Source organism: Pelophylax lessonae (assembly GCF_965119305.1).
Source record: "Pelophylax lessonae genome assembly, chromosome: 11".
NCBI classification, from domain to species: Eukaryota; Metazoa; Chordata; class Amphibia; order Anura; family Ranidae; genus Pelophylax; species Pelophylax lessonae.
In genome coordinates this window covers 165,025,455-165,169,633 of record NC_138778.1, presented here as the reverse complement: position 1 = coordinate 165,169,633, position 144,179 = coordinate 165,025,455, and the positions used below count along the sequence as shown (strand labels likewise).

The window sequence follows — 144,179 nt, the reverse complement described above, 5'->3', positions numbered from 1 at the left end:
CGGTCCCGGTGATTTATTTATCTTAAGTTTCTCTAGTTTAGTTCTAAGTCTATCTTCTTTTAGCCATGGCGGTACCTCCTGAGGTGTATTATTTAGTTTAGCATTACAAGCTGGGTTAGTGTAGCCCCCCAATTCTTTTGTGACGACTGAAGAGAAGAAATTATTTAACACTACCGCCTTTTCCCTGTCCTCTGTGGCCAAATCTCCTTTGTCATCTTTTATGGGGCCAATGTGTTCTGGCCTCGCTTTCTTACTGTTTATAAACCTAAAGAATTTCTTGGGGTTCTTTTTACTCTCTTCCGCTATATGTCTCTCGTGTTCTATTTTAGCCACCTTGATTTCGTCTTTACATTTCTTATTACACTCTTTGTAATACTTGAATGCTGCCATTGACCCCTCAGTCTTGTATTTTTTGAAGGCCTTTTCTTTAGCATTTATATGCATTTTTATGTTGGAGTTTAGCCACCCAGGGTTTAGTTTTGCTCTTTTAAATTAATTTCCCTTTGGAATGCACTGGCCAATCCCTTTGTTAGGTATGCTCTTGAAGCACTTCCATTTTTCCTCCGTGTTCTTTGTTCCCAGGGTTCTATCCCATTTGATATTTTCTAGCAGAGAGCGCAGTTTTGGGAAATTGGCTCTTTTGAAATTCAGTGTTTTTATATTACCCTTATGTTTCCTATTACTATGATTAATACTGAAACTAATTGACCTATGGTCACTGTTTCCTAAGTTGCCCCGTATTTCTATATCCGTGAGCAGGTCTGTATTGTTGGTAATCAGTAGGTCAAGTACCGCATTGTTTCTTGTCGGTGCATTTACCATCTGACCCATGAAATTGTCCTGAAAAACATTTAGGAACTGCCGAGCCTTGGCTGAGTGTGCGGTTCCTTCTGCCCAGTCTATATCTGGATAAATAAAGTCCCCCATTATAATGACATTTCCCATCCTTACTGCCAATCCTATCTGTAAAAGGAGGTCCGCCTCCCCCTCCTCCCTCTGGTTTGGGGGCCTATAGCATACGCCCAATATTACCTTCCCCACAGTGCCTTTCCTTTGAAGTTCTACCCATAGGGATTCTACCTTGTCCATAGCGCCATTATTAATATCATCCCTCATATTTACCTGCACACTGTTCTTAATATACAGACACACCCCTCCCCCTTTTTTACCTTGTCTATCTCTGCGATAAAGGGAATACCCCTGAATGGTCGCCATCCAGTCATGAGTGCTGTCGAACCAAGTCTCTGTTATCCCCACAAAATCTAAGTCCTCCTCAAACATCAGCAGCTCCAGCTCTCCCATCTTGTTGGCCAGGCGTCTTGCATTGGTATACAAACCTCTTAATTTTGACCGGTTACACATATCCTCATTTGATGTTTTTAGGCTGCTCTTGTGATTTTCCCCCATACCCACCCTGGGTTTAGGAGCTCTGAGCACCCTACTGCTAATGTCCCCATTTGTGCCCTCTGAATCTTGCTTTTCACTGGCTAATTCTACATCTGTACCCCCCCCCCCATCACCTAGTTTAAAAAGCCCCTCTAACTTTATGGCCATTTTCTCACCCAGTACAGCTGCACCCTCCTAATTTAGGTGCAATCTGTCCCTACCAAAGAGCCGGTGGCCGACTGAGAAGTCGGCCCAGTTCTCCAGGAACCCGAAACCCTCCTTACTACACCAGCTCCTCAGCCACTTGTTAACTTCCCTAATCTCCCGCTGCCTCTCTGGTGTGGCTTGAGGTACAGGTAGTATTTCTGAAAATACTACCTTGGAGGTCCTACTCCTCAGCTTAGCTACTAAACCAGAAAGGAAAATTCCCCTAGGGGTGGGACTTTTTAGGCACCAATAAATTGTATACAACAAATCAATTTATATAAAAGTTAGATTCTTTATTAGTTGATACAGAGGCGCACCCCTGAGGAAGGAGCCCAAAAGACTCTGAAACGCGTCGGGTCACAGCCCGGGGGTTATGTGGTATTAAGTTCGACTGTTTCATGTGCAATATGTTCCAGCTTGCCTTTTTGTTTTAATCTTTTTTCTGTATCAACTAATAAAGAATCTAACTTTTATATAAATTGATTTGTTGTATACAATTTATTGGTGCCTAAAAAGTCCCACCCCTAGGGGAATTTTCCTTTCTGGTTTAGTAGCTATTCCAGGGATGTGGCACCGTTGGGATTTAGACTACATGAGCAATCTTTTTTGTAACTACTCCTCAGCTTAGCTCCTAAGTCCCTAAAAAAAATGTAGGACTCTCCATCTTCCTCTTCCTATGTCATTGGTACCCATGTACCAAGACAGCTGGGTCTTCCCCAGCCCCACCCAGTAATCTGTCCACCTGATCCGCGATGTGCCGAACCCGAGCGCCCGGTAAACAACAGACTGTTCGGCGCTCACGGACTTTGTGACAGATTGCACTGTCTGTCTTTCTAATGATTGAGTCCCCTACCACCAGCACCTGTCTTTCCTTTCCCTTTCTCCCGGTCTCACTGGAGGAGTTCTTCCCCTGGCAGCTAGGGGCATCGCTCTGCTCCAGCAATGCTGGTCCCTGACTGGTTTCCCCAACATCACGCAACGGGGCGTATTTATTGGGGTGCTCCAGCCCAGGACCGGCCTCCTTGCCTTGTCCTCTTCTACCCCTCCTAACTGTCACCCCTCTACTCTGCTCTGATGCCTGCACCTCCATTTCTCCGCCCACCTCTGTGCAGGCCCCTGCCTGTGCCTGACGGGTACAAACCCGGCTCTCCTTCGGTATGGACATTTGGCTCAGTGTTGCCAGCTGGACATTTGGCTCAGTGTTGCCAGCTGCTTCCCTCGATTCAGGACCTGAGCTTCCAGGGAAGCAACGTGCTTACATTTTGCGCATTTGTATTCGCCCTCGATCGCATGATCGAGGAACGCATACATATCACAAGATGTACACCGAATCGCATCTCCACACCCATCGGGCATTGTACCTACTAATCTAATCTAATGGGGATTCAGTAATTTTAAGTCTATCCTGTGTGGCTGTTTCCTGGCTTCCTAACTCTACCTTCTCACCCTCTGGTACTCCGCTACACTCACTTGACACTCACAGTCGCACAACACTCACAATTGCACAGCCTGGTCAGTCGCACAACACTCTCAGTTGCACAACACTCACAGTCGCACAGCCCGGTCAGTCGCACAGCCCGGTCAGTCGCACAACACTCACAGTCGCACAGCCCGGTCAGTCGCACAACACTCACACAGTCACACAACACTCACAGTCGCACAGCCCGGTCAGTCGCACAGCCCGGTCAGTCACACAACATTATTCTGCCAGGAGGAAATGAAATCATTCTCCATTCTGGAAGGACTTTAAAGTAGCATTGCTATTAATGGGGCAACATAGTGACCCTTGACTACACGTACACTATGCTGAACTGAAATGAGAAGGCTTTGGAGGAATTGATAAATATGCTCAACCAATACCAGGGGGAATTCCTAATAGTAGCCGGTTTAGGATAGGAGCAGTGGTCGGTTGCAGTGGGTCAGTTGGTGCTGTGACCAAAATGGTTCCTCAGGTGCACCGGACTTGTTGTCTGGGCACATGTATTACGCTATCCCCAGATACAGAACGTGACCACAGAGAAACTGTACCTGTAGCCACAATATCAAATGAGGCTTCTGTAGAGAAAATAACTGAGTATTCCTATCAAGGCCAATGCTCCATGAAAGTGGAACCAAGCAAAGTACTAGGTTGATGAACCAGTGGGACTTCATGGGGCTTTAGCCCACTGTCTATAAAATGCTGGGACTCCCTTTAGGCTGGGGCTTTACAACCTAGACACTAGGGAGCCCTCTAACAAGCATATGAATTAGGACCTTCATGAAAGGATCAGATGAAAAATACTAAAAATGTATTTCGAATTAAATTAACATGATAAAGCTTATATGAGATTTTAGTGATTGGGTTTACAGCTACTATAAATCAGAATATTTCAGCAAGTTAGCTATATATACAAAGCCGTAGTGTTTGCCTTGTGCCGCATGTTTTAGAAACAAACAGTGTCTTATGTGTACATTTTATACTCACCCTGATCTAAGCATTGTTCTGAGATTTTCTTATTTCAAACACTAATCCCTTTGTTGACTTAAGTGCAGAGGTATTACTCAACACAGGGAACAAAGTACAGTTAAAGGAACTCGTACACTAGATTTGTTTCAAAAGATACCATAAGATAGTGCTGGTAAGATAATAGCATTGATGGATCATTTCTGTATAACAATGGTGGCTATCGTACAAGGTATAAAGGGGACTCAACTGAGGATGCACATAATATTATGTATAGACAATGTTACAGGAGTATGCTGGCATATTACAGGATTTGATCACATGGTGCAAACATGCTACAAGTGTGTTTGAAGACTTGAGACACACAGTACATGAGACTTCTAGAACAGTGTTTCACAGCATTTTTTGTAGCACTACCCCCACAGGGGCTGCTGGTAACTGGTTCACCTACCCCTGCACAGCCAGGCAACACATATTCTCCACTTGCATCCAGACACAAGAAGTCAGTCCCTTGGCTTTGCCTTTATGTTTTATTAGGGATAACAACTAAGATGACTGAAGGGATATATAGGATGTCCAACTTGAACTAAAAAACAAAAACCAGGGACTTACTCCCTATGCACAGGGTCTTAAAATGTCCTCCTTTCTGGACACTGACGGTCTCTTAAGATGAAAAATGCAAAAGCCCCTTAAGGACTAGAAACTCTCAATCCCTTAGAAAGTAGCACGTTGTGTAGTAAGCAACATCCAGGAGTATCTCCAACTCCTCTGTAGACACTGATCCCAGTTCTACTGACTGCAGGAACTACCAGCCCACCAGGCTGCTTCTTCACCAGCCCACTCAGCTGCCCCTTTACCAGTCCACCTGGCTGCCCCGAAGATCTCTCAGGGCAAGAGAAAGGAAAGATTTAAGCACAGCACAGTCTTCCAGAGGGCTTGCTACATGTGGCAATCTTCCCCATTGTAAGTCCCTGAACATGCTGATGTATTCGCACTGTTCTCCTTGCTCCTGCTGCTTCTTAGGTAAGATTCCTTTCAAACCATACTGCTGTCAGGATCCTCCTAAGCCAACCCGGGGCCCCAGGCAGAGCCCTCCTAGGTCCACCGACAGTCTCCTCAGCACTTCATCCCCATCTTCCACTCGCCTCCCCTGCCAGCATGACTCATCCATATTTAAGGGTTGGCTCAGCCACTATGTCAGGCCCACTGCCTTGGGATTGGCTAAGCTCCGCTAAGTATGCATATCAACCTTCCTGGCCTCTGCCCTCCATATTCTAGAAATTTCTCTAAAGTTCCAGAACAAGGGGAGACACCAGAGTCCTGCCTGTATGAGTCAACCAGTCTGCAATAAACTCTTGACTCAGATGAAAAACACTAGTGGGTGATACATTTTAATGCAGGACTCCCTTTAAAAGTACGCTATATCTTTAGGAACCCCAGTCTAAAATGTGGTCCCCCCATCACTTCAAAGACACCATACTGGAAAACACCTGTGTTACAGCCTTTTTGCAAGTTATTGCTTCCACAACGAATTTCTTGGGTCAGAGGGCTTCACAACATGCACCCCAGAGTGGGCACCAGGAATCTGAATATTCCACCATCACATCTTTGCAATGCAAGATGAAACTCACACATGCACAGGAAGAGCATGCATATAGTGTTTTGAACTGGGATTTAAACCAACAATTCTGGTGCTGTAAGGCAGAAGTGCAAACCACTAACCCAATATGCTGCATAAACATGCCTGGCCACAACAGCTGTGCACATATGTTCAGTCCCTGTGCAAGCACACTTCCTGGAATTGAACATACAGTATTTCTGGGTAGCAATAGTGATTGAAAAAGATCCAGCCAAGGATGAGGGGAGGGGATGAGACCTATACTTGCCAACTGTCCCTTTTTTTCCTGGGACAGTCCCTGGAAATAGGGGCCTGTCCCAGGTAATTTATACTGTCCCTGGAAGCGCCTGTTAATCCGGCTGCCCATAAATGTTACGCAGAAGTAATGCAGATGAATGGGAGAATTATTCCAACTCTGCTACTGTGGCCTTAAGTTTGAAATTCCCTTTTTAAATTCCTGTAATTCAATCGATATTTAGTAGACTCTATAATCTGATAAGTAGGTGAGATTAATTATGCAGAGTGGGCAGGGCTTCAGGGAAGTGGGTGTGGTAATTGATAGCTGTGCTGTGAAGTGTCCCTGGAAATTTTTTTTTAAATGTTGGCAACTATGGAGACCTATTTTGATTGGCTCAGGGGAGTTGCTCCCTGTTCCAACCATTATCCATTAGCACAATCATCCAATGTTTTTACTCTGTGTAATCATAAAATTCCAACTTATTTAAAGCCTAAAATGATACTAAACATTACTAAACATACACATTGTCCTTTCTATTTCTGTATGTGGAGAATGGCATTGTACGTTTTTTTTCCTTTTAAATTATCTTTTTCCTTATCGATATATCTGTCAAATGATCCAGCTCTTTCCTAGCCTGTCTGCAGGGAAACATTAGGAGGAGGAGCTTCTAGTCCTCTCCTGCTGGTCATATGTTCAAAATAAAAAAACAGCCTTTGGATAATAGAGTAAAAATAAATAATGAATCGCAAAAACTGTTTTAAATTGGCATACAAATATATGTTTGAAATCAAATCCTTATTTTTTGGAAATAACATGGTGTGGGCGGATTTTTGCCAGTCACAGGCTGTGCCACGCCCCTCCAACCTGTGTCATAGAATAGGAGGGAGGTGAAACAACCAATAATCTATATGTAGTATCCCGGCTCCATTGTGTTTAGCTGGTTAGTGGGCATGGAGGAGAAGGGGGGGGGGGAGTGGGCTTTCATTTACCACTGTATATACACCCATATGTGTGACTCTATAGTCATATCGGCTGCTCAGATGTGATAAGAAGAGATGTACCGAACGGTTCGCCGGCGAACGGTTCCCGGCGAACTTCGAACGTTCGCGTTCGCCGCTGCGGGCGAACATATGCGATGTTCGGTCCGCCTCCTATACATCATCATTGAGGCAAACTTTGACCCTGAACATCACAGTCAGCAGACACATTCCAGGCCAATCAGCATACCTCCCTCCCACACCCTCCCACCTCCTATAAATAAGCAAGGGCAGCATCCATTTTAGATCATTTCTGTGTTACTGAGAGCAGGGAAAGTGCTGGTGCTGCTGCTGCTGTTATAGCTGGGGACAGTTCCCGGTCTTGTTAGCCAGTGTTCTTGGTACACTCCTGCTGTAAGGACAGCACCCCAAAAAGCCCTTCCTAGGGCTGGTATTTGAGGTTTTTTTTGTATATATATATATATATATATATCTATTGTCCCCAAAAGCCCTTTTGAGGGCTGGTATTTGTGTAATTTTTTTTGTTCTGTGATATATATATATATATATATATATATATATATATATATATTGTCCCCAAAAGCCCTTTTGAGGGCTGGTATTTGTGTAATTTTTTTTGTTCTGTGATATATATATATATATATATATATATATATATATATATATATCTATTGTCCCCAAAAAGCCCTTTTGAGGGCTGGTATTTGTGTAATTTTTTTTGTTCTGTGATATATATATATATATATATATATATATATATATATATATATATATATATATATATATATATATATTGTCCCCAAAAGCCCCTTTGAGGGCTGGTATTTGAGTATTTTTTAATACATATATATATATATAGCATGTCCAGAACCAGAAAAAAAAGATCATATAGGTGTAAAAGGGGTTCCCACCATCCCTGCTCTACTGAAAAATTATCTTTTTTTCTGGTTCTGGACATGCTACAGAGCTGAAACTTCACAGGTACACTTTTTAGACCCCCTAGACACTAAATCACACAAAAAAAGTTCTTAAAAATTGTCATTTTTGATAGAGAGCCAATTATTGGAAAAAAAAAAAAAACTTAACAAAAAAAAAATTTCTTTGGATTAATTGTCTGGGGGGTCTAAAAAGTGTACCTGTGAAGTTTCAGCTCTGTAGCATGTCCAGAACCAGAAAAAAAATAGAATCAGGGTTAGGGCTAGGGTTAGGGTTAGGGTTAGGGCTAGGGTTAGGGTCAGGGCTAAGGTTAGGGTTATTTTTAGTGCTTAGGGTTAGAGTTAGAGGGGTAGGGGTAGGGCTACTAACTCTAACCCTAAGTATCTCACAGTAACCCTGTTACTGTGAGTAACCCTAGCCCCTAACACTAAACATAACCCTAACCCTCTAACCATAACCCTAACCCTCTAACCTTAACCCTAACCCTCTAAGCCTAGCCATAAAAATAACCCTAACCCTAAACCTAACCCTAACCCTAGCCCTAGCCCTAACCCTAACCCTAACCCTAACCCTAACCCTAGCCCTAACCCTAACCCTAGCCCTAACCCTAATTCTTATTTTTTTTCTGGTTCCAGACATGCTACAGAGCTGAAACTTCACAGGTACACTTTTTAGACCCCCCAGATGCTAAATCCAAAGACATTTTTTTATTTTAATTTTTTTTTAATTTTTCCAATAATTGGCTCTCTATCAAAAAATTACAATTTTTAAGAACTTTTTTTTGTGTGATCCCTCTCCGGCATGCCACAGTCCAGGTGTTTGTCCCCTTGAAACAACATTTCCATTACTATTGTGGCCAGAAAGAGTCCCTGTGGGTTTTAAAATTCGCCTGCCTATTAAAGTCTATGGCGGTTCGCAATGTTCGCCGGTTCGCGAACATTCGCCGATGTTCGCGTTCGCCGTTCGCGAACAGCGAATTTTATGTTCGCGACATCACTAGTGATAAGGAGATTTTCTTCCCTCAGCATAAAAACTCACTGAAAACTGAGCATGCACAGAGCTGTCAATAATGCTCTGCAAAATCCCTAGCTGAATTGGGGACATGGAAAAAAGGTGGAGCTAGAGCAGTGTTTCCCAACTCCGGTCCTCAGGGCACACTAACAGGCCAGATTTTAAGTATTACCTTGGGGAGATGCAGACTAGAGTACTGCAATCACTGAGCAGCAAATGATCACCTGGGATGTATTTCAGTTTTCTTGCAAACCTGGCCTGTTAGTGTGCCCTAAGGACCGGAGTTGAAAAACACTGAGCTAGAGAATAGCAGGATCAACCAGTTTTTTTTTTGCAGAATACAGGAAACAAATCTCATGGTGACTGTGTGAGTATGAACAGCCTGTAATACACCATTTATTGGTAGTTTTTTTATTATGTAGGTTTAGGTTTAGTTATTAAAAAATAAATAAAAATGAAGAGTCCAGGGCATGTAAAAAAAAAAAGGTTTTCCCTGCAGCACGCACCTCCAATCTCAAGCTGTCCATCACAGTTCTTTGTCTATACCACTAGATGCCATCAGTCTTCCAGGCTGAATGCCAGTTTTATGTAGCCAAATTCCTGTGAGCAGAGGCATTCAGGGACCAGCCCCTTGGGGCATATCATCACATCTGGGCACACAGGGGAATACTGTAATATTCAGTTCCCACCAAGGAGGAAGTAAAGGTGGAAGACAATCAATTACACCTCAGGACCAGACCAAGGACCCATAAAAAAAGGTATGTAGTGTAAAAGTATTTTATTAATCAGATGGGCTTCAGTGGGGGTCTGTAAACTAGGCTTGCTCAAACTCAGATAGTATCGGTGCAATCTCAAACACAATGGCAAATCTCAGATAATGGGCGTAGCAGATAGAATTACAAGTCCCCAGCTCTTACTCTACCGCTGGAATGCAGATGCCAAAGATGGTTATCCCACACATTTTCACTCGAGTATCTACCGGTAACCAGGGATAGCGAGTTATCACTGGGCACATGTGGTGGATGACTCCAAAATGGCACCAAAATATTTCAACCAAATCTGGGTCTTTTTTATATATTGTGTATCTTACATATTCTTACTGTTTAACACATAACTCAGCAAATATATCTTGGATGTGCTTGTTTTTGACCTGACAGATTATTCCAATCATGAGATAAGTACCTACAGACATGCAGACTCATAGCATATGAATAATATTCATGTGCTGCTTTTTCAAAAGGGAAAAAAAGTTTAGTATTCAGATCCCTTGCAAACATCTGAATATAGCTGGATTTAAAGTGAACCCTAAATTGTAATCTGACATTTGGATGCGTTGAAGGAACCTCGTGTTCTTCTAGGGAGCCCTAGGAAACCAAAAAAAAAGGCAAATATTAACTTCCTAGACATAACAGATGCTTAGCCTTGTCCATTTCCACCTCCAGTGCTTCAAGATTGACCCACCAGTGTCATGGATGGCTTTACTAACCAAGGTAGGTAGAGACAGAGGTAGGGATGGATATCACTATGTTGGCTTTAGTTGTTCTTATTTGTTTCTTCTGACCAGCTGGTCATCAACCTTTGAATGCAGCTAGGAAATAATCCCTCAACCAAAAATCATACATCAAAAATATGCATTTGTTTGTGATAGGTAAATGACCCAAAGGGTCAGTTCACATCTGTGCAGTGTTGCATTATAGGCACATTTTACATGTGTTTTAGGTTTGCTACTGTGGAACTCTATAAAATGCATGTTTTGATGAAAGTGAATGAAAGAGGTGGCATGAAAGACTAAAAAAGCACATTAAATGCACAGATGGGAACAGGGTCTTAAACACTTTTTAAGAGAGGTAAATTAGATTCCCAGTCAAAAGGTTCAATCTGGCCACAATCATTGGCACCCAAGCTTTGTGCAGGCTACAATTGCAGAGATTGCTCTTTTTTGCTCTTAATTGTATGCTGAACTCCAAAAAGGCTGTCAATGAAGTCCATAAACTCAAAATGAGTGGAGGGAGCAAACATAGAAACTTTTTCAACTTTTGACTCCGCACCCTTTCTTGAAATGGAGTCAACTCACAGTATGAACACACTCTAGAAAAACGGTGACCTCTCTTTGAACCCTTAAAACAATGCTTGAGCACAACTAGGTAAAGAAAGTTGAAGGAAGTTTCCTTTTTATTCTTACTCATTCTTCAAATGAGAAAATTTGCAAAGCTAAAAAGAAACTTTGGTAGTAGCAGTTTTATTTTGGATACATGCCAGTCCTTTCAAGTATCTGTACACCCAATCACTAAAATATGCTTTAGTAGGGCAAAGTAATCAGTTTTTATATACACTTACCAGCCACTTTATTAGTTATACCTTGCTAGTACCGGGTTGGATTCTTCGTGGCATAGATTGAACAAGGTGTTGGAAACATTCCTCAGAGATTTTGGTCCATTGGTATCATTGACATGATAGAGATTTTGGTATCATTGATATGATAGCATCATGCAGTTGCTGCAGATTTGTAGGCTGCACATCCATGATGCAAATCTCCTGTTTCACCACATCCCAAAGGTGCTCTATTGGATTAAGATCTGGTGATTGTGGTGGCCATTGGAGTACAGTGACCTCATTGTCATGTTCAGGGAACCAGTGGTGAGATGATTGGAGCTTTGTGACATGGTGCATTATCCTGCTGGAAGGAGCCGTCAGAAGATGGGTACACTGTAGTCATAAAGGGATGGACATGGTCAGCAACAATACTCAGGTAGACCGTGGCATTTACACGATGCTAAATTGGTACTAAGGGGCCCAAAGTGTGCCAAGAAAATATCCCTCACACCATTACACCACCACCAGCCTGAACCGTTGATACAAGGCAGGACGGATCCATGTTTTCATGTTGTTTACGCCAAATTCTGACCCTACCATCTTAATGTCGCAGCTGAAATCGAAGATCATCAGATCAGGCAACATTTTTCCACTCTTGTATTGTCCAATTTTGGTGAGTCTGTGCAAATATTAGCATCAGTTTCCTGTTCTTAGCTGACAGGAGTGGCACCCGGTATGGTCTTCTGCTGCTATAGCCCATCTGCTTCAAGGTTCAATGTGTTGTGCATTTAGAGATGGTATGTTTCTTACCTTGGTTGTAATGAGTAGTTATTTGAGTTACTGTTGCCTTTCTATCATTTCAAACCAGTCTGCCCATTCTCTGACCTCTGACATCAACAAGGCATTTTTGTCTACACACCTGTCGCTCACTGTATATGTTCTCTTTTTTGTACCATTCCCTGTAAACCCTGGAGATGGTTGTGTGTGAAAATCCCAGTAGATCAGCTGTTTTTGAAATACTAAGACCAGCCCATCTGGCGCTAACAACCATGTCACGTTCAAAGTCACTTAAATCACCTTTCTTCACCATTCTGATGCTTGGTTTGAACTTCAGCAAGTTGTCTTCACCACGCCTAGATACCTAAATGTATTGATTTGCTGTCATGTGATTGGCTGATTAGCAATTTGAGTTACCAAGCAATTAAACAGGTGTACCTAACAAAGTGGCCGGTGAGTGTATATAAAAAATAAATTACTTGGCAATCCAGCTATGAATGTCATTTATCAGTTACCTCCCGATCCACAATGCTCAGACATGTTCCATCATTAGAAAATTCCCTCCTGAGAAATTATATACAGAAGCATATAACAATGACCTCCAATATGAAGTACAGAATAGGTTACTCATCAGAGTGCTGGCTTTGAAATAGATCCAGAGATGGCAATGACCTATATATTTTAGCAGAGTGCTGGGGTCCTTCCTTTAAAAGAGAAGTATGGGATTTCTTCTTAAAATCATACTTACCTAGGTAAAAGTAGCATCGATGCGATGCTGCATCTGACCCCCCCCCCCCCCCCCGCCGTCTCTAAGGCTGAGAACTGCCGCTGATCGCTCAGATCTCCCCACTGTTCTGAGCAGAGAGCAGTGACACTCAGTAATTACTGACCCATTACTGACTTACCATACCTTGTTCTCCACTTATTTTGTTAGACACAGGGCTTTGCCTAATCATGTAAAGACCCCCAGCAGGGTGAACAGTGAGTAGCACAGTAGTAACTTGACCAATTCTCTCTACAGATCTTCTGAAACTAGTAGTCAGATTTACAGATCTGTAAACACCTCCTTTATGAGGGTCTGGCATAGATATGGAGACCCCCATGCAAAAAAAGAAAATGGTGTGAGGTGTGAGGTCTCCCCCAAAGGTAAAGATTTAAAGAGGCAAGCCCATGCAAAAATCAAAAAAGGTGGCCAGGTATGGAATATGCATAGTTAAAATGCCCACACCTGGAATTCATCTTTGACCCCTTCCCACTTACCCTAGTGTCCCTTTTAAAAGGTTCTGAATGTCAAGGGGGTGGAAAGTATTAGCAATCATGTGACTACTGAAATTGGCTATAACAACGGTCACATGATTGGGAGCCAGTCCTACCAGCTACCAATCGTTAGTGAGGACTGAGGGCTGTCTTCGACAGCTCAGTCTCTGTGCTGGGAACATGCACTCAGCACAGGAACATCAGTCGCTCAGTGATGCATATGTGTGGCACGTGGGTGTGGGCTAACCCTTTAGTTGCTGCTTATAAGTATCACAAGAATGGCAGCAGGTTAATAAAGAAACAAAAAATGTTCCACGATGTACATACAATGCCAATCATTTTTTCCAGCAATGTTGATTCATATCACTCACAATGTCTGATTCCCCCAACCCGCTGAAAGAAAAAACATCACCCAGCAAGCCTTGTCCTCTCACCTTACTGATGCACTTCTGGTACCGTTGCTTCACACTTGACAAGAAATGTCCAATGTATGACAGCTGATATATACAAAGGGACCGGGTCTTCAGGTGATGTCATTGACCATATATGGCAAATAAAAAACACAAAAAAGGCGCACCAACCTAGCGCATTATCCTCAAAAATGGCTTTATTGTTAAAACATAAAACATAAAAACGGCTATTCACAAACATAGGTGAAAATCAATCATATCGAACTCAAGAACTTGAGTATCAGGAGTAGTCCATACGATTGTCCATAGTCCTATTTGGATGACGGCTGACGCGTTTCGAGGCATATGCCTCTTCCTCAGAGCCCTGAGGAACATGACCATATTTGCTCAATGATATCACTATTATTGACCAAATGTGGTTATGGCTAGGGATAATCGAACGGTTCGGGTTGACCATCAGTTCGACCCAAACATTGGGTGTTCGAAATTCGGCAGTAAAAGTTCGGAATTCGGTCACCAGAACCGCCCAAAATGCAATGGGACAGGAAGTGGGCTTTAAAAGCCCGTGATTGGCCCAGAAACGTCAGCAAAAGCCAATGAGGGGGCAGGAGTCTGCTAGGAACGTGATTGGAGTAACTACGGGGACCAGAGGCCAATCAGGAGTGAATACGCCCCCCAGTATATAACATAGCCCCGCCTAACCTCTAGCACTGTAATACAGAGGCTATGGAAGAGAGTGGAAGCATTTGTGCTACTCCTGCTTTGTTACACAACGTTTGTTGAATAGCCGATTGCTTGTAAAGCTCCATATCAGCAGAAGAGCATTCAGCTTACAGACACTCAGTGTAGTTAGAAAAACAGCGATTGTGCTGTTTGTTTGAGTTAGAAAAAAAAAAAATGTAAAGGGACAGTGTCAGTTAGAAATTGTCTTCTGCTGTATGGAGCTGTTCTTTTAGTGTGAGGAAAGGGATATGCAGTGTAGTTAGGGTACTATATACCACTATAGCTAGATTCAATAATCTAGTTTTTTTAAGGATAGTTTTAAGTGTCAGGGTTCCGTCTAGTGAGCACGTTGCACTGCTGATATATCTACAGCAGGTATACGTGCTTGCTAGTCAGCTATTGTGCAAAATACATTTCAGCGATACACACATCTGCTGTATTTAGCGACAACTTTGGGTCGCATAGCAATGTGCGTTTTGCAGGTGAATTTCACCGCGCAGAGTTTCCAAGCCTCAGTGACAAGTTAACGCCTGTTCTTGTAAGCGTTAAGTCCACTGTGCAAAAGGCTTTGCTACTCTGCGTCACACACATCTGCTGTATTTAGCAACAACTTTGTTTCGCATAGCAGTGTGCGTTTTGCAGGTGAATTTCACTGCGCAGAGTTGCCAAAGCCTCAGTGACAACTATGTCAGGTAGACCAAGGAAAGGCATACGTGGCCTTGCTGCGGAAAGGGGCACAGCTTCTAGGGTGTCTAGAGGCAAGTGGACGTGGTGGTCAGTCTTCAGCCAGGCCACCATTGCAATTGTTCTCCCGCAGTGGCCAAGCTATACGTCCACAGTACGTACAGGAGGTGGTGGACTATATTACCAAACCCTCATCATCGTCATCATCTGCAACTACAGTGACCCAGGCAGAGAAAAGTGGTCAGTCTTCTGCAGTTGGCAGAGCAAATAAAGATGAGTCCATGTCCACCTCAATTCCTCCCTTAGACCCAACTTCAGACATGGCAGAGGAGTCAGCTGAGCTGTTTGACCACAGTGTCGGCCATCTACTCCAGCCTGATGCTCAGTCCTTTATGGAGTCTGATGTTGGGTCTGAGGTTGAGGAGGAGGCAGAGCAAGCAAGAGGGGAGAGCAGATGGCCCACTCCATCTAAGGCCACACCTGTTGTCTCCCGGGCCACTATACAAACCTCTTCTTGCTGGGCCTTTTTTGAGACATCTCATGCAGATCGAACAGTTGCGATCTGCAAGATTTGTCATAAGGGAATAAAACGTGGCAAAAATGTCAACCACTTGGGTACCAGTTGCCTAACCAGGCATTTGACAACCCACCACTTGGCCCATTGGCAGGGGCATTTGAAGAACCCACAAAAGGGCCAGAGATCGGTCAGTCGGCCTCCTAGTCCTCCTCGCGCTCCTCCTCGTGCTCCACCTGCACATCAGTCTGTCCTTGCTATAGTCACCTGTTGGCAGCCTCCACTGACAGGGATGATGATATAGCAGGCAGTGTCACATCTACCTCCAGCACACCACCAGCTGTAACATCTAGATGGCAAATTTCGATTCCACAAATGCCGGAACGAAAAAAAAAAGTATACTCCCCGCCACCCACATGCCCAGCGTCTAAACAGTAGTTTGGCAAAACGACTGGCTCTGCAACTCTTACCATTTAACCTGGTAGAGTCTGCTCCCTTCCACGACTTTGCAAAATGTGCAGTTCCACAGTGGCAGGTGCCAAGTCGGCATTACTTTGCCCGTAAGGCCCTGCCATCCCTATACCAACATGTGGAAGGCAATGTAGTGTCGTCCCTGGCCAAGTCAGTCAGCCGTAAGATACACCTGACGGCTGACACTTGGTCAAGCAAACATGGGCAGGGACGGTACATTTCTGTCACTGCTCATTGGGTGACACTGCTTGCCAGCGGAAGGGATTGTAGCCAGAGCTCGTGCTGCAGCCAGTATTGCCCCCACGTCTGCAAACAGCTGGTGGTGTCACTGATCCGGGTAGATTGATCACTTCTACCCCCTCCTGCTTCTCATCATCATCCTCCTCCATGCCCTCCTCTGCAGCATGGTCCTTTGAATACGATGAGGTACCACGTAAGCGTTCAAAGGGCTATTCTATGTCTCAGGCCAAAAGGTGTCACGCAGTGCTGCAGCTTGTGTGTCTAGGGGACAGGCAGCACACTGCCCCTGAGATTCTTGGGGCTCTGCAGGCACAGGCCCAGAGGTGGTTGACACCACGCCAGCTGCAGCCAGGAACGGTGGTTACCGATAATGGGTCAAACCTCCTGGCCGCCCTTCGTCAGGGAAAGTTGACCCATGTGTCATGCCTGGCGCATGTCCTGAATCTCGTGATACAGCGTTTTTTGAACTCTTACCCGGGAATGCAGGATGTGCTAAGGATGGCAAGAAGGGTGTGCAGTCACTTCAGGCGGTCATACAGTGCCACTGCACGTTTGGCACATTTGAGTTTCACCTGCCGGTACACCGCCTCGTCTGTGACATGCCCACCCACTGGAACTCCACCTTGGCTATGCTGCAGCGCCTGTAAACGCAGCAGAGGGCCCTCAATGAATATCTTTGCGAGTACGGCACCAGCACTGGCTCAGCGCGCCTGGGCTATTTTTCGCCACGGCAGTGGCTTTTGATTAAGGATGCATGCGCTGTCCTCTCGCCATTTGAGGAGGCCACAAGGATGGTCAGCCGGGACAGCGCATGCATCAGTGACACCCTACCGGTACTGTTTTTGTTGGAGCACACTCTGTGTGGCATTATGGACAGGGCACTGGAGGCAAAGCAGCAGGAGGAAGAGGAGGACTTCCTTGCCTCTCAAGGCCCCCTTTATCCTGAGAATCCTGACTCCATTATGCCTAGCTCCCAGAGGCCCGAGCAGGATCCAGGGGTGGAAGAGGAGGAGGAGGAGGACGATTCTTCGGGAACTTTTGCGGGCTTTGAGGAGGAGGAAGACATGCGGCAATCTGCAAGGCTTAGTTTGACTCCCTCGGGACACTTTGAAGTAGTATGTGGCTGGGATTAGGAGGAGCACGTTCAAGATCATGTCGTTTTGAGTGACTCTGAGGAGTCAGCTTCTCAGGAGGCCTTTGCGAATTTGCAACGCATGGCAAACATCATGCTTCAGAGCCTGCGAAAGGACCCCAGAATCAAGGCCATTAAAGAGACAGACCACTAATGGTTGGCCACCCTACTTGACCACTGGTACAAGTCAAAAGTCTTTGAGCTTTTCGCATCCACCCAGAGAGTCCACAGGATCAAATCCCTTGAGGACAGTCTCAAGAGGATTCTGGTGAACACGTTCCCTGACTCAGGTAGGGTGCAGGGGCGGGGACAACCTACCATGGACTCTACTGCGGGTCACAAGAGGAGCATTGGAGAAGGCGTGCGGTTGACGGATGCCTTTCGGTCTTTTTTTAGTCCTCACTGCCCAGGCCTCTCAGCTGCCACATCGCATCGACAGCGTCTGCATCACATGGTGGACGATTACGTCAGGGCACAAAGTGACACAGAGGGCTTTTCATGTGATGAATCCGATCCACTGGCATACTGGTTCTTAAGATTAGACCACTGGCCAGAACTGGCCCAGTATGCCATGGAGTTGTTGGCCTTCCCTGCTTCCAGTGTCCTATCAGAACGGGCATTCAGCGCAGCAGGAGGATTTGTCACAGACCATCGAACGAGACTCTCCACCGACTCAGTTGACCGTTTGACATTCATTAAAATGAATCAGTCGTGGATATCAAGCTTTGATGCACCTGATGCAGACCTTGTAGACTAGTCTATCGTGGCGATGTGGCAGCTGAGCCTCAGTTTAAGCCTGGACCAGGGTGCCACCCTCCAACCCTCCTCTCATTCTGTTTAGGTTCACAGAACCTTATTTTAGTTATACCAAAAATACCATGTTTGCGCACCTGTTCCACAGGTGCACACCTTCATAATTTTTTGGCCTTCTGCAACACCAGTTCTTTGGGCTTATGGTGGGGAGGCTCCGCCAAACAAAAAATACCATGTTTGCGCACCTGTTCCACAGGTGCACACCTTCATAATTTTTTGGCCTTCTGCAACACCAGATCTTTGGGCTTATGGTGGGGAGGCTCCGCCAAACAAAAAATACCATGTTTGCGCACCTGTTCCACAGGTGCACACCTTCAAAAATGTTTGGCCTTCTGCAACACCAACTCTTTGGGCTTACGGTGGGGAGGCTCCGCCAACACCAAAAATACCATGTTTGCGCACCTGTTCCACAGGTGCACACCTTCATAATTTTTTGGCCTTCTGCAACACCAGCTCTTTGGGCTTACGGTGGGGAGGCTCCGTCAAACAAAAAATACCATGTTTGCGCACCTGATCCACAGGTACACATCTTCTTAATTGTTCCGCCTACTTCCACACCAGCTCTTTGGGCTTACAGTGGTATGGTTCAGCCAACACCCAAGAGACAACAGTATTCATCCAAAACATCTCTAATCTTGTTCACTGTGCACTACATTGTGGCCCCTACCCCTAACCCTAACCCTCAATGTATCCGTGCCTATATGTCTGTTTCTTGTGAGAATTCAAGTTAAAGTGCACCAAACACCATTTTACATGAAATAAAGTGCATCTACATAAATCTTTTGACTTCTTGAAAACATTTGGTAATAATAGCCCCATTGTGAAAATACACCCGTTAATTATATCCACATTTAAAGAGACAGCACCTTTTTCCAAAAAAAAACTTTAATCTTGTTCTCAGTGCACTGCATTATGTCCCCATCATACACATTGGCTGTGCAGTTGATTAGGAGCAAAAGAAAGGCGCGGTTAAGCAAAAAAGTCATTTTTGAAGGTTTGGCATGCTATAATTCTGGTTCTGGACATGCTACAGAGCTGAAACTTCACTGGTACACTTTTTAGACCCTCCAGACACTAAATCCAAAGAAACCTCTTTTTTTTTTTCAATAATTTTTTCAATAATTGTTTCTCTATCAAAAACGACAATTTTTAAGAACTTTATTTTGCCTGATTCATAGTCCCTGGGGCATGACCCAGAACCCTAGGCACCTTTTAAGTGCATTTATTAGGTTTTAGGGCTTCAAAATTGTGTTTTTTGATTCCCAAAGTTCGGGTCCCATTGATTTCAATGGGGTTCTGGAATCCGAACCAAACTTTCGGGAAATTCGGGTGTTCTGGTCGAACCGAACTTTTCAAAAGTTCGATCATCCCTAGTCATGGCCATAAAAAATGACCCATGATGTACATCCACCATCAATCCTGTCATTCAGCAATGTAGATCCATGTCAGTCATATTGCCAGATGCCCACAGATCCTGCCTAAAGAAAAAAGAAGCCTCCTGTTGACTGGTCTGGTCACTTTACTCCCACTGGATAAAAGGACCAGTGGATGACAGCTGATATGTACTAATGAGGTTGGGTCTCCCGTGGACCATGTATGAACATGACCAATGATGTCACTGAGATGCCATAACATCATTGAATAAACGTGATCATGTCTTATACTAGCCTAAATCCTAAACTAGCTGGGTTCACATACTGTATGTCTGGCTGCGGGTTTCAGTCCGGTGCGTTTGTGTTCACCGGTTCAGGTGTGATTCAGGGCCAAATTTTTTCCTGAATTCCCACCTGAAACTGACACAAACTGCACAGGACACTTTTCCAAACCGCACAGCGGCTGCCCCAGACATTTGTGAACCAGCTCCATTGAGAGCCAGTCACATTCACATGGTATGCAAATTGGATGCGGGTAAAAATGTATCCAATTCGCATATATGTAAACCCAGCCTCAAGTCAGAAAGTTTTTACCTCAGTGCCTCCTATGCTTTAAGGTAAAAATCTTCTGCATGCAGACCCCCCCCCCCCCCCACTTAATTGATCCAGATCTAGATCCAGCAATGTGCATGAGATCGGAGACTCTCCCGACTGGATGGAGAGATCAATACGGTTAAGGACAAACTTATTCCCCATAAAGACAGTTCAGAATATAAAAAGGAATCAGATAAACTGCAGAAAGTAAAAGAACAGAACAGAATCGGAGCAAAGATTGAAAAAGTATCTTAGGGACTACCATGATTACAAGGAAGTTAGAGTTTTCAGATGGCAGAAAGAAACATCTTCCCCCACATCACAGGTAGAGGTGTTTGACCCTCCCCCCACACGATAGCTTCGAAGCCTACAAACACCAATATACGATCTGCTCCCTTTACAAATGATACACAAAATAATAAGACCAAATTTACAACTAAACAAAAGATGTTTTCTAAAAAAGGCTATAAACCTAGTCCTGAATACCAACATGTCCCTTATGATTCATATCAACATGATACATATAGGGTGCCTACATACAATAGATATTAACTTTTGTATTCAGTAGATGAACAAGTTGGGGAAAGGTTTAATAATACACATCCAGATATTATGCAGACTCGTGGACCAGGTAATGTACCACATACACCTCAAAATACAAAAAGACACTAGATGCAAACTCGTTAATACATGGAAAGGGCCTAATGGAGGGAATCCTAGACCTCAATACAATAGACCTAATGATGATGAGAGGAGATATAGCTCTACCTATGCCCATAATTGTAGACATCCCCCACATCCACGGGAAACAAAACAGAAAAGAAATTATGGATACCAACAAAATAGGGAGTATGGTCACCAACAATATGATAGGGACAATGGATATCAACAATGTGTAATGGAAAAACAAGATCGGCGCTAATTCAACAGAATGGGTGATAGGTGTGCTGATGGTCAATTCAGTGTATATATTTCAGTGCTTCACAAGAAATAAGTGCAAACAATCAAAGAATAAAAAGAAAATGAAAAGGGTGAATTTCCGCGCTGATGGATGTGGATGAGGCTGCAGCCTACCCCAAAATATAGTCCAGAAGACTATATTAGACAATATAAGGGTGAAGCGAGGTAATTTGGCGCTGCCTATTAAAAAGTGGGGACTAGTATAAAAAGGTGTATAAAATGTAGAATATTAAAAAACAAGGGATGCAGATATATGGAAGGGATGGTAAAGATATGTGTGTGAAGTGATGGTGCTTTATCCAAACAATAAATCAAAACCATACAAAATAGTAATGAAAAATACGTTGACATATAACTTATTAGATAATAAATATAAAGTGATATGTGCAACTGATTAAAGGTGACAATGCTAAAGTGCTGCTGTGTAAAAGTCCAGTAAGTCACCAAGATTATAAAACAAATAAAATCAAATTCAAATAAGTCCAAACATAGTCCATAAAGTGCTTATGAAGAAAAAATCTGTGCTTCAATACAGCCAGTGGTGAAATGCAGTGGTCCGGTGATAAGTGTGGGGTGGGGAAAATTCATGCACCCCTCCAATATATCCCGCACTCACCAGAGGTATGCACCCCTACAGGGGTAATGAGCCTTGGGTATTAAGCCTTTTTCCTAGGGATCTCGATATCGGGCTCCTGGAGTGGAGATGTCCCTGGATATGGTCAAAAATCCTCAAGGGGCAGGGTCACCATGATAATCCATATTCCCGAATGGGGGGAGATAAACCCAGGTACCATATGTAAAGGAAGACCTCGTATAGTGAAGTACCATTTTCAATCGTTTATTAAAGTAATAAAAAAAGACTGTACTCACATTTAAACAAGGTATTAAAAGCGAACGAGGCAGTAGGGGCCGCGAGTCCCTCGTTGGCGGCTACTTCCAGGACGCTACTGTAACCAGCGACCGGATCTGCGTTCCAGTGGGGCGGAAATGACGTAACCACGCACGGCGCGTTTCGTCACAGCTGACGTCATCAGGTGCAAACAATTGAAAACGGTACTTCACATGTGATATTAGTTGTGCGATAATAATATTCAGTCTTGTGCAACAAAAAATAGGTAAGTCCAAACAATTCCCAACGATATCCAAAAACTCATAAATATGTGGAAATGATGTATTCTTCAAACAAACAAAAGTGTCCTTCTATATCATCCAAAAGAATATAGTGTGTAGTGGCCGCTTACCTCAATACACACAAAACGTGCATATGTGAAAATGAAGCTTCCCTTTGATGTCCCTCGGATAGCTCAATTATGGCTGAATTATGTAATCCCACAATGAAAAGTACAGACAGAAACAGCTACATTCCTCTTAGTAGCTGTCATAATCCTGATTGGCTACAAAATATCCCTAAAGAACAATTTATTCGTATGAGACGAAATTGCAGCTCTTTTTCTGATTTCCTTTCTCAGTGTCAGATCTTGAAAGCTAGATTTGTCCAAAAGGGATATGCAGAAAGAGTTTTAGACCTGATTATTCAGAAAGTTGGTGAAAGAGATAGGTCTTCTTTATTGACAATCAGAGTGAGGGAAGTAGAAACTACTGTGGCTTGTCCATTCAATACCACTCCGTTTTTTCGACCCAACACTGGAAAATTAGGCGTATGTTTAAACGACATTAAGGTATTTTGAAACGGGATGAGATTTTAAATAATGCTGTTCCTGAGACTCCTCGAGGGGTTTTTTGAAGGGTTCCTAATTTAAGAGACAAAACCGCTCCCAATATTATAGATCCCCCTACACAGCCTGTTTTTTTCTCTGATTTAGTTGGTTTTTATCCTTGTAAGAAATGCGTAATCTGTACAGTATAGGGTTAGAATTAAAAAATCTGAGATTTTACATCTATCAGCACAGGAAAGAATTTTAATATAGATACAGTGGGTACGGAAAGTATTCAGACCCCCTTAAATTTTTCACTCTTTGTTATATTGCAGCCATTTGCTAAAATCATTTAAGTTTATTCTTCTTCCTCATGAATGTACACATAGCACCCCATACTGACAGAAAAACACAGAATTGTTGACATTGTTGCAAATTTATTAAAAAAGAAAAACTGAAATATCACATGGCCCTAAGTATTCAGACCCTTTGCTGTGACACTCATATATTTAACTCAGGTGCTTTCCATTTCTTCTGATCATCCTTGAGATGGTTCTACACCTTCATTTGAGTCCAGCTGTGTTTGATTATACTGATTGGACTTGATTAGGAAAGCCACACACCTGTCTATATAAGACCTTTCAGATCACAATGCATGTCAGAGCAAATGAGAATCATGAGGTCAAAGGAACTGCCTGAAGAGCTCAGAGACAGAATTGTGGCAAGGCACAGATCTGGCCAAGGTTACAAAAATATTTCTGCTGCACTTAAGGTTCCTAAGAGCACAGTGGCCTCCATAATCCTCAAATGGAAGACGTTTGGGACGACCGAACCCTTCCTAGAGCTGGCCATCCGGCCAAACTGAGCTATCGGGGGAGAAGAGCCTTCTTGAGAGAGGTAAAGAAGAACCCAAAGATCACTGTGGCTGAGCTCCAGAGATGCAGTCAGGAGATGGGAGAAAGTTGTAGAAAGTCAACCATCACAGCAGCCCTCCACCAGTCGGGGCTTTATGGCAGAGTGGCCCGACGGAAGCCTCTCCTCAGTGTAAGACACATGAAAGCCCGCATGGAGTTTGCTAAAAAACACCTGAAGGACTCCAAGATGGTGAGAAATAAGATTCTCTGGTCTGATGAGACCAAAATAGAACTTTTTGGCCTTAATTCTAAGCGGTATGTGTGGAGAAAACCAGGCAATGCTCATCACCTGTCTAATACAGTCCCAACAGTGAAGCATGGTGGTGGCAGCATCATGCTGTGGGGGTGTTTTTCAGCTGCAGGGACAGGACGACTGGTTGCAATTTGAGGGAAAGATGAATGCGGCCAAGTACAGGGATATCCTGGACAAAAACCTTCTCCAGAGTGCTCTGGACCTCAGACTGGGCCGAAGGTTTACCTTCCAACAAGACAATGACCTTAAGCACACAGCTAAAATAACGAAGGAGTGGCTTCACAACAACTCCGTGACTGTTCTTGAATGGCCCAGCCAGAGCCCTGACTTAAACCCAATTGAGCATCTCTGGAGAGACCTAAAAATGGCTGTCCACCAACATTTACCATCCAACCTGACAGAACTGGAGAGGATCTGCAAGGAGGAATGGCAGAGGATCCCCAAATCCAGGTGTGAAAGACTTGTGGCATCTTTCCCAAAAAGACTCCTGGCTGTATTAGATCAAAAGGGGGCTTCTACTAAATACTGAGTAAAGGGTCTGAATACTTAGGACCATGTGATATTTCAGTTTTTCTTTTTTAATAAATCTGCAACAATGTCAACAATTCTGTGTTTTTCTGTCAGTATGGGGTGCTATGTGTACATTCATGAGGAAGAAGAATGAACTTAAATGATTTTAGCAAATGGCTGCAATATAACAAAGAGTGAAAAAATTAAGGGGGTCTGAATACTTTCCGTACCCACTGTACGTATGTCTCATGTAATACCACACATGTTGTGTATCTACTTCAATGTAAATGTGGAAAACAATATGTCGGACGGACTACTCGGTGGCTCAGGGATCGTTTGATGGAGCATGTCTATAATATAAAATGTGGGTTTAAGAACCATAATCTGTCTGCACATTTTAGACAATTCCATATTAGGAATCCAAAGGATCTCAACTTTGTGGGCAAAGATAAACTGAACTCACATTGGCGTGGGTGTAACAAAACAAGAAAAATAGCTAAACTTGAGATGCAATGGATTTTTGACCTTAGATCCTATGGGTTAAATGTTGATTGAGACATTAATTGTTTTCTGGATACTAAATAGACAATGAACCCCTCCATTTTTTTAGGATTTCTTTTCCTCCTTTTTTATACATTTTTTAAATAATAATTTTACATGAGGCTTTGGTCACTTCAGCACACGTGATTTCATTTATCACATTTGTTTGATGTGAACAATCTCCCCATACTCTCAATTTATCTAGTACATTTTTATTTATGATGAGTTTATGGTTACGAGATCATGTTTTATTATCATGATTCAGGGAGCTGGTCTGATATACTGTATATATTTTAATTTTTATTAGTAATTTTATATGTTTTTGCAAAATGTAACCTTTACGGCTGCGTAAGGTTGGCCAAGGTCGTTGTATTCTGCCGTTCTGATATATACGGTCATATGATAAGATATAATACATTTTTTTCACTAATTTGTTTTTTGTTAGAATAAAATTATGCTGTGTCCCCATTGGAATTATCTATATTATAAGGCTACATCTTAGCTGCTGAGCTATTTCCGGGACTAAATTAATATGGTGGTTTCACTATTTCCAGCTTGGCTGTTTATGATTACTTCCGTGACTGCCAAAAGATGGCTGCCGCAGTACATCTGGCAACACTAATCAGTAGCTAACTGCGTTGAACCACGAGGAGACTATTTATATGAACGCCCGTCAGTATCACATGACCCTGTGATAACGTCCTATTGGATGAAACGCATTGGGGCGGAGAAATTGGTACTGACGTCACACCTCTACTCGATTCCAAGTCGACTTTTAACATGGCTTTTAGATGTGAGTGGTTTGAATCATTGTCCTGTATACACTGTTCATTTACTCTTTTATATTAAAAATACTACAGTATTGGAACCTTCTCCTGGCTCCCTGGTGAGCTTTATTTATTCAGTGTTGGAGGATCTTAAGAAGACATCCTGGGAATCCCTATATTCCAAAGATCCATGTCTAATCTACTTGCTGACCAAGGCGATTATACTTCTGTAGTGGCAGTCATTTAGTCTGGTGAGTTTGCATTTTGTACATGGGTGACCGGAGATCACTGAAGCACATTTTCATTGGACTTTTTTATTTATTGCTTTATTTTGGACTTTAATACTACAAACATGCAATTTGTTTTTTTTATAAATTCTTTTATTGAAAAGGACAAGGCATATGGCAAGTCACACAGAAGATTAGAAATACAAATGTAACGAGCGGTATCAAGATAGAACACAATACAGAGCTCTTGGTCAACACATCTAGTAAAAATTATCAGAGGAACAATGAATCGAAGCATATAGACAGATAATACACCATAACTCAATATAAATACGCTGCCCCCCGGGAGCAGAGCACACGGAAAGGTATGTTACCAGATTTAGAACGGTAAGTGGTAGGACCATCCGGGGGCCCCCCCCGCCACCTCCAGCGTCTATCAATGGCCGGTTACCGGCGTGGGGGGGGGGCACCCCAACGGCCCCCAGAGTGCTCCTTCGCCCCAAGGGGGAACGTTACCAGCATGTCTGATCAGAGGTAGGACCTGGAGTAAAGGTCAGTTAGAGACATATGACGAAAGATACATTAAACATGCAATTTGTTTTAAGGCGCTGCACTTCTTACCTTTTTGCATTCTTATTGAAGCACCGTTATACTGCTTTTTAGTGTTGGCAGCCTACATTAGTTATATTTTTTCACAGTGTGGATAACAGGACACTAAACACTACTGCACCAGTCCTCTGACAATAAAACTAGCCGGTCTGGCCCAGAAAAAAAAAAAAAAAAAACACAAAAAGTCATTAGCCTGTCCAGTCTTAGTTGCTAAAGAAGAATTTCTATGTTTAAGTTGCCTTGTGTTTTTAAACAATCCATTTTGTACCAAGACGCAGTTTAATGCTCCACACCAATCTGTAAAGCTAAATTCAGGTGAAGAAGTTTAAAATGCTATATCACTTGTCTTTACTGTGTCTCCAAAACAGATACATTTCAATCAAGTAAGACTTGGCAGATACTGTGAAAACCACTGAATGCTTACATTGTACTCTGCTCATTCTGTCATCACCCCTGTAACATATGCAAGAAAAATAGTTTTAAAAAAGTTATCTGTGACTCTTAATCTGCACATTGTGGTGCCTCTCATTCACTCAATGTGCAAGGTTATGTACACATGGCAGTGGAAATTCATATTTACTTTTTAACAGTGAAAGATGAACTTGATGCTAAGTTTGTGCCCTGAAGAAAAAAAAAAAACTTTGAGAGTGCAGTCTTTGTTCCCTGAGAAAAAAGGAGAATGAAACTCCGATATGCATCTGCAAGAGAGGAATCCAAGATAAGTACAGTTTGGAAAGGTATCACAGTGGCTTAGTTCCAAGTAGGAGGACACATCAAACAACTACACAACTTCACCATGGTAACATCAGTTGAGGAGAGAATATAGAGTGCCCAGGTGAACTCTTAGCACCAATTCCAACAGGTGACTTTCTATCAGTATACTGCTGCATCCATCCATCAGGACCACCATGAGTTATAGCTATGCACATAGCAGCTCTTCCAGGGCTGGAAGTGGCCTCTCATCTCGAATTTCTAGTGGTGTCTTTGGGTCATCAAGTGTGCATGGAGGTTATTCTGGCCCTGGTAGCTCTCACTCCACCTCTAGGATGGTATCTTCTGGATTTGGTGGTGGCTCCTCTTTCGGTGGTGCTGGCAGCTCTGGCTTTGGTGGCAGCCATGCAGATGGAGTTCTCTCTGGAAATGAAAAGTACGCTATGCAAAACCTCAATGACCGCCTGTCAAATTACTTAGACAAGGTGAAGTGCTTGGAAGAGGCCAATACAGAACTCGAGCAGAAGATCCATGACTGGTATGAGAAGCAAGGGTCAGTCACTGTGCGTGAGCAAAACTATACTCCCTACTGGACAACAATTGAAGATCTGCGTGAAAAGGTAACGGATCCTTCATAAGTGCTTGGGATAACTTTTATAACCAGTAAATGGACATTTTTCTTTCACTGGGTTTTTTCATAGTAGTTCACCTATCATTGCAAAGGTTGAAAATTGAGAAATACCTTCAACTTTTCCCTTAAGGAGGTAGAAGATAAAAATGGGCAAAAGCAGTTAATGACAATCTTCTGGCCAATGTTTGGTGGCTTGTAAATCCATTGGCCAATTATATGGCTACATTGATACAAAAGGAGGAGATTATAGGGGAAAATGCAGAGGTTGTAGCTATCCTGGGTTTGTTATTCCTCCACAGGATATCAATGTGGCTGTTTCCTGCTGTGAATACATCAGGACTCATCAGTGCAGTGACAATGCTCTGCTAAAGTACACTGTCACCTCCAGCTCATAGAATTTTCAGCAGGAATGCATTCATTGATTGATAAAATATACTTTAGACATGATTGATTTCCACTGTACTAACTTTTAACATTTTAAATAATATATATCTCTAGGTATTTTTTTTAAGATTTATCTCGTTGGTAAAAGCATTGAGTCTGTTTCTTCAAACTAGGTCCACGTTTTGGGACATAGGAGTTTGAGAGATAGGGGAATAGGTAGAGTTCTGTAGCCCAGCAGGAATTGCTGACAACCCTAATGAGGATTTCAAGCATTGTGTAGTCACCATGAGCATGAAATTAGGAACATATTGTGGCAGATCAGTACTTGAAAAGGATACAACATCGTGAAATGGGCATGTATTGAATATGTCTTGTTTTCTTTTTTTTCTTACTATGGTGTGAACTTTAAAATAATGTACGAGAATTCAAATCATGTAATTCATAATTGTTCTTACAGATTCTTGCTTCCACATCTGAGAACAATCAAATCACATTGGCAATTGACAATGCTCGCTTGGCCGCGGATGATTTTAAACTCAAGTAAGTTCATGGTCATTTTCTTAAAGGGGAAGTATAGTCTTTTTACAAGTTTTCAGCTTGATGTAAATAGTCTCTAATATCCATACATGGGAGCTAAAGAAAAATAAAAAACAGTTTCTGTATGTATTTTTTACTCATTATAGTCAGGTTCTGCTTTCTGCTTTGCAGTGCGTGCTACACAGTTGTTGGGTTCCTTCTAAAAAAGCCTATATTAGTCTATGAGTTAGCTCACTCAGTCATAACATAAGTGGCTGATAGCTTATCACCAGAGCTGTTAAAAAAAAAAAAAAAAAAAAGGAGGTGGATGCTGAGCCATTTAGAGCTACCGATAGAGACAAATTTACAAAAATACTCAAATACAAAAAACATGAAAACACAAGCTTGTAGAACCTTAACAAAATGGAAAGTAAATGAATAAAAGAGAAATCCAAATCGAATCAATATTTGATGTGACCACCTTTTGCCTTCAAAACATCATAATGTTGTGGGCTGGGCCTACTTACCCTGCAGATGGGGGTACCTTTTCTCGAGCTCACCAATGCCCGGGACCAGGCAGGTCGCAGACATGTGAAGATCAACATTAATGTGGAACCCTGGCTTAGAAGTGAGCTGTACACCTTGTCCAGCTGTGTAACAACATGCAAATTTCTCCTGTGAAAGACTCTATCCCATGCATACCTTGTCTTCCAGAATGTAACATTCACAGGGGGGGGGGGCACTGCTGAGCCTGTGTTCTGCTCCACCAGTCCATCATTCCTCTGCCACCTCACTCCCAGTGACAAAATGGGGTCCCGCTGTGCACTAAGACCTCATGTGTGCACTTGATTACCCTCCTACTCTCCCATACCTGTGGCTAGGTCTATGGGGTCTCCAAATGCATATAGGAAATCAACCGCTAGGGAGGGAGCCAAAGCACGGACCCCGCCGCTACTGGGGGATCTGTCACCCATGCCTGGTACTACTCTTTGAAGTCTGACTGCTATTACATTCCCACCAGTTCATGATTACCTGTAGCAACTACACACTTTCCGCCAACTCCTCTGTTGAGTTGGGGTGGCCTTTCTCTTCATCCTGTATGTGCTTACAAACCCTGTTTTTCTAGATACGCCATGTACCTCCATGCACCCCTTTTGTAATAACTGTACTTCAGGCATGAAACAATTGATCAGACTTTACTGGACATCTCAGCAATACAGTCCAACTGGTGCAGTAACAGTTATTTTCTGATTAGCTAAGCCAGGCTGCCTGGTGGATACCTTCCCCAAGGTGAGAGTCCATTATGTGGAACAGTCATGCAGACTTCCCTAGGGTGCACTCCATATGTTGCTGGTGGTTATATCTTCAGGCTTGGTTCCGCGACTCCTTCCTATGCGGGCCACTGCAGAGAGCCTGAGCAGAGCCTTCCCCCTATTTATTGACAGCACAGGGTAGAGAGCAAAGCCCAGAAATGCCCAGGAAAATGCCCAGGGACTGGCTTAACCCCTGTGCAGCCTATAGGATTATCAAACTCTCTTTACAGCCAACCTGAAAGCACCTGCTTACAAATTCTTCTAGGTATACTTGCACACAGTTTTTGAAGGAATTCGGAAGGTAGGTTGTTCCAGAGATCTTGGAGAACTAACCACAGATCTTCTGCGGATGTAGGCTGCCTGAAATCCTTCTGTCTCTTCATGTAGTCCCAGACAGACTCAATGATATTGAGATCAGGACTCTGTGGGGGCCAAACCATCACTTCCAGGACTCCTTATTCTTCTTTATGCTGAAGATAGTTCTTAAGGACATTGGCTAAATGCTTGGGTCATTGTCCAGTTGCAGAATTCATTTGTGGCCAATCACACGCCTTCCTGGTTGTATGGCCTGATGGATAAGTATCTGCCTGTATTTCTCAGCATTGAGGACACAATTGATCCTGACCAAATCTCCAACTCCATTTGTAGAAATGCAGCACCAAACTTGCAAGGAACCTCCACCATGCTTCGCTGCTGCCTGCAGAAACGTATTATTGTTCCACTACCCAGCCCTTCGGCGAACAAACTGCCTTCTGCTACAGCCAAATATTTTCAGTTTTGACTCATCAGCACTTAGAAGGGGAAGGAGCCAGGAGCACCAGCAGGGGACCCCAGAAGACAAGGATCAAGGCTGCTCTGTGCAAAACTATTGCACAGATAACTTAAGTATAGCATGTTTATTTAAAAAAATAAATAAAAAAGGTTTCATGTCACTTTAAAGTGCTGTTTATAGTATATATAGCTAAGGTGAATGTTTGAACGCCAATAATAAATATAACTTTTTTTTTTATATTTTGATAGGGCCATAAGGGGTTAGAATCACTGTTAGGTTGTCATTGCTGCCTGTGTCCCTCCTAGGCCCCTTTCACACTATCCATTTTTCTCAGCGGGGGATCGAGCCGCCGATCCCCTGCTGAGCAGGAGGATGACAGCTGTGTCTCCGCACTATGTGCGGAGACACAGCTGTCAGTTCCCCATGCATCTCTATGGGGAAAATCGGATGGGAAGGGACCGTCGGTCTGTTCTCATCCGATCCGATCCGCTGGACGGATGGAAAATAGGGTTTCCATCCGCCCAGACTTGACGGATCGGATCGGATGTCAGCGGACATGTCTCCTCTGACATCCGATCCCCCATAGAGATGCATGGGGGGACTGTTCAGATCTGCCAAAAAAACGGACAGGCGGATCTGAACGGTCTGCCCGTGTGAAAGGGGCCTTAGGGAGATTTAGTGATTCAGTATCTAATTGTCCTGATCACCAACATCAACAGGAAGTGAGAGCAAATCAAAAATTTTGAGTTACCACCAGAACAGGAGTAGAGGAGGGAATATTAGAGTGAAGACACTTGTTCCCATTACAGCTGTCTAGGAGGGGATTTCCCTCACATTAGTAAGATATCTCTTAATTTCCAGTTGTGTCTAAAAGACAGGAAGTGAAGGAAAGCTGCCTAATGGGATGCGAATGGAAATTCTATCCAAAATGAAAAAAATAGATGCTAGCATAAGAAAGAAACAAGGCTTACATCACATCAGGTTTTTACAATCTAACGCCAAATCTTGCTGTCTTCAGGTACGAGAATGAGCAACACTTGCGCATGGGAGTTGAAGCTGATATCCAGGGTTTGAGAAGGGTTTTGGATGAATTAACACTCTCCAGATCAGACCTGGAGTTGCAGATTGAGAATCTGAAGGAGGAGTTGGCCTACCTGAAGAAGAATCATGAGGAGGTAAGAATTTTTGAGTTTTGTAAATAGAAGGCAAATAACTGGTGTAGCAACTAGAATTGTGAATTGCACCTGGGCCCATGTACCATGGGGGCTTAACTCTAACTCTGATTGAATATTTGCCTTCATTATTACACCAGTGGTGGTAACATAATCATGGTGTGTTTTTCTCAGCTAGGAAAGGTTTTCAAGCTCACAAATGTATTTTACTACATTGTGTATACAGTATGGCAGAAATGTCACGAGGCCTTGGAAAAATAAGTAATACATTAACTGGAATTATTGTTTTTGAATTGTATCTACAGACCATATTCCAATATAAGTTTCGATTCATGTTTATGTTCTTCTCTATGTTCAGGAAATGAGTGATAAGGGCAAGCAGATGAGTGGAACAGTGAGCGTGGAGATGGACGCAGCTCCAGGATCTGACCTATGCAAGATCTTGAGTGACATGAGGGAGCAGTATGAATACATGGCTGAGAAAAACAGGAGGGATGCAGAGACATGGTTCTTATCCCAGGTATGGTCAGACCAAGGTGTATGGTTTCCTCATCCCCTTATTTATAGAATGTAACCGTATCTTGTTTTTCCATTTATAGAGTGAATCCCTGCAGAAGGAGGTTGTAACCAACACACAACAAGTCCATTCCACCAAAACCGAAGTCACAGAGTTGAGACGCACCATGCAGGGCTTGGAGATTGAGCTGCAGTCACAGCTCAGCATGGTGAGTCCACTTAAAGATAGAGATTTTGTCGCTAAAATCAAAGTATCCACCCGCCAGGTTGCCTAGCTGTCAAGATCTTGACATATGGGGCTACCTACAGATCAAACACTTTGTCAACTCGCTTCCAGTGAGTTAACCATCTCTGAAATCACTAACTCCACTTGAACAATTATGCTTGAACCAAACTGCATCCAGAGGCGTTCTCACAACTCTATAAATTAGACATATGCGGTTAGTCTCATTCCAAACTGAAATTCAAATAATTTTTTTGTTATTTGGAAATTCAGATGTATCCGAATTTCTGAATAACAACAGTAACGAATTTAAACAAATCCAAAATTTTGGAGCAAAATTTGAATTCAAATAGTTTTCTAATTGAATTCAAATAGTTTGCAAAAATAATTTGAATAGTTTTTGAATTCATATAGTATTCAAATTTGAATTGTTTTTGAATGAAAATCATTCTTTAATCAAATTTGAATTTGAATTTCTGAAGAGAATAAAATAGAATAGAAAGTAAAGGAAAATAATAGAATAGAAAAAAAAATAGGATTGGAAAATAAAGGGATAGAATAGAATAGAATGGAATAGAATAGAAAGAATATAACCCTCTTCTGAAATTCGAATCTCAAATAGAATAAATTCAAATTCAAATAAAATAGAAAAGAATAGAATAGATAATAAAATAAAATAAAAGAATAGAATAGAATAAAATGGAAAGAATATAACCATCTTCTGAAATTCCAATTTTAAATAAAAAAAAATAAAATTAGAATAAAATAGAAAAGTATAGAATAGAAAACAAAATAATAGACTAGAATAGGCATCAGAATAGAATAGAATAGAAGGAATATAACTGTTTTCCGAATTTCAAATTTCTAATAGAAAAAAATTTGAATTTTAATAGAATAGAAAATAATAGAATATAATAGAAAAGAATAGAATAGAAAATAAAAGAATAGAATAGAAAAAAAACAATAGAATATAATTGAATTGAAAAAATATGACCATCTTCCAAAATTCAAAAAAGTTGATTTCAAATGGAATTCGATTCAAATGCAATTCAAATGGAATTTGATTTAAATGCAATTCGAATCAATTCAATTTTTCCAAATTTAGAAAACTTGATTTGATTCTAATTTAAATAACCGAAACAAATTCCGAAAATGAATTGAACAAATTTAACTAAACACATGTAAATACTGAATCGAAACTAAACAAATCTAATTTTTTCATTCTGGACATGTCTACTATGGCACTTATAAACCAGATTTTTCTATCATCTTTTGGATAGGGAACTTAAAGAGGAGCTCCACCCTTACTATCAAAAGTGATAGTATTAAATCCAACATTTCTTCACTGTTTAAAAGTAAGAAAACACATACTTACCAGTCCATGGAGCCCAGTGTTGTCTTGCCTGTAGGGAAAGTTCTCCTTACACTGTTCCTCTACAGTGCCACCATCTTAAATTGAGATCTGATGCATATGTAGACATGGCTCAAGGATCTTTGCCAGGTCTACGGTTCCCCTGCACATGTCCATTTACCGCAGGCCCTGCTGGTAAACTGGCAGAGACCCCATGCTGTTTTGGGGCATGCCCAGGATTCTGCAAGCTTTCTCCTTGGATGCATGGTGTAGAAATCCCAGAAAACAGTTTGTGGGATGGGATGCATGCATAAAAACACAGTGAGGGATCCTAGAGTGACCTGTGGCATTCCTGTGCATGTTTGGGGTACAGATATATCATCTTCGCCTAGACGAGAATGAAGGGCCTGGACTTTTAGGAAAAAAAATTATTTACTTAAAAAAAAAAAAAAATATTGTGCAATAGGGAGAGGACAGAGGCAGGAGAGAGGAACAATAGAAAAGGGGTGAGGTCTGCTTTAAACAATTTACTGATACACAATGGATAAATATATTCGCTCTCACACACGTCCTCAATCTCCACCTGACTCCAAGAACTGGATTACAAATTCCTGATTCACTGCTACTACACCCCAGCCTTTTGGCTAAGATCAAATGTAGTATCTGTTCTTATCAGCTGTTAGGGAAGGAACCCTGACCCCCCTTGCCAGTTTGTGGGTCAATTAGTACTTCCCTGTAGTGATGTCGCGAACATAAAATTCGCTGTTCGCGAACGGCGAACGCGAACATCGGCGAATGTTCGCGAACCGGCGAACATTGTGAACCGCCATAGACTTTAATAGGCAGGCGAATTTTAAAACCCACAGGGACTCTTTCTGGCCACAATAGTAATGGAAAAGTTGTTTCAAGGGGACAAACACCTGGACTGTGGCATGCCGGAGAGGGATCACACAAAAAAAAGTTCTTAAAAATTGTAATTTTTTGATAGAGAGCCAATTATTGGAAAAATTAAAAAAAAAAATAAAAATAAAAAATTTCTTTGGATTTAGCATCTGGGGGGTCTAAAAAGTGTACCTGTGAAGTTTCAGCTCTGTAGCATGTCCGGAACCAGAAAAAAATACGAATTAGGGTTAGGGCTTAGGGGTTAGGGTTAGGGCTAGGGCTAGGGTTAGGTTTAGGGTTAGGGTTATTTTTATGGCTAGGCTTAGAGGGTTAGGGTTAAGGTTAGAGGGTTAGGGTTATGGTTAGAGGGTTAGGGTAAGGTTTAGTGTTAGGGGCTAGGGTTAGGGTTACGGTGAGATACTTAGGGTTAGAGTTAGTAGCCCTACCCCTACCCCTCTAACTCTAACCCTAAGCACTAAAAATAACCCTAACCCTAGCCCTGACCCTAACCCTAACCCTAACCCTAACCCTAGCCCTAACCCTGATTCTATTTTTTTTTCTGGTTCTGGACATGCTACAGAGCTGAAACTTCACAGGTACACTTTTTAGACCCCCCCCCCAGACAATAAATCCAAAGAATTTTTTTTTTTGTTAAGTTTTTTTTTTTTTCCAATAATTGGCTCTCTATCAAAAATGACAATTTTTAAGAACTTTTTTTTGTGTGATTTAGTGTCTAGGGGGTCTAAAAAGTGTACCTGTGAAGTTTCAGCTCTGTAGCATGTCCAGAACCAGAAAAAAAGATAATTTTTCAGTAGAGCAGGGATGGTGGGAACCCCTTTTACACCTATATGATCTTTTTTTCCTGGTTCTGGACATGCTGCAGAGCTGAAACTTCACAGGTACACTTTTTAGACCCCCCAGACAATAAATCCAAAGAATTTTTTTTTTTGTTAAGTTTTTTTTTTTTTTATTTTCAATAATTGGCTCTCTATCAAAAATGACAATTTTTAAGAACTTTTTTTGTGTGATTTAGTGTCTAGGGGGTCTAAAAAGTGTACCTGTGAAGTTTCAGCTCTGTAGCATGTCCAGAACCAGAAAAAAAAGATAATTTTTCAGTAGAACAGGGATGGTGGGAACCCCTTTTACACCTATATGATCTTTTTTTTCTGGTTCTGGACATGCTACAGAGCTGAAACTTCACAGGTACACTTTTTAGACCCCCTAGACACTAAATCACACAAAAAAAGTTCTTAAAAATTGTAATTGAGGGAGGTATGCTGATTGGCCTGGAATGTGTCTGCTGACTGTGATGTTCAGGGTCAAAGTTTGCCTCAATGATGATGTATAGGAGCGGCGAACGCGAACGTTCGAAGTTCGCCGGGAACCGTTCGCCGGCGAACTGTTCGGTACATCTCTACTTCCCTGATGTAATTAGGTGGGAACCTTGGGGGGAGGGGGGCCTTTTTTCCTCCTGGGTCGAATCTGGCCTTGTGCACAAGGCTTGTCCCCAGTTGTAGGCAAGGCTCTCCCTAATTCTGATGCCTTCCTGTGAATTGGTGAGGCACTGGTCTGGCTGAAGGCCGGGCTTTGAAGGCTGTGGTGTATGTGCAGCGCTAAAACAATAAGACAATAAAAACATCAATGGATAAATGAAGAGTCTATGAATGGCACACAGTAGTCTTGTAAAAAAGAGGAGAAAACAGTCCAATAAGAAATCCCAATGAAAGTGCTCAGTGCTGATCAGTAAACAGGACACAAGTGCTTGTTCAGTGCAATCCTTCACCAGAGGTGCTAGCCTCTCACCTGTAGGCTGTGAAAAGACAGCCTTAAAAGTACACTCCCAGCAATGTGAAAATCCTGACCAGGACAGCAATCACAGAGGGCATCTCTCCTTTTTGTTAAGGTGTTCACAACGATCCCCATGTAATAGAAAGGGGGCAGACCATAGTGCAATATGTTTCAAACACCACAATTCATTGATAAAACAAATGGACAGCCTCTTACTTCAAGGTAATGCAAAAACGAGCAGTACAGCAATCCAGCTGGTCTCCAGACAGAGCGGAACGCTCTGCTGACAGGGGCTACGAGTGACGTCACGATCTCCTCTCCCTTGCGCACGCGTATCGTCCGTGGGCGGGACTTCCTCAGCGTCAGATACCCCTGGCTAATCTTCAGTAATTTAGAGCAATATAAATGTATCATGTCTCTCGTAACCCCATCTCACATTTCGAACCCTTGAGATTGCTCCATCTTTGACCCATGTCACCCACCTAAAATGTAAAAGCTAGGGACTAGCCCTTAGTTCCTTATATTAAACATTTTCATTCAATTTATGTACAAAAGCTCTCTATGCACTGAAATACAGTACCTGGTGATCCTGCCAGTCCCTTACTTATACAGGGCTAAATAGTAGTTAAATAAGCCAAGGTCTTAAGCACTACAGACGATTTACAGTTGCCTTTGACTCAGTTTTTGATCTCAGCGCACTTTCAGTGTCACATACACCCATACGCACCATCTCCTCCTCTCCTCTTTCTATTGGGGTACCCCAAGGCTTGGTCCTTGGGCCCCTCCTATTTTCTCTCTATACCTCTTCCCTGGGACAGTTGATCTACCTCTCCACTTCTCAACCCACCCCCTCAATCTCCTCACGTGTGACAAACTTACTGGGTGACATATCAGTATGGATGTCACATCACTTTTTCAAATTTAATCTTTCCAAAACTGCGCTTGTAATATTTCTTCCTCCCCTATCCCCTCCCCATGACTTTACTTTTAAGTTCAACAGCACAACCATTGGTCCCTCCACACATGCCAAGGTGCTGGGTGTAATCCTAGACTCTGACCTCTCCTTCAGCCCCCACATTCAATCACTGGCTACATCTTGCCACCTTAACCTCTGCAACATTTCCAGAATTGGCACTTTCCTGACTAACGTTACCACAAAACAACTTATTCACTCCTTGGTTTTTTACCGTCTAATGCAACTCCCTTCTCACTGGCCTACCCTTAAACAGGCTATCCCCCCTTCAGTATATTAAGCATGCCACTGCTAGACCTCCTGCTCTCTAGCTTCCTTGTTACCTCCTCCCATGCTCGCCTCCAGAAGCCTCTCCCATCCTCTGGAACTCCCTGCCCCAGTATGTCCAGTCAGCCCCTAACCTGTCTGCTGTTTGGCAATCCCTGAAAACTAATTTATCCAGGGAAACCTATCCCACCTCCACCTAAGAACTGTACCCGAGCCACCTTCCTCAGATCACCCCCCACAGCTATTACCTTTTGTTCCACCTCCCCCTCCCTTTAGATTGTAAGCCCCACAATCAGGGCCCTCCTATTCATTATGATTTGAGTTGTATTGTAATTGTACTATCCCCCCTCTACATTGTAAAGCGCTGTGCAAACTGTTGGTGCTATATAAATCCTGGAAAATAATATTAAGAATAATAATTACTGATGACAATGGTGTAGCTAAAGAACTATAGGCCCCAGTGCAAATTTTGGACTCCGACCCCCCATACTGGGCTTTTACACATACTGGTTCCATGAAAATACATTCATAGAGTGTACCAAGCAACTGCTCCAGGTGGCACCACCCTTCTGCCCTTTATTAACTTGACTTACCTTAAAGCTGACCTCCAGTGAGCAGTAGCCTATTATTTTCATTCTGGCTCTACAACCAGGGGGATTGTAGAGTAGAATATTACTTACATTATTCCTTGTCCCAACTATAATTGCACAAGACTCTCTGGCCATGGCTGGAAGAGTGGTGACTATAACCATGGGAACCTGCATAATAAAGAGTAAACATCCAAAGAATTTAAGCATGACTGCATATCAGACAGATGCAAAATAAATTTCTGTCAACAATTCCTAATTATATCCCTTTATCTCTTTAGAGAGCAGGACTGGAGTCTTCCATTTCTGAAACGGAGGGCCGCTACGCTGCTCAGCTCCACCATGTCCAATCTGTCATTGGCACCCTTGAAGAACAGCTGACCAATTTGCGATCTGACCTGGAACGTCAGAATATGGAGTACAAAACACTTCTCGACATCAAGGCTCACCTGGAGGCAGAGATTGCCACATACCGTAAATTGCTGGAGGAACACGATCACAGGTAAATAAAAAGTCCTACAAAGATCTGCTGTAATATGTCAGTTTTGTTGGTGTAAATTGTAAACAGGTCAAAATGGAGATGGGCATCATAATGACACTTTTTTACCAATGCTCCAATTAGGCTTATTTAGGCCTTACTCTATAGTTGTATTGTGTTGTGTATTGTGTCACTTTCCATGTTGGGTGACCAGTATAAGCAACCTAGTAAAGTACCAAAAAAAGTCCAATCAGTGGATATTTTTAAACAATGAAAGCCATATTACACTTGGCATTTTGCAAAAACTCACCAGTGATAGAACTGCTAAAAACTGTAGAGAAAATGCTTTTATGTGTTACTCCCCCATTGGTCGGTTGAGTTTAACATTAAACCCTCACTGATGGAAATACAAGTGTATTCGCCAAGTAGGGAGTGGCGTCTCGGTCACCCAGCCAGTGAGAAAATAAGTGAGTATCTCTCCACCCTGTTTAGCCCAGTATAATAATACTGCCGCTGGTGCAACATGACATGACTCTTTTGATGTGACCCTAGTTTTGAAAAATCATCCCTTGTTAAAATAAAATACCAGTCACTAGCTGGGGCATGAGAATAGAGGTACACAAAAGTCTAAAAAACAAAGCTCAGCAAATACACTATATTGTCGAAAGTATTGTGACGCGTGCATTTACACGCACATGAACTTTATTGGCATTCCAGTCTTAGTCCGTAGGATTCAATATTAAGTTGGCCCACCCTTTGCAGCTAAAACAGCTTCAACTCTTCTGAGAAGGCTGTCCACAAGGTTAAGGAGTGTGTCTATGGGAATGTTTGAGCATTCTTTCAGAAGCGCATTTGTGAAGTCAGGCTCTGATGGTGAAAGAGAAGGCCTGGCTCGCAGTCTCCACTCTCATCCATGTCTTTATGGACCTTGCTTTGTGCACTGCTGTGCAGTCATGTTGGAACAGGAAAGGGCCATCCCCAAACTGTTCCTACAAAGTTGGGAGCATGAAATTGTCCAAAATGTCTTGGTATGCTGACGCCTTAAGTGTTCCCTTCACTGGAACTAAGGGACCAAGCCCAACCCCTGAAAAACTGCCCCACACTAAAATCCTCCCTTCACAAAATGATTTGAACCAGTGCACAAAGCAAGGTTCATAAAGACATGAATGAGCGAGTTTGGGGTGGAGAAACTTGACTGGCCTGCACAGAATCCTGAGATTACGAGCCAGGCTCTCTCATCCAACATCAGTGCCTTACCTCACAAATGCGGTTCTGGAAGAATGGTCAAACATTCCCAAAGACACACACCTAAACCTTGTGCACAGCCTTCCCAGAAGAGTTGAAGCTGTTATAGCCGCAAAGGGTGGGCTAACTCAATAATGAACTCTATGGACTAAGGCTGGGATGCTATTAAAGTTTATCTGCGTGTAAAGGTAGGTGTCCAAATACTTTTGACAACATAGTGTATATCTACGTGTGTCATACTTGAAAAGACAGTAATAATTGCTGCAAAGGAGACCCAGGATATGAACCAGGGCTCATGCTCTGGGTGTCAGGGTCTAGCAAAGCTAATGGTCATGGGTTGTTATGCTCTCTTTGGCTGTTTTTGTAATTTTAAGCTAGTTGAAAGTGGTTGAACTACCTGAAAATGTTTGTCTATATGCCTAGCCTAAGGGTGGTCATACATAGGCTGGTGATTGTATGTGATGGGTTCAATTCAAGCATCACTTTTGGCTACTGGTTCAGGACTACGGTCTGTAACTTTACTGGTGCCACAAATAAACTCCTTAATAACATAAAATAGATTTGTTTGAAAGCTTCAACCACTAACTGTTCTTTTTTCATTCCACAGCATTGGAGCTTCTCATAAGGAGAGTTCAGGTAACTGACAGTAGTAATCTTTAAACTGAAATTCTGAAATGTAGCTGCAGGCTTATTTTAATTTAACCAGAAATACACAGCGGTGGCAGCTGTAAGTACAACTGTGCTAAAAAAATCAGGTCACTGAGAGTTCTACATTTTTTCCTGAAATGCCTCTGTATACAGTGTATGAAAAGGGAAAAAAAGAAGCTTTGCTCTTCAAGTTGAATTATCATATACATGCTAAAAGTGGCATATCAAAATATCACATAATAAATCTCATAATGCAGATTTAGCATTTTGCAGTCTGACAAGGCTTTTTTTATGTTACAGGAACATTGCTGTACTTAAAAACATGTTTTAATATTTTTAAACAGCTTGGTTTCCCTACCTACACATATAAGTCCAGGGACACAGGCTAATACTGTATGACCATGGCTGGAGGTTAGCCAGTAGAAAGCTGGACTGTAAAATGATCCTATGGTACCATAGGTTTTTGATTCCAAGCTCTTTGGGAACAGGATCCCTAATAAGGGCAAGAGGTTTGCACATCACCCCCACCCTCCCACCTTTCCCTACGTTGACACCTTCCATGCTGAAAGCTCTAAAGGTGCTTAAAAGCCTATTATTACTACAGATACTAGAGTGGTACTCCTTTTTTTAATGTAATTTCCAAAACAACCAACCCCCCCTGAAAAAAAGCTATGGGGCAGGTATCAACTCGCCAGGAAACTGTATTTTCACTACCCATACCAAATACCATGTGTGCTGAGCCAGTATCTCAGCGGGTTGGCGGTTAAGAATTAATAGGTTAAGATCCTTTGAAGTTAGTCATCCTATTCAGCGTTCCATAACTTATAAGGTCTGCACCATGGAAAAAAAAAAACTTTCCATGATGCAAAAATAGCCTTCCTTTTTCTATATAAGCTGTGATCTTGGTATGATCAGAGTTAGATTTTTCAAATTCTCAATAGGCTGCATAGACCATAGCCAAGGGAACAATGGCTTCCAGGTGCATCAGCTATTCAACACCTATCATAGTGTGGGCAATAAGCTGTTGTGGGTAGGTAGGTAGGTGGGTAGGTAAGTAGGTGAGTGATGGGGAGTGGTGGTTCTGGCCCAGATGAAGATATTGGTGATCATCTAAGATGGATGGAATTTGCAAATGAACCCTTGTTTGGCCATGGTGCCCTAGAAAGCTGGCCCAGGAGAGAAAATGACTGAATCTAGCCCAGGGTACAATGTAGAGGGGGATAATCAAGCTTTTTTCAATTAGAACTTATTTATACACCTAAATACTCCCTATATTATACAAATCCTGGGATTTGTCCCATCATGAATCTTTATTTTCTTGCCTTACTAGGGCCAAGTACGACCACTACTACTACTACTACTACTACAAAGGTCCACACTGATGTGAAAGCAGAGACTCCTTCAGCTGACAAGAAGTGAACAAAGATAATATAACATCTGCTTCTGCACGTGCATGAGCCTTGTCTTATGATCAGCTACTCAGAAGAGCCCCCGCAGCAAAAAAACAATATCAGTTATGCAGTTTCTTGATTTTTTTTTATTACATTCACCAGCTCTAAATTACAAAGATATACTCAATAAAGAATCATGCACCATTTTCAAAGCTCTCTATATGTGTTTTCCTGTTACAGATCAGAGCTGATCATTATGCAGATTGAGATCCAAAGAATTGTTTTTTAACTCTTGGGGTTTAAAATATGCAACTTTTGTTTTTAAAACCACCTCATCTGGATATTAAAAGCAATGATAGAACTCAAACTTGGGGTTCATATTTATACCACAATTTGGGGACCTGACCTAACAAGGTTGATGACCACTGCAGACCCGACGCTCAGCTGAATAAAGATGGTAAAAAATTGTCAAAAACATCCAACAATTTGTGTACACATGGTTCCACAAAAGTGATTGCACAAATTCTTTTACATTGGGCGGAACTGGTTTTAGTGTGACCTGTGCCATTTTGATTTTTCCTAATCCATACCTGTTGGGGGGAATACAAATATTTAAATGCCAGCTGTCAGTGCACACCACCAACCTTAGCATTTGCCATCTCAGAGTCACTGGTAGAAAACATATCAGCACTTGTAATTCCTTTACTTCCTGAGCGAGCAGAATGCACACTACCTGTACTTGTTACCCCCATATAAAACTCCAGGGCCTTGGAAACATACCGTGAAAGAGGATGTGCAAATGCATATGTAAGTGGTGACCTTATGAAAGTCAGCATATTCAATTTACATGTGCTTCAAGATGGTGCTAGAATGATGAGCAACAATGTAAGATCTATGTGTTGACAGCCTATAATATTAGATATCTGGTTCTCCTGGTACTTTATTGTTTTTCCCCTTCATAAATTGTTGGCACTATATAAATACCTTTAATAGAAAATAAATGTCTTTCCATAGACCATTGTGGAATCCCCCAGGGGCCCAAGTGCATGGAGCACTTGATCCTGTTCTGATCCATGGCCCAATTGTGCAGAAAAATTACAACTCTTATGTTTGTGCTGGCTGTCAGCTCCACCCCAGGCAGAAGCCCGAATTATAGGCATTTCCATGGGGGAGCTACAGCACAGCACCATAAAGCAAAAAATAAAAAATATTACTGTGCAGGTGATAATAACCCAATTGAAATAAAGCTGCTTGCAATATCACAACAGAACCAATAAATAAAAGTAAATCATAAAAAATAGTCCATATAGTGCTTAAACACTAAAGTGCATAGTAACAGATGAAAAGAAAGTTAATTGAAGTAATATCCAAAGAAATGTGATTGTTTAGATAAATACCCACCTGGTGCACCTCCAACGTGATGATAATAAACAGGATGTGAGCTTATCAGATCTCTAGACTCCACGATATAGGAGTCTATAAATAATGATCCAGCACTCAAAGCAAATCCCTCAGTGGTTAGGGTGGAAAGGAAGGTAAGATTGCTGGCCAAACAAACCACCAGTGTTCCTTTAGATGTAACCAATAAGGAAGAAATAGGGGGGTCCACAAAGTGCAAAACACTTTTATTTTGAGATTTTTACAGCAATGCAGTGAAAAGTCAACGATAAAAATAGAAGATCCCAAGATAAAAACAACTTGTATACAAGCTTAATTGGTGCGGTTAGTTCAGACAGAGACTATGTGCTACGTGTTTTGTCTTATGGGACATCATCAGGGACAGCACCATGAGGAGCAGAATAAAAATGACCAAATCTAATAAACAAACCTTCACCAGTGATATAGCGTAAATATGATATAACAATGTGTCCAAAAGTCCATACAGTATACGTCCACAGACTGAATGTGCATGTATCCTATGAGTCCATTCTGTAGGAATCCAATCACTAGGTGTACAATTTGGTGCTGAAAATGATCTCTTCCAACACACCAAGCTGTGCTCCACCACATGAAGGCAAAATATTGCACTCACCAGATCTAATAGATCAACAAGCATTCAATAAGCATTAAGATGTCAAAGTAATCCTTCCCACAATTGTTTCTCTCCTCTCCTTTCATCTCCTCGCCTCTCCTCTCCTCGTGGGTCTCGATTTTCCTCATTTACCAGAGAAAAAAGAAATCCCAAAAATAGGTCATATATAGTGTGATGCTGTTTATTTAAAAATCAAGCTTAAAAGATACATTATGTGTATATGCACTCACATGGTAATAGCAACTGGAAATGCCAGCAGATACAGTACCTTTGGCCCATAGTGGATTGTCCCCGATGCTCATGTGGTCCAGAGCCGGTGTATGTTTCACAAACCCAGAAACCGTACAAGTACAAGAACCAGAAATAAGTTGATTTCTCTGTGCATTTTGCGCAGGCCTGCGTCTTCAGGAAAGTTGCCCACTTATTTTAAAGTTTGGGAGTGAAGCAGAATAGGAGCCTGCCTACATACTTTAATGCGTTATGTAGCTCTGCCCCCTAGAGGACTGTTGAGTATTACACCTTAGGATTCCACTGGGTCACCCGTAGCAACTGGTTGCAGAAAATTAGCACTTTGAATCCTTGGCTCAGTCAATGATCAGTCCATGGGACGTTGTTTTGTAGTTTTATTTTATAACTGGGATAGGAGAAGGGATGAGTGGGATACTCCAACTAGTAACTATTCACAGTGAAGACATCTGACTTGAGGATGCGGCAAGGCAGTTGCTTCACCTGCCACTTGGATGAAGTTAATATGAGTGTTCCTGCTTGTAATTATCTTCAGGGTTCTAACTTGGCAGTTGGCACCCCCTTTCTCTCTGTCTGTGCAGCTGACACCCGTCCACTGACTCTACACTCTGGATTGGTCCCTTCCTGGGCAGACCCCCTGGGCAAGTTCCTCTGTACTCACGGACACTGTTTTTCCAGATTCACTTCAGTCCCAACTCTTCCAGTCAGCTTCTTCTGGACCTCTGGATTCAGCTACACATGCTCTGGTTCACCAGGCCAACTGCCTGTGACCACCAGCCACTGCTACAGAAGAGGAGACAGCCGTCACCCTCCTTCTGGGACCTGGTTTCCCGCCCAAAGACCCTGAGCACATGTGTCCTTGGCTTTATATACCCTGCCCCATAATGCACCGACACAGCCAGTCTGTGCCAATCCCTGGGGCAGTAACAAAGCCTGTGTTTCACTGGTTGGGTTTCCTCCACTGTCCAATGTGCCTCCCCATTGGACACAGTGGGGACACTCCCTCAGCCGAGATGAATCACACAGTTGACACTTGGAACAGGCCTAACTGCAAATCCTGCTCCCTGATAAGCAGAGAGTACATAAATTTGCCCTGCTCCTCTGCTGATAAGCAGCCAGAGCCAAAAACCACTCTGCCCATCTAGCACCTTACTAGGAGGGTGCTACAGTTACATACTTTATTATGTTTCTAATAGTTTTACACAAATTTGTTTGAGTTTTTTGAGAGAGATTAATAGCACCCAGTGCTCATTTTTTTATTGTATACAGCACAGCACCAGCCTGCACATTCTTTGTATAGCTCCACTGGGTTCACTCCTTTAGGAACTAACAGTCTTTTTAGTTAGCTTAGCAACAGCCCCTTACAGGTTAGGGCCGCTCAGTCCCTTGACAAAGTAGCATATGTGGATTAAACTGCTTCCTGCAACACCTTCTGCTTCTCTGTAGACACTGATCCCAGCTCTATTCCTCACAGAAATGCTAGCCCACCTGGCTGCCGCTTCACCAGCTCACCTGGCTGCTTCTTCTTCCCAGTCTTCCTGACTGGCACACTGCACCAATCCTCCTGACTAACACACTGGAAAGTCTCTCCACTTGTCTGTCCCTGCACTGTGCTGATCTACTCACTCTGTCTCTCCTTGCTCCTGCTGCCTCTCCCGAAAGCTTCCTTCAACTTGTCTTGTGGTAGGATCCTTTCAGGCCAGCCACCTGAGCCCCAACCCGGGGTAGAGCCCCTCCCTGGCAGGGGTCCCTCGAGGGCCACTGACAGATCTCCTCAGCACTGCATCTCCATCTTCCACCCGACTCCCCTCCCAGCATGACCCATGTCTTTTTAAGGGCTCCTTAGTCCCCTGCCAGGCCCACTTCCTGCATTGATGTGTGTGGTTTCCATGGCAGCCTGTAATGCATTTTAGTGAGGCGGGTGACGATATGGCTCCATGCCGCTGACGAAGTCCCGTAGGACGTAACACATACAGGAGGAGGAGTCACAGTAGATGATGTCACCTGCTGCTATCCTGTTTTGCTAACAGAGGATCAGCGCTGTATTGTATTGATTGATTGATGTGCTGCTATTCAAGAGGATCGTTGTGTGAGTGTATATTTAATAAACGGTTTAAGTTTTTAATTAACAGTGGGCACTTAGATACTTTTGTCTATTCATCTATGTATATGGTTCGAGCTGACACCCAGGAGTCCCTGGTATCTCTTACAATATCCTGCTGAGGAGGACAGGAGGTACCGTTTGCCCTGTTATACAGAGAGCTCATACGCAAAGAGACTGGGATTGACTTGGGGTCCAAGATTTCATCACCGCTGCACTTCCTGCGTATCCTTTATCGGTATAAAACGTTTATGACCTGCTTGTAATACAGAGATCATTGCAGTGAGGTGAGCGCAATATTTGCCCTGTGGGTGAAGGGATTATCTCCTGAAGTGGATCTTTCTGGTTTTCCTTCACTGATTGTATGGAACTGTACCTGCTCAACAAGGGACTTGTGGGGCTTTACTCTTATTAGTGCTCACGATGATACATAACATTTTTAACCACTTCCCGCCCGCCCAATAGGCAAATGACGGCGGGAAGGTGGTTACATTAACCTGACCGGACGTCATATGAAGGCAGCAGGATAATGCGCTCTCCGCGCCCCGGGGGGGGGGGGGGGGCACGCAGAGCAGCAACCGGTGATGCGGCGTGTCACTCTGACACACTGACGTAGGCTCTTTACCATGTGACCAGCTGTGTCCAATCACAGCTGGTCACATAGTAAATAGGAAGTGCCGTTGATTGGCTTTCCTCAGTTCGTGCCTGTCAGGCACAAGTAGAGGAGAGCCGATCTGCGGCTCTCCTGACGGGGGGGGAGGGTCTGCACTAGTAATCAGAGCATTGATTACCAGTGCAGACCCTTGGGGGGGGCCCTAGAACCACCAGGGATGCCAAGCCATGACCCCAGGGATGCCCACCATGGCCACCAGGGATGGCAATCAGGGCTTAGGGAGCCCGCCAGTGCCCTCCCCATCAGTGCTGCCTACCAGTGCCAATCATTGCCATCTATCAGTGCCGCCCACCAGTGCCCATTATTGCCCACCAGTGCCACCTATCAGTGCCCATCAGTGCCACCTATCAGTGCCCATCAGTGGCACCTATCAGTGCCAATCAATGCCACCTATCAGTGCCCACCAATGCTGCATATCAGTGCTACCTATAAGTGCCACATATCAGTGCCCATGAGTGCTGCATATCAGTGCTGCCTATCAGTGCCACATATTAGTGCCACCCAATCAGTGCCACCCCATCAGTGCCTCCCCATCAGTGCCTCCCCATCAGTACCTGTCAGTGCGGCCTCATCAGTGCTTATCAGTGCAGGAAAAAACAAATCAATTTACAAAATTGTATAACATAAACAAAAAAACTTTTTTTTTTTTTCAAACTTTTTTTATTTGTTTAGCAAAAAAGAAAAAACCTTGTGGTGATCAAATACCACCAAAAGAAAGCTCTATTTGTGGGAAAAAAATGACATAAATTTGGTTTAGGTACAGTGTTGCATAACCGCGCAATTGTCATTCAAAATGCAACAGCGCTAAAAGCAATAAATTGGCCTGGGTGGGAAGGGGAAAAAGTGCCTGGCATTGAAGTGATTAAAGAAAAAAATATATACTTTTATTTTTTTGCTGCACTGTGTGTTTTTTAGATTATCCAGGAAAGACTAAACTTTTTTTAGATGAACATTGACTTTGAATCACCTGTTTTTTCAGGCATTTTTATGAGTAGTCTATACCAGCCCATTCACATGAGATAAAGTCTGTTCCATCTAGTGATCTCATACCTGTGCCAGCAAGTAGATATACACTGGCCAACAGCTTTTGGAAAAAAAACATCAACTGGGCAGGTTACAAAGCTAGTTCTGATCACTGTTTTCACAGCTAACACCTCTACTTTCCGCCTCTTCTCTTTCTTCTCTGTTGATATAATTTTGTAGATCTGTTTATGATTGGCTGCCATTGAGTTAGAATATTATGGTGCCAACAGAGAAGGACAGTGATGGTTTGACAATGGAGCAACCCAAATGAGATCTGTCTTCCAAGTGTGCATGGAGACACTGGGCAATATCCACACTCACTTTGTGTTACCAGTATTGATTGGAACCCACAGGTCCATTTTCATAAAGAATCATGCCAAAGCTTAGTTTATACTATTAATGTGGACCATTTAGCATTATGTCCATAAATATTTTAAGTTCTTAATAGTTTTTTATGCATTGGTAGGAAAATATGTGTGAGCCCCGGTTCACACTAGGGCGACCTGTGAGGCGACCTGGTCGCCTCACAGGTCGCCGCAGGTCGCCTCCCATAGGAAAGCTGCGGACCCGTTCTAATAGGAGCGACACAAGTCGCTCCGACCTAGAAAAAGGGTCCGGAGCTTCTTTGGGGCGACCAGGAGGCGACCGCCATAGACTTCAATGTTATGAAGTCCGTGGCGGCCGCTCCGAGGTCGCGGCGCGCTGCTCGCACCGCGATCTCGGAGGTCGCCCCTGCAAGTAGCGTTGCTCATATGTGAACCGGCGCTGAGTGTGTGTGTGTGTGGGGGGGGGGGGTGCCAATATGACTTGCATGTCTTCCAATGGTATAACAGTACGGAACTGTGGGGCTATTTTGACATTTGCCATTTTGCCATTGTACTTCTATTCTGTATTCATTGTTGACTCTCCCAACAAATGCATTAAAATATATTTGTGCGCCTATTGACCAGTATACTATATGTTCAGAGTGTCGGGATAACCCCAATGCCTATAGAATTAAACATATTAAACATAATATCACAAAAACTCTTCAAAAATGTAATTGTGATGCATGACGCATGATACGAAAAACATTATTCATACACAAACATAATTTACAAAAACAGCTTTCAGGTTGGTTCAGATCAGTCAACAAAATGTCAGCCACATTACACAACAGACTCTATATTACTTGTTAGTAAATTACACTCAGATGGACAGCAAATGTAACCTGTGATGTGGAGCTGAAATTAAATTCCAACTTAAAAAGCTAAGTAAATATTTTTAAAAGGATGCAGTTAACATGATGAAGTATACTGTCTGCCCAACTTCAATGAATTTTGTTTGAACAGCTATATTTACTGATATAATTATGGAGCACTTCAGAAACAGGATTGTACTGAAGGCAAAATGTGTTTTATCTTTTGATGATTGGTCAACAAGTCTTAAAAATGTCCAGGAATGCATGCCATTTAGTTTTTTGACAATTTCTAAAAGCCATGAAAATACTTTTTTCCGTTCTAATAGTATAAATACACTACATACTTCATAGTGAGAGCTTCCCGGTTTCAGCCCTGCAAAATCTTTCGAGACCTGCACTGCACTCTGTGTCTTTGCTTGACTCTCACTCACTTATTGCTTAGCATGCGGAAGGAAAGGGAACAGTAAGGTTAGTTCACTAAAAGTACACTAAAAATGTAAATTTTACTTATCGATGGGAAACTTAGACCTGGGGCGATGCACATAACCAACGTGATGAAATTAACTACATCAGAACCCTTGCCCCCCTTCTTTACATCAAAGGTTCCTCATCACATCAGAGCCTCTCTACAGAATCACCCCTTCATGTTAGAGTCCACCCTTCATGTCAGCTGACCTCCATCGCATCAAAGTCCTCTTATCACTGAGCCCCCAATAACACAGTCCCCCATCACAGAGCCCCCCAATCACACCATCACATAGTCTGCCTCCATCACAACCCCCCCATCACTGAACCCCCTAATGACATAGTCCCCCATCACAAGCCCTAATCCTGCAGTCTACCCATCACAGAGCCTCCTAATCACATACTCTACTCAACACAGAGCCCAGAATCACACAGTTCCCACTTCACATTAGAGGCGTACCTTTTTGACTCCAGCAGCACCGACTTCTGTCTTCTCCTGAATTCTGGGGGCAGCCCCGCATGCTGTATGCCCAGAACCAATATCATGCATTGTCAGGCTGCTAGCGAGCCAGCTGCCAACATCATAGAAGCTAATGACACCATACTTCCTGGCCCTAGAATATTATTGGTTGTTATGGTGCTGGTGGCTGGCCTTTGTACACCATAGCAACATATGATGCTGATTCAGGGCAAACTAGGTCCCATGCTTGGGGCACCCTGGGGAAACTCAAATGGCACCTCAAGGTGCTATGGCACCCCAGTTGCAAAACACTGGTCTAAAGATCAAGTAGGACATCGGAGAGTGGCACAAGGTTGGGTGGATGATCACTGAAATTGTGGAAGCCAAGCTGTAGACAGTTTAAATGGATGGGGTGAGTTAAAGTGTCCATTGTATCTTAAGGTTTTGCAGCACATTAAAAATGCTGCCTACTGCTTTTTCAGCCCAGCCCCTAATCAGGGCTGCAGATATAGTGGTTTTCCACCAATTCCATAAAAGATTGAGAAATGTGGACGTCAAATAGTGATGGGCCAAACACCCCCCCCCCCCCCCCATTTGGTTCGCACCAGAACATCTCTAACAGGAAAAAAGTTCTAACGAACGTGGGAACTCTATTATAGTCTACGGGACACGAACATGAAAAATCAAAAGTCCTAATTTTAAAGGCTTATATGCAAGTTATTGCCAGAAAAAGTGTATGGGGACCCAGGTACTGCCCTGGGGGACATGAATCAATGCAAAATATTTTTTTTAAAACAATAATTTTTATGGGAGCACTTATTTTAATAATGCTTAAAGTGAAACAATAAAAATGAAAAATCCCTTTAAATATTGTGCCTGGGGGGTCCCCTTAATGTGACTGTAAAGTAGCGCATCTGTATGAGGTATGTAGCCAGCTGCAGCAATACTGACATTTCTAAAGGAAAGAATGTCATTTAAACTTGCTCGCTGTTGTAATGAATCATCGGCTCCCGGCAATACAGATAAAAAAATGAAAAAAAAAAAAAATGGCGTAGTGTCCCCCCCCCCCCAAAAAATCCATACCAGACCCTTATCTGAGCATTCAGCCTGGCAGGCCAGGATAGGGGAGGGACAAGCGAGAGCCCCCCCCCCCCATACCAGGCTGCTTGCCCTCAACATGGGGAGGGTGCTTTGGAGTGCCCCCCAAAGCACCTTGACCCCATGTTGATGGGGACAAGGGCCTCTTTCCGACAACCCTGGGCTGTGGTTGTGGGAGTCTTCGGGTGGGGAGCTTCTCGGAATCTGTGATAAATGACTTACAAAAAGTCCACCCTGCGCATAGGCAAAAATAAATCTAATTAATACTGCCGCTGCTGCTCATCACCAAGTGAAAAACATAAATGCACAAAATAACACAGCGCTGAAACAGTGTAAATCTAAATCTAGTGACACAAATATTCATACAAAATCTATAATGAACAAATAATCAATAAATAAATGATGTCCAATTCCCAGTGGTAAATTGAACTGGGTTAAATTAATAATAAATGAAAAGATTATATTATATTATTTAAGCAAGTGTCCAGTGAAATAATAAATAAAAATTTAAGCAAGTGTCCAGTGAAAGAATTTTTTGTGCATATAATAGTGTGATCACAAATAAGGGGGGGAAAAAAAATGCGCTAGGATAGTGTATAGGAATTCTGAGCTGCAGTCTACCTCTAATATATATTCCAACAGGATATATAATAATCAATGGGTAAAAGCGATCCTACCGTAGTCCTGCGTTGCCTTTGAAAATGCCCACAGGGAGGGGCGAAATGCGTCGTCATATTTACGGCCTTCACAGCCAACGCAAGTCGTCATTTCCGATGTGGTGGAACGCAAGTGGAATGCATGCCGCTCGTTATAGCGAGGAGGGTCGCTATAACGCTCTCCATTATACGCTGGGAATACTGCAATATATTTAATGAGCCCATACGTTTTGTATTAATTGTAAGTGCATTATTTGGAAGTGTTTTATCATTTAATACATTTATCGGAACGTACTGCACCATTTGTTTTTTTTTTTCTGTTCATATGTCTGCATTTATGGGAAGGACATTCCTGAAGGGGCCCCAGTTCATATCCGCTTGCCAAGCCTTTTTAGACCCCTGGACTATAAGGTCTTAAGGGGTCCACGCATTCTGGTAAGTGGGCTCACTTGTGGGGAAGAGAGCACTTTTGGATCCACAAGAACCACTTGAATCCACTTTGAAGCAATTTGGATCACGTGTGATCACACTATTATATGCACAAAAAAATTATTTCACTGGACACTTGCCTAAATTTTTATTTATTATTTCACTGGACACTTGCTTAAATAATGTAATATAATTTTTTCATGTATTTTTAATTGAACCCAGTTAAATTTATCACTGAGAATTGGACATCACTTATTTATTGATTATTTGTTCATTATAGATTTTGTATGAATATTTGTTTCACTAGATTTAGATTTACACTGTTTCAGTGCTGTGTTATTTTGTGCATTTATGCTTATCGGAATCTGGAAGCATCCTTTTAAAAAAAAAAAAAACAATAAAAATGACATAAATCTTTCCCGTAGTTAGTAGACACGCTTATTGCGATTTTTTTTTTTAACAAAAATATGTAGCAGAAAACAAATTGGCCTAAAATGTTAAAAAATGTTGATTTTTACATATTTTTTTTTTCGGAATGTTATATAGCAAAATGTGAAAAATATTGGATTTTTTTTCAGAATTGTCGCTCTTTTTTTGTTTATAGCGCAAAAAATAAAAATCGCACAGGTGATCAAATTCCCCCAAAAGAAATCTCTATTTGTGCGAAAAAAGGACATCAATTGTATTTCGGTACAGCATCGCAGGACCGCGCAATTGTCTGTTAAAGTAACGCAGTGCCGAATCGCAAAATATGGCCTAACAAGGGGGTCCTCAGATCCCAGCACCCCCCATGTGAATGGGTATCAGGTACATCGTACCCCTACCCATTCACAAAAAAGTGTACAAAAGGAAAAAAACACAGAACACAGTTTTTGACCAATCCTTTATTAACCTCCCTAGAGGTATTCCCGAGGGTGGCTTGAGGTTAAATTTCAGTGCCAAAAGCGGTACCGCCAGGGAGATCGCTGGATCCTGTAAGAGAGGGTACTCACCTTGTCCCCGGGATCCATCGATGTATCCCGGCAGTGTGCGGCGGCTGGATCTTCCTCCCGATGCTCTGCGCCCCAGCTTCTGTCTCCTGCGACATGACGCTAACAGGGGTGTGGGACCGGCGGCAAATTCAAACAGTAAAACACACCAAACACACTGATATATTACAAAATAAAATAAATTCACATTAGTTTGCCCCCCAGTGCCCTTTCCTGCAGTTTTACTGTACTTTTTATATATAAAAAAACCGCATACGGCGGGACGCCTCAGAAGAGCTGGAAGCGTTTTTGTAAATTTTTCTATTTTTCGGCTCGCCGATGGATTTACATCGAGCGACACAATTTTTTTTTTTTTAATAAAGGACATGTCAAAAACTGTGTTCTGTGGTTTTCCTTTTTTACACTTTTTTGGTGAATAGGTGTGTGTATGATGTACCTGGGTAATGGATGTGAATACAATGTACCCAATACCCATTCACATGATAGGTCAGGTGCATGCTTTGGCCAATCACAAGCACTTAATGCACTGCAATCACGCAGTGCATTATGGGACGCTCATCAGTGGGCAAACTTCCTGCCGAGTGCCCTGCATGTTCGTGTGTTCAGCGAACACATGAACACCAGATGTTTGAGTCAAACTTACGTTGACTCGAACATCAAGCCCATATCTAATGCCAAAGGACAAGATGAGATACCTATTATTTTACCTCCTTCTTTACCACCAATATTCTCATCTTGATTCATTATAGAATTAGTTCTGTTGGTCATGGATTGTTTCTGATCATGTTTTGTGCAAAATAGCAAGCATTAACCTTCTTAGCGGTATTCCCGAGCGTGGCTCGGGGTTACATTTCAGAGCCAAAAGCGGTAAGCCCGAGCCACACTTGGGGTACCGCCAGAAGCATCGCTGGATCCTGAAAGCAGGGTTACTTACCTTGTCACCGGGATCCAGCGATGTGCAGAGATGTATAGTAACGAAGTAGAACTACTTAAGTACTGTACTTAAGTACCGAAATGCGGTATCTGTACTTTCCTAGAGTAGAATTTTTTTCTCCTACTTCTACTTTTACTTCACTACATTTTTTCAATGATTTCGATACTTCTACTCAAGTATTTTTTTTTTTTGTGCTGCATAGTTACTCGTTACTTTTAAAAAAATGACCACTGCCAGAACAGTAGATGGCAGGTTGCATAAAGCTCAAAAAAATGTGTATAATGTCATTTGTAAATCAGCGCATACGAAAATAAAGGCTGTGTATAATAAAAGCTGCTATACCAAATCTTTCCAATAAAAAGAAAATATGAAACAAACAAATAAATGGTGCTACAGCACTTAAAGTGCATCAAGAAACTACTAACAAACACAGGTTAATCATTTGAATAAATCATTTGAAATAATAAAAAACAATATGATGTTCAAACTTTTGACTTCTTTCTTTAATAACTACATAACACAGTATGACTTCTTTCTTTAATAACTACATAACACAGTACTTGTACTTCTACTTTCAGTACTTGAGTAGAATTTTTTTTTCAAAACTACTGGTACTTTTTACTTTTAGTACTTAAGTAGCAAATTTTTTGAAAAAACTACTTGCAATACTTAAGTAAAAAAAATGTTGAATACTTTAGTACTTCTACTTAAGTAACTTTTTCTGCGAGCACTTCCACTTCTACTCAAGTCACTTTTTGATCGAGCACTTGTACTTTTACTCAAGTAGAAATTTCGAGTACTTTATACAAGTCTGGCGATGTGTCCCTGCGGTGTCTCGCGGTGGATCTTCCTCCAGATCGTCTCCGTGCCCCTTCTTCCGTCTCCTGCGACGTGACGTTCGCAGGGGGGTGGAACCGGAGGCAAATTCAAATGTAAAACACACCAAACACAATTCAAAATAAAAAAAAATCATATTAGTTTGCCCCCCCAGTGCCCTTTCCTGCAGTTTTACTGTACGTTTTATCTATCTATCTATCTATCTATCTATCTATCTATCTATCTATCTATCTATCTATCTATCTATCTATCTATCTATCTATCTATCTATCTATCTATCTATCTATCTATCTATCTATCTATCTATCTATCTATCTATCTATCTATCTATCTATCTATCTATCTATCTATCTATCTATCTATCTATCTATCTATCTATCTATCTATCTATATATATATATATATATATACGTAATTCTTGTGAATGAGCAGCCCAAACCAACTGTATACATTTAATATATATAGATATATATATATATATATATATATATATATATATATATAAAATATATGTATACATATATATATATATATGTATAATATATGTATACACATATATATATATATATATATATTTATATATATAATGAATGTATACAGTTGGTTTGGGCTGCTAATTCACAAGAATTACATGCAAAATAATTGTACCGCTTTCAGCACCTAAAATCCAAAAGAATCATACCGCCAGGGAGGTTAAAAGAGACCCCAAGTACCCCTTGCCAAATCTATCAAAATCTCTATCTGTTATCTGTGAACCACATTTTGTCCACCACGTCTCCTTTTTTCAAGATCAAGTCATTTTAGTAGCATAAAAATCCTCACTAATCTCCTATTACTAGAACTGTAGGGAGGTACAGTATGTGATCGAGAGAAAACACAACTATACTACCTTAAATGTTTGTATGTGTCTAAGATCATTATCTAAAAACAATATGTATATGATCTTTAGATGACACTATACACAGTAACTTTGGAAAGTTGAATATCTTCCTTAAGGCAAATATGCTTACAATTTAACTGTATTGAAATGCATTCTACCATGGATATTACGGTAACTTGCACTGCACAGTATATTGTTCTTCTACATGAATTCACATGAAAACTTTTTAACAATCCTTCAAGCTATAATATAAGAAATACTTCTGTGAGTTCATAGCTCATAATTAGGGCAGCGCATCCCTCAATGTGATCCTACGGCATATTTTGCCGAAGTGGCAAACCGTGGCATGCAGCAAAGTGTAAGTTCCGGACTTCTGTCCTCAGGCACTGCACAGTATGCTGACAGGTGAACATTTTTAGATAGATAACCCTTATGAGCCTTCAGGAATGAGAGGACTTGTAGCAAAGCTGAAATGAGATATTTAGTAACTGCAGGGGACAAACCTGCATTCTTTACTGTTTCAAGGCAAAACTGGAGTATGTATCATCTCTGAGCAGCGCTTACTTTATATATTAATATATGGTAATGATGAGATTTTATATATACTATATATATATATATATATACATACACACACCCACACCCACATACAGTGCCTTGCGAAAGTATTCGGCCCCCTTGAACTTTGCGACCTTTTGCCACATTTCAGGCTTCAAACATAAAGATATAAAACTGTAATTTTTTGTGAAGAATCAACAACAAGTGGGACACAATCATGAAGTCGAACAAAATTTATTGGATATTTCAAACTTTGTTTTAAGCTGTATAAGGAGATTAGAGAGCTGGGGTTGGAGAAACAGCAGTAATGTGATGAATGAGAGTGCAGACTACGAGCCAGGCCTTCTCGACCAACATCAATGCCTGATATCACAAATGTGCTTCTGGAAGAATGGTCAAAAATTCCCATTGACACACTCCTAAACCTTGTGGACAGCCTTTCCAGAAGAGTTGAAGCTGTTATAGCTGCAAAGGGTGGGCCAACTCAATATCGAACCCTACGGACTAAGACTGGGATGCCATTAAAGTTCATGTGTAAAGGCAGGCGTCCCAATACTTTTGGTAATATAGTGTACGTATAAATATTTTGAGAGTGAGGAAAAAAGGGGATAGTGGGTGAGGAAAACGATGGGCGGAACCGATGTTAAGGAGCTGCAGAATGAGGTTTATAAAGGGAGAGAGATACTCTCCACAAATTCAGGCTAATGACTTAGCCTTACTACATATGTATACACAGTATCTCACAAAAGTGAGTACACCCCTCACATTTTTGTCTGACCTCACAAATGCACTTCTGGAAGAATGGTCAAACTATGGGAATCATAGACACACTCCTCCTTGCGAACAGGCTAACAGAAGAGTTAAAGCTATTATAGCTGCAAAGGGTGGGCCAAATCAAGATTGGGATGCCATTAAAGTTCATGTGCGTGTAAAGGCAATACTTTTGACACTATAGTGTCTATATGCAATATATATACAGTATCTCACAAAAGTGAGTACACCCCTCACATTTTTGTAAATATTTTATTATTGCTTTTCATGTGACAACACTGAAGACATTACACTTTGCTACAATGTAAAGTAGTGAGTGTACAGCTTGTATAACAGTGTAAATTTGCTGTCCCCTCAAAATAACTCAACACACAGCCATTAATGTCTAAAACGCAGGCAACAAAAGTGAGTACAAATTGTCCAAATTGGGCCCAAAGTGTCCATATTTTGTGTGGCCACCATTATTTCCAGCACCGCCTTATCCCTTTCGGGGAATGAGTTTACCAGAGCTTCACAGGTTACCACTGGAGTTCTCCTCTACTTCTCCATGACTACATCACAGAGCTGGTGAATGTTAGAGACCTTGCTCTCCTCACCTGCCTTTTGAGGATGCCCCACAGATGCTCAATAGGGTTTAGGTCTGGAGACATGCTTGGCCAGTCCACACTTTTACCCTCAGGCAGTGGTCGTTTTGGAGTTGTGTTTGGGGTCGTTATCATGTTGGAATACTGCCCTGTGCCAGGGGTGTTGCTAGGTAGGAAAAAGACCAGGGGCTTGAGCACAAAAGTAAATTTGATCCCACGACGTCCCTTTCCAACATCAGAAGGGGGCATGAAGATCAATGTCAGGGAGCTTTGCCCGGCGCTGGATTAAAGGTGAGTGTAACACCAATTAGAGCATTTTGATGAAGTGACACCGCTGGATCCTCTTACATTACACAACGCCCCCCTACCACGCCTCTTGACCCCTTTACATTACACAGCGCCCCCTCTACACCTCTGGACCACTTTTGCATTACACAGCCCCCCACACACACCTCTGGACCCATATACATTACACAGCAACACCCCCCACACCTCTGGACCCCTTTTGCATTACACAGAGTCCCTCCCACAGTTGTACAGAGTGAAAAGTTCAGGAATGCGTTAAATACAGAGAGCAAGGTTCAGGAGTGCGTGGTTCAGGATGCAAGCTTCAGGAATGCGTTGAACGGGGTGCAAGGTTCTGGAGTGCGTTGTACGGGGTGCAAGATTCAGGAGTGCGTTGTATGGGGTGCAAAGTTCAGGAATGCGTTGTACAGGTTGCAAGGTTCAGGAATGCGTTGTACAGGTTGCAAGGTTCAGGAATGCGTTGTACGGGGTGCAAGGTTCAGGAATGTGTTGCACAGGGCTGCAAGGTTCAGAAATGCGTTGCATGGGGAGCAGGGTTTAGGAGTGCATTGCATGGGGTGCAAGGTTCAGGAGTGCAAGGTTCAGGAGTGCTTTGTACGGGGTGCAAGGTTCAGGAGTGCGTTGTACGGGGTGCAAGGTTCAGGAGTGCATTGTACGGGGTGCAAGGTTCAGGAATTTGGTCAATTGCAAAGACACCAATTAGTTAAATATAGCACACTTATCTTAAAATCTTGATTAGCAGTGTACAGGAGCCGAGGGAAGAATGGCGGCATCAGATGGAACATACATGAGTGCAGCCTATAGCAGGACATGCGGCAGTGTAACATCTATACAGCACAGCCAGTGATTGGAGGGTAAGCCGGGGGCAGCCACAATGAGAGTGATTGGAGCTGTCAAATTGAAGCAGTGATGTCGGGAATGGGCGGGGCCCATGTGCGGGGCTCTGCCCATTTGTTCCAGCAGGCATCGGCAGCGTGTATACATTGCTGGCCAGGGAGGAAGGTGAAAGGGGGCGGGACCAATTGCAACTACTGTATGTGTACCCACAGCGGTATATAATTCAGAATTATTATAATTCAGGTTCATTATACACGGCTGTGGGTGCACATACAGTAGTTACGATTGGTCCTGCCCCCTGTCACCTTCCTCCTCGGCCAGTGGCTGTTTGTCTATAAAGTAATCGGGGGAAAGGGGCGGAGCCCCACATATTGGCCCAGCAGGGCCGGCGCAAGGATTTTTATCTACACAGGCGAAGGTGCATTTTGGTGCCCCCCTCACCAATGCAACCCCGCAAACCCATTTGGCATATGGCTGGGCACAGCGTGGAAGTTTTAATTTGCCTCACCTGCCAGCTGACCATAGCCAGTGAGGGGAAGCGGGAAATGCATAATCCTGCAATGAGATTACACATTCCCCACTTTTCCTTACTGGCTATGGGCAGCTGGCAGGTGAGGCTAACTAAAACTTCCACGCTGCGCCCAATAGGAGAGAGGATGCCGCATTAGGGAAACAAAGACAGGTATTTTAAAATTCTGAATCCCATAGTTGCCAGCATTTAGAAAAAACATTTCCAGGGACACTTTTTTGCTGTAAGCCCAGTCAACCACTATGAGCGGAGAATGAACTTTAATTAGGGGCAGGGCATTCTTTTAAAATGAATGAGATTCTAAAACATGGCATATAGTTAAAGCGGTAGCAAAGCCACGTTTTGAAAACATGCTGACAGGCAACATTTTTATGACATAAGATGCCCTGTCAGTCTCTTCTGTCATAAAAGCTTCCTCCTACCTGTCAACCGCCATGTACAATGTGTTGTGCATGCGCAGCTCAGCGTACATTGGCCACCCCCAAACTGTGCTGCAGCGATGTGACTCCCTTGTTCATGCACAGGAGTGACATCATCGTGGCCTGCCCATTCAAGACATGGAGCCCGGAAGGAAGACCAGGCGAAGATGGAAGCACCTGGGACCCGCTGGATCGATCACACCACAGTGCTAGAAGGCTTCTTTGACAGGTAAGTCTGCCATAATGCAATAAAATACTGTGCATACTGACACATTATGGCCTATACCTGCACGGGTCCCCAAAAAAGAAAAAAAATATATACACTGGACATTACTACTACTTTAAAGATGAAGTTTAGGTAATAAAAAAAATCTTTATAGCTTTAGTGAGCGTACTTACCAGTAGTGAAAGTTATCCTAAGCAGCTGGATCCTGTGAAGAGATGCCCTATCTTCCTCTAGTCTCGGAACTTCTGCTGCAGGGATTAATAGCCTTCGGCTCTTATGTGAAGCTCTTCCCCATTCACAGATGCCCTCAAGCACATCTCTTCCACTTATTCCCTTCCCCCCACCACTACTCTGCCTCCAATATGCCCCCAGCATACCTATGCCTCCTATCTTCCCCCTACTCCTTTCTCCATTCAGCAGACCTATGCCTCCAATCACCCCCCCCATCCAGCACACCCACTTATGCCTCCAATCACCCGCCCCCCCCTATCCAGCACACCCACCTATGCCTCCAATCACCCCCCCCCATCCAGCACACCCACCTATGCCTCCAATCACCCCCCCCCCATCCAGCACACCAACCTATGCCTCCAATCACCCCCTCCCCCCATCCAGCACACCCACCCCTCCCCCCCATCCAGCACACCCACCTATGCCTCCACTCACCCCCTCCCCCTATACAGCACACCCACCGATGCCTCCAATCATCCCTTCCCCCTATCCAGCACACCCACCTATGCCTCCAATCACCCCCCCAATCTAGTACACCCACCTATGCCTCCAATCACCCCCCCCATCCAGCACACCCACATATGCCTCCAATCACCCCCCCCCCATCCAGCACACCCACCTATGCTTCCAATCACCCCTCTACCCCATCCAGCACACCCAACTATGACTCCAATTACCCCCTCCCCATCCAGCACAACCACCTATGCCTCCAATAACCCCCTCCCCATCCAGCACACCCACCTATGCCTCAAATTACCCCCTCCCCATCCAACACACCCACCTATGCCTCCGATCAACCCCCCCAATCCAGCACACCCACATATTCCTCCAATCACCCCCTCCCCATCCAGCCCACCCACCAATGCCTCCAATCACGCCCCATCCAGCACTCCCACCAATGCCTCCAATCACCCCCCCCCATCCAGCACACCCACCTATGCCTCCAACCCCCCCCCCATCCAGCACACCTACCTATGCCTCCAATCACCCCCTCCCCCCCATGCAGCACACCTGTGAAAATATTATTCTCCCTCATCTTCTTACCAGGTGTGTATCGGAGGAGGTCCCAGGGGCTATACACAGTTCTCAGCACTCCTCCTGGTGCAGTAAAGCCTATTGACTGAAACGTCTGCACTGCAAGCCTGTGCAGGGGGGAGGGGGGCATGGGCTAAATAGTGTTCTGGGAGAGGGAGAACTCTGGCTACACAGTGCCGCTTGTCATGTACGGCAATGTGTGTGGGCGGCTATGCGCTTTACCAACACAGCAGTGAGGACACAGTTGAGGCAGAATGCCTAGCAAAAAGGCGAGATAGTAGTACAAATAGGGAATTTGGTGTCAGATTTTACCGCCCCCCTGCCTGGCGCCCTAAGGCAGCTGCCTAAGCCACCTTATGCTGATGCCAGGCCTGCGGCCCCCGCCCACCCTGACATTAGTTCTTAATTTTGACAGCTCCTTTCACTGGATGGTGGATGGATATTACACTGCTGAGATATTCATCCCCGAGTTCCCGGCCAACCCCAGGCTTTGGGACTCAGGACTAAACATTTTAAATAAGCAATAGGAGACCTGGGGCTTTTTAGGGGCCCACTCGGGGCTATAGCCCAGGTCAACCCTCCCCTCCCGGCGCCACTGCCTGCGGCCCAGTGTCCGAAGAGAGTGGATCAAGCTCTGCTTCAGTATGTCACAGTACATGTTGGCATTCATGGTTCCCTCAACAAACTGTAGCTCCCCAGTGCCAGACCATGACACTCCCACCACCATGCTTGACTGTAGGCAAGACAGTCTTTGTACTCCTCACCTGGTTGCTGCCACACACGCTTAACACCATCTGAACCAAATAAGTTTATCTTGGTCTCATCAGACCACAGGACATGGTTCCAGTAATCCATGTTATTAGCCTGCTTGTCTTCAGCAAACAGTTTGTGGGCTTTCTTGTGCATTATCTTTAGAAGAGGCTTCCTTCTGGGATGACATCCATGCAGACCAATTTGATGCAGTGTGTGGCGTATGGTCTGAGCACTGACAGACTGACCCCCCACCCCTTCAACCTCTGCAGCAATGCTGGTAACACTCATACATCTATTTCCCAAAGACAACCTCTGGATATGATGCTGAGCACGTGCACTCAACTCCTTTGGTCGACCATGGCGAGGCCTGTTCTGAGTGGAACCTGTCCTGTTTAACCACTGTATGGTCTAGGCCACCGTGCTGCAGCTCAGATTCAGGGTCTTGGCAATCTTCTTATAGCCTAGGCCATCTTTATGTAGAGCAACAATTCTTTTTTTCAGATCCTTAGAGAGTTCTTTGCCATGAGGTGCCATGTTGAAATTCCAGTGACCAGTATGAGAGAATGAGAGCGATAACACCAAATTTAACACACCTGCTCTCCATTCACACCTGAGACTTTGTAACACTAATGAGTCACATAACACCAGGGAGGAAAAATGGCTAATTGGGCACAATTTGGAGATGTTCACTTTGGGGTGTACTCACTTTTGCTGGCAGCGGTTTAGACAATAATGGCTGTGTGTTGAGTTATTTTGAGGGGGCAGCACATTTACACTGTTATACAATCTGTACATTCACTACTTTACATTGTAGCAAAGTGTCATTTATTCAGTGTTGTCACATGAAAAGTTATAATAAAATATTTACAAAAATGTGAGGGGTGTACTCACTTTTGTGAGATACTGTATATATGTTGCATATACACACTATATTGTGAAATGTATTGCCAGTATGAACTTTAATGGCATCCCAGTCTTGATTTGGCCCACCCTTTGCACTCATAATAGCTTTAACTCCTCTGTGAGCCTGTCCACAAGGTTTAGGAGTGTGTCTATGATTCCTATAGTTTGACCATTCTTCCAGAAGTGCATTTGTGAGGTCAGACACTGATGTTGGAAAGAACGCCTGGCTCACAGTCTCTGCTTAAATTCATCCCAAAGGTGTGCTATCGGGTTAAGGTCAGGGCTCTGTGTAGGCCAATCAAGTTCCTCCACCCCAAACTTGCTCATCCATGTCTTTACGGACCTAGCTTGGTGCACTGGTGCGCAGTCATGTTGGAACAGGAAAGGGCCAACTCCAAACTGTTCCCACAAAGTTGGGAGCATGAAATTGCTCAGAATGTCTTGGTATTCTGACGCCTTAAGAGTTCTCCTAACTTAAAATAAGGGGCCAAACCCAACCCCTGAAAATCAACCCCACACCATAACCCCCCCCCTCCCCTCCACCAAATGACCAGGCCTTCTCTTTAACATCAGTGCCTAACCTCACAAATGTGCTTCTGGAAGAATGGTCAAATATTCCCATAGACACACTCCTAAACCTTGTGGACAGCCTTCCCAGAAGAGTTATAGCTGCAAAAGGTGGGCCAACTCAATATTGAACCCTACTGACTAAGACTGGCATGCCATTAAAGTTTATGTTGGTGTAAAGGCAGGCGTCATATTTCTTTTGGTAATATGGTGTATATCAAGAAGAGAATAGACTCTGCTATTTTATATTGGTGGTCTTGATGTAACATTATTCTACAGTACATAGATATGCAAAGCTTCAGTCTGAGTAATCTTTTCTAGTGTGTTTATTGTTGAACGTATTTACTACTTTGCAGTTTTTTGTTTTTTTTTTGTCAAACGGTAGTACAAGAAGATAACAAGTTTAAGTTACACTCATTTTACAGAATGGATTTTGAGAATTCAGCTTATTGCCTCTGGACATGTGATACAAATCAATCAAGAGAGCTAAAATGTGTTTGTCCTGAGGCAAAAAACAAGAATGTAAATTATTATCTTCAAAACCAGCAAATGGCCATTAAGGATTGGAGGAAAGACTTGGCTTTGTTCCTAGAGTTGTGGAGAATGTCATGGAACATGACCCCTTTGGATAGTTACACCTCTCCATGGATAGTATAAAAGAAGGCCATGTAGCAAGGTAATTTGCACTCCCAAATCCTTGGTCAAGTTGTGTAGGAGCCTGCTTTATAATTTGTTTGTGCTAACCACTACTCATTATCACAATGAGCTACAGCTTCAGTCAGAGCTCCTCCAGAGGAGGCAGTGGTGTCTCCTCCAGGCTGTCTGATGGGATCTACAGGGCAGCCAGTGTCCATGGAGGTGGATCCAGCATCTCCATCTCCAGTGCAGGCGCTTCCCGTTTAGGATTTGGGTTTGGTGGAGGAGCTGGCTTTGGTGGTGGAGCTGGATCTGGCTTTGGTGGTGGAGCAGGAGCTGGCTTTGGTGGTGGAGCTGGCTTTGGTGGTGGAGCTGGTTTTGGTGGTGGAGCTGGTTTTGGTGGAGGATCTTCCTTCAGTGCTGGTGGTACTGGTGGAGAGGGTTTGCTCTCTGGAAATGAGAAATACGCCATGCAGAACTTGAATGACCGTCTTGCCGCCTACCTAGAAAGAGTGCGGTCCTTGGAGCAAGCCAACAATGATCTGGAGGCCAAAATCCGTGACTGGTACTCACAGCAAGGGTCTGTGACTGTCCGTGAACAGAGCTTTGGAGGCTTCTACACCTCTATTGATGAGCTGCGTGATAAGGTACGGAGAGATTTAATGGTCCTTTCGATTTTTCAACAGTACATAACGCAATGTTTTAGGTGCAAATATTGATAGCTAGTTTATGCAAACATGTCCCATGTAAAGATTACAATATTAAACCTGTTTTACAAGTGTTACAAGTCAAGAAAATATATGCTGCTTACAGCTATTGGTCATGTTTTAGCTGTACATTTTGCCAGTGTTCTGGAATTAATTAATTAATAGTACAAACCTATTCAATTTATGCTTAAAGTATCTAATAAAATAGATACACTTCTAATGCTTGTCAGGCCATGGACTTGTTTGTGAAGTACAGTCCAATCCAATCAGAAATTATAGTTTATTGGTATAACTACGTGAACTACATATTTGATTAGTTGCTCCGCATTAAAAACTTACTGTAAGAATTTCTGATGAAATACACCATTCACCAGAATATACCATTGTTTTGCTCACATACAAACAAAATTACATACGATATGGCTGGCTAATGATACCTATATAAATCTTTAACATGGAATAACAAGGGTATTAGAATTTGAATGGCTACAAAAGGCGACATATATACTATTTTGCATTTTTGTATGAGGGAGTAACATCACACAGTGGGGGAGATTTACTAAAACTGGGGCTTGCAAAATCTGCTGCAGCTCTGCATAGAAACCAATCAGCCTCCAGGTTTTATTGTCAAAGCCTCATTGAACAAGCTGAAGTTAGAAGCTGATTGGCTGCCATGAACAGCTGCACCAGATTGGCAGTGCTCCAGTTTTAGTAAATCTCCCTAAATGTACTCAAAAGAGAAGCATTGTAAATGAGTACCATGGCTCTTGACTGATGCTTGGCAATCAATCAGAAATAATCGATTGGATTTCTATACATTACTGTATATTGTACATTACTATTATGGTTCACCCTTCTTTACTGAATAAACAGGTGTTTGAAGGTGTTCTCTGACATTTACACATAAGATATTTCTTTTCTAGATCTTTGTGGCAACAATCAACAACTCTAAAGTCATTCTGGAGATTGACAACGCTAGGTTGGCTGCGGATGACTTCAGGCTGAAGTGAGTATACAACATTTATGATGTTATGATGAAATGTTGAATTGATGAATACTGGGATTTTCCCTCTTTTAAAATGTTTTTCATCATTCACTCACACACATTGTATGAAGGTATACTTTATTATAAACGACTTCAGGTTTTAATATAGTTATTTCTTTATTTGATTCCATTGCTATAATTTCCTTGAATATAGTGTTACTTGTATGGGGTATAACGTAAAAATTGGTCTGTGACTTCCCTATATGATTCTGTTACCTCTGCAGATGCAAGCAATGAGCTACACTGTACAAAACCTTCAGTTGTAACTCAAAGGGAATAGTCAATGCTAGGGAAAAGGGGAATATTTATGCAGGTAGCAAGGAGGGTTCGGCAGTCTCCCATCTAAGTACTGACCAGGCCTGATCCTGCTAAGCTTCTGAGATCAGACAAGCGTAATACTTACACAGCTAACAAGGCAAGCATGCAAGCTTCAAAAATAAAAATGTGAAAACAAAAGTGTAACACCTAAGTGATCAAGAATTAATAAAACAATCATAATCAAAAACCAAAGAGTAAATAATATACTATAAAATAACCAACAAAAAGGTGACTTTAAAAAAAGTGCATAAAAAGTCCCATAAACATGTGACTCTTGTTAGTGGTAAAGAGGGCTTTTTTTCTTGGACAATAGGTGCAGGAACTCCCCCTTCTGAGTCACCCCTTGTCTCCACCCCCTACCCACCTCTGAGCACTGTCTCTTGGTTCCACCCCCTACCTACCTCTGAGCACGGTCCCTTGGTTCCACCCCCTACCCACCTCTGAGCACTGTCCCTTGGTCCCACCCCTACCCACCTCTTAGCACTGTCCCTAGGTTCCACCCCCTACCCAACTCCCACACAAAATACCTCACCCACTACCAACAACGGCTCTCCCAGCAACCAGTATAAATAGATAAGCCAACAATAGACCTCAACCTCAACAGGAGATTCCTACCAACAACATAAGACCCCACAGCAACAATAGATCCACCAGCAGCAACAATAGACCCTCACACAATACCAGATCCCTACCAGTGACAATGGATCCCCAAGCAGCCAGCATCAAGAGACCCTCCAAGACACCCCACACCCCTTGCTATTACATATATTCAGTGCTGGAGGTGCTGGAGGTGCCGGAACTGCGTTCCACCACGTTCCTGCTGAAAAAAAGCCCTGGTGGTAAATAATAACTCTAACATTTGTCCATGTGTAGAATTCAAATATATCATCACGTATTACTCCAAATCATACTCAACACACGTAGCTCCTCCTAAAGCATTTCGTGCACATGCACGTCTTCAGGGGAGATTCACCCTCACAATTTTCCATGATGATTACACTTTTACAGTACATCAAAATTTACAGTGGTCTAGAGCAGTATTTCTCAACCTGGGCTGCTGTTACATCCTTGTATGATGTCCCAGCTCATTAGGGGTGTTGTGCTGCATCAGCTGTTTCCATGTGCAGATAGATCAGATGTCAGCACCATGGAAATGCATGATGTTAATCTATGGTCGAAAGGCATTCAGGACTCCTGCCCATTATCATGCTGCCATAGCTGTGCTGTGGTGAACACTTGAATGAAGGACTGCCTTAGGAAAAGGGGGGCCCAAGGACTCTGATGGGGAGGTGTCTGAAGACCCTGATGTGAAAGGGAAAGGCAGATTTATGAGTTTAATTTGAAGTGAGGGAGACCGGGGACTAGTGTTAAAGGCTGAGGGCTTATGATGTGATGGGGATCCCTATTTTAGACTGGGTTGCTTTGAGCTTTTTCATCATTTCAAAGGGTGCCGTAAATAAAAAAAATTATAAAATGTAATCTCCCAATAAATGCTCTTGTTATGGGGACATTTGTTAAAGGTGGTGTTTCCCCTTAATTGGGTAAGTACATTTGGTTATACAGACAGAAAAAAAAAACTGACATATGTTCTAACCCTTCTCCTCTCTATCCAAAGTGTTAAAAAAAAAAAAAGTTGACTTAGCCTAAAAGCTTAACACTTGATACACATACAAGATCACAAATGAATTTAGGTTTATTTTCCACCTTAGTTTCTAAATCTGTCTTTAGGTTAATTTCTTAATTTCTGATGCCCTTTTATTGCCCATTAAACATAAAAAAATTGATATGTTATGGGTGAAATCTTTGAAAAAAAAAGCAAATAAAATAGATCAAGGAATCTTAAAGTATTGTTTGCCTTAGTAACCAATCACATATCAATTTTATGAGTTTGCAGAACTATCTTGGCATAAAATAGCATCTAAATGATTGTTATGGTAACTACAAATAATACCGGTTCGCCCGTTTGCTTTTTAAATTAAGTACAGTACCAAACCCTGACCTCCTGGCAAAAAATCTACAATGTGTTTGAAGTTTTGAAATTAAATAACATTAGTGAAAAGCCAAAAGGGTAGGGCAAAGAATAATGTGCTAGTTACGATTCAAAAAGAAATTAAGGCAAGAGGCAAAACTATACAGTGACTCATAATCACTCATGCACAACTTTTACTCTTGCCAAGTGCTTCTCAGACCCCTGGTCTAATAAATATGTCAAGTTGTCAACAATCAGTGGGTGAGCAATTGCAGCATAGCAGCCCTGGAACATTGGATGCTGCTTTTGGGCTTTATTGAGCTATCCTTCATCCATGAACATAAGTTAAAAATGTAAGCAAGGCCACATTGATCTCTGAGGCAGGGTTCAGCTCAGAACACCTGTCCATTATTTAATTAAGGGATATGCAGGTGGTAATGTTACTGGCAAATATAGTGATTTGCACAAGTCAAGGGTGGAAAAAAGTACAAGATGAGTAGTTGGGTTGTGTCCCATTGGTCTGCTTTCAATGCTTTTATGTTTCAAAGTGGATAATGTTTTTTTTCTATTTTCTGCCTTGGTCTTTACTAAACATGCAGTAATTCATTGTACCCACCTTGATCCAGGTTTGAAAATGAACTCTCCCTGCGCCAGAGTGTGGAGAATGACATCAATGGTCTGAAACGTGTCTTGGATGACCTGACCATGACCAGATCTGACCTGGAGCTCCAGATTGAAGGTCTCAAGGAAGAGCTTGTCTACCTGAAGAAGAATCATGAAGAGGTAAGTAAGGGTGACTTTAAGCCACAGCAGGTCAAGGCAGGGATAGTCATTAACTACCACATTGGTAAAAGGTGAAATGTAATTAGCAGCTGTAGCTTGTGTTTGTTCTTCGCCCTCATAAGATAAAGCTGTTGGATAATTCTGCATATACAATGATATGTGAGTTAATTTTTGAGTGGCATTTAGAGTAAAGTCATGGCTTTAGCAGTTTTGAACATAACTGCTAAGCAATAGCTATGGGTGTATATTGTTACCCAAAAGTAGCTGTTCTGTGTTTCATTCAATAGACAAGGTTGTTAAAGTGAACCTGTATTTTTCCCATCAAGGGAAAAGTAATGATTTAACTAAGCTCCCCGCTGCAGAAACCTACCTTACTTTAATGCCAACAGTGCTCTGATTACCTGTTTAGGCCCAAAGTCACTCTAAATGTTGCTTACTCAGGGCTGAGGACCTTTCCCATCCTGTACGATCTCAGGCACCCATTGCTGCACCATGAAAGCAAGGAGAAAGAATTCAATGCTTTTCCAGGCCCAAAAAATTATTTACTTGCCTTCAGTGTCCAAACAGGCTGGCGGTGAAATCAATAGAAGTGTAGCAGTATAGGGTAGAAGGCACAGGCTTTAAAGTAACACTGTTCACTTTAAATACCTCTGGGACATGGATGGGTAGATGTACAGTAACCATGAAAGGATCTCTTTTGTTATAAAGCAAACTTGTGCTTTATCCTTGAAGCCCCCATGTGATAGAACTAGGCCAATAACCAAGCCCCAGCACTGTCATATGAGGGAAAAGGGGAAATCACATAATCCTTTATACCTGGAAGCACAAGGCATTTTTTTCACTACTGGTTAATAGATGTGAAGGAAAGGCATATACTGCTTGGGAAGAGAATAGGGGGCAGTTATGTGAACCTGTTTCTTTACCTTGCATGTTCAAAGCACAAGTTTGCTTTAAGTCAAACAACATTATCAGGTATTTCAAAAAAGATTCTCCAATCTCAAAGATTGAGCTCATTTCTGGCCAGCTACTCTGTGATTTCAAAGGACATATTCTTAAACCAATGCAAGAAAAAGCACAATGATTTAAAAGAATCAAAGGCACCAAGCAGACTTTTCTGTTGTTAAATTGTGGTTCCCATAATTTATTGGAATTCATTTGTGTACTATGCAGGAAGTCGGCGAGAAGAAAGAACAGGCAGCCGGAACAGTCAATGTTGAGTTGGATGCTGCTCCTGGAGTGGACCTTCTGAGGGTCATCAACGAACTCAGAGAACAGTATGAACACATTGCTGAGAAGAACAGACGGGAGGCTGAAGCTTGGTTCCTGAGCCAGGTAGCTCATTACACCTTGGAAACAGAAACAATATAATCCTTAAATAAAATTCTCAATTTTGCCTCTATATTTTCCTTCCTATAATCTCTAATCATGCCTCTCTTTTGTATGCAAGAAGGACATTCCATATAGTTCTTCTCCATCTGTGAAGTGTAGGTAACATGTCGTGCCTGATAAATGTAATCCATCCACCCCTTCCCAGATGAACCTCAGAGCCACAGCCTCCTGATCCTGAAATCCTAAGGCTGAGCCCCTTCCACTGGCTATGCATTTGGAGTGGATCCCTATAGACTTCTATACAAGCATCCCCAGCCTAAATATAATAAAAGCATTTATATAACTAAAAATGTAGGACCATTAATTTACATCTTTTTCATCTCCCAGGTTGAAACACTACAGAATGAGGTCGTCACCAGCACACAGCAAGTACAAAGCACCAAAAGCGAAAGCACAGAACTGAGGCGCAATTTCCAGGGTCTAGAAGTTGAACTTCAGTCTCAACTCAGTGCCGTAAGTACAAGAGAGTTTTCTTACTCAAAAACCCCTGAAATAGCATTTCTGCCAGGACCCTTATATGAACTCTTTCTTTCCATCTAGAAAGCTAGTCTGGAAGCCGCTGTTGCTGATGTAGAAGCCCGGTATTCAGCACAGCTCTACCAGATACAAAACTTTATTGGTGGCATTGAGGCTCAGCTTGCAGATCTTCGCTCAGACCTTGAACGCCAGAACCAGGAATACAAAACTCTTCTGGACATTAAGACCAGGCTGGAGCAGGAGATCGCCACATACCATCAGCTTTTGGAAGGAGAGGGTGGAAAGTAAGGATGGATTTGTCTTCTACTATTATGTCTCTGTCACTCATAACTGCAAATCAGAAGAATGACTTTCCACCTAGACAAGAATATATATTATTAGTAAATGCTTTAGGGTCATTAAAGCTTTTCCTTAAAGTGATATTAAACACACACTGTTTAATTTACATTCTCCCTTCTATTTCTGTATATGATTGATGGCACTGTAAATATTTTAATGAAAATAAACATCTAAGTACCTTTTACTAATCGATATACAGCTGTGACATGACCCAGCTCTTTCACAGTCTGTCAGCAGGGAAACCTAAGCAGGAGGAGCTTCTAGTCCTCTGCTGCTGGTCACGTGTTCAAAATGTTTAAAAAAACAGCTTTTGGAATACAGAGTAAAAACAAATAAATAATATCTATAAACTGTTTAAATTGGCATGCAAATATACATTTGAAACCAAATTTTTATTATTTTGTGGAAATTATATGGTTTGGGCAGATTTCTGCCAGTCACAGGCTGTGTCACGCCCCACCAGCCTGTTTCTTAGAATAGGAGGGAGGTGAAGCCACCATTAATCTACCCCATTGTGTTTAGCTGGTTAGTGGGAATGGAGGAGAAAGGAGGGAGTGGGCTGTAATTTACCTCTGTGTATACACCCACATGTGTGACTCTATAGTCACATGGGCTGCTCAGATGGAATAGGGAGGAAATGCTCAGCAAAGAAACTCACAGAAAACTGAGCATGTGCAGAGTTGGCACCACAGCTGCAAAATCATCAGCTGAACTGGGGACATGAACAGAAGGGGGAGATAGAGAGCAGCAGGATCAACAAGTTTATTTGCAGGACTTACTGATTTGAATAGGGAAACTACCTGACACATCCTTCCAATAGATGGAGGATAACATTCTTGACTCAGAAATGGTATGTCTTTGACAAAGTTAAACAAACAGTAACTAAACAATATAGCATGTCACCCAAAACTGCTAGCAGAGTTCTTTTTTAAAGAGTTGATGTGAGCAGTTAATTTCCTTTTTTTTCACACTTACCTTTTACCAAAGGCTTTCACCTGGTCACATAGGCGACAGGCTCCTTTTTTTCATTTGATATTCTTCTGGTATGGGGGTGGTCCTGAATCATGCAGGGAGCATTTCTGGCATGATTACATCAGCGCCACTCTCTGCAATATTATACCATGAACTAAGGATGCCATTAAGACGTTCCCTCAGGAGAGAAGCCCAAATGTTCTGCAATCGCAGGATCTCAGGGCATTGTTTTGTGGGGAAAAAGAAGTCCTACTGAGGACAGCTCTATATTGAAGTTGAGTACTTCAGCCTGAGCAGCTTTGATATTTGAACATTTGACTCAAGTTTGGCTTGATTGTTGAATTATGTAACTATAGATGTTGTGGATACCAACCCCGAGATTTAGGCACCTTGGTTAACAGCCCTTCCTGCGTTTGTTGATATTTCAAGAAAGGTTTCACTCTCCTTATTAGATTCCTTATACCATTTGTCAAGAAAAATTGACACTTCATAAGATGGGGTGTCTGTTTTGAGGATTGCACAACCTTTACATTCAATTTCATTACCACTTCTCTAACAAAGCGTGGACCCCAGTCTTTGGGGAAACAGTGGGGAGCCCTGCACCCCTTTCCTTTTATCTTGGGGTACAGGACCAGTCCTTGTTATGAAAATGGCATTGTCAGAAGATGTTAAGGATATGCAGTAGACACTTTGGTATCACTGAAAAATGTCAATTGGCCGTTAATGTCAGACCCCATGATCTGCTTATAGTTGCCTTAGGTTAAGAAGTAAGTGAACTGCAACAAATTCAGTATTTTGAGTAACAATGCTCAAGTATTATAATAATAACAATGTATTGTTTTCATGTTTTTTTCCAGAATTGCTATTGGACAGCTTCAAGCAGGTAAGTAATTGCATTCAGAAAAAATGCATATACTATAATATATTAAACATTCTAACGCCAAATCACATGTACGTCATTTGAATTTAAGTGGTTGTACCAGGATGATGCCTGCAGCTAAGCTGGTGGACGATTTTTAAGTAAAAGCCATCCTAGCACCCAGTTGGCCGCCAGATGGCTTTTACAGGCAGCGGGAGGGGTCCCCCCTCCAGCTGTAGCCAATGCCTCTCTGGGCCCTACTTTCCCGGAATGAAAGCTAGCAGTTCTTATGGCTTACAACAGAGTTCACTGAGTTCCAGAAGGCTCCTGGTGTTCTCCATGATATTGGAAACTGGAAGCAACAAGTATTTTTGCAACTTTGGGTTTCCCAGATGTAAAAAGAGCCGCTTTAAAATTTGGAAAGTATCTGATTACACTGATCTTAGTGTGATCAGATGCATTTAAGGGCAGAGGAGACATCTGGGGTCTAGGAGACCCCAGACCTCTCCATAAAGAGTACCTGCCACTGCCTATTGCTGTCACAAAGGATGTTTACAATGCTTGTGAAAGCAATAAAAGTGATTATAAAAAAAAAAGAAAACCACTTAACCACTTGCCGATATATATATATATATGCGGCAGGCTGGCTCGGCTGTGTGAATCGCCGTACCTGCATGGCGATCCGCGGGAGCACTCCTGGCGGCAAAATTCAAGTCCATTTCAAATTATACTGTAATGCCAGATGTTTGCTTGTACATCCTCATGCTATAAATGTTAAATAACTCACAGCTAACATACAAAGTAAGATCACAGTTTAAAGAATATCCAAAACCAAAACACTGGAACATGGTTCTCAATTAGAAAGTTTTCCCTCAACTCCTGTTGAGGTGACAAATGAACATTTTGAATTTCACCCAGATAGAGAGGCACCAAAAGCAGTAATGGTCTGAAAGATATTATAACCCCTCACCATGCTCATTTAAAAAAATGAAAGATTTGGCTTTAGATACACTTAAGGGTATATTTATAAAGCATTGGATGTGGCATTCACCAAACATTCCCTGCATCTAATATATCATCCCCATGCATCTGCAGTGAATGTTTGGTAGCATTATACATATACCCCTTAAAGTGCATAGCAAGCCTACAAAACTTTGATAGAGTGGGAATGAATTAGAACCCTGACAATTTTTGATCTGGCAACTTTGTCAGCAGGACAGTTGTGAAATCTCACTAATGGTGTACTGGATAGCAGTAAAAACAGAAAGGAGTTCTAATCTTTCGCCACTCTGTCCAAAACGAAGAAAAATAATGTTGGTTTTACAACTTATCTAACATTGACAGTTGAATTTTTAAAGTTTTACTTTTTAAAATTTTGAAAGATGGTCACATGACCCTCCAAGTCTCTCGTCAGTCCTGCTGAGGGACTGCTAATGGGAGGAGTGAGAATAATGTTGTAAGTCCCTGCTCCAGCTAGCTGCCATTAGTTTTGTTGTGGGCATTACTATGTACCTACATTAAAATGGTAACCATAACAGAATAGGCAGCAGATGTAATTCAGGAGGTGGAGCTGTGACATGCAGGAGTTCACAGTGGTCTCCTGTGATGTTGGGGTGCAAATATACCAGAATCACACACTACACTATATTATGATCTCAGCGAGAAGGGAAAGAGGAGAAATTAAAAATCAATACATTTTTCAATGCCACCAAAGGACACCGACAAGGAAGAAAGACACATAGATGAGAATAAAGTTGGGCTTTGAGCCAACCATGTCCTCACTGAATTACCTTTATGTTAGCTAGTTTAAAACTAAGAACACAAAGGAGTTACCAACTAACCAATTCCATCCTTAATGTAATTAATTTCTTTAGGATCTGGCTCATCTAGCTCATCATCTACGACCACCACTACCAAAGTACAAGCCATCATAAAGGAGGAGGTTGGTGGTAAGGTCATCTCTACTTCAACTTCCACTATCAAGAGGTACTAAGATCCGAAGACCAGATCCCTACCACCAGTTTGAAGAAAGGCATCTTCTACCATCCAGGTCCACTGTGCAACTGTGCAACTAGATGAGTGTGTACATGTTTACACTTAAGAACCCTGTAAGGATCCCCAAAGTTGTCTTAACCTCTAAGTGAGTAAGCAGAGCATTACACAGCCAAACAATCTACTGATACTGTTATAAATATATATGAGGTAACTGCACAGATAAAAATATTAATTCCATCTCCGATTTCACCAGGCAATATTTTGGTTTTAAATTCAATAAAGATCTTCATGGGTTGCGCAAAATGCAGTTGTGTTTCTCTCAATTATTCTCTTGACTTATATTTTCTATGATTTACTACTATTTTTTAAATACTTAAATGTTTTTGTTTACTCTATTGGTAAGATCTCTGCACACCTGTTAAACCCATTATAAGGAGTTCTCACTTTCTCCATACCTCCCAACTTTTTGAGATGGGAACGAGGGACACCTATTAGCAAAATTATGTAGGCATAGGACACACCCCCTGCTAGGCCCCCTTAAAGGAGAATTATATAAGAAAAAATTATTAGGTAAACCCACAAGTGCTTTTTTCCCACTACTATTCCTTTATTTCGGCTTTTGACATTTACAGATGCAGCAATTTAGAAATTGGATAAATGGTTTAGCATTGAGAAGCACTTTTTGAAAGATAAAAAGTGCATTTTAAATCCAACTATTTAAATCAGACCAAAATAAGGGACAAATGAGGTGGAAAGAGGGACAGAGGGACTTTCTTCCAAATCAGGGACAACCCCTCAAAATCAGGGACAGTTTGGGGCTATGTTTTCCCATTTGATTTGTACTCATTTTACATTGAGGAGGTGCAAAAACATACAATAATGGGCAGGAGCTCCCAACACCATACAGGAACACAACAGGCAAAGAAGTATGCCAGGCAGATCTCACTATTGGAGACAAGTAACACAAGTAACAAGCCAAGGGAGGACTTAGCCTACCAGATCCAACTTGTACCTACAATACCCACTTTTTGTCACGTGACCCTTTAAGACAGAATCTAAAAATTCTATTTGTATTAGGGAACTATACAGCACTACGGACTTGTATTAGGGAACTATATGGCACTACGGACCAGAGTTTGCCTCTGTTCCATGTTGCATGATGGATATTGTGCATATTTCTGTAGATATTCCTAATGATTTAGGTGAAGGCATGTCAAGAGCAATGCAGAAGCATTCCATCTACAAATCTGGCATGAAAAAAGTACAAGTTTAAGTGCTGACTTTGCCAACATCAATTATGCAAATGACTCAGAAATACACTTTTAAATGTTTAATAGATTTAAACCCCGAAAACACTAATGATGGCTGGTTTTTATGGATTAGTGCACATCACTGTTCTCTGTTTATGAAGATCAAGATACATTTCAGCCTCTTTTTCATTTGCAGAACTCATTTTGGAAGCCACAACTGGGCATACAATTTTACATTGACAAAACTACCAATGTAACTTATAACTTAGGAAAATTTTAAGTGAACCAAAAGAAAGGGTGTGCTAAGTCTGTCTTGGGTCAGAGCTAGAGTTTTCAAAATAAGCTTTGCCATTAGTTACGTAGGATGTGACCATCTATAAATGTATATAAACATGGCCTAAAACAATATAATTATATTATCTGTAGCTTAAAATATAACATTGACATAAATTCACAGTTATCGCAAAATATCCCTGGGCATTACTCCTGGTCATATGGATTAAATCATTCCAGCCCTCACTGTGATTATTATAATACAGTGATGGTGAATTTAATGGATATAAAAGGCCTCAACAGTTTGCTTCAGAGGACATCAGAGACCGGGCACATGTTGCTGAGAGAGAGAGAGCACTACTGTTACAGCCCCTTTATAAACCAGTGCTTTCACTCTCACCACTGACTGCTGGAGCCTGGGAACTGCCAAATAACCTTTAAAGGACCATATGCCACACTGACACACAAAAGTTTGGTAGGAAAGCCATTTCAAGCCCTATTAAAGGCCTATGAGGAAAAGAGATAGTTCTCAACTCCCCGCTTGCTCTTTCAAATCTTAAAAATGTATAGGTTCTCCATAAAAGACAGCATCAGAAAGCAAATGTTACTGCATTTCAGCCTTGAGCAATCAATGTGTTGCGGGCTATCTCTATTCATGATTGCCATTGTAGCTGTGCACTCATCCTACCGCACATGGCAGCTCCAAAAATTCACTCATCTTTTTGGGTAGTAGCACCCCACCCCTGCTCTTTTTAAGAGCCTATGATGCCAGGCTTTTGTTCCCTTCCAACTGGCTTTTGAATTTCCATGCAAATTTATGAAAATGCAAAAATCTGCCCAAGATTAAATTCCAGAATAAGCAAATATTGTCTAAATAAAGTATTCTTACTTGAATTTTGGTGTGTTTTGTTTTTTTCCAAGATCTATACAGTAAGCCAGAATTAAATTCAGCCTCTATGCATGAGTTTCCTGTAATAAAGACAAGTCATTGCTGCTCTCCTTTCTTGTGTAGGGTGACTGTTCTTGAATCTGGGTTTGCAGAGGCAGCTAATGCACACAAAGTGGATTATATTCTTTGCAGCTATTGAGAACTATGTTAAAATTGAAAGTTTTTTGTGCCTAAAGTTCAGCTTTAAAGCAGGTTAAATGCAGCATTGAAGGAGATGAACTGCAGGTTAAATGCACCCGTCAATTAATTCTTCACAATCTCCGAAGTTTCCCTAGTTGATGTCAAATGGATGCCATCGACACCAGTCCAAAATCCATCAACACAGGCCCTAATCGAACTCACAAGCCCTCTTGAAGCTGGGTGCTTTGGCTTTGGCTTTGGCGGATGGGCCGAACGACCCCCTGTTCGGTTTGCACCAGAACGTTCGAAAAATTGCAAAAGTTCAGAACCAAATAATGAACCCCATTGAAGTAGATGGGACCCGAACTGGAAAAATCAAAAGTGCCCATTTTTAAGGCTTTTATACAATTAATTGGGCATGCAATGGTTGTGGGAGTCCGGGTACTGCCCTGGGGGACATGTATCAATGAAAAAATTTGTAAAAAATTAAATTTTTAAATGAGCAGTGGTTTACTGATGCAAAAGCAACAAAATGAGAAATAACAAAAAAAAAAAAAAAGAAAAATTCCTTTTAATATAGTGCCTACGGGGGTCCCCTTAGAAGTAACAGGTGCAGAAAATTGGCCTTTGGGTATCGGAGGTGCTTTCATATCGTAACTCTCTAGAGGTATTCTTGATGAAAGCAAGAATAGCCTTGCTGTCAAAAATTTAAATGATATGCACCTGTCAAACAGGTGTGGAAAAATTGGTCGTTGGGTGTCTGTAGCGCCTTCACACCATAACCCTATAGAGGAACTCTTGTTGAGAGCAAGAATTGGCCTTGCTGTCAAAAATTGAAATTATATCCACCTGTCAAGCAGATGCAGAAAAACTGGTATTTGGGTGTTTATGGCGCCTTCACGCCGCATCCCTTTAGAGGTACTCTTGATGAAAGCAAGAATTGGCCTTCAGCAGCACTGAATGCCCGTTTGGAAAGCACACTATTGCATATTGGGAAAATTCTGGCCAGTGGTTTATTCTCATGACCCAGTAACCCAGTGGATCATCAACTGGAAAGCTCTTCATCTCAGTTCTCACCCCTAGATAATCGTCTACCATATGATGCAGATGCTGCCAATGGGATGTGGAAGCTGAGAGCCCTGGGCGGCGAGGACTAAAAAAATAGTGAAATGCATCACTTAGGTGGCCCCCTTCTCCACTGCTCCTCTCTTGACCAACAGAAGCCTCAAAACTATGTTTTCAAGGACACAGTAACCTACCAGAATTGGGAAAAGCATTGGATAAACTGATCTTTAATGTGTCCTGAAGAGATTTCATCTTCTGCACCCTCTGTGGGGACGGGATGAGTTCTGAGACTTTCCCCTTGTAATGGTAGTCAAGGAGGGTTGCCAACCAATAGTGATCCTTCTCCTTGATGCCACGTATTCTTCAGTCCTTTCACAGGCTTTGAAGCATGAGCGAGCCCATGCACCGCAAGTTTGTGGAGGCATGAGAAGCAGACTCCTCAGGGTCACTGAGGATTACAGTGTATTGAACTACCTCCTACCAGCCACATTCTACTCCCAAGGGTTCTGGGGATGGAAAAACATCTGTTGAGGGTTGTAGTATATCTTCCACTGCTTCAATGTCTCCAAAACTGCCAGAATTGTCCTCCTCCTCCCTCTCCTCTTGTGCGTTCTGTGGTGTAGGAAGATTGTTGTCCGCATAAAGCGGGCCTTGAGAGGTTCTGCCTCGACTGCCCTGTCCATAATGCCCCACAGAGTCTGCTCCAGCAGAAACACAACAGGGATTGTGTCCCTGATGCATGCATTGCTATGGCTCACCATCCTTTGATCTCCTCAAATGGTGACAGTACAGTGCATATACCCTTTATCAGCAGCCATTGGCATGGGGAAAAAAAGCCAAGCCGGCCTGTCGTTGTGGCATACTCACACAGGTACTCATTGACGGCCCTCTGCTCCATGTGCAGCCGCTGCAGCATTGCCAAGTCGAGTTCCACCTGGTGGACATGTCACAAATCAGGTGGTTTACAGGCAGTGTATTTCAGCCGGCCGAGCACTGGCTGTGTATGACTTCTTGAAATGGCTACAGACTCTTCTGGCCTGCTTTAGCAGATCTTCCAACCCTGGGTACCTATTTAGGAAACTCTGCACCACCAAAATGAGAACAGGACATGTGTCAACTTTCCCTGTCTAAGGATGGAACAGGAGGTTTGTGCAATTGCCGCACACCACTATTCCTGGCTACAGCTGGTGTTGCCCGAACAACCTCTGGGCCTGTCCCTGCAGAGCTGCAAGAATCTCTGCTCCCATGTGTTTCCTGTCTCCTAGGCACACCAACTGAAGCACTGCATGCCACCCTTTAGCCTGACTTATTGAATAGCCCCTTGAATGCTTAGCGCTTGAATACTCAGAGGATGGCATGGAGGAGGAGGGGGTAGAGCTGACAAATCTCGTATCATCACCACTAGCTGTATAGAGACATGGTGGCACAACAAGCTGCAGCACTTAGCCGTGTCCTGAATCCTTGAAAGCAGAGTTGCACAGTGTGCTGTGAACAAAATATAGCCTCCATGACCATGTGTGCTGGACCATGTGTTAGCAGTAACATGGACTTTGCGGCTGGCTTCCTTGCCCAACGATGCCACAACATTGCCTTCCACTTGATGGTACAGAGCTGGAATGGCCTTACGTGAAAAGAAATACTGACTGGGAACCTGCCATTGTGGTACAGCATATTCTGCAAATTCACGGAAGGAGGCAGAATCCACCAGATGGAAAGACAGACATTGTAAAGCCAGCAGCTTTGACAAGCTTGCATTTAGACGCTGGGCTTGTGGGTGGCATTGACTGTATTTTTTTTTTTTTTTTTGCTGCAGCAGATGGGGCAGAGACATTTGCCAGCTATAGTCTACCGATGGTGGTGTGCTACAGGCAGATGTGCTGCAAGGACCTGGGACACTCTGTGCTATATCATCATCCCTGTCAGTGGAGGCTGCTGAGAGTTCATGAGGTATAGCGGGGGACTGAGGTGAGTAAGGAAGAGGAACAGAATTGCGTGGGGAGTTCAGGTGCTCTTAATATTGGGCTGAGTGGTGGGAGGGTAAATGCCTTGTCAAGCATGTGGTACCTAAATGTCTGGTGTGTTTGCCACACTTGATGTGCTTGAGATGAAGTTTACAAAATTGCAACAGTGCGATCAACTGCACATGTACTAAAAAAGGCCCAGACAGTAATGGAATAGGATGGTATCTCCCTACTCTTCCATGATGGCTGCTTCGTTGGGGTTGTGCCTCAGCCTCACTTGCCTCCTCTGCTCTATCTGGCACCCAAATCGTGTCAGTGACCTCATCATGATCATATCTTCCATCCTCATTACCACTGAAGACAATTTGGAAATATGCTGCAGCTGGGGGAACATGACTGCCAATTTGAGTACCAGTTGCCCCCCCCCCTCTCAGTAGGCTTATGTTCCTACCTTCCTCAATCTCAGAACCAACATCTGAATAAAGTAATGGCTGTGCATCTTCAAGGAGCAAGTGGCTTAGGCTGTGTTCAAATAACTCAGCTGACTCCTCTATGCCTGATGCTGGAGCATTTTCAGGAGTAGCTGTGGACAAGGAGGCAGATTTAGCCACTCTGGCAGCTGCAGTGGACTGCGCTAGTCTCTGCTTGGGTGATGTAGGATGAGAAGGAAGAGGATGGTTTAGTAAGTCCATCACCTTCTCTGCATGCTGTGGCTGGATAGCATGGGCAACATCACTAAACAGAGGAAATGATGCCCTGCCTGAGGACTGACCACGTCCAACTTTGCCTGTGGACACATATGCTGCTGGCCCCCTTACAATGCCATGGGAACGTCTGCTTCTCCTTGTTGGCCTCCCAGACACGATGGGAATGTGCTTATTAACAAAATGTAATAAAGATGTGGAAATGTGTACAGTGATGCACTTTAATCAATGGAAAGGGGTATTTGGTGCACTTTAACTCACTACACAGACACACTCCACCGACACACTACAATATACTGCAGTAAAACTGCACAGAAATATACTGCGTTAAATGTGCACTAACGCACAGAAATATACTGTGTCAAACGTCACTAATGCACAAAAATATACTGCGTTAAATGTGTACTAATGCACAGAGATATACTGCATTAAACGTGCACTAATGCACAGAAATATACTGCGTTACACATGCACTAAGGCACAGAAATATCCTGATTTAAATGGCACGTAACGCATAGAAATATACTACGTTAAATGTGCACTCATGCACTGAAATATACTTCATTAAACGGCACATAATGCACTGAAATATACTGCGCTGAACGTGCAGTAACACACAGAAATATCCTGTGTTAAACATGCCCCAATGCACAGAAATATACTGCGTTAAACGTGCAGTAAGCAACATAAATGTACTTAAACAACACGTAATGCACTGAAATATACTGCGTTAAACGTGCAATAATGCACAGAGATATACTGCATTAAACGGTACATAACACACTGAAATTTACTGCGCTAAACATGCACTAACGCACAGAATTATACTGCCTTAAACAGCACATAATGTACTGAAATATACTGCGTTAAACATGCTTTAACGCACAGAAATATACTGTGGTAAATGGCACGGAACACACAGAAATGTACTACGTTAAACGTGCAATAATGCACTGAAACATACTGCATTAAACATGCACTAACGCACAGAAATATACTGTGCTAAACGTGCACTAACGCACTGAATATATAATGCGCTAAATGACATGCAATACGCTGAAATAAATTACATTAAACGTGCAATAACACAGAAATATACTGCATTAAACGTGCACTAATGAACAGAAATACATTGCGTAGACAGCACATAATGCACTGAAATATACTGCCTTAGACAGCACATAATGCACTGAAATATGCTGCGTTAAATGTGCACTAACACACTGAACTATAATGCCGTAAATCTGCCCTGACAAAACAAACTGACACCAAAGTAAATATTAACGTTTACTACACTCACACAGACTATCACTTTCACTAGATTCACACTAAAGTGACAGTAAAGTAAAAATGAATGGTCGCACTACACTCACACTGACTGAACTATCACTAGATTCACAGTAAACTGATATTCTACACTATATAATACAATAAGTCGCGCTGTGTGACAAAGAAGAACAAATAAATGTCCAACAAATTGAATGTCCCAAAATTGAACGTAGATTGTGAATATTTTCAAATAATGGTGTTTGAGAATCTTGAACAGCCTCCAAAGTCCCTTAGGAATTGTGCTTACCGGAAGGGCAATTATAAATTGCAAGATTCATATGATGAGGTAAGTTCACATGCCAAGGTGGTCAAATGGAGTTCCTGCGTTGGATACTCGATGTATATTGCCATATATCACCAGATTGAAATAAAAATCAGCAGAGTAAGATAGGTCCAAATACACCAGATGCCAGCAAGACACCCAAAGACGCCTTAAGCCTCTTACCAGACCACAGATATAATGCACGATGTAGACACTTGATGTATGCCTGATCCAACACCCACCTCAGGTGGGTGTTGGATCAGGCATACCCTGGCTACTGAGAACTCACAGCGGCTTAGCTATCGGTGTCATTGGGTCCCTGAGGCTACCTATCTACACGTTGGGGGAGTACATCAAGTGTCTACATCGTGCAGTATAAAGTTCCATCTCATATACTGTATGTCCTTTACTATTTTTACTCTGCCCATAGTTAACCTGTGTGTCTTAATTAGCTGGGAAACCTAAATTTGGCTATACACTGCTCACATTTTTACTGAATTTGAAGAAATTCAAGCTGTGGGTGGCCCCCGTTGGCAACCCCTACTTGACGAAAATGTATTTTTGTAATCAACTTTTATCGAAGAAGCTGGTAAAAAATGTTGGCTGAACAGCGCTTGAATCCATTCAGATAGAAGCACTATTCAGGTATTCGGCAGCTGCTGTTACAACTGCTGTTTCTCTATTCATGCTTGTCGGTGGGGTGCAGCAAAGTTAGGTGCAATGTAAAACTTGTATTGAAATAATGCAGCGACAGTTCAAAACTATCCCGGTGGGTAAACTACTCAGCTGGGAACACTCACAGTTCTATTAACATGAAGAAGCAGGTGCCAGCTGAACCGACAGCATATGTTGAGAGGGGACAGAATGTGGCGTGGCTGTCTCCTGCCCAATTAGCCAGAGATATGCGACCCTACGCTTTCCCTCCTCCTTTAGCCAGGCTATCACACCATGACAATACTTTAATCTTACTTAAAAAGCATTTATAACCTAGAGCAATGGTCTTCAAGCTTTTTTAGCCAAGTTCCCCTTTGGAAGCAGTGGACCTTTAATTCCCCTGAACCCATCCATATACATTTTATAACCTAAAAAAAGTGCAATTACTTGGCAAGAAGGGGAAATGTCACTACCATGCATTTGTGGCTGCAATAAGTCTGTTGTGATGAGTCAATGCAAAGCATAAACCAAGTTCCTTGACATCTCCTTCTTAGTAGTTTAAGAAGTATAAAGGCCTTCAAATTAAATACGCATTATGACCTTGTTTCCATCCTGCAAAAGGCAGTAAACAATGAACTCTTCATGAACCATTGACTCGGTTGCAGCGTCAGATTGCATTGTTGCTTTGCTATTGTCAAACAAGCTGTACAGGTTCATCCCTTGCCATTTAGGCCTTGGGAAATGTTGTATTTGACTGAAGATGGATGTTACTTTTTCCGCCCCTTGTCACCCCTTGTGCATAGCTCCATAGGGCCTTGGGAATGTAATTAAATCAACAAATTACTGGTCAGGCCTCAGACACTTAACTGCATTTAAACTGTAGCTGAAACTGCCGTTCCTTCCATCAGTACGCTCCAGAGTGGACTGTCCTTGCCGATAATTCTCTTTGCGCTAGCTGTTGGCACAATATAAGGGGGAGGGACTTCTGCACAGATGGAGTGCCTACTGATTGCCTTGCCACTGGCAGCGACTCTGAAGTCTGGCAGCAACAGGACAACTATGTGGATGGGACTAACTAGCATACCCAAAAAGTGAGAGAAGTCAACACATTGGTACTTCAATATAATTCATAATTATTATTTATGATCACAGAAATAAAATAATTTACACAAATGGCACCACTTATTTTGTGGGTTACATACTTCTTAAGGCAGAAAAGTGATGTCTGTCAGCAAGGCACTTTCTTGATATAATTTACAGACAACAGAATGCCTGTGGAGCACTTCCCTTGCAAGAGGTATCCGGATTACTGGGTTTCAAGGAGATCCCCAAGGACCTTGGGGATCTCAGGGAAACCCAATAATCCACTGATGGTTGAAAACAGTTCCAAGAAGCTGGCATAAGAGATACCCTGTAAGAAGAAACCTAGTCTTTCCCTCCTCTTTAGGCACCTCTCATTAATGCTGCTCCAGCTCTCTTCCTAACAAGTGGGGCTCTATCCCTCTCCTAATCCCACCCTGAGGGTGCACCAAATTACACAGAGATTGTTATTTTCACTCTTCTGTGTCAAGATGGCTGCTCAAATCTTGGGAATTTTGGCATTCAATAACAGGTGCCAGCTTAGCCAAGAGAGACCTGGAGCCCATAATAGGGGTCAAATTAGTTTCCAATGGCTTCCTACCAGCCTGAAGAAGAAACACAATGCCAGGTCAGAGGGCAAACTGCAGCCTAACTGCACACTACTGAAGTGGATAAGGTGAAGCTTTAATCATCCAATCACCAGCAAGCAATCCATAGGCAATGCTTTAAAAGCCTTTACAGGTTACCACTTTAATTTTACCAATAATTTTGACCACTTTGATTTACAGAGGAGGTCTGGGGCTAGAATTACTGCTTGATCTTACGTTTGTGGTGATATATGTGTGGGACGATTGCATGTGTGCGGGACTGACGCATGTGTTTGCCTTTGTGCGGAAGCAATGGGGTGGTGGGGGCACTTTAATTTTTTTTTTAATTATTAATTTAATATTATTATTTTTTTTAATCACTTTTATTGCTGTCACAAGGAATCTAAACATCCTTGTGACAGCAATAGGCATGTGACTGACAGGTACTCTTTATGGAGGAATTTTTCCTCTGCACTTGCACAAGTTTGGTGCTTTTGAATACAGTAAACAGTAAGTGATGTCATGTCATCGCTTCTGGGTTACTATAGCGAACAGCCGATCAAAGCCGATCCCAACTTTGTCTGGCTGTCCAGCCAGCTGGTGGACATGCCGGCTGGTAGCTTGCGTCTCCCAGTGGGACGGGAGAGCCCGAGAAAGCTGCGGAAGACAGCAGGAGGGGAGGGGGACATCCCCTCCTGCTGCTTGTAATAGCAATCAAGTGGCTAATAAGCTGCTCTTGTAGATCAATGATGTACTAGGTATGTGAATGGTCGGCAAGTGAATAGGATTGGGCATTCATAGTGAACACAGCTTCACCTCATTCACCAACCTCACTTTGCAAAGTGGATATGTGCTACGCATTTGGCAAATCAACCCCAATGTAACACTTTTGGATGGACTTCTTTTGTTATTACTCATCATCCCTCAATATAATCTTTTCCTACTAAATGCAAAAGCTTTCTACTGATTCACCCCATAAAATAATTATGTGCCTTGTGTAGGTGTCAGGCCTACTCTTCTCATAACATTAATAAGGAAGATGGCATAGACTCCCATTATATATTGCCATAAGATCAGTAAACAGTATTTAATTGAAAAAGCTTTTTAAACTGTTTGTTTTTCATTTTCTCAGGTTATAACTCAGCACACAGACGTTTATAGCCTGTTAAGATTTTCATTAACTGCTTCCATACCAGGACAATTCTGGCATTCCTCTCCTACATGTAAAAATCATAATTTTTTTTTTGCTCGAAAATTACTCAGAACCCCTTAACATTATACATGTATATATTTTTAGCAGAGACCCTAAGGAATAAAATGGCGGTCATTGCAATTTGTTATGTCACACGGTATTTGCGCAGCAATTTTTCAAACATTATTTTTTGGGGGGAAAAAAACACTTACATGAATTGAAAAAAAAAACCAAACTATTTTTGTATGATGTGAAATATGATGTTATGCCGAGTAAATAGATATCTAACATGTCACGCTTTAAAATTGTGCTCACTTGAGGAATGGTGACAAACTTAAATTGATTTCCATAGGCTACGCCTTAAAATTTCTTACAGGTTACCAGTTTAGAGTTACAGGGGAGGTCTTAAACTAGAATTATTGCTCTCATTCTAATGTTCGCGGAGATACCTCGCATGTGTGATTTGAAAGTCGTTTACATATGCAGACACAACCGAGATATGCGTTTGCTTTTGCGTGCGAGCACGAGGGGATGAGGGACTTTCATTTTTTTTTTGTTTATTTTATTTAATTAAAAAATATATATTTTTACACTTTTCCTTTAATTTTTTTTTTTGATCACTTTTTTTTCTATTACAAGGAATGTAAACATCCCTTGTCATAGGAATAGGGCATGACAGGTCCTCTTTATGGAGAGATCTGTAACTTACCAAATCTCTCCTCTAGGCTGGAAAGCCTGGGACAAAAAAAAAAATGATCTCAGGGTTTCCAACCGAACACACGGCAGTGTTTATAACACGGCTGGATGTGACGTCATAACATCATGCCCGGCCTCTGAGAGTCATAGAGACGACCAAGGACCATCTAGTCCTCGGTCAGCTCTATGGTAAACTTCCACTTGCAGGGGATTCCTTCTCCAGCTCGCCGATCACAAGGGTGAGCCGGTAGAAGCATCAGAGGGCGGCGGCAGGGGGACATCCCATTCTGCTGCCTGTAAAAACAATCAAGCGGCTAAACTGCTGCTATGATTGTTTTTATTGTGCAGGGAATCGCCAGCAGAAAAAAAAGATAGCTGAATGATGCCTGTAGTTGCAGGCATTATTCAGATATCTCTACTGAAAGCCCAGGATGTCATATGATGTTTAGCGGTATGGAAGTAGTTAAGAACACAAATTATAGCTTGCGTTTTATTTCTTGTTCAAATAGTTTCTTACAAATATATATATATATATATATATATTATATAAATGCGTCAAAGTGACAACAGACAGGTTAGTAAACCATTGCGAGGCATGTGGAAAAAACATACAAATACACGGGGAAGGGTTAACAGCCAAAAATGCAACAAGCCAAAATGTGCTCAGCCTGGGGTTCAGGAACCCAATGCTTAGGCCTCTAGGAAGGTGCCCAAGGGTCTCCTAGTACTCTGCACTAATAGGCGCCAAGGGATCAAGGAACCAAACACATGCCAAGGTGCCTCCTAGTGGTAAAGTAGGTGTGGCTTACACTCTGTATTTAAATATCTCAACAAAATCTTAACGGAATCTAATTAGAATGTCTCTTGACCAGAATCTTGGTTTGGCAAAGTGAAGGAGCAAAAGAGATAGAAAATAGTGGAAGGAAGATAGAGAGGGAGGGGGTAGTAAAAAATAAAGGGGGAGAGGGAAGGGGTAGGAAAAAATAAAGGGGGGGGGAGGGAAAGGGGGTCCGAAGTGTCCGACCATGGTCTTGTACGTAAGGAAGCCAGATTGGGTTTGAGTGAAAAGCTCAAGGAGAGGTCATGGAAGCAGGAGGGTGTGTTATGGCATTGAGCAGGAAAAAAAAGTAGAGCACCCAGGTACTTGCATTTTTTTTATATTTAAAAACCTGTACATACCATGCAAAACTTAATCCTCAGTCTAATGTTATCTAAATTTTCAGTCATTATTTGCCATTTTTCCCTTTTTGGCATGTTTCTTTTAAATGGCACTCAATGCACAAATGTGAAAGCTTCATCTAGTGGTCATAATGTAGTGTTTTCCTTACTGAGGTATTTTAGGAAAATGCCACATTATGCTCATTAGATGGAGCTGATGGTCTCAAGAAATAAACATATTAGACACATTACGTGGATTATTCATGACAGCGGTGAGAATGTTGAGACCATGGTTTTGTACATAAGGGATGGTTTGAATGAAAAGCTCAAGGAGAGGTCACAGAAGTAGGAGGGTGTGTCATCAAATTGAGGAGGGAGGGGGGGGGGAGTGGGGCACCCAGATACACAATACATTTTTTTTTAATTCACCCCCCAGTGTCTGTAAATCTAGCCTTTTTTTATTAGGTTTGAGTAGAATGTGGAAAGGTAAGAGTTTCTGTCATGATTTTTTACCATAGTGTGCTTTAACCCTCTCACTCTCTCTTTTTGTCCTGGTGACCATTGCAAATCCAGTACAAATAATGACGAGAAATCCAGACATTTTTAAATGGCCATGGAAGATGAGGGGAAATCTAGCAATGGGTACATCTGTTCTATTGACATCTTTCTAAAACAGGGTATCCTCTTACAGCCTGCAGTGTCTCTGGGACAGGAAGTGTAGGGAAATCTCCCTGGTGGCACAAAAACAGCAAATAACAGCAAACCCCCCCCCCCAAAAAAAAATCCATTCCCTACTCTATCCAAAACTTAAAGCGGTTGTAAACCCGAAAAAAAAAAAAACCTGCAAGACAAAGGCATAATGAGCTAGTATGCATCGCATACTAGCTCATTATGTATTACTTACCTTAGAACGAAGCCCCGACACGGACCCCCGGACATCACTGCGGGCGCTGCCATGATCCCTCGGCGTCTCTTCCAGGTTCGGACGCTGTGATTGGCCGGAGCCGCCATGACGTCACTTCCCCGCATGCGCGTGGGAGTGATTTTCCGGAAAGCTAAAGGTCCCCCCAGACCTTCAGAAAGCATGCGCCGCTCGCGTGAGCGGCTGCATGCACTGCAAATATCTCCTAAACCGTGCCGGTTTAGGAGATATTAATTGTACCTACAGGTAAGCCTTATTATAGGCTTACCTGTAGGTAAAAGTGTCAAAAAGCGGGATACTACCGCTTTAAACAAATGTTATTAGGTCCAAATGCAAAAACCCCAATGGATCTACTATAAGGTTAACAATCTTTTTTTTTTTTTTTTTTTTTTTTTTTTAATTATGAAGGTTCTTCTTTATTTTGTTTGACTTCCCACAATACCATCTCACCCAACAGGACAGAATCTGCGAACCTTACAATTACACTCAGCCTGCGCTCTCTAATATATTGATTTCTAATGATTTGCAGCAGGTATTATCTCATATTCATATCCAATTTGGGTTACAGTTTCCTTATAATTAGCAGGTGTATGCTGTGTGTATATTGTTCTCCAAGGTCAACAGTGCTAAACTAATGTTTAGTACAGTGTTTCACAGGGCGTGACAAGTATTTCTGTCTGATGTTCATACTTACACACAAAATAGCCATCAGTATTAAAAATACCTTTGATGAAGCTGGAGATTCGTCTGGCATAGGCCTAGACGCCTGTAAAATTCCCATAAAAAGCCACTGTGACACCCACAAGAGTTCCTATAAAAGAAGTACAAATAGTGTTTCTCATTTTCTAAGTCAACAAAGTCTTCCTTTGTTTATCCAAGCCCAACGAGCTCTTCATCATGAATTACAATCTAAAAAAAGCTTGGTCTACTGCTGGATCTCTCAAGAGGGCCTCTTCATTTGGTGGTGAACCAAAAAAGCTGTCCAGGCATTTGCACTGGAGCAACAAGAACTCTCCAGAGTCCATTAGCTTTTACGGTGGATCAAGACTTCGAAGAACATTTGAACCTGGAAGTATAGAGCGTAGTTTTGGTTTTAACATCAATAGTTTTGAGAGTTATGGCGGTTGGAAGAATGGTGGACTTTTTAGTATGAATTCAAAGGAGACTATGATGGCTTTAAATGACCGACTGGAAATCTACTTAGAGAAGGTGGCATCGCTGGAAAAAGAAAACCAACGACTGGAAAGAAAGATCAAAGAGTGGTATGAAAAAAATGCACCTCAACAACTGCCTGACTACAGCAAAAACTTGAAGAGCATTGAGGAGCTTCAGAGAGAGGTATGAGTCACATATTTACTCATAGTGGTCACATACCTTTGTAGATGTTACAGTTTTGTTTCTCTACAAGAGACACAAAACACACATACAAGAAGACAATTATCCAGAAATTATGATTTTAGGTTCCCACAGAAACAGCAACATATTTAAATTCTATACAAACTGATGGCTAGTAGAAATGTACTGCCAAATCATTTTACTAACCAATGAACTGCCATTCTGCCACAGTCAGCTTATAATTAATATTTAAAAAATTGTGATAAACAGGTGTAAGTGTCTTTCTACTTTCATCTAAATGGAATCACTTATTCAGACAGTCCATTGCACTATATGGAAAATCTTTCTTCTCTTTCTCCCTCCTGGAGGAATCTCTTCCTACTTTACTCTGGGTTGATAGGCTCTGACACCTGGAGTGTATCCCCTCCCCTCCTTTTTTAGGTTTAATCCCAATATTCAAAATGGTACAGACTGTATAATCAAGATTGTAGAATGTGTCCAGCATTAGTGCCTGTGTCTATGGGCTTTGGGCTTATGTCAATGGGCAAATCCAGCCTGCTTTCAGGTGCATTCAGAGTTCTTCAACAGGAACATTCAACCTGTAGTTGACCTTCTTCTGACGTGCATTTGGCCTACTTTTAAGCTGCATCAACCTTCTTCAAGCTGTTTTTGCATTCCTATTGACTCTACAGGGAAATAATCAGTTCTGACACAAACAAAAAGCCCATTGCCACAGGCTCTGGGGCTCATATAAGTTACCGTATATACTCGAGTATAAGCCGACCCGAGTATAAGCCGAGGCCCCTACTTTTACCACAAAAAGATGGGAAAAATGATTGACTCGAGTATAAGCCTAGGCTGAGAATGCAGGGTGGCTGGCATGGTACAGGAGAATGCAGGGTGGCAGGCATGGTACAGGAGAATGCAGGGTGGCTGGCATGGTACAGGAGAATGCAGGGTGGCTGGCATGGTACAGGAGAATGCAGGGTGGCTGGCATGGTACAGGAGAATGCAGGGTGGCAGGCATGGTACAGGAGAATGCAGGGTGGCTGGCATGGTACAGGAGAATGCAGGGTGGCTGGCATGGTACAGGAGAATGCAGGGTGGCTGGCATGGTACAGGAGAATGCAGGGTGACTGGCATGGTAAAGGAGAATTCAGGGTGGCTGGCATGGTGCAGGAGAATGCAGGGTGGCTGGCATGGTACAGGAGAATGCAGGGTGGCAGGCATCGTACAGGAGAATGCAGGGTGGCTGGCATGGTACAGGAGAATACAGTGTGGCTGGCATGGTAAAGGAGAATGCAGTGTGGCTGGCATGGTACAGGAGAATGCAGTGTGGCTGGCATGTACAGGAGAATTCAGGGTGGCAAGCATGGTACAAAAGGATGCGGGGTTGCGGGCATACTAGTACGGCTGTGTTTCACTTACCTGTTCCAGAGGTGCCTTAATTTTAAAAATGGCGCCGCCTGGCGCCAACACGTCATTGCGCACGCGCCACCGCCGCTCGGGAAAGCTGGTATACGTTCAGCTATTCCCGGCCTGTCCCGAGTGGTGGCGGCGCATGCACGGTGACATGTATACGCCGGGCGGCGCCATTTTTAAATCTTAAACACGTCGGAGCGGCCGGGAACTTTTTTTTTTTTTGTTGACTCGAGTATTAGCCGAGGGGGACGTTATCAGCCAAAAAAAATGTGCTGAAAAACTCGGCTTTTACTCGAGTATATACGGTAACTAACTAGATACTGACACTATTATGATAAATAAAATCCAGGAAATATGACTACAGATGTTCAGGTAATATCTCTAGCAGCAATAAAGCTTTCTATACAGATGTGTCAAGCCTATTAGATGTGTCAAGCCCATTAAAGTCAAAGGTCTCAACCTACAGTACGTAACCCTTTGCATTCTGCCTCATCCCAGCTATTTGTAGAATAGGTAGCTCACAGTATGCAGTACAATATCGGCTAACCTGATTTCAAATACTTAGCCTTTGGGTGCCATTTCATCATTTATGTGGCCTCCTGAAAGTAAATAAACAACAAAGATGATAAGTGTGTCAGAATATAGTGCACAGAACGACATTGGCTAGTTTAACAATAGCTCAGAGTTGGGCTTTAATCTTCCAATTGTGCAATCCTTTTCAGATATTTGATGCCAGAATGGATAACATGCAAGTTCTTCTGCACATAGACAATGCCCGTCTTGCAGGTGATGACCTTCAAAGCAAGTAAGGAAATATTAGGAAATAGAAAATAATTATATATACTGTATATATGCGCATTATATTGTCAAAAGTATTGGGACGCCTGCCTTTACACACACATGAACTTTAATGGCATCCTAATCTTAGTCTGTAGGGTTCAATATTGAGTTGCTTTGGGGTGGAGTAACTTGACTGGCCTGCACAGAGTCCTGACCTCAACCCGATAGAACACCTTTGCAATGAATTCGAGCGGAGACTGCGGGCCAGGCCTTCTAGTCAAACATCAGTGCCTGACCTCACAAATGCACTTCTGGAAGAATGGTCAAACATTCCCATAGACACACTCCTTAACATTGTGGACAGCCTTTCCAAAAGAGTTGAAGCTGTTATAGGTGCAAAGAGTGGGTCAACTCAATATTGAATGCCATTAAAGTTCATGTGAGTGTAAAAGTAGGTGCCCCAATACTTCTGGTAATACAGCGTATATATATATATATATATATATATATATATATATATATATATATATATATATATATATATATATATATATAACAAACTGCGATGCATCCCACCCACTCTCAGGTGCCATTGTCACAAAATAAGCAGTGTTATTCACTTTACCTGTCATTACCTGTCAGTGGTCATAATGTTATAGCTGATTGTTATATATAGTACAGTATATATATATATCTATATATCAGTATATCTATCTATCTATCTATCTATCTATCTATCTATCTATCTATCTATCTATCTATCTATCTATCTATCTATCTATCTATCTATCTATCTATCTATCTATCTATCTATCTATCTATCTATCTATCTATCTATCTATCTATCTATCTATCTATCTATCTATCTATCTATCTATCTATCTATCTATCTATCTATCTATCTATCTATCTATCTATCTATCTTGGTATTGGGGTGGTTATGCTCATGTCATGCTCACTTAAATAAAATGGAATGTTCACATAGACATCAGTTGCCCCCACTGGGGTTTCTACCATCAATATCTACAGTCAGCTGAACATATGGATCTGTTTGGCTTCCTGGTAAGCAGCACCACTGCTCTTCTTACCCATCCCTCTGACTGTACTGTCTTGCTCTCCTGGTTCACTTGGCTCTCTTAGCCTTTAGTCCCAGTGCCCAGCTGCACGGCCCAATCCTGGCCTCTGGATAGCGGTTCTCCTGACACCCTGATAGGAGCCCACCTGACTCCTAGAACAAGACCTCCTGTCTCCTGTCAGGGGCTCCTCTGACCCTTGGGTGAGAGCTTTTGTCTCTTGACTCCTGACTGTAGCTCCTCTGGCCTCTGGGTGAGACCTTCTGTCTCCAATATGGGGGACTGTCTCAAGACTGAAGATAGGTCAGAGCTTCCAGTTTGGAGTATATAATGACCATGCACACCTCTGTAATCACACAGGCTGCAGGCACCTTGTAAAAACCAGCGCAGGATTGAAGGTTCCTTCACACCCAAGACACTTTAGAACCTTCAAGCCCCAGGCTCTCAATCCAGGACTACAGAATCTGGAGAAAACCAAAAACACAACTTTCTCTTCTAAGAGCTAAGGTCTAGAACCTTGCATTAAGCCTTAGTCATGTTCTTCTGAATTTTCACAATGGCAGGGCCATTCACTGTCACAATATACTGTATATATGCATCTATTCATTTCTTGGTCAATCACTTCAATGTTAGCTCAGTGTTATTTTAGAAGAACAACAGTTTGGTAGATGTCACCTTCAGTGTCTATTGGGACTAGGAAGTATTCATTGACTCTCTGATCATGATCCAAACCTTGCTGGACCATGCTGTGATCATCCATTGTCAATGGCTACTATGGCTTTTGAAAGGACTGTTTTGCCAGGTATTTTCTTAACGATGGAGAACAAGCTTGGTGTGCAAATATTTTCTAGAAAAAACATTGTATTCAACACTATACAGTGTTACCTTAACCGCTTGCCGAGCACCGCACGACTATTTACTTCGGCAGTCAGCCCCTCACAGGCAAAGCGACGTAGGGCTACGTCACTAGCCTGCGAGGGTCTAGGGAGCGAGCGCGCGCCGCCGGAGGCACGCTCCCGCACGGTCATGGACCCCCCCGCGCGTGTGCCCGGCGGACCCGATGTCCGCCGGTCACTCGCGATCATCCGTTAGAGCAGGAGAAAGGCAGGCGGCTAATGTAAACAAGCCGCCTGTCATTCTCCCCTGTGTAAGAATAGTGATCATACGGTTCTACTATGTAGGACAGTTGATCACTGTTCCTACACCTCAAGCCACAGCCAATCACAGTAAGAATCACGCCTCTAGGGACACACATAACCCCTCCCTCTCCAAAAAAGTTAACCCCTTCACTGCCAGTGTCATTTTACAGTAACAGTGCATATGTATAGCACTGATTACTGTAGTAATGTCACTGGTAAACCCAAAAGGGTCAAAAATTTCCGTCAAGGGTCCGATCTGTCCGCCGCAATGTCGCAGTACCGTAAAAAATCGCAGATCGCCGCCATTACACGTTAAAAAAAAACAACAGAAATGACAAGTATCTTTCCCTTAGTTAGTAAACGCAATAACTTTTGCGCAAACCAATCAAAATACGCTTTTTGCGATTTTTTTTTTACCAAACATATGTAGCATAAAACAAATTGGCCTAAAATGTTAAAAAAATTTGATTTTTACATTTTTTTTGGGGAATTTGAAAAATATTGTTATTTTTGCAAAATTGACGCTCTTTTTTTGTTTATAGCGCAAAAAGTAAAAATCGCTCAGGTGATCAAATACCACCAAAAGAAAGCTCTGTTTTGTGGAAAAAAAGGACGTTTAGGTACAGCGTCGCATGACCGCGCAATTGTCCGTTAAATTCACGCAGTGCCGAATCACAAAATAGGCCCTGGTCAGGAAGGGGGTAAAATCTTACGGGGCTTAAGTGGTCAAACACGTATTTTTTTCTAAAAAACAAATTTATAGCATCTAATAAAAATGTATCCCCAGTTTTGTAATCTTTTATAGATTGTATGTAACAATAACACTTTGGTCAGAAAGTTTATCAGTTTCTGTTCATGGATGTTCTTCATACCTCTTATAGAAACACCCAGCCATTACTAGGTGATATAAACTATATTTAAGAAAGCAGGAATCCTGCAGACTTAAAGTCTGGAACTAACTTACAATGTGTTCAGTATCTGTAATAAACATATCTAAAAGCATCAGGATGAAAATGAAAAAAAAATCTTTGTTTTTCCTTGTTACCGTGCTTCCATGCTATCATTATTAGTATAACTTTAATTCTTTTTTTCCCTTTAGGCATATTCACTCATTTGATGACTTGTCTCCCTGTCTCTGTCTCCCAAAGTATCCAATCAGGGAGAGACCACACACAATCCTTGAGGGTATTTCATTTCTGCTATATTTTATACAGGTTAGGAGTAAAGAATAATGAAAGGTCTTGTAGGCACTGATATAAGGCAATAGATTGCATTTACAATGTGCCACCAGGCTTAGGCCTGTATTCCTGGAGGATGGCTTAAACCAAAGGGGAAGCAGTTAACGGTGCACCAGGATGGCACTGTACGGCTGGGGGGGGAGAGCGCCATGGTACCAGGATGCTTCCTCACTGCAGCCATTGTCCCTGTACTGACTTTACTGGTCAAGAACCTTTCCTTGCACTAATCGCTTTTCCTAGCAAGCGGGTACCTGTCCCTGACTTAGCACTCACTGCAGGAGCGCCCAAATGACACAATTCCCCCTATAGATAAGGTCCCACACCAGGATGGCCACCTGAGATTTCAAAAGATTGCAGCGTCCAATCAGACAGCTGGCTTCGACAGAGTCCCTAAGAGGACAATTCGCTTAACAAACTCCAATCCACCTGTTACAATGGCACAATGCCCCCTACAGGTTTCTAGGAAAACCTGCATCTGCCCACATGTGGTCCTTAAAGATGAACTCAATGAAGATAAAAAAGACACACGTTATTGCAGCTCTGTAATCAATTATTTATTACATCATTAAATGTACTTTTTTTTTTTTAATGCAAGCAGTGGAAGTACCTTCATTTGACTTCATATCAGCGACTTGTGATCTCTGTACAGCTGAGCTCAGAAGGAGGGAGAAGCCGCAAAATGAGCAAATCAAGTGTGCTGCAGTATAATGAGCATACTGATAGAAGAAGAGATCAGAGTGACAGAGAGAAAAGCTCATTGACGTGCTGCTTCTTTTTTTCAATGTCCAATTACAGGGTGAGGGTATGGAGGGGACCTGGGAGTGAAAGTAATACTGTGGCATTAAGGTACCTTAGTAGCTTAGCTAGCTTAGCTTAGCTTAGCATTGAGAGTATACACTCAACAGAGTCAATCATTGTCCTTTAGAACTGTTTTGCACTACCCTAAAGCCCCGTACACACGATCAGATTATCGAACGATCTGTCGTCCGTTTTTTGTGGCATGCTAGTCTGATGTGGAAAGTGAAGAGGTTATTTTCATACGAATTTTCCCGTACGACAGAATTCTACTTCAGAAGTGATGTCATGTGTTGGATTGCTTTGTATGTGTTCTTTCTCTCTGAGCATGCCTAGTCTTGCTCTTAAGATTTTTTTCCGTCCAAATCTGTACTAATGAGACAAAAATCAGACTTTGTTTTGACGGGCGACAACAATTTTATGGCCTGCACATCAGGATTTTGTCGGCCGAAAAGTCGGAGTTGGCTGTAGAAAGCACCATACTAACAATCTGAAAATCGGCAGATCGGTCGTCGGACGAAATTTCCTTTCAGATTTTCTTATCGTGTGTACGGGCCTTAACTCCTTCCAGATGTGCATCCGCATACATGCAGCCTCACAGAAGTGGGTCTTCATCCACGGGGCTGCATATTTCAGCTCCTGTATTTGTGCTGAGAGTGTGCTGCACAGCTTGCTCCCAGCACAGAGATCGAGCTGTTGACAGCTCAGAGTCTCGTACTAATGATCAGGAGGAGCCTGGAAGGCTGATTCTCCATCACATGATCATTATGATAGCCTGTGATTGGCTATCACAGTGCTTAGTCACTCTATAGGCTACCTTTGTGTTGTTTCTCCTCTTGAATGGAGAAAAAGATACAATGTTTCTTTTTCTCCTTGTTAGAGGAGAAAATTGTCAACAAAAAAAATAGTGGAAAAAAAAGATAAAATAGCTAGATCAGGGCTTGATCCAGGAGAGTGCTAGGGTTAGCCATGGTTCATACCAGCTCAGCTTCAGAGTCGCACAACTTTGGAGCCGACATTACTGCGTGACTTCATCACAGCTTGCATACGACTTCTTTCTTTTGCAAGTCATGTTGAAGTTGTCCCAAAGTAGTGCAGGAACCTTTTCTTAAGTCGGAATGACTTAAATTGCACCGACAAATTGCATTGTCGTTAATGGGGCGTGACGTGTCATGCAACTTTGTGTGAACCTGGGCTTAGGGTCAATTCTAGGGTCAAAGGTCTTGATGAGAATCAAAGTTCAGGGTCAAGGGTCAAGGATGAGGGGGTTGATTTACTAAGACTGGATAGTGCACAATCTGGTGCAGCTGTGCATAGTAGCCAATTTGCTTCTAATTTCAGCTTGTTCACTTAGGGTCTTTTCACAAGTGCTATCCGTCGTTTTGTTTAGCAAGGATCGATCCGCTGATCCCTGCTGAGCAGGCGGACGACAGGTCTGTCTCCGCTTACTTAGCAGGGACTGACCTGTCAGATCCCCACTCTCCTCTATGGGAGATCGGATGAGAACGGGCCGTCTGTGAGCACCCTCATCGCCACTGGTCTCAGCATTCAGCAGACTCCGGTAGCTGACTCCAGTCCTCCTCTGGTCCACCTCCAGGCCATGCAATTGCTGCTTCTCAGCTCTACGTTCTTCCCAGCAGCAGTACATGGTAAACACGGGATGCACTGTGATATAAGGGAGGGTAGGGGCTCCTGCCTTCTTATAGTGGTGGCCTACAGCTATAACAGGCCCTCTGAGGGCGACCATAATACTGATGTGACCCACGATGAACTTGAGTTTGACACCCCTGTCCTAAGGTGTTGGCTCTCTTTTTTTATCAAACAAACAACAATATTCACCTAAATGAAATAAGTGTAGACCACAAACCCAAGTAGATGGTATGGAAAGCAATAATGAAAACTTCCCAAAAACTCACACAATAACCCATATGCAAGATCAAAGATTTAAGCCTCTGTACATCCTCCTCTGAGATTTGTATGGATATTACCACTCCCACACACAACATCATGCAAAATAAACAGAGCAATGCCAGAATGTTCTTTCTCCATGAGAAGTTAGAAGGTTGTGAAAACACAGCTCAGAGAATGTAATACTATGGGGATTACTCAAGACAATAGAAGAACTCCAGGGTTCCATAATGGCCTCCTTCCAGGATCTGACACACGATATCCCACTGAACAAAATATAATAGTGCTACATGAGTCCTAGGAGGAACGCAGCCAGGGTGTCATCCAAGAGAAGTAACTGCTAATCTCTATTTATTTTATATAAAGGATAGGTTTGTGAAAGCAATTTGTGAAAAGTAAAAGCTGTAATTTCAAATCTGATCATCAGAGCCCAGGGCGAACATGCCAAATTTTGCCCCCCCCCCCCCCCAAGAGATGTATAAGCATTATCTGTCAGCAAAAATTCCCCCCAACCAAAAAAAACCCAACAAAAAAAAACAAGCACTAATCTGCATGCTCACCCCCTAAGCATAAACCCCCTCCTCCCAGTACAAATCTGCCCGCTGCTGAAAAGCCCCCTCCTAGCACAAACCTTTGCCCTCCATCTCCATCCTCCAAGCTCAAATCCTCTCTCTCCCCATATGCCCTCCCCAAAGAAAAAAAAAATGTCCCCCTTCTAGCACAAATCCTCTACCCCTCAAACTCCCCCTCCAAGCACAAATCCCCCCCTTCCAGCACACATTCCCCTCCCCCAATACCCCATGCTAGCACAAATCATGTTACCTCATCCCTCCTCCCAACACAAATACCCCCCCCCCAAGTCACCACTCTTAGCACACTTTCCCAAATATGACCTCCTAGAACTATTCTTAACCCCTGCCACCCCATTAATTACCCTTCTCAACACGAATCCCCTCCCCCCCCCCAATCTCCTTGTGGTGCCTTCCCACCCCACATGATATCACAGTGCCCAGGGCAGCCACTCCTTCTGCCCACCCCTTGTCCCGGGCCCGTCAATATTTTGCTGATTCTGCTTGATTGGCCACACTCAAAGCTGAGCCCCTATTTATTGCAGTTGTGTATTTTTTTAACATAATGAAATGTAAGAGAGCTGTCCTGAAAGTAATGTAAAAGTGGGCATAACATTTTTCCTAACTTATATAGGCCGTTCACATTTCACATGTTGGTAGAGCAACTCTTCTTCTATTGTAACTCTTTTTCATTGCAAGTAAATAATGGATTCCAAGCAGAAGTAACACACAGCCATTAAGTTCTTGACGAAAGGAAGGGTACAGGCTTCCCGACAGCCAGGAAGGCTAAGAAATGTTTATGGAGATGACACCATTGACAAGAGTTACCAATGGCAGGGCATTTCTCTTGTCAATGTACCATCTTTAGGAACATTCTTTAGCCTTCTGTGGGTGTCAGACAGCCTGCACCCCTCCTTTGACAAGAACTCAATGATGGCTTGTTGCTTCTGTTTGGAATCCATTATTCACCTGCAGTGAAAAAACTACAAAGGAAAAGTTACTCTACCAACAAAATTGAGTAAGTAATAACAATTAATAAAGTAAGTAAGTTAATAAAAAAGTTGCCCACTTTTGCATTACTTTTGGAACATCCCTCCTATTACAGGTTATTTCTCTACCCCTAGACGTATTGGGGATGCAGCACAGGGGTATTGTTTTTAAAGCCTAGGTCTAGCAAAAAAAAAAAAAAAAACATTGGCATGATGGAGTTACTTACAATCAATCAGATATGCTCATTGGCAGGGCCGCTGATAGGGGGGGGGGCACCAGCCCTCTTGTAGGGGGCCCGAGCACACAGGGGGGCCCACACAAAGAGAAAGAGGGGGATTAGTAATGGACAACAAATACAGAAATCTTCCTCCAGCACCTGAATCTGATCTGTCCCTCTCCCTGCTATCAGCTTTTATCTGTTGAGAAAGAGACAGTCGTCCCTCACTAATCCCCCTCCCTTGTGTGGACCCCCCTCCCAGCACTTATCTCTGCTCAGGAGTTTATTTATAAATTGTAACTTTGTTTCTCTCTCTCTCTGTCTCTCTGGTCACTGAGCTCCCAACTGCCCAGCCTGTATATTTTTCTCATCTTTTTTATTTAACATAGTTTTTTTTTAGGTTTAGCAGGAATTATGCGAGCTATGTTATATTTGTGTCTGATAAAAGTGATTTTGTTGTAATTTTAGCTAAATATATCTTTAATATTTTCCTTGAGGGGGCCCTGCCAGGTAGTCTGTATGGGGCCCCGTGATTTCTAACAACAGCCCTGCTCATTGGGCTGCAGGATAAGCTTCCCCTGCCAATCTCTCCCCCAACCCTCACTTCAATAATCTTCCAGTGTGACAGAGGTTAACCACTTTCCGTCTGCCGCAAGTACATATACTGCGGCAGTCAGCCCCGTGCAGGCAAAGTGACGAACTGGTACGTCACTAGCCTGTGAGCCAATAGGGGCTAGCGTGCGCCACCGGAGGCGCACTCCCGCCCCCCGCTCATTCACAGACACCTCTGCGCGAGTGACTGGTGGACCCGATGTCCCGCCAGTCACTCACGATTGTCAGTTACAGAGGGAGAAAGGCAGGCGGCTAATGTAAACAAAGCCGCCTGTCATTCTCCCTTGTGTAACAGCAGAGATCAAACGGTCGTGCTATGTAGGACCGTTGATCTCTGCTGTTCCACACACAGCCACATCCCTGCACAATTAGAATCATGCCCTAGGGACACACTCAACCCCTCCCTCTCCAATAAAGTTAACCCCTTCTCTGTCAGTGTCATTTTTCAGTAACAGTGCATATGTATAGCACTGATTACTGTAGTAATGTCACTGGTACCCCCAAAACTGTCAAAAATGTCAGTCAAGGGTCCGATCTGTCCGCCGCAATGTCGCAGTCCCGCAAAAAAAATCGCAGATCGCCGCCATTACTCGTAAAAAAAAAAAAAACAGCAAAAATTACAAAAATTTTTCCCGTAGTTAGTAAACGCAATAACTTTTGCGCAAACCAATCAAAATACGCTTATTGCGATTTTTTTACCAAACATATGTAGCAGAAAACAAATTGCCCAAAAATGTTAAAAAATTTAGATTTTTACATTTTTTGGGGGAAATTTCATATAAAAAATTTTGAAAAATATTGTTATTTTTTCAAAATTTATGCTCTTTTTTTGTTTATAGCGCATGATCAAAAAATCGCACAGGTGATCAAATACCACCAAAAGAAAGCTCTGTTTGTGGGAAAAAAAGGACGTCAAATTTGTTTAGGTACAGCATCGCACGACCGCGCAATTGTCCGTTAAAGTCACTCAGTGCCGAATCGCAAAATACGGCCTGGTCAGGAAGGGGGTAAAATCTTCCGGGGCTTAAGTGGTTAATAGAGCTAAGGACCTGTCACAGGCATTCATCATATCTGCTCTTTCCGCCCCTCTTCTCCATTCATAGAAGAAGTACTATAGCTTCTCTGAGTGAAATGTGCTCTATGAATGGAGGAGGTGGACCTTTTATTCACCCGCCCGTCCTCCATTCATAGATCACATTTCATTCATGGAAACTCTAGTACAGATTCTATAAGTGGAAGAGGCTGGTGGAAAGAGCGGGCATAGTCGATACTCTTGATGAGTGCCTATGACAGATTCTTTGGCTCTATTAACCCCTGCCATGCCGTAAGATTATAGCATGGGATGGCTTTTAATCCTGGAGTTCAGCTTTAATAAGTTATTTGTTTTTTTCCTTTGTCCATAAGTGCTGCTGATCTCCTGCAACTTCTTTTCACTTTCTTCCTGCCTACTATACCTACACTCTAGCATTAACAGCACTGCATTTCTTAGGGTAGCAGGTTTTCCAAAAATGGACCATGCCTAAGTAATACCTGTTAAAATGGCCACTAGTAGTCTCCATCAGAGGGCCATGTGAGTGTGACAGGGTGACAATACAGGAGAACAATTGGAAGCCTGAACATCAACATGCTGCCATCCTATAACATAAACAGGGACTTTCATGACAGAATCACCAGATTTTTTTTTTTTTTTTCAAAGTTTCATATCCTGAACAAAATTATAAACGCAACACTTGTTTTTGCCCCCATTTTTCATGAGCTGAACTCAAAGATCTTAGAAAACCAGGATTTATCCGTGAAGAGAACACCTCTCCAAAGTGCCAGATGCCATTTATTGTGAGCATTTGCCCACTCAAGTCGGTTATGACGACCAATTGCAGTCAGGTTGAAACCCCGATAAGGATGACGAGCATGCAGATGAGCTTCCCTGAGACGGTTTCTGACAGTTTGTGCTAAAATTCTATGGTTATGCAAACTGATTGTTGAAGTAGCTGTCCGGGTGGCTGGTCTCAGATGATCTTGGAGATGAAGATGCTGGATGTGGTGGTCCTGGGCTGGTGTGGTTACATGTGGTCTGTGGTTGTGAGGCTGGTTGAATGTACTGCCAAGTTCTCTGAAACGTCTTTGGAGACGGCTTATGGTAGAGAATTGAACATTCAATTCACGGGCAACAGCTCTGGTGGACATTCCTGCAATCAGTATGCCAATTGCACGTTCCCTCAAAACTTGCGACATCTGTGGCATTGTGCTGTGTGATAAAACTGCACATTTTAGAGTGGCCTTTTATTGTGGCAAACCTAAGGCACACCTGTCTAAAAGTAATTGAATCCTTCCTTTATGCTGCCATGACCTCTGCGACTCAGCATTAAGCCCTGACTGGCTTTATGCACTTTTTTTCACTGGTATTGCAGCTCTTTCTATTTTGATAAATGTTATCCCTCTACAGATATCAAAGAAACTGATTTATATGCTATACTCATTCGATTTCATTAAGAGTCAGGTTGCTATGCTTCAATTTTAATCTAGCTTTATATAGAGTATGATCATTGTGATACACTGTTTACACCACTAGATGGCCCCGACATGGCAATACTAAAAGCCGTGACAAATTATGTCCAATTAAGATGCCGGCTATTTAAACAATGAACACATTACACCATGACGTTCTGAAGAAGCGTGCGTGAGGACGCGAAACGCGTCAACGTCAGACAGCAGCATTCTACCGGCCCTGCAGGAGGTTCACTGTCTCTGTATGGACCAATGAGACACGGTGACGTAGGATGCCACGGGAAGTTGGTGAGACACCACCCCGGAATTCCGGACCTTTGAACATCGCTCTCTACGAGAGGACACGGGATGGGCGAACCAGCCTGAAAGTACTTTGCAGGACGCACAGTCCATCATCACACGGGGGGATTCTTCACACCGCCTACTGTGAGAACGGCCGGACACGGGATCTAGGACTCCATTCTGGACTGACGGGAGACCAGGAGGAGGAGCTATCGGTAAGACTATTTTCACATATCCACCACTGGACAGCTACTAAGCCATCATCGATGGGCTGACTGCCGACATATAGCCCCCTCATATCCCACAGACTACGATCCGGGCCATAACCTATCACACGAAGCAGGACAGGTGGTACCCCCCACAGAGAGGAACTTCTCCCCAACTCGGGAATTTTTCCCCCCCTCCCCTGGAACTTCACCCCATCCCCCTCCTCTCCATCGCTTCCCCCTATGGTTCCGAACACGCCGTACCTCTATCTGCATAACAGTTTATAGCAACTCTACATTGTGAAGAGTAACTTTCAATTACCACTATGTCGGCCATAGCAGGATCGGGCTAGATTGTTACAGGGATGATATGAGCTCATATAGAGTGGCCAATTAGTGCACTAACCATTTCCCTTCACCTGACATTTACCCACTGGACATATGACATAGTGAAGTACCTAGCACTTGTTATTCCCAGTTACCAACTGCCCACAGTTGCTCACACAGCTCACAGCCAATATCTGCCTTTATCTGTGACAGAGAATTGAGGTATTACAGACCTATTTCTCATCTTTGAGACTTTATTCTAGGCATGCTAAGGCATCTCAACTCCCAGGGATTGAAGAAGTAATCGCAAGTTTTTTATTAACAGATCACTCCTCTCCCTCGGAATTGATGCAGACAGGGTTTCTGCGATAGGTGGAGTGCTGGTTCAGGGTGGTGCTGTTACACAGCATATACCACCCACACTGATCCAAGGGGTCGGCTTCACACTACATGTGTCATACTTTGGATGTGTAGTTTTTATAAATTTTTTGTATTTACCAGTTTTTGCATTGCACCACTTATTAAAGTATTTTTTGCACAAATTACCCAGTGAGCCCGGTTAATGCAACCCTTCTGAGAGGGTCTTTCCCCCCTCATATTTCTTGGTTTTCACACCTGTGCAATAATCATGCTGTTTAATCAGCATCTTGATATGCCACACCTGTGAGGTGGATGGATTATCTCGGCAAAGAAGAAGTGCTCACTAACACAGATTTAGGCTCCTTTCACACGGGCGGTGCGCCCGACAGAGTCCGTTCTCCTCTGAGCAGGCGGATGACAGCTCTGTCTCCTCTCTGTGTGCAGAGACGGAGCTAGCTGTCAGATCCCCGCTCCCCTCTATGGGTAGATCGGATGAGAATGGGCCGCCTGTCCATTCTCATCCGATCCTATCCCATCCGATCTTCCAGACGGATGGAAAATAGGGTTTCTATCCGTCCGGATTTCATGGACAGGATCGGATTGGATAACAGTGGGTGTCAGTGGATGTCATGTCTCCGCTTACATCTGCCGCTCCATAGGGCTGCATGGAGCATCCAATCCGGTCCGCCTGAAAAAATGACAGGTGGATCGGAAAGCCCGTGTGAAAGGGGCCTTAGACAGATTTGTGAACAATATTTGAGAGAAATAAAGTGCATAAATTGCATAAATAATCCAAAACATCAAACTAAGCAAGAACAGAGTCCTTCAAAAGTCTTTGTTTATGTAGTGCTAGAGCAATACACAGTGCCTTTAATGCAGGGTCATTGGTGTCAGTTATAGGAACCACCGTACAATGTCACCATCACCAGCTCTGGCACTACATAAACAAAGACTTTTGATGGACTCTGTTCTTGCATAATTGGATGTTTTGGATTATTTATGCAATATATGCACTTTATTTATTTGCACTTTATGAAAGGAGGGTAACACCATCCCTGTGCTACTGAAATTCTAAGAAAGATAATCTGTTTTTTTGTGATGAATTTTAATTTATGTATAGTTGTCACTGAGGCTTTATCCGAGTCAGGTCACCCTAAACTACGGTCACCCTGACATGGCAGAGTGGGGTCACCCTGGCATGGCAGAGCCAGGTCACCCTAAACTCCGGTCACCCTAACATGGCAGAGTTGGGTCACCCTGGCATGGCAGAGTCAGGTCACCCTAAACTACGGTCACCCTGACATGGCAGAGTGGGGTCACCCTAAACTCCGGTCACCCTGACATGGCAGAGTCAGGTCACCCTGGCATGGCAGAGTCAGGTCACCCTAAACTACAGTCACCCTGACATGGCAGAGTGGGGTCACCCCGGCATGGCAGAGCCAGGTCACCCTAAACTCCGGTCACCCTGACATGGCAGAGTGGGGTCACCATGTGCTTCCTGTAAGGGGGTGTGGTATTTTGCACAATAGTTGACTAGCAAACACGTATGCCTGCTGTAGATATATCAGCAGTGCAACATGCTCACTAGACGGAACCCTGACACTTAAAAGCATCCCTACAAAAACTAGATTATTGAATCTAACTATAGTGGTATATAGTACCCTAACTACACTGCATATCCCTTTCCTCACACTAAAAGAACAGCTCCATACAGCAGAAGATAATTAAAAAATGACACTGGAGCTTTACAAGTAATGCAACAAACGTTGTAACAAAGCAATAGAAACACAAATGCTTCCACTCTCTTCAAAAGCCTCTGTAGTACAGTGCTAGAGGTTAGGCGGGGCTATGTTATATGTTATATACCGGGGGGCGTATTCACTCCTGATTGGCCTCTGGACCCCGTAGTCACTCCAATCACGTTCCTAGCAGACTCCTGCCCCCTCATTGGCTTTTACTGATGTTTCTGGGCCAATCACAGGCTTTTAAAGCCCACTTCCTGTCCCATTGCATTTTGGGCGGTTCTGGTGGCCGAATTCTGAACTTTTACCGCAAAAGTTCGGAATTCGACCAAATTTTGAACACCCAATGTTCGGGTCGAACCGATGGTCCACCCGAACCATTCGATCATCCCTATTATACAGTACGTATGTACAGTGAAGGACTAAGAGATTGAGATTGTGATTTTGGCCTGGAGTTGCGTTTTAAAAAAAATAACATTTGAAATAATGGGGGATTTACTAATACTGGAGCACTCGGAATCTGGTACAGCTGTGCATGGTAGCCAACCAGCTTCAAAATTCAGCATGTTTAAATAAGTTTTGACAAGAAAGCCTGGAAGCTGATTGGTTTCTATGCAGAGCTGCACCAGATTTTGCACCCTCACTCCCCCCCCCCATGATTTTAGGACAATTATAGAGGTTTCTCTGGTTTTTCGCCTTTCTCTGGATCAACTGCGGGTATACGATTGTGTATATGGGATTGTATGGTTGGGTTTTCTTTACTGTTTTTTTGTTTTTTATTGGTTGAGCCATATGGACTTGTGTCTTTTTTCAACCTGACTAACTATATAATGTTAGTTTATTGATTGATTTTACAGAATTACCCCCATAATGTGTCTATTTTTGTTTGCATAAATGTACCTTCTATATTGTTTGTGCATTTTTAAAGTTCTATGATCTAATTATGTTCACTTTATTTAATGAGGTATAACATGGAGCTTAGTTTGCGTAAAACAATAGAAGCAGATGTAGTAGACTTACGCAGAAGCCTGGATAGACTGACGCTGGAACGCTGTGATCTGGAATTTCAACTTGAGCATCTTGCAGAGGACCTGGTACTTCTAAAGAAAAACCGCAATGAGGTATATAAGTCCAGTTAATGGCCAACTTACAAATGTTACACAATTCTCTAACAAATACCATATCAATTTACCAGTCTTTAGATGTAGTGACTGCATTATCTTTTATTACTCGAGCTTTTATCCATTTACTTTCACCTGGAAATACTGCAAATAACACACTTTCTTTCCATTCATGAGTATACTGCATTCTCCTCTGCAGCATTACTTGTACAATTCAACTTCAAATATAACTGGTGTGACAGACCCAACTGGGACAGGGGCTTTTAAAGAGGACTGCAGGGTGGCCTCTTGCCTATTGACTATGGGCCCTGGCTTTTAAGGGAACATTACTCTTTGGGAGGTATGTGCCAGGGGTACCCTTGGATTGGTCTAGCTTTGGATTCAAGTCCAAATCTCCCAAAAACACACAGACTATGGGAACTATAGGTTCCATATACATATTTGATGTCTCTATGCCTCAAACCAGCAATGACTGTAGATGTTAATGTAATTAGCTCAAACCACTGGGGTCTCCTGCCATGATGTATTTATTGTAAGTAGGTCTCTCCCATAGTGTGCATCCTAAGTGTCTTTTTCCCATTGTTATTTGGGTCACCTATTGTTTCTGTCTGTCTGCTAGTATTACGTCCACTCCATCTTGTTAGAAAATGATTGTGAGGTGTTATATGTTTTTGTTGATTAGCTTACAGGTAAAATAAATCATTGTCGGCTATTAGTTACTAGATGTGGATTTGCATAGAGTATATGTTGACTGTTCCTTAGTTATGTTAATTATATTCCTGTATACAGTTACCTTTGCATATGATAATTTGATCAGGCTCATCTTATTTGGTGTACTATAAATTCTGTGTGAGTTTACAATAAACAGTTCCAGTTTTGCATGTAAAAGCTATTGTCGGCTAGTCTTGTATGCTCAGCTATAATATCTGGTTCCTACGTCCAGACTGGAGGAAGCTATAAATCTTGATGAAAGCACCCAAGGTTAGTGCTGGATGGTTTCGTCACAACTGGTATCCCACAATTTTACTGGTACTGACTTTTTATTATGAGTTTGCTTGGGGCTAAGTTTCTTACACTACAGGAGGTTTACACCAAATACTTTGTGGCATCTCATGCAGTTTATTGGAGTATTTGCAGATGTCAATTTTGGTGAATTAGGACAAGAGACACCGGAAATGCAAACCAAACCACTTTCCTGACTTGAGAAAAGATAGCTTCAAAGCTGAACACTGGAGAGAAAGATTCATACATACTTTGATTTGCTCATTATTTAACATGGAATCCAAGATTTCAGGATGGTCTCATGCCATGACCTACACATATGTGGGCAGCATATAATAACCAATAGACAACCTGCTAATATGTTATATAACTGCAGATTTTTTTAAACTTGAACATTTTTATTGCTTTATCGTTTCTTCCACATGGTACAAATAAGTATAAAACTGCAGATTTTTTTTTAACTAGTTATTAGGCATTAAAACTGTTGGCAACTGTCAAATTTAAATTTTGCTTTTTGGGCTAGTTGAGGATCTATCTACAGCTTGAGCACCCGAATTTCATGAATACCTACATGCCAAATGGTTTTAAAAAAATTGTAATAACTGTTTTCTTTGTGCCCTTGCATTGAGCTTGTGTTGATCTGTGCAGATCAACACAGCTCAACGGATATGGTGTGAACAAACTCTAATGCCTCGTACACACGGATCGATAGTTGGCCGTGAATTTTCGGCCAACGTCCGATCGGCCGATTTTCGGCTTGTTAGTATGATGCTTTCGACAACCGACTCCGACTTTTCGGCCGAATAAAATCTGGTGTGCAGGCTATAAAATTTTGGTTGGCCGTCAACACAACGGCCGATTTTCCATCAGTCAGTACAGATTTCGGCAGACAAAAATCTGATGAGCAAGACTGGGCATGCTCAGAGAAGAAAAAACACACGGAAAGTAAACCAGCACATGACATCACTTCTGAAGTTGGTTTTTGTTGGCCGAGAAAATTTGTGTGCAGTCTAGAGCACATTTCAACCAACACAACAACACTGGACAAAAGTCGGCCGATCGGTCGGCCGATAATCGTTGCGTGTGTACGAGGCATAAGGGACAGGAACACCTAGAAAAAAATATTAATGAACCTTTTGGCTTTATAAAGTCTGTCCTAAAGGTAGTCCTTTTAGTTAAAGACTACTCTTTGCTTTCTTAGCCATTTTAACATGGTTCAGACAGTACTTGCTCCTTTGTGCTATATTTTTAGTTACGCCCTTGGTTTCAGTCACCAAGCCATATACTCAAGTATTATGGAACTGTGATAACTTCATGAAGGAGATGTCACAAGGGTGACCAGGAACTGGGCCAGTGGAATTTGTTAGCCAGTGCTATTTTGTCTATGTACATACTAGATTTGGATGCTTGACTGTGTTACATAGTCATTGACTATGGTTCTCAACAATGTATGTTGTCCAATGATGTATTAAGGCAGGGTCCTGCAGCAAACAACATATATTTACAGTATATGCACTAATCCGTTTAATTTCTACACTATTGTGTAAACTCCCATTATTTGAGGCCAGCCTTTCCAAGTTAGCTTCCTCACACTAAAGACTGCGCTTTCCTTTAACCTTTCATTGTTAATAATTGAGTGCTTGTTTGATTAAAAGTATAACAACTCAAAATCTACAATGATTCTGTTTTGCAGGAAGTGAAAAACCTTGAAGAACAGCTGGGTGCCAGGGTCCATGTGGAGGTGGACATGGCTCCTGCTGTGGACCTCCAGAAGAATTTGTCTGCTATCCGAAATGAATATGAAAGTTTGATGGAAAGGAACCTAAGTGATGTTGAAAAATGGTTTTTCACACAGGTAAATTGATACCCATTTTACTAAGGGTTCTTTAAACTTTAAAAATGTACACATATTACGTTGAATCCAGAAGAGGATTCAGCATAGTGTGTTTTTTTAAGTGTCATTCTGGTCATGGCTGGACATATCAGGTGGGATCACCAAGAAAAGGCACAACACTTAGAAGGCTTCATGACCGAAAAAAGGTCTGCCAATCGGCATCCGATTAGCACTATCAGCCAAGGACTAAGAACGCTGACCAGTGTGTTCAGGTGGGGGGCACAGGTCCCCATGTCGGAACAGAATAGTTCAGCGGGGAAGACCGCTGTACTTACACCACATAGTTAGTTCAGCGGCTCCTCCCAAGCTCTTTAGTTTTTATTCACTCAGCCCGCTGGGTTGCACAAAAAAAAATAAAAATATTGGTGTGTACCAGGCTTTAGTCTGGGCCACTTAGTCTTAGTTTGAGGCCACTTGGCAGAGATTGGAACTACCTGCCAAGCACATGCAAAACATCAACTATAACCACAGTGTAAACAAGCCTTGAAGGTAAAGAGTCCAACAAAACCCATCAACTGGAAGAGCATGCAGGGAAAAACAAGGATGGGATTTATATTTTATTTTATGACTGCTTTCCATCATGCTAAACTTTCCAGTGCTAAATGGTTACCATCTATTGTCTTGTTCTTATGTGTCCAACAGACGCAGGGTTGTTAACTATTGCTTATTACTAAGTACATCCTGGTATTCCTCTACCTAAAACCTCCCCCCAAACTAAACAAGCATGTAAAGAGATATCAAGATGAATTTACTAAAAGCAAATAGGCTATTCACTTTGCAAGGACAGTTTCCCCAGAGCTTAGTGAATGTGGTGAATTTTCACTTTATAAAGAATACCCAATCACGTGTAAGGAATTAAAAAAAAATCAGCATTTTTACTTTCATGCACATGATTGGACAATAGATGCCAGCAGAGCTTCAACAAATTCACTAAGGAGATTCTTAGGGGAATTCCCTTGCAAAGTGGAATTTTTTTTGCGAGGTGAACAGTCTCCTTCACTTTAGTAAGTCAATTCCATTGTCACTTTGTCCATTTAGGACTGTCACCTAATAAGTATTCAGATCAAGAGAAAATGGTTTAAAAGTAAATCTGAGCCTGTATTGTATTGTCCATAAAGTGCAGATATGATTTTAAAGCCTTCTTAGAGCATAAATGGGGCACCGGGAAAAAACCCAGGTTATGATGAATGGATCCCCCCCCCCCCCCCACACACACATCCCATATCATACTGCAGTAATTAATCCTTAGGTGACATTATCCCACCAGAAGAGAAGATATGTTTATGAATGGGGCATTTTATTATATTTTATACCTGACATGTGATGCTTTCTTTCTGTGATTTATCCTTGTCTCCAATGTCTGCACAGAGTGAAGAATTGAATAGTCAGATTGTGTCAGGATCTGAGCAGCTTCAAACGGTGAAATCTGAGGCCATTGACTTGCGACATACAGCACAGCATCTGGAGATTGACTTACAGGCTCAGCTAAGTACTGTAGGTGGCAGTACAAACATAAACACACAGGCACAAAGCAAGGGGCTTAATTCACTATGGGGTGGGTTTATAAAAAAAAATTGCAAAGCTATTAATCCTGTGGAGCTGCTTGAGTATTCATTCTCTGCCAATGCCAGAATCGATGTCGACTATTTTCTCTCCAGTCTCCAGGTCAGATGTTCTTCATCCATAACAGGGGTGTGAATCAGGAAAATACTGCATTACGGCCACTAGCTGACAATTATAATACATAAGTATTTAGCCCAGTAACTTTAAGGGAGTGTTGAAGATTAAGATTAAGTTGTCACCAGAACAGGAATAGAGGGTAAATCTTCCAATAGCACCACTTCTGGTGACAATGGTACAACTGACACAGAAGAATATGTGTTTAATATATATGCCCATATTAACCTCCCTGGCGGTATGATTCTGTCAGGAATTCTGTACCAAAAGCGGTACAATTCTTTTCATGGAAATTTGGCGTTATGTATTATAGGCCTACAATTCTTAGTAATTACTGACTTAAACCTGACCAAAACAAGACTCTAGTAGACATCCCAGTTGTGATAAATTTGAAACACAAAAACACATGAATTATAATCTAATCAATAATATAATTTTATTATATAATTTATAATATAATATATATATATATAATATTATATAATAAAATTATATTATTGATTAGATTATAATTCATGCGTTATATTATATATATATATATATATATATATATATATATATATATATGTGTGTGTATATATATATATATATATATATGTGTGTGTATATATATATATATATATATATATATATATATATATATACGTATATATATATATATATATATGCGTGTAATTGGTGGTGCGCTATATCTAAAATATGTGCAAAATTGCAAACAAATGATGTGCAACCTCAAATATAAACAATATAGGTGCAAAACTCTAACATATAAATATATGTGAGAAAAAGTCCCAAGACACTAATGTGTCTGTGTTGAAACAATTTTCGGTGATGTAGCTGGTGACAGATGGTGTTCAAAAGCAATAAGTGACTTGAATTCCCTCCACCTGTTAGAATTCCTCCTTACCGGACGGAATGAAATAAGTGCTCTCCTTAAAGGAAACAAACAATCCCAGGTGCTCCCAAATCAAAAGGTGCTCCCCACCGTGCGTATGAAGTAGCCTGCTGGGCTTCTTACCAGATGGATATAGATGACATGCGTAATTGCATCCCTCTTGGATGGGTATGTCTCTGTATCCAATTGGTCCTTATCAGCCTCTGGTGGATATGGACACCGAATACTATTGCGCTGCTCACGGGCAGATAAGATCCTATATTCCGATGGCACTGGTAGCCGCTTATAGTAAGCGATGGGATGGATCGTATCGTTCCAGCATAACATGTAAAAAGGAATGACTGCTATAGTGCATTATCCTTGGTGTAAACTTTATTGAAAATAAAATTGCACTTACATGAGATGTAATGGTAGAAAAGCGTGAGGAATTCCTGTATGACTAGGGTCCGGCTGCAGTCTGGATCCCCAGCGACGTGGTGACGGCACGCCTCCTGTCTGACGCGTTTCCGCCTAATTGGCTGTCTTCGGAGAAAGGAGGTCACCTCCTTTCACCTCCTTTCTCCGAAGACAGCCAATTAGGCGGAAACGCGTCAGACAGGAGGCGTGCCGTCACCACGTCGCTGGGGATCCAGACTGCAGCCGGACCCTAGTCATACAGGAATTCCTCACGCTTTTCTACCATTACATCTCATGTAAGTGCAATTTTATTTTCAATAAAGTTTACACCAAGGATAATGCACTATAGCAGTCATTCCTTTTTACATGTTATGCTGGAACGATACGATCCATCCCATCGCTTACTATAAGCGGCTACCAGTGCCATCGGAATATAGGATCTTATCTGCCCGTGAGCAGCGCAATAGTATTCGGTGTCCATATCCACCAGAGGCTGATAAGGACCAATTGGATACAGAGACATACCCGTCCAAGAGGGATGCAATTACGCATGTCATCTATATCCATCTGGTAAGAAGCCCAGCAGGCTACTTCATACGCACGGTGGGGAGCACCTTTTGATTTGGGAGCACCTGGGATTGTTTGTTTCCTTTAAGGAGAGCACTTATTTCATTCCGTCCGGTAAGGAGGAATTCTAACAGGTGGAGGGAATTCAAGTCACTTATTGCTTTTGAACACCATCTGTCACCAGCTACATCACCGAAAATTGTTTCAACACAGACACATTAGTGTCTTGGGACTTTTTCTCACATATATTTATATGTTAGAGTTTTGCACCTATATTGTTTATATTTGAGGTTGCACTGTGACGGTACTAGCCGTCACTATGGGTGACGGATCACCCTGTCCCTGGATTGTAAACCCCTTTGTGTCATTTTCTTATGAGTTTGGGACATTGCATTTTATTTTCCCTTTATTCATCCTCTGAACAACTGACTCATGGCATTGAGTTAATGTAATGTAATGTTACAACCCATCCCCCCCCCTCCTGTTTCTGTGTCTAAGTGTGTGGATTCATGGCAGACAATGGTCTGAGTTGGAGACATCTCTCCGCAGGGGGTGTGTATTAAGACTGCTTGTTTCAAATGTACAAATGTTCAGTTCTCATTGGTTGGTTCCCTTCCCCCCCCTTCTGTGGAAAGGCTAAGGGGAGTTTCCCTAACTGTATGTAAAACTGTTGTCTTGGAATGTAATAAACAGTTTAAGCTCTGGATGGTTAACCCTCAACACCTGTGTGGATTGTCTCGTGATTGAGGGGTTAAGGGCTGGATATGACTTCTCTGCAGGCTGTGGGTGCGTTTGGAGGACAGGAGACACAGATTCGGCGGATGTGCCCAGCTGGGGTACAAAGATCCGTTACATTGGTTGGCAGCGGTGGGATGTCTCCTGCAGTCCAGGACATCCAAACCACCACCAGGATTCAAGATCTGGGCAGCTGCCGAGGAGTGATACGGGGACCAGCCAGCATGAGAGCGGAGTTCGGGAGGAGGCTGCAAGGCATGCGGAAGCACCATCGGGGACCAGCGACAGAGCACACCAGGCTCGGCTGGGAGGATGTGATCCGCCGGCAACTCTGGCATGAGGCGCTAAGCCACGAGCGGCACCATCAGGGGAAGATCCTTCCCTCCGCCACAGAGATGTACCGGAAGCAGTACCATGCGCGAGAGGTGTTCCTGAGGGAACGACCGCGAGATGAAGGGAAGACAGAGCTCGGAAGATTGGTCCAGGAGGAAATGAGGCTGGACGCCAGCTACAGAGCCCTCCGGTGGTTCGCGGCTCAACTGTGGCCAGGTACAGCAGATGGCAGCCCAACAGAAGGCGTTGGCTATGGCGGCGTGGGGCTGCTCCATCAAAAAATGTACGGAGACCCAGACTTTGGGAGCGATGAGGAGTGGCGGCTGGAACACATTCTGGATTTCCGAGATGAGGTGCTGGACCTCCCCGACGAGGCGTGTGACCTGGAGGAATTGGAGTTCCTGGTTGAGCAGGAATGGGAGCTCGAGATTGCCTACAAGCGGCTGTTTGACGGTGATCAGCAGCCTGGCATGGCTCCCGTTGCCTGGGACTGTCCGAGAGAAATAGCAGACAGTCATGAAGATGAGAAGCAAATGGGGCCAGGGGTGACCCTGCGTTTTCCCGTACTAACTGCAATGGAAGAAGCAGCGATGATACAGAGGGCACTGCGAGCGCTAGAATGCCGGAACGCACCGGAGGTCCACCAGGCAGCGAGACAAGCTGATAGCATGAAGGTCTCAGAAGGGGGAGTTGAGACAGACGCTGGAAGGCTGGGAAATGGTGATCAGCAGCAAGTCCAGAGTATCTCATCTGGTGCCCCAGCAGAAGCATTGGCTACAGGGCAGAGTGCCCCTGGCATCTGCCCAGCATCAGAAAAAGAGTTGGATCCGGAGAGTCTGAGAGAGGATCTGCGTGAGCTGTTTTCCCAACAGCAGATACCCCCACCGGGAGTAGAGGAAGCAATTCTCCCTCCCCAACAATTGGACACTACCCCAGTGTTTATCCCCCCAGCAGAAGCGCTGGCTACGGGGCAGAGTGCCGCTGGCCTCTGCCCACCCTCAGAGGTAGATCCAGGGAGTCCGAGGGGTGACCTCAGTGAGCCGTTTCCCCAGCACTTGGACACTACCCCAGTGGTTATCCCCCCAGCAGAAGCGCTGGCTACGGGGCAGAGTGCCGCTGGCCTCTGCCCACCCTCAGAGGTAGATCCAGGGAGTCCGAGGGGTGACCTCAGTGAGCCGTTTCCCCAGCACTTGGACACTACCCCAGTGTTTATCGCCCCAGCAGAAGTGCTGGCTACAGGGCAGAGTGCCCCTGGCATCTGCCCAGCATCAGAAAAAGAGTTGGATCCGGAGAGTTTGAGAGAGGATCTGCGTGAGTTGTTTTCCCAACAGCAGATACCCCCACCGGGAGTAGAGGAAGCAATTCTCCCTCCCCAACAATTGGACACTACCCCAGTGTTTATCCCCCCAGCAGAAGCGCTGGCTACGGGGCAGAGTGCCGCTGGCCTCTGCCCACCCTCAGAGGTAGATCCAGGGAGTCCGAGGGGTGACCTCAGTGAGCCGTTTCCCCAGCACTTGGACACTACCCCAGTGTTTATCGCCCCAGCAGAAGTGCTGGCTACAGGGCAGAGTGCCCCTGGCATCTGCCCAGCATCAGAAAAAGAGTTGGATCCGGAGAGTCTGAGAGAGGATCTGCGTGAGCTGTTTTCCCAACAGCAGATATCCCCACCGGGAGTAGAGGAAGCAATTCTCCCTCCCCAGCAATTGGACACTACCCCAATGTTCATCCCCCCAGCAGAAGCGCTGGCTACAGGACAGAGCGCTGATGGTCTCTGCCCAGCATCAGAACCAGAGATGAAGAATCCGGGAGACAGTCCCTGCAAGATACCTTCTCAGCGGCTCGTAACTACACCAGGAGAAAAGCAAGTACCTTTTTCTCCCCAAATGCATAGCCCTACCAGCCTACATTCCCTACCAGCGGAAGCGCTGGCATCAGGGCAGAGAATTATTCAGCTCCCCCCAATATCTGCAACCCTGCCCTGGATCAGAGGAGTGCAGACAGCTGTTCCCACTCTGCAGCAGCTGTTTTTATTCATGGGAGACCCTATGTGCGGTTTTGCTCCCCAGCGCCAGAGTCGTTCTTTTACTTTTCCTGGTTGCCTGGGGTGGAAGTTTGTGACTAACGCAGGTCCAGACCATTTGAGGGTCAGGAACCTTGTTAGTCTGTTTTTAAAAGGGGAGAAATGTGACAGAACCCACTGTCACTGTGTGTTTTGGAGGGGACTGTGCGCAAGCCTCCTACCGACAGACTATGGGCCAGAAGATACTGGAGTTTGGCGCTGCAGCCTTTTGACTTTACCATCCACTACTGGCCTGGGAAGCAACGCCGACGAATTATCCAGGCAAACAGACATTGACTCTTTTTGGGATTTGTTACCCGACTAATTCAGGCACAGACCAGTTGGAGGTCTAGTACCTGAATTAGTCTACCTTTGGGGGGGAAGAGATGTGACGGTACTAGCCGTCACTATGGGTGACGGATCACCCTGTCCCTGGATTGTAAACCCCTTTGTGTCATTTTCTTATGAGTTTGGGACATTGCATTTTATTTTCCCTTTATTCATCCTCTGATCAACTGACTCATGGCATTGAGTTAATGTAATGTAATGTTACAACCCATCCCCCCCCCTCCTGTTTCTGTGTCTAAGTGTGTGGATTCATGGCAGACAATGGTCTGAGTTGGAGACATCTCTCCGCAGGGGGTGTGTATTAAGACTGCTTGTTTCAAATGTACAAATGTTCAGTTCTCATTGGTTGGTTCCCTTCCCCCCCTTCTGTGGAAAGGCTAAGGGGAGTTTCCCTAACTGTATGTAAAACTGTTGTCTTGGAATGTAATAAACAGTTTAAGCTCTGGATGGTTAACCCTCAACACCTATGTGGATTGTCTCGTGATTGAGGGGTTAAGGGCTGGATATGACTTCTCTGCAGGCTGTGGGTGCGTTTGGAGGACAGGAGACACAGATTCGGCGGATGTGCCCAGCTGGGGTACAAAGATCCGTTACATGCACATCATTTGTTTGCAATTTTGCACATATTTTAGATATAGCGCACCACCAATTACACGCATTTACTTATTTTTATCTGGGAGCAGCATATCACGGATCAGCGCACTTTTCTTTTTCACATATATATATATATATATATATATATATATATATATATATGTGTATGTGTGTGTGTGTATATATATATATATATATATATATATGTATAATATATATATATTTATATATATATATACATACGTGTGTATATATATATATATAATATTAATGTTATGTGTGTGTTTTGTGCAACATTCAACTTTTGAATTTCCCTCCCTAGTTCCGCTCCCACGCAGCATTGCTGCTGCAGGGAACGGAACTAGGAAGTCATCACACCGACGGAGGACGGACAAGCGGCGGGGATCTCAGACGGCTGGCGATCACAGCAATGGGAGATCATCGCTGAATCGCCAGGAGAAGGTAAGACACCGCTGCGCGCTCTGCCCATCCACCCAGAGCGTGACTCAGGGATACCGATCCTAGCATAGAAAATCCACCCAGAGTCACACTCGGGGATACCGCTAAGGTGGTTAAAACTGTCTTGCAAAGTATAGGTCACCCATCTTTAATACAGTAAAGTAGAATTGTCCTGTTATGGGAGATTTGTACATCCTGAAAAAATAAGAGTGATAAAAAAAAAAAATAGGGTGACTTCCTAGACTCAGAGCTATTTATAGGCCCCCAAAGCCTGGGGGGGGGGGTGATTTAAAGCAGAGCTCCAGTCTGGGAAAAAAATAAACAATTACTGTAACTGCCGACTTTTATTATAAGCGCACTTACCTGTCCTGTGATCCAGCGATGTCAGCACCCCAAGCCGATTTGTCAATTGTAACTAAGGGAAACCAGCAGTGCAGCCTTCAGGCTTCACAGCTGGTTTCCTACTGTGCATGCATGGGGCTTGCTGCGCTTCCTGCGCTTTCTGAATGGTCCCGCCATCTTCTGGGACCTGTGTGTTTCCCAGAAGGCAGTGAGAGGAAGAAGGAGAAATGTCATAGCTCACCGATCTTACCCGGAAGTGGGAGTGGGTATCTGTCAAAATTAGGTATTAGTATGTGGCAGTGAAGGGGAGGAAGGGTGCAAACAAGCGGAGCTTTCGCTTTTGGGTGCAGCTCCGCTTTATGCAAATTTAATTTTCAATTTCTGAAAACATGCCTGCCATGTTCCCCCCAACCCCAGCATCTTACTTTTGATCAAAAGGGTGTCTATCATAGTGACATATCAATAGTAACAGGCAACCGTGTCTGAAGTTACCATTTCCAGGGTTTCACAACCCATTAATGTATGTCAACATATGTGCATGCACATTTTCGTGTTTATTTTACATGTATGCCTATTAAGAAGTATTAGGATGGATACAGGTTCTCTTTAATGAATTGCAGTATGCTGTAACTTTACAAAAATTTCAATAGCCTATCCAGCCTAAGTTGAAAGTATTCATCTCAACATGATTTAAAGTCTTGTTTTTTCTATTAAAAAACAAACATATTATAGTTACCGTCTCTGTGCAGTTGGTTTTGCACAGGGCAGTCCAGATCCTCCTCTTCTCGGGTCCCTGATTGGCTGTCCTGGCCCCCGGGGTTGATTGCCCCCCCCCCCCAGCAGGCAGCTTGCTATTCAGACATGGAGCTACCATTCGGCCCCGCCCCCAATCGCTGCTAATTGGCTAACTGAGATTGATTGACAGCAGCGGGAGTCAATGGCGCTGCTGTAATGTCTCAGCCAATCAGGAAAGAGAGTTCTGGATGGCTGAGGCAGTCCTGAACATAACTGGATAGAGAGGGTGCTCAGGTAAGTATTAGGGGGGGGTGAGGGTAGCCGCTGTACACAGAAGGCTTTTTATATTAATGCATAGAATGCATTAAGATAAAAAAAAACTTCTGACTTTACAACCCCTTTGAACTGAACAGATAGCACCTTTTATACCCAGCACTTATGAGTATGCTGCCAGATAATCAAGAGTCTAAAGGAAAAGACATGACTGCATATTGCTTAGGCTTTATAGAGATTTGTAGCTGTAGTTTTCACCCCTACATGGGCCATTAAGAATAAGCTCAGGTGTCCCTAGCTAGTACAGAGGCTGCTAGGCACATGCACAGTTCCATGCACATCCACAATTCTGGTTTAGTCTAGTGAATGTCTTTTTAGAATTTTTTTGAGTAATTTAAACAGGAGAGGGGTTCAGAGGTTCAGAATACTCCAAAACGATCAATAGAGGGACAAACTTCTAGCACAAATTCTTATAGCAGCAGACACACATAAAAGCATATTATTCCTGAAGAAGTGGCATTGTTACTGGAAAAGATGATCAAGTATTTGCCTCATTGGTCAAACAACGACTACATCTAAGGTGGATATTGTAAAAATCTGATTATGAAATACTTTTGTTGCAAATTCCAGATATCAGCTCTGGAGGGCACACTGGCCGAGACAGAAGAAAGTTATAGTTCCAAGCTTGCTGAGATTCAAGAACTGATTAATAATATAGAAGCTGACTTGGCTCAGATGAGATATGATCTAGAACGCCAAAACAATGAATACAAGATCCTGACCAGTGTAAAGACTCGTTTGGAGATGGAAATTGCAACATACAAACAGCTTATGGAAGGCGAAGATATACAGTAAGTAGGAACAGGGCCAAATGGCCTTTATAGGCCACCACTATTGTGCTACGTCTATGACTTACTTACTTACTTAAATTGTTTCTTCACGAAAAAAAATAAGCTATTTTTACATATAGCATGAGACATTCAGGATCAGATTTGTACTTCTTGCCCTCCTAGTTCAACATTTTTCATCACTTCCTCTTATCCCATGCAAAACATATCTTGGCTGCTCACTATTCAGTATTTGTAGCAATTGGAGCTGTAGGAACTTGAAGGTGACACCATTCAACCACATTAAAATTTACAAAAAAAAGTACATGTATTACCTTAACCCATATTTAACCCATATTGGTAGCTGCTTCCTCTTACTGCTTGCTATCTGACAACAGCAAGGAAAGGGATGGACGCATCATAATGGCAGCTTGTCTTGGCTCTGAGAACTTTCTCCTGACAAACAGCAGAAGGAGGAATCGAGAGGGAAGTGGGAAGAGTCAGCATCTGCATTCTTCTTGCTGCTGGCTTTCTGTGAAAAGTGCTCAGAGTTTAGACCGGTGGTTCTTAACCTGGGTTCGATCGAACCCCAGGGGTTTGGTGAGTCAGTCTTGCGGGTTCGGCGGAGGTCAAGACACACACCTGACTCATATGATTCGTGATGACACGCCCCGCTCATTGGCTGCAGGTGATCCCGCAACATTGCTTGGCCTATCTGTGCTGCAGGGAATTTGGCGCACCCAGTAGTCAAATTGTAACTGTCGTGATGGTAAGTTGTGTCATTTCTTTCTTAATATTAATCCCTTCATACTAACTAACTATGTCGAGCAAAAAAAGAAAGTGGTCGGACAAATATGTACAATATGGATTCACATGTATAACGGAACATAATGGGAGTCAGCGTCCTAACTGCATAATTTGCAATGCCAAGTTAAGCAATTCTAGTCTAGCACCGGCAAAACTAAGAGAACACTTCCTTAAGTGTGAAAATCATGTTTTAATCGTTTTGCTCTTTGTTCTTAATGGTTTTGTTAATTTTGTGCACCTGTGTATAAATATATACCTAAATATATACCTATGTTTTGAATTTGAAAAAATCATATTTTATTTTTCCAATTAAGAAGGGTTCGGTGAATGCGCATATGAAACTGGTGGGGTTCAGTACCTCAAACAAGGTTAAGAACCACTGGTTTAGACAATCTGCTGTTGTGAAGCGTCCATTTCCTTCCCAGCTGTTGTTGGATCGGTAGCAGCAGGAATGGAGGGGTACAGTTTGGACCTCATAGCAAGGATTAGCAAGAATTAGGAAGCACAATTATGAAAAATGTACTTCATGTATTTTCTCCCATAGGGGACAGAAAAGTAAAAACATATAATGATAGAACTTTTTGAAAGTCACCATTTGGAAACATCACTGGGTTCTGGTTTTGGCTTGCAACTACTCCACTAGCCTGTCAATTAAACCACATTTGATACTAACATAAACACCTTTTTTTGTATTTTTTAAACAACCAAAGGTGAAATAAATAAAGGGAGATAGTAAGGTATTCACTTTCAACTATACTTAGAGAAGATAGAGTTGTGTATTTGAGTGTTTTGTATGTTTAATCCATGGCCCACTAACCTGTTTCTTTTTTGTCATTAAATAGCTATTCGAAACTACAGTCGACAGGTAGCAGAGGTAAGTGAAGTTAATATTAGGTCTTATAGCGAATGCTAGCCATTGATGAAAAAAAACAGTAATACACTGAAATTGACTGTCAACTGCCCTCAATAGTTTTACTTTTATAGTTTAATATGGTTGACAATTTGGGCCCTAAACTGCAGAGGGAAGTGCCAGGGAAAGGGGTTATAATACTGTCAGACCAAACTATATTTTATTAGGTCAGGTCAAACTGGAGCAAGATGTTCTTGTCTAGACAACAGACAGTACAATTAATTATACTGTTATTAATACATTTATTTTAGATGCAATGTTTTTAGCACAGTGCCTAGGGGGTGCAAGTTGTTCTGGAGCTAAAGATATCAAAACTTTTGAGACAATTGAAATATAGGTAAAAGCAATTGATCACCCCCAGAAAAAGTATAAACTTGAAATTAATTACTAAGCAACCCAATGTTATCATGAATCCACCCCAAAAGCTGAGCCAAAATGAACTCCTTAAACATAACTCTTACTATCATAGCTGTAGCCTAGTCCTTTTTAATACTCAACCGTCTTGCAGAGTTGTATAAAGTACTCGAAACCCATACTTGAGTAAAAGTACAAGTGCTCAATCAAAATTGACTTGAGTAGAAGTGGAAGTGCTCGATCAAAAAGTGACTTGAGTAGAAGTACTAAAGTATTCATCATTTTTTGTACTTAAGTATTGCAAGTAAAAAATGTTGCTACTCAAGTACTGAAAGTAAAAGTACCAGTAGTTTTGAAAAAAAATTGCTACTCAAGTACTAAAAGTAAAAGTACAAGTACTGTGTTATGTAGTTATTAAAGAAAGAAGTCAAAAGTTTGAACATCATATTGTTTTTTATTATTTCAAATGCAGCTTTTATTTATACATACAGTAGCATTTATTTTCGTATGCGCTGATAATACACATGTTTTGAACTTTATGAAACCTGCCATCTACTGTTCTGGCAGTGGTCATTTTTTAATAGTAACGAGTAACTATGTAGCACAACAATCATCGAAAAAATGTAGTGAAGTAAAAGTGGAAATAGGAGAAAAAAATTATATACTGGGAAAGTACAGATACCGCCTTTCGGTACTTAAGTACAGTAGTGAAGTAGTTCTACTTAGTTACTATACATCTCTGCCATCTTGTCAGTATGATCATTTATGGTGAATTATTTTATTCTGGCCTAACCACCCTGCTTGGAGCCTCATAAGTTCTGTAAAGACCCTATTTAAATAGTAATACTCAGGCTGTTAAAAATAGCCTCCCTATCTAGTTCTATACCTAATTGTACAACTAGATGCTAAAGTGTATAAGGTGTGATTGCTTCACTAAAGGCCAACTTGTACCTTATAGTTTCTATGGCATAAACCTTTTATGAAGAAAACCAAATTAGCTGTATTACTTCTCTGGGCAAAATTGCTTCTAGTGTCCTGTAAATTAGCAGCTCTCGGGGAGAGAAAACCTATATCTCTAGCTTTCATGTAATCACTAGCAGCCAATCAAGAACCTAAAGTTCATATCTGAAAACAGCAAAACTGGCCATTTCCTCTCATTAAATTGAATTCTGTTGAACAAGAACTTAGGAAGAGTTATGGCTCTAGGAGTCCTCAATGGTGTCCATAATGTCAGGAGGGACATAGGGGTAGTCCAGACCCCACTCCAGAGCTGTTCTCTGCTGAACCTCCCGCTGGATTCTGGAAAACCTGGCAGTTCTTCTGAATTCCCTTTTCCTGGAAGGACACAATTTTTGGCCCTGTCTCCACCTTCACCTTCTGGCTCACCTCCCCCCTGCACTGGCTCCTTCCAGGTGGGAGTCAGCAGAGCACATAGGCGCAGCCAGCATTTCAGTAACATTATCTGGTTCCTGCTGGGCAGCCCTTACAGATACCAGGTCCCCAACCGGGCTGCAGGCCACAGCAGATCTCTAACTTTCTTCCCCAATGTTGTTGGTTTTCACAGGGGAGTGCCCAGGCCCCGACTCAACCCAGCCTTGCTCGAATGATCCAAGGCCCGCACTGACCTTCTGGGACTGTAGTAGGTACAGTCCTGATTGCAGGTCCACTTGTTAGTACTGTGGCTCCTGCTCACTGGATACTAGCTGGGTAAGCGGCTTGTCGCAATGCCCGCACTGGACCCAAGCACTGACCACCGTGTTCGGTATCCAGCATTCCAGACACAGCAGGCATAGTCGCTTAGTCCCCTCAATCACCCTGAGGGAGAATCCCCCTCGATGCTCCAACTGGACACCGGTGTCCACCAGTGTCCGCTCATGTAGATCAAGCAGCCAGGTCAGCGCTGGATACACACGAGCACACTCCGCCATCTTGCTCCTCTCTGCTAGAAGGGTACTCTGGATCTCCTCCAGAGCATAGCTCCACCCCCAATTTTCCAGATGGGCCGGCGCCTGCAGATCTGATTAGCAGGCCTTTTCCTGCGCTTGCTGCTGTAACGCCTTGTTAGCTGTACTGAATTTTGCATGCACACTGATACTTGCAGAACTTACCTGAACATGTCACTCGGCACCGACTGCCCGAGCAACTGGGAGCAGGAGGCAGCTGATTTGTACTGTTGTTGCCTGGAGTAACAATAAATTCTTTGGCACATATCTCACTATAATTAGCAGGATTAGGACAATCACTCCGGGAGGTACCTGCTGGCTTACCCCGATCACCATGGGCAACAGTAGAAATCTCCAGTCACACTTTACTGTAGGTAGCAAGAGTTTAAAACATAAAGTCACTTGGTCCACAATTAGCAGATTGCTGGACATATTTGTAATCCATGGGAGCGATTGCCTGCTGTGGTTGCCACGGGTGGCAGCACATGGTAAAGTTACTGAATAGCAGGTTGATAATGCAAGTGTCCATCCCAGCCGTGGTTGGGGCAACTGAGTATGCAGGGCAGCAATAGCTTGAAAAGGTTGCTCCCACTGGTTGCTATGGATAACGGCACTTGGTTTTTAGAGCAACAGTCACAAATAAGCAGAGCACATAAGTTTTTCCCTGGTTCAACCCCTCTGGTGGTCTTTGGAACAAGGAACAGTTCCCTGGCTCACTGAGAAAACTCTGGTTGCTAGGAGCAATAGCTGGCAGGTTACCTGTGGGCAGATATCCCAGACAACACCCCCAAATATAGCGCTACCCCTGTAGGAGCCGCTGGTATATATGGTTATCTCCCACCCTGTACAGCAAGGCACACAAATCTTCCAAGCACACTGTAGTCAGAAAACAATCCTTGCAGCTTTGTTTTTGAATTTGAACTTGGATAAGGTTGAGGGGGATTATAGGATGCTCACTTGATCAAGGTAATCAATTCTTCAGTGACAACTATATACAGTATATCCAGTATATACACTCCTCTATACACTCCTCTGCCACCTGCTTAAACTTGCTTGCAGATCTACTCCTTCTCCTCCAGCACAACTCTTACACTTAGGATCAGCTAGCACTGAAACGATGATCCAACACGACTCAGATCCAGAGCAATTGCCCTTTGCAGACAGAGACTGCAGGCCCCTTTGGTAGTGTAGCATAAAAGAGGTCTTGGTGCTTAGCTGTCCTATTCCTGTGGCTACTGATCCCAGTACCACCTCTTCAGGCACTGCCAGACCATCTGGCAGCAGTTGCCCCTTTCTCCTTCTCTGGCATGCCTTTGAGTCCTCTTGAGTATGTACCACTGATCAGCCCTCCTGGCTGTCTTCTAGAGATTTGCCTGGCAGTGTCCTCCAGCTGTCCTCTACTTGCTCCTGTGCCTCCTGGTCAGGATCCCCATATGTGTATGGAAAAGGGGTCCCTTCTGCACCCGAGCCCAGGCCTAAGTTCACTCCCCCCCCCCCCAGACTAGGGGGTTACTCTCAAAGGCCTCTGACAGCCTAACACTCCAACTTCCACCCAAACTCCACTGTCCCAGCTGGTGGACCCTGAGTATTTGAGGGGGCCTGCCCCCTGCCAACCCATCTGTTGGGAATTGGTCAGGAATACTCAAGGCAGTGCCTCCTTACTTCCACTCCCATCCTACTAGAACCTTCTGCATGTTTCTGGAAGTAGAGGGAGGTCTTAGAGATGCTGCCTGTGAGTCATACCTGAGTCACTCACCTGACCCAGATTAAACAACACAGGCTTGGCTGCCAGCCAAGTCTGAACAATTTACCTACTCTGTACAAACTAACTCTAGCACTGATGAGGTGGCACTGATGAGGAGGCACTAACATGCTGCACTGATGGGCACTGATAGGTGGCACTGATATGCAGCACTGATAGACGGCACTGATAGGTGGCACTGATGGGCACTGATAGGTGGTATTGATGGGCACTAATAGGCGGCACTGATGAGCGGCACTGATGACACTAATGTGCGGCACTGAGGGGAAGCACTGATGGGCACTGATGGGCAGCATGGATGAGCAGGCACTGACGGGCACTGACTGGCATCACTAATGAGCACTGATTGGGGTCACTGATGGGCACTGATTGGTGTCACTGATGGGCATTGATTGGGGTCACTGATGTGCATTGTTTGGTGTTACTGATGGACACTGCTGTTGTTTTACTGTAACCAGGGCACTGATGATCAGTGCCCTGATTACTTGTCCTAGACTCTCCTTCGAGGAGGAGCCGCTGATCAGCTCTCCTCGCCCCACACTCTGACAGTGTGAGGCGAAGAGCGCTGATAAATGGTACTTTCGCATTTACATTTGACTGGCTGGGATTGGACACAGCCGATCACATGGGTAAAGAGCCACGCCATTGGCTCTTTCCCAAGATCGGGGTCGTGCCCTGTCCTAGGACCCCTGCGGGTGCGCAAGATTGGCCATTCTGGGTGCGGTCATATGGTGTCGTCCTAGAACGAGAGCCACACCGCTCCGCCGTCATTTGATGGTGGGTGGGCGGTAAGTGGTTAATAGGGCTCACCGTTCAGGTCAGAACTTTTTCTCTGTTCGGGAGCTCTGGTGCAAACAGGGGGGGGCGTTTGGCCCATCTCTACCCATCACATACTGTATACTTTGTTACATGCTTCAGCTGTATCTTTATGTATTAATTGATTGTAATATTGTAAATATTCATCTGACCTAGTCATGCAAACAGCAGAGTGGTTTTGTTGTTCTACAGCAGCACTCTAATAAGCTTTTGTTCCAGGAAAACAAAAGGGGTAACTATGTATGTAGGTCATAGGTGTGAACAGCCTATTGCATAAGGGTGTGCACCCCAAAGCTCAAATACATTTGCATGTGTGTGCGCGTGCATATATACTGACGGTGTTAGTAGGGCAGTGGATGGTGTCAGTACTGACGTTTTTATTTGTATTATTTTTTACAATTTTCCTTTTTTTTTTTTTTTTTTAAGAGCCCAGTTAGGAGGGGCTTTGGTGAAATATCAGGGGTATAAACAGAGGGAATTTGGGCCATACGGGGTGATTAGGGTGTGCCTGGGCACATCTGGCACACCCTGTGCACACGCCTATGATGTAGGTATTCTGTGATATCACTTGTTTAGATTTATATGATAAACTTAAAGTAAAGGTAGATTTTTCCTAAAGTTAACACACAGATACATTTTTTTTTTTTATATTTTCATCCGTCTCTTGACAGGTTTGAAGATCGTCTCCATTACAGAAGACTTTCAAGATGGGAAGGTTGTATCTATATTTGAAAAAGTACATCATCTACAACTTTAATAAAAGTTAAACTAACGGTGTAGAAATGTAGATATGTCTAAAATAGTCTCTCTGTACGGAATGGAATTATAATATTTTTTTTAATAAAAATGCACTGTGTCTGATCTCAACTTAATTGTTCTTTGCATAGTAGAGATAATAGGCTTGTAAGTAAAAATAATAAATATGTGCCGTCCATAGCAACCTGCTGGAAGATTTTTTTTTAAATTAAACTTTCAACCTGTACTAGGCACAATGGCACATAGCTAAATAAATTTGATCAAATGAATACTACACACTATATCAGATTTATTGGATTAACAAACCCCATGCACACTGACATGTATATAGACACCTACAGTATGTACCTGAGCCTGATAATGAATTGCACCTTATATTATTTATATTATATTGTATTTCTATTATTTTTCTCTCTGTAATATGTAACTGTTTTATGTGACTTCCTAAATAAAATATATTATTGGAAATTTTACAGAGTTCTGTCTATACATACAATAATATCTGTCTATATGCAATAAGCATTGCCTATTATTGTTCTAACACGACCACCCTACTAATTTCTATGAAGCCTTGTGTCGAAATAATGTTTTTATGGTGGTAGGAGCTATCCAACTAGCACAAAATTCTCCTTGCCATTCACCTACAAAAAAGGATACACTTGCTGCTTCGGGATCCCAAAGGACAACAGTGACCTGTAAGGGACTTTTGAACTGGACGGCTCGATGGACTCCCTTCAGGTATTCGGAAACACACAGAGACACACATGAAGCGTTGGAAGGCAACATATATTCTAATATCATATGTTCCTGGATGGTTGAAACCTGATTACACCTGGTCTGGAATGCCAGCAGAGCATGTTTACCCGGCAGGGTGTTCGTGACAAGGAGTCATATATGGGAATTCATATCCTCACAAGATGTTTTCGCTAGTGATCGACCGATATCTTTTTTTGTTGCTGATACCAATATTTTGGCCATTGAATATTGGTATCGGCCGATATTGGGCTATATTTTTGTACATTTAACATTTTTTTTCATCACTTGACAGCTACCCTTGTGGAGGGATCTTGGGGTCTTAAAGACCCCAAACCCTTGCTCTGCACTTAAAAGCATTCAAAATGCCAAGTTTGGCTGTTTTGAATGCTGTCATTTATTTTAATCTGGCATCGAGTACCCGGAAGTGATGTCATGACATCACTTTCGGGTTTTTACATGCCGAATGCAGCTTTGATCGGGTCTTCAGCAGCCGTGCAGGCTGGTTGCCCGGGTCTCCCGGTGGGACGGGAGACCCGGGCGAGCCGGGAAAGCAGCGAGAGGGGGGACGTCCCCTCCCACTCCTTGTAATGACAGCTGAGTGTCTTCTCAGCCGCATCGGTTGTCATTACAAGACAGCCGAACGTCGACTTTGGACGCTGGTACCGGGGTGATGCCTCTAGCTGCAGGCATCGCTCCAGTACAAGCACTTTCCCGAAATATCTGCAATATCGGTCACCTTGGTGGCCGATTCCGATATATCGGGGAAAGTGGATATCGACCCCCGATATATCAGCTTTGCAGATAATCGGTCGATCCCTAGTTCTCGCATAGGCCTCCTGTTGTAAGGTATAGGGGTAGAGGAGCCTCAGATAAGACCTCCTGGGGAGGTTATACCAACATCAAAGGCCAGCTGTTACTGAAAGATGACCTGGGTCAAAAACAGTGATTCTTAGACGGATGGCACCCCTAGTGGAGACTATAACATGCTGCCTGGAAAGATGAGATACTGCCTGTTGATTAGGAAGGGTGGCCTCTTATTAATTGTCATTGGACAAGCAGACAGTGGGTGTTAATGTGGATGGTGTCTGAGTGGACTTTAAGACAATCACCAGCTAGAAGTATGTCTCTTTTGCGCTTGAGCCAAGCTGAAAGATCCCGAATACTGAGGATGCCCATATGTAAAGTATTATCTGTGCTTGTTTTGTTTTATATGCTCTGTAGTATCCTTTTAGTGGTTTATGTTAGCATTTCTACTTTCTTTATAAAAAAATTTGATCCTTGCTTATTTAAGCAGTATGTTTTATAGCTAGCATTGTTATTGTACCCTCCATTAACCTTATCAGAGCATTGATAGACCATCATAGGAATAGACAAGATAATACATGTTTATAATAAATAGGGGAGGTCCTAAACCATCCACATTTATTTCACAAGGGTAGAATCAAAGCATGTTTGTTTATTTTAGGAAATGTTCAGAGCATATCTACAGTTAGAACAACAGAAAAATTAATTTCGCAATAAGGGGCTTGGCTTCAGTATGACTCACGATCACATGATACTTTTTGGCATACTACACAAGTTTAAACTGTTCCCATAACAAATTTACCAATCAAGATGTTCTTATGTGCAACTATTTCTGCAGTCAGACACAGCCGAACAAACAAGATATTATGACTATATATCAGGCATAATTGTAGGAATAATAGAGAAGAATATACAGCATGAAAACACCACTAACCCTTCAGGACTCAATTGGGTTCTTTAACACACATACGATTCCTTTACTGTACACATTTTATTAACTTTTCTCGCTTAAATTCAAAACATTATTTAACCAACTCCTTTCCAGACCTATTCTGACACTTCATTCCTACATGTAAAAATCAAAAATCCACTTTTTTTTTTTTTTGCTAGAAAATTACTTGTGTAACGGATCTTTGTACCCCAGCTGGGCACATCCGTCGAAACTGTGTCTCCTGTCCTCCAAACGCACCCACAGCCTGCGGAGAAGCCATACCCAGCCCGTAACCCCTCAATCACGAGACAATCCACACAGGTGTTGAGGGTTAGCCATGCAGAGCTTAAACTGTTTATTACATTCCAAACCATACAGTTACAAACAGCTAAGGGGCACTCCCCTTAGCCCTGCAAGGGGGGGGGGGATGAGACAAAGACCAACCAATGAGAACTGAACATTTGTACATTTGAACCAGGCAGTCTTAGTACACACCCCCTGCGGAGAGATGTCTTCAGCTCAGACAAGTGTCTGTGTCATGAATCCACACCCTTAGACACAGGAACAGGAGGGGGGGGGGGATGGGCTGTAACATTACATTACATTAACACAATGCCATGAGTCCTGCCATCTTCCTTTGTTCTGAGGATGAATGAAGAGAAAATAAAATGCAATAAAAGGCCAATGTCCCAAACTCGTAGGAAAATGAAACGAAGGGGTTTACAATCCAGGGACAGGGTGATCCGTCACAGTGCTCCCCCCTTGTGGAACACTCCGGCAGACCCGGCTTGACCCTTTTCAGGTCAACTTGGGGATGTCCGGATTTAGGTTAGGGGCTGAGTTCCATTTGCCGGGACAACCCATCAGCGTTGCCATTCTGCTTACCAGGCCAGTAGTGGATGGTAAAGTCAAAAGGCTGCAGCGCCAAACTCCAGTATCTTCTGGCCCATAGTCTGTCGGTAGGAGGCTTGCGCACAGTCCCCTCCAAAACACACAGTGACAGTGGGTTCTGTCACATTTCTCCCCTTTTAAAAACAGACTAACGAGGTTTCTGACCCTCAACTGGTCTGGACCTGCGTTAGTCACAAACTTCCACCCCAGGCAACCAGGAAAAGTAAAAGTACGACTCTGGCGCTGGGGAGCAAAACTGCACATAGGGTCTCCCATGAATAAAAACAGCCGCTGCAGAGTGGGAACAACTGTATGCACTCCTCTGATCCGGGGCTGGGTTGCAGATCTTGGGGGGAGCTGAATAATCCTCTGCCCTGATGCCAGCGCTTCCGCTGGTAGGGAATGTAGGCTGGTAGGGCTATGCATTTGGGGAGAAAATGGTACTTGCTTTTCTCCTGGTGTAGTTACCAGCCGCTGAGAAGGTATCTTGCAGGGACTGTCTCCCAGATTCTTCATCTCTTGTTCTGATGCTGGGCAGAGACCATCAGCGCTCTCTTCTGTAGCCAGCGCTTCTGCTGGGGGGAAAACCACTGGGGTAGTGTCCAAGTGCTGGGGAAATGGCTCACTGAGGTCATCCCTCGGACTCCCTGGATCTACCTCTGAGGGTGGGCAGAGGCCAGCGGCACTCTGCCCCATAGCCAGCGCTTCTGCTGGGGGGATGAACATTGAGGTAGTGTCCAATTGTTGGGGAGGGAGAATTGCTTTCTCTACTCCCGGTGGGGATATCTGCTGTTGGGAAAACAGCTCACGCAGATCCTCTCTCAGACTCTCCGGATGCCACTCTTTTTCTGATGCTGGGCAGATGCCAAGGGCACTCTGCCCTGTAGCCAGCGCTTCTGCTGGGGCACCAGATGAGATACTCTGGACTTGCTGCTGATCACCATTTCCCAGCCTTCCAGCGCCTGTCTCAACTCCCCCTTCTGAGACCTTCATGCTATCAGCTTGTCTCGCTGCCTGGGGGACCTCCGGTGCGTTCCGGCATTCTAGCGCTCGCAGTGCCCTCTGTATCATTGCTGCTTCTTCCATTGCAGTTAGTACGGGAAAACGCAGGGTCACCCCTGGCCCCATTTGCTTCTCATTTTTGTGACTGTCTGCTATTTCTCTCGGACAGTCCCAGGCAATGGGAGCCATGCCAGGCTGCTGATCACCATCAAACAGCCGCTTGTAGGCAATCTCGAGCTCCCATTCCTGCTCAACCAGGAACTCCAATTCCTCCAGGTCACACACCTCGTCGGGGAGGTCCAGCACCTCATCTCGGAAATCCAGAATGTGTTCCAGCCGCCACTCCTCATCGCTCCCAAAGTCTGGGTCTCCGTACATTTTTTGATGGAGCAGCCCCACGCCGCCATAGCCAACGCCTTCTGTCGGGCTGCCATCTGCTGTACCTGGCCACAGTTGAGCCGCGAACCACCGGAGGGCTCTGTAGCTGGCATCCAGCCTCATTTCCTCCTGGACCAATCTTCCGAGCTCCGTCTTCCCTTCATCTCGCGGTCGTTCCCTCAGGAACACCTCTCGCGCACGGTACTGCTTCCGGTACATCTCTGTGGAGGAGGGAAGGATCTTCCCCAGATGGTGCCGCTCGTGGCTTAGCGCCTCATGCCAGAGTTGCCGGCGGATCACATCCTCCCAGCCGAGCCTGGTGTGCTCTGTCGCTGGTCCCCGATGTTGCTTCCGCATGCCTTGCAGCCTCCTCCCGAACTCCGCTCTCATGCTGGCTGGTCCCCGTATCACTCCTCGGCAGCTGCCCAGATCTTGAATCCTGGTGGTGGTTTGGATGTCCTGGACTACAGGAGACATCCCACCGCTGCCAACCAATGTAACGGATCTTTGTACCCCAGCTGGGCACCTCCGTCGAAACTGTGTCTCCTGTCCTCCAAACGCACCCACAGCCTGCGGAGAAGCCATACCCAGCCCGTAACCCCTCAATCACGAGACAATCCACACAGGTGTTGAGGGTTAGCCATGCAGAGCTTAAACTGTTTATTACATTCCAAACCATACAGTTACAAACAGCTAAGGGGCACTCCCCTTAGCCCTGCAGGGGGGGGGATGAGACAAAGACCAACCAATGAGAACTGAACATTTGTACATTTGGAGGGGGGGGGGGGATGGGCTGTAACATTACATTACATTAACACAATGCCATGAGTCCTGCCATCTTCCTTTGTTCTGAGGATGAATGAAGAGAAAATAAAATGCAATAAAAGGCCAATGTCCCAAACTCGTAGGAAAATGAAACGAAGGGGTTTACAATCCAGGGACAGGGTGATCCGTCACAGTGCTCCCCCCTTGTGGAACACTCCGGCAGACCCGGCTTGACCCTTTTCAGGTCAACTTGGGGATGTCCGGATTTAGGTTAGGGGCTGAGTTCCATTTGCCGGGACAACCCATCAGCGTTGCCATTCTGCTTAATAGGCCAGTAGTGGATGGTAAAGTCAAAAGGCTGCAGCGCCAAACTCCAGTATCTTCTGGCCCATAGTCTGTCGGTAGGAGGCTTGCGCACAGTCCCCTCCAAAACACACAGTGACAGTGGGTTCTGTCACAACTTGGAACCCCCAAAATTATATATTTTTTAGCAGAGACCCTATAGAATAAAATAGTGGGTGTTGCAATTTTTTTTATGCCACAATGTCACATTGGCGCAGCGGTTTTTCAAAAGCAATTTTTTTGGGGAAAAAAAACACTTTCATGAATTAAAAAAAAAAAAAACAGTAAAGTTAGTCCAATTTTTTTGTATAATGTGAAAGATGATGTTACACCGAGTAAATAGATACCTAACATGTCACGCTATAAAATTGCGTCTGCCCCTGGAATGGCAGCAAACTTCGATGCCTAAAATTCTCCATAGGTGACGCTTTAAATGCTTTTACAGGTTACCAGTTTAGAGTTGCACAGGAGGTCTGCAGCTAGAAGTATTTCTCTCGCTTGGAGGTTTTACGACAATACCTCATATGTGCGGTGTGATCACCATTGAATTCAATGAGCTGTGTAACATCCTCAGCAGCGTATTTGGGGTTTGGGGAGGTTGATAAGAATCTGTGTTATCAGGAATTCAACAATGACATATTGCTACACTTAGAGGCGCCTTTCTTCTCTTTTATACTCAGTTGTGACATGGCGCTACTTCTATATCAAGACATCGCTTGTTTATCTAGTCAGAATTTGTAAAAAAAATGTCCTTGTCTTGCAAAACGCTCTTAAACCAAGTTACTCTCAATCCAAGATTCTACTGTAATCATGTACCTCTAGTAACCACATACAATCCAGCACTAGAAGGGATAAAAAAATAATCAATTAATTTAATTTAATTGAATTAATACAATTTAATTTTAATTTAATTAATAAAAAATAATAATGTTTATGTACCAAGAAGCATGTTACGCTTGATTTAGATGTATGTTGATCATCGCTGTATCTTGTTCTCTTATTTTAAATAAAATAAAATAAAACTTTTATTGGAAGAAAAAAAAAAAAAAAAGATAATCAAAGATTTACAACCCATCATAACAGAGAATGAAAATCTGAAAGAAATGTTCCAACAACCCCCAATACTGGCTTTCAGACAACCACCCAACCTCAGACATAAACTAATAAGCAGGGAACTTCATTCTGATTACTGTATGAAGTCACAAAGAATGGAAGCAAGCCCTGCAATAAAAAACGTGCAAACTGTTCAACCAGATCAACCTAGCTAAGAGTATCACACACACAAATGGGACCTTCAATATCACGGGATCATACAGCTGTTCCTCCAGTAATGTAATATACCTCATTCAATGCAAAAGTGGTAGCAAAGGACCTGTTGTTGGTGAAACAGGACACCATCAAGGAACCTGAAGAATACGAGTTCTGCACACCTGTGGGACATCATTTCTCACAACCGAACCTCACTATGGAAGACCTCAATGTCTTAGTTCTTAAAGGGAATTTTGAAAATATTCAGGAAAGGAAAACATTTGAACTAAGAATGATAGCTTGTCTCTTTTTTTAACATTTACCATTCTGCTAAAACTTCGTTGAATTAGTACTGCTTGGATCTTGATGAAGGGGACACACCCCAATAGCATTTCCTGAAAAATTGTATGTTAGTGCAAATAAATAAAGTATCACGGACAGTATTTAATTGTTGTAGTTTTGCAAAAGTTTTAGTCCCAGTTCACACTGGTGCAATGCAGGAAACCCTGCAATGTAGTGCTGGTTCCTGTATCGCACCTGAATCGTTGGGGGTGTCAATGTAAAGTTAACCACTTGCCGACCGCCCGCCGCATATATACTGTGGTGGGCTGGCTCGGCTGTGCAAATCGCCGTTCCTGTACGGCGATCCACGGGAGCGCTCCTGGGGGCCTACTAGGCAGTGGGGATGCCGATCCAAGTGCGCCGGGCACCCGCAATCGCTCCCCGCTAAGAGAGAAAAGGACTGTCTGCTGTTGTAAACACAGCTGACCGTTGTTCTCTCTGAAATGAACACAGAGACCTGTGATCCTATATAGGAGGATCACAGGCGCTCTGTGATCATTTCAGAGAGAACAACGGTCAGCTGTGTTTACAACAGCAGACAGTCCTTTTCTCTCTTAGCGGGGAGCGATTGCGGGTGCCCGGCGCACTTGGATCGGCATCCCCACTGCCCACAAGCCCATCCCCCATACATTTAGAAAGCATTCCTAGGTTCACACTTAACCCTTTGATCACCCTTAGGTTAACCCCTTCCCTGCCAGTGTCATTATTACAGTAACAGTGCATATTTTTAGAAAATGGGGATATTAAGCCAATGCGCTAACCCAGTGTTTCTCAACTCCGGTCCTCAGGGCACACTAACAGGCCAGATTTTAAGTATTACCTTGGGGAGACGCAGACTAGAATACTGCAATCACTGAGCAGCAAATGGTATCACCTGTGAAACAACAGTGTAATCCAAAAATTATATTGCGCTATCTTAAAATGTGAGAATGAGCAGCTAACACCAATCACTAGACAAAAAAGTGATGAAAAATACAAAAAAAGAAAAATGTGTAGCGCTAAAAACTGAGTAAATGTCCGACAACATAAAAAGTCCAATTGAACCAGCAATAAGGTGCATAGAATAATGATAAGAAAAATCCAATCATGAAAGATGGTGGCAAATGATGTTACCAAGTTGTGCAGCAAATCCCTCCACCAATAACGGTATAAATAAGATTGCGCTCACCAAATTGAGGTTATTCTAATTTAGGTCTTTGTGTTTTCATTTGGATTTTAAGTAATACATTATGCGTTTTTGGCGTGTTTTGTATAGTTTTTACATATGATACACTATTATCCACTATTAATAATTTGTAAGAAATGAGCCCTGGACCGTTTTATTTAATCACATTTAGCCCTGTTTTTTAATTAGAACATATAGCTTCTCTGGAAACACACTTAGTCCATTACGGCGGTGTTTTCTGCATACTGGATGCGAGAAGTAAAAAAGGGGCGGAGAGATGTCCCCATGATCATCGACATCACTTCCTGTGTGGTTTCAGGAAGCGATGCTCTGTCCCCATGATCATCGACATCACTTCCTGTGTGGTTTCAGGAAGTGATGCTCTGTCCCCATGATCGACATCACTTCCTGTGTGGTTTCAGGAAGTGATGCTCTGTCCCCATGATCGACATCACTTCCTGTGTTGTTTCAGGAAGTGATGCTCTGTCCCCATGATCGACATCACTTCCTGTGTGGTTTCAGGAAGTGATGCTCTGTATTTATTTGGCGGTATTTCAAATTGAGGCTTGTAACACAAGCCGGTCTCATTTCCGGTTCTGGGCGGTCCACGGCTCACTTCCTGCCTAGTTCATTTGTAACCAGGTGATATGTTATATATAGAAGTGTTTCTATCTGCTGACACATATCTTTTGAAAACGGCAAGTATGCCGAAACATGTTAAGAGGACTCAGTCAGCACAGCTGTTTTATATACTCTACACTGTTTTATATACTCTACACGCTTTTCTGTCATGGATGTTTGTAAGTGTATCAGCCGTTTTTAGAAATAAATTGTTTTAGCAATATTACGCTATATGTCCCCCATTTTTCTTTTTTGATACACCCCCCATTGTGGAAGTGGATTTCGTGATTGCTCTCATCTATTGGGGATCTACACGCTGTCCAACGTGGTCGGTGAATCTTGTGAGGACACTCCATCACTTCTTTCAAGCTTGGTTTGATTCCTATGCTATATGGCATTTGGAGTCCTATTCATTCGGTGAGCGCAATCTTTTTTATACCTTCACTGGTGTAGGGATTAGCTGCACTATGAGTTTTTCACATTTATTTTTAGCAATATTATGCTATGTGCTCCTCCTTTTGTCTTTTTGATGTACCATCTCTTGGGGAAGTGGAGTCTCCGTCTGATCCTCGTCATCAGTGATTGGCACGTTGCTCATCGTGGACGGTGAATCCTGTGGAGACACTACAATATTTCCTTCAAGCCTGTTTGACCTCTTTGCCATAAGGTATTTGGGGTCCTTTCCATTTGGTGAGCGCAATCTTATTTATACCGTTATTGGTGGAGAGATTTGCTGCACAACAAGGTCACATCATTTGCCACCATCTTTCATGATTGGATTTTTCTTATCATTATTCTATGCACCTTATTGCTGGTTCAATTTACTCAGTTTTTAGCGCTACACATTTTTCTTTTTTTTGGTATCACCTGTGATGTAGTTCAGTTTTCTTGCAAAGCTGGCCCGTTAGTGTGCCCTGAGGACCGGAGTTGAGAAACACTGCGCTAACCAATAACGTGGATAAATGGAGAATATGTAACTGTGTGAAAAGAAAAGGTGATAGCAGCCAATTTTTTGTAGTATCACCATATACAATAAATATTAAAATGATAAAAGAAAATCCACGCTAAAATAAATATCATTGGAATAAAACCAACATACAATGTGTCTAGATCCAACAATGTACCAATAACATCCCAATAGAAAAGATATACATGGAAAAAAATCACACATAAAAATTAAAAATATAAATATAAAGTAAAATAATCTCCAACGTGAATCTATAGTGAGGATGAATGAGCGATAGTGATAAGAAATATATATAATAAATATTTTTCACTTTTGCAGAAATTATTTTTATGGGGGGGGGGGGGCTCTAGGGAGCATATTTGTGGAAGCATTGAGGTGTAAGGGGCTGTAAATGTACATGTAGCAGGAAAACAATTAAAATAGTACCACTCAAATGCCCCCCAAACCTGTGGCATTCAAATCAGCATGTAAATAGACTGGTGCAAGACAGACAGGATCGCCTTGTCAGGCTCTAGTAGACTTTAACAAAATGGTGACCGTCTGCACACAGACACCAACTCCCTGTTACATAAAATGTTAGAGAGATGGGTAAAAGATGTCTTCAGCTCTTGTTCTCCACCTGTAGAGAACTCTTCAGGTGCATTTCGTCCTTTTCAGGGCCTAATCTACTCTATGATTAATTCCCGATAAGAGCAAAACGCGTCTTAGGAGTTCTCTATAGAAATCATTTATGCAACAAGAAGTCAGTGTCCTTATGCAGATGGTCACTATTTTGTTGAACTTCTACAGCATATTTGTGATCTTTGACCACCTCCAGTTGCTTGCCTGCAAGCTTTCTCTAGCATTACATTCACTGCATATTATGGCTGGCCTTTGCTGATGTCAGGGGCCACACTTGTGACCCCCCCTGTATTAGGAAGGTAGACCACCATTGCCCTAAAGTTAGTGAAGACTCGTGTTGACCGGTACTTTTTAAAGTGCTGCATTTACTATTCTAATATGTCAAGAGTCTGTGTAGTGAGCCTTTGTAGATCTCCAGCTCAGGATTCCCCAGGGTGCAGAGCCTAAGCCCCAGCCTGCTTCTTCACCAGAGCCCCTGATGGTGGGGATGGACTCGCAGCAAGCTGGAACTAGGTCTTGGCCCCCAAGTAGGCCCAGCTGAGGATGCAGAGACCAAGCATGTGCAGAGTACAAGCAGCAGACAAAAGGAAATCCAGGAGAAAAGGTCAGGGCAGGTAGCGAACAAACACAGATGGCAAACTTAGCCAGGGCCGGTACACAGGTAATCAGACACAGTATAGCCTAGAGGTATGCAAACAGAGAACTGTGAAGTTGCTCAGGCGATGTTGGTTACACTGAGCATGTCTTATATAGACAAGCCAACTAGGAGGCGAGCCAGGAAGTGATGGGAGGGAAGGAAATGAAAGCCCACAGAGTAACAGACAATGCCCATGGGTGAGCACAGCCAAACCACACATGTGAAAGGAAGCAGGGTTGAAAAACAATGCAGCAAGGAGGTAAGGGTACACAAGCAGGTACTCCAGGCTAACGTGTGACATAATGCAGTTACATGCACATAAATGGCATGACTAGGGTAGGTCAGAGGTAACCACCCCTCAACTCCTAACCCATCATCTGAAAACTCCACTCCTACTTACCCCAAATAATACACATAGACCCAAAGTGGAGTTAAATGGCTGCAAGGCCTTTGAATAAACACAATTACAATACATAACAACTTTAAAGTAACAAAACACTGCCTCTGGGACATTACTAAATGCCCACAGACACAATACAGTGTTACCACTACCTGGTCCCTATTATTGCACCACACCCAACCAGAGGAAACCATACCTACAGATGGGTCCCCACTGTTATCCCACAACAGACTTTAACCTCTTCAAGGGGTCTCAACCACTGCCCTGACACCAACAACCTATGCTAAACACCAACACCACTGACATAAGAAACTACCAGGGAGGGAGGGAGGGCCTTTCATCTGATAGCTTCCGGACTCTGACTGTTACAGTTTAACCCAACCCTGCAGTCTACACTCCTTCGCTTCTCCCCATCACCCCAACTCCTCAACCAATTCTGTAAGAACCTCCACCCACGTAACTTTTTAAACCCTTATCCTGGTTCTCCTTACACCCTGTCATGCAGGCCCTGTTCTCCGCTTGTTTCTCTCATGACTCCGGGCATTTCTATCACAGCTTAGCATCTCAATAGGACATGCTGATGAAATGCAGCACATAGCAGGTCAAACACAGCTTTTGAGCTGCCATGCATACTGCTCAATTAATGTTGATGGGATTTTTATGGTCAGTGTTTGAGATCAGTGGCGGCTGGTGCTCAAAATTTTTTTTTTGGGGGGGGGGGGGGGCGCAAAAAGAACAATGTAATAGGCATTGCTTTGTGGCAAAAAACGCTGTAAAAAATTGCGTGACTTTGAGGTCGCAAAAGTGTGAAAGGGGCCTTCAGTAATTAAGGTATAGTGTGCCCCCTTTCAATGCAGAGAGACCAGCGTGCCCCCTTTCAATGCACAGTGACCAGCGTGCCCCCTTTCAATGCACAGTGACCAGCGTGCCCCCTTTCAATGCACTGTGACCAGCGTGCCCCCTTTCAATGCACAGTGACCAGCGTGCCCCCTTCAAAACAGTGACCAGCGTGCCCCCTTCATTGCAGAGACCAGCGTACATGCCCCCTTCAATGCAGAGACCAGCGTACATGCCCCCTTCAATACAGAGACCAGCGTGCATGCCCCCTTCAATGCAGTGACCAGCGTACATGCCCCCCTTCAATGTAGTGACCAACGTACATGCCCCCTTCAATGCAGAGACCAGCGTACATGCCCCCTTCAATGCAGAGACCAGCGTGCGTGCCCCCTTCAATGCAATGACCAGCGTACATGTCCCCTTCAATGCAGAGACCAGCGTGCGTACCCCCTTCAATGCAGTGACCAGTGTACATGCCCCCTTCAATGCAGAGACCAGCGTGCATGCCCCCTTCAATGCAATGACCAGCATACATGTCCCCTTCAATGCAGAGACAAGCGTGCATACCCCCTTCAATGCAGTGACCAGTGTACATGCCCCCTTCAATGCAGTGACTAGGGATGATCGAACGGTTCGGGTCGACCATCGGTTCGACCCGAACATTGGATGTTCGATATTCGGCCGAATACCGAACTTTTTGCGGCAAAAGTTCGGTATTCGGCCACCAGAACCGCCCAAAATGCACTGGGACAGGAACTGGGCTTTAAAAGCCCGTGATTGGCCCAGAAACGTCTGCAAAAGCCAATGAGGGGGCAGGAGTCTCCTAGGAACGTGATTGGAGTGACTACGGGGACCAGAGGCCAATCAGGAGTGAATACGCCCCACACTATATAAGATGGCCCCGCCTAACCCCTAGCACAGTTATCCAGAGCCTGTTGAAGAGAGTTGAAGCAGTTCTGTCTGACTCCTGCTTGCTACACTACATTTCCCACATATCGAGTGGTTCTAAAGCTCCATATAGCAGAATTGTATTTAGCTTACAGCCAGTGTAGATAGATACAGCGATTGTGCTGGTTCTTAGAGTTACAAAAAAAAAAAAAAAAAAAACTTAAGGGACAGTGTCAGTCTTCTGCTGTATGGAGCTTTCTATTTAGTGGAAAGGGATATCTAGTGTAGTTAGGGAACTTTGTACTACATTAGTTAGATTTGAAAATTGAGTTTCTGTAGGGAAAGTGTGAGGGTTCTGTTTAGTGAGCACGTGGCACAGTGCTGCTCTATCACAGCAGGTATACGTGCTTGCTAGGCAGCAAAATACAGTGACAACTTAACGCCTGTTGTTCAAAGCGTTAGGTCCACTGTGCAAAAGGCTTTGCTACTGTGCGTGACACGCAACTGCTGTGCTGTATCCAGCGACAACTGTGGGTCGCATAGCAGTGTGCGTTTTTCACCGCACATAGTTGCCAACGCATCAGTGACAACTTAACGCCTGTTGTTCAAAGCGTTAGGTGCACTGTACAAAAGCCTTTGCAACTGTGCGTGACACGCAACTGCTGTGCTGTATCCAGCGACAACTGTGGGTCGCATAGCAGTGTGCGTTTTTCACCGCACACAGTTGCCAACGCATCAGTGACAACCTAACGCCTGTTGTTCAAAGCGTTAGGTCCACTGTGCAAAAGGCTTTGCTACTGTGCGTGACACGCAACTGCTGTGCTGTATCCAGCGACAACTGTGGGTCGCATAGCAGTGTGCGTTTTTCACCGCACACAGTTGCCAACGCATCAGTGACAACCTAACGCCTGTTGTTCAAAGCGTTAGGTCCACTGTGCAAAAGGCTTTGCTACTGTGCGTGACACATCTGCTGTGCTGTATCCAGCGACAACTGTGGGTCGCATAGCAGTGTGCGTTTTTCACCGCACACAGTTGCCAACGCATCAGTGACAACCTAACGCCTGTTGTTCAAAGCGTTAGGTCCACTGTGCAAAAGGCTTTGCTACTGTGCGTGACACATCTGCTGTGCTGTATCCAGCGACAACTGTGGGTCGCATAGCAGTGTGCGTTTTTCACCGCACACAGTTGCCAACGCATCAGTGAGAAATATGCCTGGTAGACCAAGAAAAGGCATACGTGGCCCTGCTGCGGAAAGGGGCACAGCTTCTAGGGTGTCTAGAGGCAGGGGTGGACGTGGTGGTCAGTCCTCAGCCAGGCCACCATTTGGATTGTTCTCCGGCAGTGGCCAAGCTATACGTCCACAGTATGTACAGGAGGTGGTGGACTATATGAACAAACCCTCATCATCGGCATCATCTGCAACTACAGTGACCCAGGCAGAGAAAAGTGGTCAGTCTTCTGCAGTTGTCAGAACAAATACAGATGAGTCCATGTCCACCTCATGTCCTCCCTTAGACCCAATTTCAGACATGGCAGAGGAGTCAGCTGAGCTGTTTGACCACAGTGTCGGCCATCTACTCCAGCCTGATGCTCAGTCCTTTATGGAGTCTGATGTTGGGTCTGAGTTTGAGGAGGAGGCAGAGCA

At 43.1% G+C, this 144,179-nt stretch overlaps 3 protein-coding genes across 3 annotated transcripts; all 3 read left to right on the top strand.

The window, feature by feature from the left end:
* The first annotated feature begins 27,201 nt into the window (after window positions 1–27,201).
* On the top strand, window positions 27,202–42,633 carry LOC309566833 (keratin, type I cytoskeletal 19-like). The gene is made up of 8 exons (XM_082272150.1): window positions 27,202–27,904; window positions 28,757–28,839; window positions 31,919–32,075; window positions 32,431–32,592; window positions 32,672–32,797; window positions 38,941–39,161; window positions 40,990–41,018; window positions 42,361–42,633. Exons 1-8 carry the CDS (start codon window positions 27,482–27,484, stop codon window positions 42,447–42,449), a joined length of 1,290 nt encoding a protein of 429 aa, XP_082128276.1. The 5' UTR covers window positions 27,202–27,481; the 3' UTR covers window positions 42,450–42,633.
* A 22,271-nt stretch (window positions 42,634–64,904) lies between these two features.
* On the top strand, window positions 64,905–75,630 carry LOC309566822 (keratin, type I cytoskeletal 19-like; the record flags this gene model as incomplete). The annotated part of the gene is made up of 7 exons (XM_082272138.1): window positions 64,905–65,426; window positions 66,410–66,492; window positions 69,445–69,601; window positions 70,772–70,933; window positions 71,318–71,443; window positions 71,531–71,744; window positions 75,512–75,630. 7 exons carry the CDS (start codon window positions 64,905–64,907, stop codon window positions 75,628–75,630), a joined length of 1,383 nt encoding a protein of 460 aa, XP_082128264.1.
* A 15,101-nt stretch (window positions 75,631–90,731) lies between these two features.
* On the top strand, window positions 90,732–128,940 carry LOC309567470 (keratin, type I cytoskeletal 19-like; the record flags this gene model as incomplete). The annotated part of the gene is made up of 8 exons (XM_082272859.1): window positions 90,732–91,172; window positions 93,314–93,396; window positions 108,299–108,455; window positions 111,151–111,312; window positions 112,720–112,845; window positions 121,395–121,615; window positions 123,241–123,272; window positions 128,855–128,940. The coding sequence occupies 8 exons, from the start codon at window positions 90,732–90,734 to the stop codon at window positions 128,938–128,940; spliced, it is 1,308 nt and encodes a 435-aa protein (XP_082128985.1).
* Window positions 128,941–144,179: the final 15,239 nt, after the last annotated feature.

Coding starts and splice junctions, on each gene's coding strand:
- LOC309566833 (XM_082272150.1), top strand. CDS start 27,482: ATGAGTTATAGCTATGCACATAGCAGCTCTTCCAGGGCTGGAAGTGGC. Junction 32,076..32,430: donor TGAAGAAGAATCATGAGGAG/GTAAGAATTTTT, acceptor CTCTATGTTCAG/GAAATGAGTGATAAGGGCAA. Junction 32,798..38,940: donor TGCAGTCACAGCTCAGCATG/GTGAGTCCACTT, acceptor TTATCTCTTTAG/AGAGCAGGACTGGAGTCTTC.